This window comes from Haliotis cracherodii, unplaced genomic scaffold, assembly GCF_022045235.1.
Source record: "Haliotis cracherodii isolate W230 unplaced genomic scaffold, xgHalCrac1.p SCAF_23, whole genome shotgun sequence".
NCBI classification, from domain to species: Eukaryota; Metazoa; Mollusca; class Gastropoda; order Lepetellida; family Haliotidae; genus Haliotis; species Haliotis cracherodii.
In genome coordinates this window covers 8,735,568-8,853,196 of record NW_027266279.1, presented here as the reverse complement: position 1 = coordinate 8,853,196, position 117,629 = coordinate 8,735,568, and the positions used below count along the sequence as shown (strand labels likewise).

The 117,629-nt window shown below is 42.2% G+C and overlaps 2 protein-coding genes across 3 annotated transcripts in view; one reads left to right on the top strand and one right to left on the bottom strand.

The window, feature by feature from the left end:
• Positions 1-29,950: 29,950 nt before the first annotated feature.
• Positions 29,951-100,883, top strand: LOC139471683 (adipolin-like). 2 transcript variants are annotated; one of them, XM_071254134.1, is made up of 8 exons: positions 29,951-30,355; positions 77,874-77,996; positions 79,765-79,876; positions 83,538-83,578; positions 88,320-88,481; positions 97,732-97,934; positions 99,540-99,618; positions 99,810-100,883. In XM_071254134.1, exons 1-8 carry the CDS (start codon positions 30,191-30,193, stop codon positions 99,906-99,908), a joined length of 984 nt encoding a protein of 327 aa, XP_071110235.1. In that variant the 5' UTR covers positions 29,951-30,190; the 3' UTR covers positions 99,909-100,883. The 2 variants fall into 2 exon arrangements, with proteins under 2 accessions (XP_071110235.1, XP_071110234.1); XM_071254133.1 differs by having other exon boundaries at positions 77,874-78,050.
• Positions 100,884-103,176: 2,293 nt separating this feature from the next.
• Positions 103,177-117,629, bottom strand: part of LOC139471706 (transmembrane protein 163a-like) — a 36,093-nt gene continuing 21,640 nt past the window's right edge. The window contains exons 2-8 of the mRNA XM_071254175.1: positions 110,013-110,094; positions 108,971-109,096; positions 108,656-108,699; positions 107,340-107,434; positions 106,445-106,653; positions 105,548-105,689; positions 103,177-104,798 (exon numbers count right to left, since the gene is read on the bottom strand). Of these exons, the coding sequence (XP_071110276.1) occupies positions 104,747-104,798; positions 105,548-105,689; positions 106,445-106,653; positions 107,340-107,434; positions 108,656-108,699; positions 108,971-109,096; positions 110,013-110,070 (726 nt within the window). The 5' untranslated portion in view covers positions 110,071-110,094 and the 3' untranslated portion in view covers positions 103,177-104,746. The remainder of the gene's footprint in view (positions 104,799-105,547; positions 105,690-106,444; positions 106,654-107,339; positions 107,435-108,655; positions 108,700-108,970; positions 109,097-110,012; positions 110,095-117,629) is intronic.

Here is a 117,629-nt window from a genome sequence, read left to right as displayed (position 1 = left end):
AACACCAACGAACATGCCAAGACTGACCGCTGTCCAGAGGGAGAGAGCCATAGGTATGCTGCAGATGGGAGCGACACAGAGAGCGGTTGCCATTAACATGAACTGCTCCAAGATGACCATTATCAGACTGGTCGCACGTCTCCGACAGACTGGCAGAACCACAGACAGACCACGGAGTGGCAAACCAAAGGTCACAATCCCGCAGGATGACCGCTTTTTACGGGTACTTCATCTGAGGAACGGACCTGGACCCGTCAACTTCGACGTGCCAGATTGACGCGGTGCAGGAAAACTCAGCGATGGCAACAAAGGGAATGGCGGCGAGTGCTGTTTAGTGACGAGAGCAGGTTCCAACTCATCAAACCTGATGGGCGGACGCGAGTTTATCGACGACGTGGTGAACGTACGACTCCTTGTTGTGTCCAGGGGGTGGAACCTTAAGGGGCGGAAGTGTGATGGTCTGGGTTGCATTTGCGGGGACGAGAAGACGGAATTTGTCATCATCGAAGGCAATCTGACAGCACACCGCTACATTGACAATATCTTACGGCCAGTGGTTCTTCCTTTCATCCAGCGTCAACAACGGACCCTATAAAGCCCGTATTACTAGAGACTTCCTCAACGCCAACAACGTGACTGTCCTGCCGTGGCCAGCTCGATCACCAGATCTGTCACCCATAGATCATCTCTGGGACCAGCTGGGGTGTCGTCTTCGGAAATGTCAACATCCTCCCTTCGCGAGACAAGCGTTGATCGTTGCCCTCCGTGAGGAATGGAATCGGATACCTGCAGTCGATGTGAGGACGCTTGTCTACTCAGTTCGACGCCGCATTCGAAGATGCATTGCCGCTCATGGAGGTCATATCCCGTATTAAACGGTCTGGGCCGTCGTCACCTTAAAGTTGTAACCAATGTTGTTGATCGAATACTGGACGAATGTGTCAAGAAATGTCCCTTTTGGAGGTCAAGGACTTTGTTGCTGAATTAGTGAATTCGCATTTTACTGTTCTGAATGATGAATTTCTACAATACAATTGTTATTGCTGCTTCAAATTGTCTTGGTCATATTTTATCCTAGAAATATCGTTGGTAACGTTTCTTTTGGCCGTCAGTTTATTATCACTTTAATCACAATACGACCTTTCTGACAGTAATGGTCCGGAATGCGAGGTGTCCGGAATGCGCGGTGTGCGTACTCTGGAGGGGGGGGGGTCTGGACATACATTTTTTTTAATTACCCTGCACGTACCCAAGTATGCGTATTAATATATTCATCGTGTACGTTTTATTGAATTATTCAAGGAAAACGTTTCATGTTGATAGATGCGGAGGTAAAATATTTCACAACGCCCCACACCGCGCACATATTCTGCGCATTGAAAACACTTAGGGGGTATTGTTGTTTCCACTGGATGACATATTGCCTGTCGTCGTTGTTGTTCGTTCACTGGAAACAGGTAGGTATCCTGATTTCAATATGAATTTACAAAATAAAATAGAAAATTCGAGATATTTGTTTCTTAGCCCTGGTGTGTTCCGAATGCATAAAACACACTGGAAGCCTTACAGGACAATAATGTTTTATTGCTGCAGTTTGTTTTAGTCCTTGCTTGTTTACATTACTTATCACAATAAAAAAAAGGGGCTTTTCCATTCCAATTCACCAGTAGTAGTAGTAGTAGTTGTAGTAGTGGTGGTAATCGTAGTAGTAGTGGTGGTAAACGTAGTTGCAGTTGTTGTAGCAGCAGTGGTAGTAGTCGTAGCAGTAGTGGTAGTAGTAGTAGTAGGAGTAATAGTAGTGGTAGTAGCAGCGGCAAAGCAGCAGCAGCAGAAGTAGTACTGTAGTAGTGGTGTTGATGGTGGCGGTTGTGGTTTTAGTAATTATTGTAGTGGTAGTAGTAGTAGTTTCGGTAGTAGTAGTAGTAGTAGTAGTAGTAGTAGTAGTAGTAGTAGTAGTAGTAGTAGTAGAAGTTTCGGTAGTAGTAGTAGTAGTAGTAGTAGTAGTCGTAGTAGTAGTAGTAGTAGTAGTAGTAGTAGTAGTAGTAGTAGTAGTAGTGCCGAAATGTAATAGACCTAACAGAAACCATGAGTTTCTGCCCTCATTAAACCTACTTGGTGTTTTAAAATACGTATTTTCATTCGTACAGCATGGGTGAGCTGTTTTTGCCGTTTGGCTGTTTGCCACGGGAATATTGAAGTGTTGGTCAGGATGGACGTATGTCGGAGAGTTTTACGATGAAGAGGAAAACTTGAACCGCACGAGTTGTACGAAGCTAACGTAAAATCCCCGATTCCGCGTATCTTCTGAACTGTCGAGCTCACACACTCACTCATTCACTCACTCGCGCGCTCAGTTGCTCCCTGCTCCTCACGCACTGACACTTCAACTCACCCCCACTCACCCCTCATGCAGTCTCACCTTATCTCACCCTCACTCTGACTTTGCCTCACCCTCACTCTGACTTTACCTCACCCTCACTCTGACTTTACCTCAACCTAACTCTGACTTTGCCTCACCCTCACTCTGACTTTGCCTCACCCTAACTCTGACTTTGCCTCACCCTCACTCTGACTTTACCTCAACCTAACTCTGACTTTACCTCAACCTAACTCTGACTTTGCCTCACCCTCACTCTGACTTTGCCTCACCCTCACTCTGACTTTATCTTCGAATATCTTGTTTTCCCCGATAATGTTTCTAGGTTTGTCAGCACTCTGGTAAATGTCTGAGACTAGCATCACTTCGGGCTTTCCTCCCACATTTAGCCGACACGCCGTGATACATGATTGGCTGGTTATGAAGAGGTGTCACACGTGGTGTACACAGGAGATGCTTATATACACTCAGTAAACAGTAACACGACCATGCAAAGCCAGTTTTGACCGAGGAGACACTCTAAATACTTTTATACACAGGATAATGTAAGAATAAATTATACATGCCATTGCATGAATAGAAGCAAAGTAGGTACATATATGTATACAGCCACAAAGAAGCCCCTCCCCACATGAACCCCATACATATATATGCACATAGACACAAGTGCGAACATATACACAACATATAACCGGAACACTGTTCAAAGAAGCGTTCAACCCAACTCACTCTCTCTCTTTATCTCAGCATCACTTTACCTTAAACCCAATTATCTCAACATCACCATCACTCAAATTTTATCTCAAATTCACAGTCACTTTATTTCACTCTCACTTTATCTCATTCACTTTATCTCACCCTCACTCTCACTTTATTTCACCCCCACACTCACTTTATCTCACCCTCACTTTATCTCACCCTCAATCTCACTTCATCTCACTCTCACCCTCACTTCATCTCACCCTTAGTTCATCTCACACTTACTCTCAATTATCTCACCCACACTCTAATGATAATAACATACAGATTTATATAGCGCTGGTATCCAGTTCGAAGAACTGCTCAAAAGCGCTTCATTTGAGTCTACACAAAAAAGAAACATTAAACAGCTAGGTAAACACAAAGCCTCAATACTTCAAGAAAGATTTGGTGAAAAGATAGGTTTTGAGTCTTGATCGGAACAAAGTAGGACTGTCAATGTTCCTGATATCCAATGGCAACTATGGCGAAACTCCGACCCCCAAAAGTCGCCGTTCTAACACTAGGCACAGAGAGTAGGGATTGGCAGCTTGATCTGGGAGATCAACCAGGCACGTACTCTTCAAGAAGCTCGCTGATATAAGTTGGTTTTTGATTGTGTCTCGCAATTGAACACAATCAGCATCACTTTATACTGGATTCTCTCATTGATTTTGAGCCAGTGGAGGTTCCGTAGAATCGGTGTGATATGGTCAAACTTTTTAGATTTAGTAACAAGCCTGGCAGCACAGTTTTGAACTCTTTGAAGTTTAGTCAAAAGGTTATGAGGAAGGCCGATAAGTAGTCCATTACAGAAATCTAGATGTGATAGAACACATGCGTGAACTAGAGAAGCAGCTGTTTTTGCATGGTCTCACTTTATCTCACTCTCATATTTATCTCACCCTCACTCTCACTTTATCTCACTCTTATCCTCACTTTAACTCATCATCACTCTCACTTTATTCACACTCTCACTTTATCTCACTTACACTTATCCCACCCACACTCTCACTCTATCTCACTCTCATTCTCACTTTAACTCACTCTCACTTTATCCCACATCCACTCTCACTTTATCTCACTCTCATATTTATCTCACCCTCACTTTATTCTCACTTATATCCTCTTACTCACACTTATCTCACGTCACTCTCACTTCATCTCACGATCTCTTTATCTCACTCTCACTTTATCTCACTCTCACTCTAACTATATTCTCACTTATATCCTCTTACTCACTTATCTCACACATACTCTCACTTTATCTCACTCTCATTATCACTTTTACTCACTCTCACTTTATCCCACATCCACTCTCACTTTATCTCACTCTCAATCTCACTTTATCTCACCCTCACTTTATCTCACTCTCACTTTATTCTCACTTATATCCTCTTACACTTATCTCACGTCACTCTCACTTCATCTCACGCTCTCTTTATCTCACTGTCACTTCATCTCACGCTCTCTTTATCTCACTCTCACTTCATCTCACGCTCTCTTTATCTCACTCTCACTTTATCTCACTCTAACTTTATTCTCACGTATATCCTCTTACTTATATCACACTCACTCTTACTGTATCTCACTCTGACTCTAACTTTATTCTCACTTATATCACGTCACTCTCACTTCATCTCACGCTCTCTTTATCTCACACTCACTCTCATTTTATCTCATCTCACTTTCTCTCAGCTTTATTCCCACTTTGTGCATTCACTCCTCACACTGTTTCTACACTCATTTGTCAGTTTTCAGATCAGGAATGATAACGTGATTTTCCACCCTTCCAGGCGAGTCAATACTTTCGTTTAATTGTGAATTTTGCTTAGAATGTTCGGGAAATCGAAGCAGAATTCTATTTACAATTTCACGTACCTACCCAAGAATATATTTTATGAAGCGTACTCATAGCGCCCAGCAGTAGCCCATAGCGAACACCCAAGTTCAACCGTCGCCTCCAAATTGGTGTGCATCAAGCCGTACCGTCCTACACGAACAACCCCTTTCACTCAGCCCCACTATTGCCACAGAAAGAGTTAACATAGCCAGAACTCCATAGAGCAGTGCACCGTGACAGATCTAACACTACAGCAATGTTCAACGTGGTCGGTCAATGAAGCTTGAAAGAGGGACGAAGACTCCCCTCGCTAAACAGTGGGGAGAGATCCGGGCCTGGCGCCGACGGTCTTGCATCGATACGTGATCGATCGTTGAACACACTTAACTTCGATCTCTCAACGATTCCGCATTACCTATTAATTCGGAGGACAAGAGAGCCGATGTTGTTACCACCTGAACGGTTTTATATTTATCTGTGGTGTGTAGTCTGTGCTTGCGAAGATAGCGATTTTATTTTATGGCATGTATAGTACTGTAATTCTGAAGGAAATTGTACATGAATGCACAGGGGATCGTTACGCAAATAAATAGCAGGTAAAAGATCTGTGGCCACAACCAGTGTCAGTATTATACAAAACACACACACAAAATAAGAAAAAAACCTTTATATAGTACTATCCCTGGTTGTGACCACACCTCTATTAGCGGCAAAACAAAATATATAAACTGATGTTTGATGGTGGCTACGAATAAAACCGATATATTGGATACAGGTATAAGTTTGCAGTGTTTCGGCGACTGTTTTAAGTTAAGTAACTTTTTTGCTAAACGTTTGTAACGTTTCTGTCAAATCCAATTTTCAGGTGCATACTTTCTGTTCCCCGTCAGCTAATCTTATAGCTGCTACGTTTTGCGTTACAGGTCCCTGCTCTTTTACAGGGTTTGATTACTTTCAAAGATTGTGAAAAAATATCTTAATTCACTTGTACAATCATCACAAATCACTTGGAATGCAATCACATTGACACAGTACATTTCATAGGCCTGTGTGCTGCACGTGCAATTCATGTGTAGTGTGATATTTAGTGTATCGTTTTCTCCGAGTTGGTTGTTTGTTTGTTGTTTAACGCCGCACTCAGCAATATTCCAACTATATGACGGCGGTTTGTAAATAATCGAGTCTGGACCAGACAATCCAGTCACTGACATCATGAGTATCGATCTACGCAACGATGATATGCATCAACCAAGTCAGAAAGCCTGACCAACCGACCCCGTCAGTCGCCTCTTACGACAAGCATGGGTAGTGGAAAGTGGTTACTCTTGGTTATTCCTGGTTAATCCTGGTTACTCCTGGATACTTCTGAGACTGCTCTTGTCGGGCTTTGTACCACGCCAATTTGAAAGACCGTTATACAATTGAAATGCTTTTATAGCTGCTTTGAAAGAAACTCACTCACTAAATCTGGCTAAATGTGACGCGCATACAGAACCCACAAGACGTAAACACTCGTAGGTTAAAAAAAGTCTCCTTACAGCGATGTATGCCTGCCTAACCAACAACAGTGACGTATGCCTGCCTAACAAACAGCAGTGACGCATGCCTGCCTAACAAACAACAGCGACGTATGCCTGTCTATCAAACAACAGTGACGCATGCCAGTCTATCAAACAAAAGTGACGTATGCCTGTCTAACAAACAACAGTGACGTATGCCTGCCTAACCAACAACAGTGACGTATGCCTGCCTAACAAACAGCAGTGACGCATGCCTGCCTAACAAACAACAGCGACGTATGCCTGTCTATCAAACAACAGTGACGCATGCCAGTCTATCAAACAAAAGTGACGTATGCCTGTCTAACAAACAACAGTGACGCATGCCTGCCTAACAAACAACAGTGACGTATGCCTGTCTAACAAACAACAGTGACGTATGGCTGCCTAACCAACAACAGTGATGTACGCCTGCCTAGCCAACAACAGTGACATATGCCTGCCTAACAAACAACAGCGATGTATGCCTGCCTAACAAACAACATCGACATATGCCTGCCTAACAAACACTCGTAGGTTAAAAAAAAGTCTCCTCACAGCGATGTATCTAACAAACAACAGTGACGTATGCCTGTCTATCAAACAACAGGGACGCATGCCTGTCTATCAACCAAAAGTGACGTATGCCTGTCTAACAAACAACAGTGACGTATGCCTGCCTAACCAACAACAGTGACGTATGCCTGCCTAACAAACAACAGTGACGTATGGCTGCCTAACCAACAACAGTGATGTACGCCTGCCTAACAAACAACAGTGACATATGCCTGCCTAACAAACAACAGCGATGTATGCCTGCCTAACAAACAACATCGACATATGCCTGCCTAACAAACACTCGTAGGTTAAAAAAAAGTCTCCTTACAGCGATGTAACTAACAAACAACAGTGACGTATGCCTGCTTAACAAACAACAGTGACGTATGCCTGCCTAAAAAACAACAGCGATGTACGCCTGCCTAACAAACAACAGTGAAATATGCCTGCCTAACAAACAACAGCGATGTATGCCTGCATAACAAACAACAGCGATGTATGCCTGCATAACAAACAACATCGACATATGCCTGCCTAACAAACACTCATAGGTTAAAAAAAGTCTCCTTACAGCGATGTATGCCTGCCTAACCAACAACAGTGACTTATGCCTGCCTAACAAACAACAGTGACGTATGCCTGCCTAACAAACAACAGCGACGTATGCCTTTCTATCAAACAACAGTGACGCATGCCAGTCTATTAAACAAAAGTGACGTATGCCTGTCTAACAAACAACAGTGACGTATGCCTGCCTAACCAACAACAGTGACGTATGCCTGCCTAACAAACAACAGCGATGTATGCCTGTCTATCAATCAACAGTGACGTATGCCTGCCTAACAAGCAACAGTGACGTATGCCTGTCTATCAAACAACAGTGACGTAGACCTGCCTGACCAACAACAGTGACGTATGCCTGCCTAACAAACAACAGTGACGTATGTCTGCCTAACAAACAACAGTGACGTATGTCTGCCTAACAAGCAACAGTGGCGTATGCCTGCCTGACCAACAACAGTGACGTATGTCTGCCTGTCAAACAACAGTGACGTATACCTGTCTAACAAACAACAGTGACGTATGCCTGCCTCACAAACAACAGTGACGTATGTCTGCCTGACCAACAACAGTGACGTATGCCTGCCTGACCAACAACAGTGACGTATGTCTGCCTGTCAAACAACAGTGACGCATACCTGCCTGACAAACAACAGTGACGTATGCCTACCTTACAAACAACAGTGACGTATGCCTGCCTAACCAACAACAGTGATGTATGCCTGCCTAACAAACAACAGTGACGTATGCCTGCCTAGCCTACAACAGTGACGTATGCCTGCCTAACCAACAACAGTGACGTATGTCTGCCTAACAAGCAACAGCGATGTATGCCTGTCTAACAAGCAACAGTGGCGTATGCCTGTCTATCCAACAACAGTGACGTATGCCTGCCTAACAAACAACAGTGACGTATGTCTGCCTAACAAACAACAGCGATGTATGCCTGTCTATTAAACAACAGTGACGTAGACCTGCCTGACCAACAACAGTGACGTATGCCTGCCTGACCAACAACAGTGACGTATGCCTGCCTAACAAACAACAGTGACGTATGCCTACCTAGCCAACAACAGTGGCGTATGCGTGCCTAACCAACAACAGTGACGTATGCCTGCCTAGCCAACAACAGTGACGTATGCCTGCTTCCCAACAGCGAGTCGTTACCGAACACACGGACTCTCTGACCACGACTTCAACCCTGTGTATAATTGAGAATGTCGCTGGTGGTGGTGGGAAGATATACCTTACTTCACGATCAACAGGAAATTTCATTCTCTGGTTTCAATCGTTGAGAAAATATACACTGAGATTGCAAATAAGGTGATATCAGCCCGGATATTGATGTATCCCGACCATAGCGGCGATATGGTTTTAATTAGGTGCAAATATTTGACAGTTAAGTCAGACAAACATTTTATACAAAGGAAATGTCTGCGGGAAAGGTCCCCGGAAATTGGACTTATATTGCAAATAATGTTACCTTGCCCTCTCCCTTGTACAGAGTTGCGCCCCTTAGGCGTGCCAGAATTCGACGATCCTCACGCCACCTGGCATGTCTTGATGTAACTAAAATACACTTTCGATTCTGCTTTGCACATGCACGTATTGGTTTGACCCTCTCGTTGAGAGTGACAGTCGGGGTAACGCCGCCTTGGACGGAATACGATTTATTTCAAGGAATGCCAACGTAGTACTCTAGGAACGCCATAACCATTGTGGGACTCGAACCCAGGATCAGAGGCTTCAGGCTTGAAGACGCCCATTAAACCACTGGACACCTCGGTCCCCTGTTCAGCCAGAGTAGCATTAATGAGTATCATGTCTCAGTGTGAGTCACATTCTCGATCGTGGAGAGTCATCAGATGGCCTCCACCTAGTGAGGATGCCGGAGTAGAATAAGTCCCCGGCAACCTATGCTCATCCTTAGAGGCGATTAAACGGATCGGGTGGTCGGACACGCTGACATGATCCCAAACAACCTATGCTGATTGTTAGAGGCGACAAGTGAATCGGGTGGTCAGATTCGCTGACTTGGTTAATAGTGTGTCATCGTTCCCCGACGGCAAGGATCGTTGCTAGAAATCTTGTCTGGGCCAGACTCGATTGCCTATGTCATATTGCTGGAAATTGCTGAGTGCGGCGTTAAACAACAAACAAACAAAACATGGCCTCTACAATAAGGTTTAATATCAGCGTTTGATGCTGGCGTTTGATGCCAGCGTTTGATCCCAAATCCGACTTCACAAATATTTACCTCGTAGCACAGTATCCTCCAGTCTTTCCGTAATTCTACAACGCACTTTTCACACCAAGACTCCTCCATAATAACATGTTTTTTCACACGAATAATATAAATTTGAAAAGGAAGAATTGCGAACGCAATATTCCTATTTGACCTGTTTACTGATAAAACTAAAAATGTTTGTTTTTTCTCATCGACAATTGTTGATGAAATATTTGACTTCCCATCCTAACAAACACACCTCCTCGAATGTCAGGACGCCGTACAATGACTCAATCAGGTGCTATTTGGCAAAGTGCGCAGGATAACATCATTACCGATGTAATTAGGCCGGTATTCCTCCGCCGTGAGATGTGTTTATTTGTGTACTAGTGAAGGCTGCGGTTGAAATGAGGGCACTCTGTAGAATCTCTTACTCCGTAGATGCAAGATCGACTCCGGCTAGTTAGAAATGGTACACTCAAATGAAAGTGTAAATATGAGCTTTCTGGGACCTTGTCAGCTGCCTATATAGCGGGTGCACATGTTTGTTGAGTGGTGTTTCTGGCAAGCCATATTTCGCACCTCGGTATGTGTTCATGTTCCAGAGACATACTGAACAGGATAGTGTATTATCAATAGTGTCGTCGTAGTACATGTCTTATCGGTCGTCGTTGTCGTCCGCAGTCTCACCATTATGTTTGTTTGTTTTTCGCGTGAATTCAGTAACAGTTAATGTACATAGATGCCTTGAATACATTTTTTAGAGTGAGTGAGTGAGTTGTGTTTAACGCCGCTTTTAACAGTATTCCAGTTATATCACGGCGTGTCAGCTTAATGTGGGAGGAAAGCCCGAAGTTTACCACTTCGGTGAAACCCACGAGCACGGGTATGGTGCTGACAAACCTAGAAACATAATTGGGGCGAACCGGGATTCGAACCCACAATCATAGGTTTGTGGCGTGCCCAAGGGACGCAACTCTGCACAACGAATTGCGGCGCCTTAGACGACTGGGCCACCCGTGCCCCCACATTTTTTAGAACCATAAATTATACGAAATACAGTTTGTATTGTCGTCACGCACGCTGTAGTCGCCGTACACGTCGTAACAAGTGCCGTCCCTCATTTGGAGAGATACGCAGTGACCAGTGTTTAGGTAAGACCAAATGCCGTACTGTATCTGTAATAGTTAGAGGTAAATTGCATGAATAAAAAATTGTCATACCAAATACAGTACTTGTGTCAAAAATAGTTATAGGTTATACCACATACAGTACTTGTGTCAAAAATAGTTATAGGTTATACCACATACAGTACTTGTGTCAAAAATAGTTATAGATTATACCACATACAGTACTTGTGTCAATAATAGTTATAGGTTATACCACATACAGTACTTGTGTCAAAAATAGTTATAGGTTATACCACATACAGTACTTGTGTCAATAATAGTTATAGGTTATACCACATACAGTACTTGTGTCAAAAATAGTTATAGGTTATACCACATACAGTACTTGTGTCAATAATAGTTATAGGTTATACCACATATAGTACTTGTGCCAATAATAGTTATAGGTTATACCACATACAGTACTTGTGTCAAAAATAGTTATAGGTTATACCACATACAGTACTTGTGTCAATAATAGTTATAGGTTATACCACATACAGTACTTGTGTCAATAATAGTTATAGGTTATACCACATACAGTACTTGTGTCAAAAATAGTTATAGGTTATACCACATACAGTACTTGTGTCAATAATAGTTATAGGTTATACCACATACAGTACTTGTGTCAAAAATAGTTATAGGTTATACCACATACAGTACTTGTGTCAATAATAGTTATAGGTTATACCACATATAGTACTTGTGCCAATAATAGTTATAGGTTATACAACATACAGTACTTGTGTCAATAATAGTTATAGGTTATACCACATACAGTACTTGTGTCAAAAATAGTTATAGGTTATACCACATACAGTACTTGTGTCAATAATAGTTATAGGTTATACCACATACAGTACTTGTGTCAATAATAGTTATAGGTTATACCACATACAGTACTTGTGTCAATAATAGTTATAGGTTATACCACATACAGTACTTGTGCCAATAATAGTTATAGGTTATACAACATACAGTACTTGTGCCAATAATAGTTATAGGTTATACAACATACAGTACTTGTGTCAATAACAGTTATAGGTTATACCACAAACAGTCAATAATAGTTATATTTTTAAACCACATGCGGTACACGCTTTACTAACAGTAAAACACGTTGTTTGTAGTTCTGCAATTTGTTAATTTACATTTTCGTTGTCATCGTCGGAAATGGATGCTGACGCTATAGGGTCACGTGTGACATGGCAGATGGCTGGCCTTGTGCCACACACCATAGCCCTAAAAAAGAACATGTGAATTTCAAAGGCGCGTGTAAACAAACATTCAAGTTAACGTACATGCAAGGTAACATACATACGAGTTAACATACATGTAAGTTAACATACATACGGGTTAACATGGATATCAGTTAACATACATAGAAGTTAACATAACAAATTACCATACAGTTTGTGACTCAGCGACCAGTGATCGTGGATTTGAATCCCGGTGCGCCCTGGTGACACTTCACTCACTCACTCAGTCATTCACTCACTCACTCACCCATCCGCCCACCCACCCACTCTCTCACTCACTCACTCACTCATTCACTCTCAAGGATTTTACGAAAAGTGGTGAAAGACCTGTGTTACTTCCGGCTTTCCTCCCACATGAAGCTAACACGTTAAAATACTGTTCAAATCGGCGTTAAACTCAACTCACTCACTCACTCACTCACTCAAGAACAATAATGTAAATTACCATCCCACGGGTGATTCTTGTACGATTTAGTCGCAATATGGCTGAAATAATGCCAATGCGACGTTAAATTTTAACTCACTTAAAATACATCTGTCATATCCGGATTGTTAGCTAGCGATGATGGCGTGCAAGTTTCCTCTCGTTCACCGATATAATTATGCATGCAATCTTCAGAAGGGACGTACTGTATATAGGAACATACTATGACGCTATGATAATGCCATCACTTGTCGGGTACTGATGTCAATAGTGGTACAGACGAACCACATAAATAAGTTCTCTTCATTCCGCACAAAGGAAGGTTTTCGTTTAATTTCGTTTGCTGGGATCGTTAGTCCAGAACGTTCTACCTGAAAACGATTCTGAAATAAATGATACGATGGTAAACATATGTCGTACATAAACAGAGTAAAATACAAGCAATTATTTTCCCCATATGTACTGACTAGTTCTAGAACCCCGCTCGGAGTCAGCGGGATTCGCCACAGTCCGGCAGTGTTACCTCCGCGTTAGCCTTGCTCCAAAAAACCATGGATGTGTAGTAATTCTATGCTCATAATACGCAAGTCTAAGGACTCCAGTCTTTTATAGGGACAACTGTTCTTATTATTTACATAATCTAGAAATTATGATTAAATCTAATAATTATTGCCTTAAAGACCTGTGCAAGTCTACCATCTTGAAGGTGACCTCAGATCCGCGACCGGAGCCTTTGTTTCATAATCTAAAGTTTTCCACAAATGTTTGGCAATTTTGATTTCGCAGAAGCCAAGCACGGCCAAGATGGTTTCACTTTGTGAATTTATTCAACGCTCCATTTGATGAGAAAAGCCAGATGTCTCAGGCAATGTTTTAAATATTTCTAATGGTCCAAAGCGACCCTAACAAAGGTTGCTTATCAGTTAAAACAGACCATATTTCAGACTGGATGAATTACCGACTATCTAACACAGGTGGTGAGACCCGTTGACCCCCGGGACGCCTTGAGCAAGGGGAGGGGTGGGTGTACTGGTGGGGGGAGGGGAAGGGGTGCGTCGACATGGCGTTGGCACTTTGATGTCCATCAATTTCTCTGCACAGTTTCTCAGGAATGGGGAATCGATCACAATGGACTAAAATCGCGGGGAGTTATAAGCTTTTCCTATTAACACAGCTGGTGTTGTTGTCGGGTGTGTCGGATGTGTCGGGAAGCACCCGATGAGAGTGTCTGTACAAGTATTTCATCCAGATTATGTCTCTTCATGTCTCGTGTCAAGAACCTTTTCCTTCCTTTGGGTTGAGTGAGTGAATGAGTGTGGTTTTATGCCGCTTTTAGCAGTTATCCCGCAGTGTCACGGCGGAGGACATCATTATTGTGTCCAAGTAGGGATACGACCCTGGGCCTTTGGACGAGCAAACACTTTAACCATTCGGCTACCTCCACCCACTTGTTAGTTATAGAGTTACGGAGTTATACAGTTAGCTATGTCATCTTTTTTGTGAATTTTCCTAAATTAAATCCAATTATATTCCAAAGGAAAGTCGACTGAGAACAGCGGGTGTATCACGTGATCAATTGAAGGAATCGAGACGGTGTTCTGAAATACGTGTTTGTATTGCAAGCACACTTTCCATTGGCTACATACTTTGTACACAGCAGTAGATAGCATCGGGTGTCAACTTACACTGATTTGTGTACAAGCCCAGTTGACATTACGCCCGATTACGCTAGAAAGAAGCCACCGTATAGGCGCAGTGACCGGTACGTCAACGTTACCCGCATGTTACGTGGGAGTTACGTGAGACTCGTAGTCGTTGTACGTTAGCAATGATTGACATGCTGACAATATCAGTCACACATATTGACCGAAATAATCACATCGACAAATGTCTGTTTATACTGCAGGCTACCAATACCATATCTAACAACAGTGGTAGCCTCACGCTGAAGTTCACGGCGTTCACGCGTAGGAGTCATACACATATGTGACCAGCCATGAGATAAGGGACCCAAAGGGGTGAACAATCACATCTTGATTTCTCATTATATTATTAAACTACATTATCTTAGGAACACAAAAACACAATGCACAGGTTTAAAGAGTGAGTGAGTTGGGTTTAACGCCGCTTTTCAGCTTAATGTGGGAGGAAAGCCCGATGTGATGCAGGTCTCAGACGTTTACCACTTCGGTGAAACCCACGAGCACGGGTATGGTGCTGACAAACCTGGAAACATAATTGGGGCGAACGGGGATTCGAACCCACAATCCTAGGTTTCTGGCATGCCCCAGGGACGCAACTCTGCACAGCGAATCGCGGCACCTCAGACGACTGGGCCACCCGTGCCCCCCTATTTATTAAAGAGATACTTGGCATCAAACGGTTGGACTAGTTTTCTGCAAAATCCCATTTTCAGACGTGATATAGCAGCTGTTGTAATAGTTTAGGAAGAGTAGCTTATTAATCGAAAGTAGACACGGAAGCTAAAAAGTTTTCAAATAAAACTTTTATTACATTACGACTTAACAAGAGAAAAATACGATATTTTTTGTACCGTCCGCATGGCGATTTTTAAGGAAATAGGTTGACGTCAAATGTTTTTCTATATGACGTCACAGCACAATTGTATCCTGCACCAATCAGGTCCCTTTTCTCCTGGCGGGTCTCATATGTAATTGATATCAGCAATCGTCATGATAACGTTATGAAGGGTTACCAGTACTTTGCGGTTCCCAGTGATATCATCTGCATTAACAAATGAGAATGAATACAGTGTGATGACTTGTAACCCGGAAACCACACATCCTCGACCATTACAGTTAGGAATACGTACATATCTATAAAGGACATTACTATGTAGGTGTGATTCGTTAAAACGGACATGTGTGAAAAGCACTGTCCTGATTGACAAGGTTTCACTTTATATGTAGACGTTGCATGCGGACATGATAAACTGTTCCCCGCGTCGTAAAACAACATTAAGCCACCCAATCACTCTCGTATATCAATATACTTTCCGTGTACGTGGGTGAGTGAGTGAGTGAGTTGGGTTTAATATTATTCCAGTTATATCAAGGCGTGTCAGCTTTATGTGGGAGGGAAGCCTGAAGTGGTGCAGGTCTCAGACGTCTACCACTTCGGTAAAACCCACGAGCACGGGTATGGTGCTGACAAACCTAGAAACATAATCGGGGCGAACCGGAATTCGGCCCCACAATCATAGGTTTCTGGCGTGCCCAGGGGACGCAACTCTGCACAGCGAATCGCTACGACTGGACCACCCGTGCCCCCATTTCCGTGTAAATTCAACACAACAAATCCTCGCCGGCCTGGAGCATTTTAATTCCATACGCTGAACTGCTCCTAAACATTAGGAAGCCAATAACATTCTAATTATTCACAAAAAGACGCTTGTTTGTTTTCCTGTTGTGCATTTATAGTGTCGTTTATGTCTATGATTCTACAACCTATTATCTATTTGTGAATGAAATACCAAAGGCATAAGGATTTCAATATTTTGTATTTTGGGAGCATGGGAATTGGACTGCGTTTTCTGTACACTTTCTATTGACTTTGTCTCACTTATAAAAGCTTTTGAATGTAAACAATCTCCCAGAAGGAGAACTATTCGAGCTACGCTGCGTGGAGTTCAAGTCGGGGGAAAAAGAGGCATTCATCCAACAGTGGCATAGTAGGGATAACTTATGCCACACCGACGCTGCCAGGAGTTTGTCTGGTTTGAGTTTGTACCAGAGCAGTGGTAGCACGTCAATGTGTTTCTTGTTATGACCCTAAACGGAGTTTTATGTGTCTTAAAGGGACCTATTTGGCTTCGTATACCATCATTTTAGGTGTAACGTTTATGCTGAAAACAGTTCGCTCATCTGGTCTACGAGCTCATGTTTTTTTGTGATTCTTGTCGAAATCATTTCTTAGTTTCGATTTCATCTTCATAATCGTTTTAGATTTACCGGAAACTGTAGCTGGAGCTATTCGTGACAATAACGTGACTTGAAAAATGAAAATATATCTCAGCAAACAAATATGGATAAAATCTAACTCTATAAACGTTGTAGATGTAGTTCTTATAACGAGGACAGTCACGTAGCCTTGTAATTAAACCATTCGTTCGTCACGACAAAGGACTGGTTTCGATTCCTCACATGAATACAATGAGTGAAGCCCGTGAGAATTACAACAAGGGAAAGGCTTCTGAAAATGTGAGGGATTTAAAAAATGTGGAACTAATTACAAACGTTTGTTTCAATACAGTAATCTACGCTTATAACGAACTGACCGATATAACAAACTTATTTTTAGTCCCGACCATTTGTTGTCTAAATGCTGTATATATGCTTATAACGAACGAAGTTATTACGAACTATTAGTGGTCCCATCGAGTTCCTTATAACCGTAGTTTACTTTACTAAATATCAATATAAATTCGCAGTGACAATTGTACAAGATTCAAAATTGATGATAAATGTTTCTTCGAAACTCTGCTTTTAATGAAACGAGGAGAAAGAGAAAAAAAAAGAAAAATATTATCAGTAAAGATAAAAAAGAAGAATTCCTAGATTAGTCAAACGACCAGCACACAAAAACCGAATTGATTACTGATTTATATCAAATGAAAGGAGACTTGGTAGATATTAACAAAATTAAAACTCAACATTTCATTGCAAGATCTAAAGCAACCCAGATAGAAAAAAAGAAGATCCTTGAATTTTCCATTTGACTTGAATCAAGAAACTCGTAAAATAAATATATTACCAGAATAACCGATAACAACGGTACAATACTTCACACACAGGAAAATATACATGTACAAAAAAGAAGTAGACATTTTTATCGAAAGCTGTATGCAAAACATTAACTTGAACTTACTTCTAACTCATTATCAGTTTCCATAACAAAGCATGTTTTTGCTTCGTCAATGGACCTATTTCTCGTGTTTTGGTATTCTATAAAGTTGCATCAATCTCTTGAAGACTCCAGCCAGTCCTTGCTTTATTGATAGATTAAGGCAAAATAGGTTTTATGTCTGGAAGCGTATGTCTAAGTTGGTATTTCTGCTGTCCAAAATGTCTGATTGTTGATATCAATGCGATGTTTAATAATTTGAGCTATGACCATTCGTATTTTCGCATTTAATTCACGCTCGCGTTAATTTCACGATTTACAGTACAGTAAAGTACGGTTATAACGAACAAAAAGGGACTACTAATTTTAGTTCGTTATAACCGTAGTTCGTTATAAACATATATACAGCCAAACTACACCATATAGTCGGGACCAAAAAGTAAGTTCGTTATATCCGTTAGTTCGTTATAAGCGTGTTCGTTATAACCGTAGTTTAATGTATATTAGGTAGATCTGAACGATGTCCACACGCAGCACCAGAGGAACTTGTGTCTTGCACGGTTCTTTGACCTAAAAGCAAGCACTGACAACACATGGCTTATTTGGATAGGGTGAAAAACAGTTCAAGAATCAAGCTATGTCCTCAATTGAAATTGTTAATATTTAAGAAACAGCATCGTCGAAACGATCCGAAACGACTTTTACAAATATTTCTTGTCGTCTTGGTGGTGTTTAAGTTAATCTATTCATTCCAAAGAACGATCAGATTTGGTTAAATGAAAACATTCAGATTAATTGAAAAGGTGCATGCTGTAAATATTGTCTGCTGTGTACATGATTTACTGGGGATCAAAGGCAAATTTCTACCATTTAACTCTTTTGTCAATATCATTTTTAGTTCAATATATAATTCTACATCCCTCACTGCCTACTGATAACATATAAATCAAAATAGGATATATGGACAGTAATATATATGTAGCTTTTGTGATGCAAACATCAAAACGATTAAACAACTTTTTTCGGAATGCAGCAAACTAAAAACGATCTGGACATCACTGGAACCATGGTTAAATACCAGCGCTCAAATTAAAGTAAATATCAACGATATGTTTTGCTTGGATACCTAAAAATTATTCCTTGCAAAAGTCTTATTGTTTCACAAAGAGATAAGAGGCAGTAGCGGCAGTAATTGTAGTAGTAGTGGTGGTAGTAGTAGTAGTAGTAGTAGTAGCAGCAGCAGTAGTAGTAGTAGTAGTAGTAGCAGTAGTAGTAGTAGAAGAAGAAGTTGTAGTAAGAGTAGCAGTAGCAGTAGCAGTGGTAGCAGTAGTAGTAGCAGTACTAGTAGTAACATTAGCAGCAGTGGTAGCAGTTGTAGTAGCAGTAGAGGTGGTGGTAGTAGTAGTAGTAGTAATAGTAGCATCAGCAGTAGTAGTAGTAGCAGCAGTAGTAGTAGAAGTAGTAGTAGTAGTGGTAGCAGTTGTAGCAGTGGAGATGGTGGTGGTAGCAGTGGTAGCAGTAGTAGTAGTAGTAACATTAGCAGTAGTAGTAGCAGTAGAGGTGGTGGTAGTGGTAGCATCGGCAGTAGTAGTAGTATGAGTAGTAGTAGCTGTAGTAGCAGTAGTAGTAGCAGCAGAAGCAGTAGTAGCAGTGGAGATGGTGGTGGTAGTAGTAGTAGCAGCAGCAATAGTAGCAGTAGTAGTAGTAGCAGCAGTAGTAGCAGCAGCAACAGTAGTAGCAGAAGTAGTAGCAGTGTAGTAGTAGTAGTAGTAGAAGTAGTAGTAGTAGTAGTAGCAGTAGTAGCAGCAGCAGCAGTAGTAGCAGCAGTAGTAGCAGTGTAGTAGTAGTAGTAGAAGTAGTAGTAGTAGTAGTAGTAGCAGCAGTAGTAGTAGTAGTAGTAGTAGCAGTAGTATTAGTAGTAGAAGAAGTTGTAGTAAGAGTAGCAGTAGTAGTAGCAGTGGTAGCAGTAGAAGTAGCAATAGTTGCAGCAGCAGTAGTAGTAGCAGTAGTAGTAGTAACATTAGCAGCAGTGGTAGCAGTTGTAGTAGCAGTAGAGGTGGTGGTAGTAGTAGTAGTAGTAGTAGTAGTAGTAGTAGTAGCATCAGCAGTAGTAGTAGTAGCAGCAGTAGTAGTAGAAGTAGTAGTAGCAGTGGTAGCAGTGGAGATGGTGGTGGTAGCAGTGGTAGCAGTAGTAGTAGTAACATTAGCAGTAGTAGTAGCAGTAGAGGTGGTGGTAGTGGTAGCATCGGCAGTAGTAGTAGTAGGAGTAGTAGTAGCTGTAGTAGCAGTAGTAGTAGCAGCAGAAGCAGTAGTAGCAGTGGAGATGGTGGTGGTAGTAGTAGTTGTAGTAGTAGCAGCAGCAATAGTAGCAGTAGTAGTAGTAGCAGCAGTAGTAGCAGCAGCAGCAGTAGCAGCAGCAGTAGTAGCAGTGTAGTAGTAGTAGTAGTAGTAGTAGTAGTAGTAGTAGTAGTAGTAGTAGTAGTAGAAGTAGTAGTAGCAGCAGCAGCAGCAGTAGCTTCACATGTTTCAGCACAAAAACACAGGGCCAGCATGCCGACACACCTCACACTGTACTTGAAAGTGACATGCGGCTTTCCTGACGGAAGAACGCCATTACAATAACCGGGCCGACGCTAAATGCCCCCAACACTAAATGCCGCAGCAAACAGATCGGCGTTTGTAGATGTGTTTATGTATGCCGTGCTAACTGGCCAGAGTCGATGTAATGTGCCTTTAACATACATATTAAACAGCAGGTTTTTACAGCGAAAACAATGCGTCTTCTCCCAACAGTCGCAGTGCAGCTCTACACTCGAGTAATAGGGTCTTTGAGGGTTGGTTTTGCTTCGCTAACCTCAGGTCGCAATATGTTGTGCATCTGGAGCCCTCGTCTGGTGTACTAAGGCACAACTCCTCGGCTCTTAGTGCGAAGTGCTGACCTTCATACACGTAAATTACGGCCTTAGTATTGATAGAGGCTCTGCCCGCCATATTGAGTCTGTGATGGTCACGACTGTGGCTTTCTTTGGTAGGTTGAAAAACACATATTGGTTTGATTGTATATATCATTAACTTCGTGGAATTATATCCCTTTGTACGTTCATGCATCCACTATTCGATATTGCAGTATCACAGAACACTATCATACTGTTATCAATTTACTCAGGGTACGAGATAAATATAAGTATACTTCCCAGGGAGCTGAGATTTGAGCGCACGCGGATCCAATTTCCTGGATAATAAAGATGTAGTGTCATGAGCATTCACATGGTCATTGGCGCGTTACAGACGGACCCATTATCAAAATACATGATTCAATCACTAAATGTTCAATATATCCTGAGTGCCCTGTATAACCATGTCCGTTGTATCCGGGGTAAGTCTATGTCCAGTATATTCATGCCCGTTGTGTCCAGGGTTAGACTATGTCCTGTATATTCATGTCCTTATTGTCAAGGGTTAGTCCTTGTCCTGTATATTCATGTCCGTTGTATCCAAGGTTAGCCTATGTCCTGTATATTCGTGTCCGTTGTGTCCAGGGTTAGTCCTTATCCTGTATATTCCTGTTCGTTGTGTCCAGGGTTAGTCCTTGTCCTGTATATCCATGTCCGTTGTATCCAAGGTTAGCCTATGTCCTGTATATTCATGTCCGTTGTGTCCAGGGTTAGTCCTTGTCCTGTATATTCATGTTCGTTGTGTCCAGTGTTAGTCCTTGTCCTGTATATTCATGTCCGTTGTATCCAAGGTTAGCATATGTCCTGTATATTCATGTCTGTTGTGTCCAGGGTTAGTCCATGTCCTGTATATTCATGTCCGTTTTATCAAGGGTTACTCTATGTCCAGAATATCAAAGTCCGCTGTATCCAAGGTTAGTTTATGTTCTGTATATTCATGTCCGTTGTATCCAGGGCTAGTCTATGCCCTGTATGTTCATGTGCGTATTGTCCAGGGTTAGTCCTTGTCCTGTATATCCATGTCCGCTGTAATCAAGGTCAGCTTGTGTCCAGTATATCAAAGAGGTGTGACTTCAACTTTCCAATAGTTCCAGCAATATTCCAGCAGCTCCAGCCTTTCATGTCTACATTCCCAACTTTTGAGGTACAATCGAGAATGTTCTCTCTCCGAAGATTTCTAAAAATGTCATACGACACTAACTCAAAAGTTGTTTGATCAAGGCCTCAGTAAAGCTTTCAAAAAGTTTTATGGTAGACTTGTGGAGGACATTTCCAAATGTGACGCATCAGTGACAAAAATGATGTCCAATGCAATTCCCTATTTTAACTTGTACAGTATACGTTTCCGTGTTGTTGTTTTTTTTCCCAGGTGAACAATTGACTTGCCTTTGCAGGTGTTTGTGACGGGTGCTACCGGTGGGGTAGGATACGTTCACCTTTTAACGAACATCTAATATGATCATTATTTGATTGATAGTGTTGCATAAACACATGCTTATGATATAGTCGGAATCACACGATGCTTTGAGCAGGGATTTCTTATGTATATGAAAATGGTTTGAGTCGCCTTTATTTCCAAAATAACTCGCTTTGCGCTAGTTCCATCTTTCTTTGTAGTCAAGGTTAACCGTTGTATATCTAAAACAACAACGTCTACCAATTCCTGCCTTTATACAAGAAATTAAACTCGTTAAGAAGGAGCATGTTTATACGTTCTCGCCTACATTTAACGCATAAATCTTCGGAGTGTGTTTAAAAGATATTTATCTTAATTAGATAAAAACGTATTAAACAGATTAAAACTTTTTCCCCAGCACTTTGATGATGAATGTTATCTCCCAGGAGTATCTCGGCAAGCAGACTCTCTATTAATCAAGCGACAAAAAGATGATGCATGTTAAGTTCTTTCACAAACAGTGAGAGACACAAGACAAAAACAAAGACTAAATCAAATCCAGAGTCATTACTCGTTCCACATATTTATTCGTTGTGGCGTTGTTTTAATTTAACGTCTCCAACTTGTTTACCGACCCCAGTATCAATGCCATGAAGAGTGAAAATACCGTTCCGGATCAGCAAGCTTACGATTTTACAAATGGGTACACAGTCCCTGACGTTATACATTGTCTTTCCCAATTGTCCGGAAAACGGAGATTCCTGACTAACGGGGTTTGGACTAAAGGTGTTCTTCTCTACATAAGGTGTCATTTAGTCGGTAATCATTTCAACAGTCTGTTGTTCGTTATTTAATAAACTTAGATTCTATTACCTCCATTATAAAATCAGAAATATTAACACAAATGTCAACGATTAATTTGCTGGGTGGCCATGCTTATTCGTGTGACATTGCTTTGAACTTTCCATATCTAATAATTTAAGTTAAGAAGAGTGAGTGAGTATGGTTTTACACCGCTTTTAGCAATATTCCAGCAATATCACGGCGGGGACACCAGAAATGGGCGTCACACATTGTACCCATGTCGGGAATCGAACCCGGGTCTTCGGCGTGACGAGCGAATGCTTTAACCACTAGGCTACCCGACCGCCCCTAAGTTATGAAGAAAAAATAGTTGAATTTGGTCATTCTGTAAATCAAATCAATGAAACTCTAAATCAAAATGGACTGAAATCGTCATGCCGTTTGTAAAGTGACTACAACTGTGGCTGAAATAAGGTATCGCCTGTTAGTATTAGGTACATGTACCTCTTCAACACAGTCACCGTGAGTTGGCGAAATTAAAGTGGTATGTTTTAGGATTTAACGCTGTACGATTGACGCTGTAACGCTGTTTGAGCGCAGTTAATTCCGCGAGTATACAGTGTACATTCCACAAGCGTACGATGTTAATTCAATAAGCATACAAAGTTAATTCTGCAAACATACGCTGTTAGTTCCACAAGCATGCGGTTAAAATTCACAAGCATACTGTGTTAACTACTCATGTACACAGCGTTAATTCTGCAAGCATACGTTTAAAATTCTTCAAGCATACGGTGTTAATTCCGCAAGCATGCGGTTTAAATTCGCAAGCATTCGGTGTTAATTCGCAAGCATACGGTGTTAATTCTGCATGCATACGTTTAAAATTCTTCAAGCTTACGGTGTTAATGCTGCAAGCATACGGTGTTCATTCTGCAAGCATACCGTGTCAATTCGACAAGCATACAATGTTGATTCGACAAGCATACAGTATTAATTCCACAAGCCCACAATGTTAATTCTGCAAGCATACATGTAGATACTGACCACTAACCTACGCAGATCATACAATGTAGATACTAACCAGTAATCTACGCAGGTCATACATGAAGATACTGACCACTAACCTACGCAGATCATACAATGTAGATACTAACCAGTAATCTACGCAGGTCATGCATGAAGATACTGACCACTTACCTACGCAGGTCATACATGTAGATACTGACCACTAACCTACGCAGGGCATACATGAAGATACTGACCACTAACCTTCGCAGGTCATACATGAAGATACTGACCACTAACCTTCGCAGGTCATACATGAAGATACTGACCACTAACCTTCGCAGGTCATACATGAAGATACTGACCACTAACCTGCGCAGGTCATACATGAAGATACTGACCACTAACCTACGCAGGTCATACAAGAAGATACTGACCACTAACCTACGCAGGTCATTTATGTAGATACTGACCACTAACCTACGCAGGTCATACGTGTAGATACTAACCACTAACCTACGCAGATCATACAAGAAGATACTGACCACTACCCTACGCAGGTCATACATGAAGATACTAACCATTAACCTACGCAGATCATACAATGTAGATACTAACCAGTAATCTACGCAGGTCATACAAGAAGATACTGACCACTAACCTACACAGGTCATTCATGAAGATACTGACCACTAACCTACGCAGGTCATACATGAAGATACTGACCACTAACCTACGCAGGTCATACATGAAGATACTGACCACTAACCTACGCAGGTCATACATGAAGATACTGACCACTAACCTACGCAGGTCATACATGAATATACTAACCATTAACCTACGCAGGTCATACGTGTAGATACTGACCACTAACCTAAACAGGTGGTCACCGGGCAAAGATCAAAATTGGCGCGAATTTGGGAATAGATCCAACCACGAGCGAATCCTGACAACCAAGGGGCGCAACTCTGCACCTGCGAGTATGACTACGACTTGAAGGGTGAGTTTCTTTCATGTGTGACCGACTGAGTGTTAGCAAATCCTGCCGTCGTTCACTCTTGCTCACGTTATTGACCACTGGTTAACATCACATGTCGTGCCCTGCGTTCTCACGTCACATAGCGCAGTGTCGCTACGTACCGTAAGAATGACTCCCAAGGCCGATGATCTGACACCGTTACGTTATTCAGAGCCTATGTCAAGCACATGCCATTTGGGTATGCGTCTTCCCGGTACATCTATAATGTGTTTATACGCTCGCTGTTTGTCTTGGCCACCGAACACTCTGTCAAGTCAGTGCGTTCTGTTCTGGGCTGCCACTATTCCGGGTCATAGCCGCGAACCACCTGACCATACGATCTTTCTCTACCTTCAGTGCAGTACAGTCTTGTCCGTTATATGCTTATAATGTATTTATGGCAGTTTCTGATAAATAATGAAATCGCTGAGACAAACACAAACGCAATATTTGTTCAAATAATGGACCGACCATGTACTGGACATCAGATTATATGTTCCACGTGACAAGCTTGACAATACAGATGCGTTGCACGCAACACAATATATTAAATCTTGACGCTACACCTACACTGCTAGCAACACAATATATTAGCCTGACGCTACACCTACACTGCTAGCAACACAATATATTAGCCTGACGCTACACCTACACTGCTAGCAACACAATATATTAGCCTGACGCTACACCTACACTGCTAGCAACACAATATATTAGCCTGACGCTACGTCTACACTGCTAGCAACACAATATATTAGCCATACGCTAAGTCTACACTGCTAGCAACACAAAAATTAGCCTAACGTTACACCTACGCTGCAAGGAACACAATATATTTGTCTGACGCTACACCTACACTGCAAGCAACACAATATATTAGCCTGACGCTACACCTACACTGCTAGCAACACAATATACTTAACAGACGCTAAGTACCCCGAGTGAAAAGCATCCCATGTCAGGCGACACACAACAGCGATGTGTGACAGCATATACAAGTACCTGCCGTCTTTCATGCGCCCTCTAAATAACTCCTCTAAACCGAGCGTAAACTTGAACTTTAAGAGACGTTTAAACGGGGTAAAATTGTGTGACAGCGCCAGTGTGCAGTCCATGACACGCCACTGACTCGAGTGTGTTATTGTGAAGGCGAGTGCAGCATCTCGGTGTCGCTACAAGCATGTACAACATAACCTCATTAATCCGAACTCCTGGAGAATTGCATCGAGTTACTCCTAGTTCAAGGCTAGTGTCGTTATCACTGCCTAGCGCCGTTGCAGACGTTGAAGGGACGCTTAGTGACATCGTCTTAAACGTTATAACGAGGTGAAGAAGTTTGAGTTAATAATGATTGTAGATGTAATGTATACGCTGCCTGATTGTTTACAAAACAACCTGCTACGTAATTTATTTGTTTATAATTTACGTATTGGCAATTGTTTCAATCCTGCAGCATTGTCTCCAGCCGCTCACAATGAAATGTGCATCAGAAAAGGGGCAGTTGAAACAAATAAATGATAAAAACTATTTTCAAGGCAGTTTTTATCATGTTGGGATCATTATTGAACAAAATTCATTCAGCACAATTATATTATCATTCAGCACAATTATATTGATTAATTTATATGTAATTACCTTGTAGTCCCCATATTTCTGACAATTGACGTTGTTGGTGTAATCGTGAGGTATATTTGTTTTACATACAGAAAAAAATCACGTGATAGTCTAAAAGTGAAAGACACAACAGAAAGTATAATGAGTTTGTTTTTTATGTGATTGAAAATTAAAAGAACAGTTGTTCAATCTGATTATGTCTTTTTAACTATCAATCGGTTCAACGAAGATGGGTTTAAGAAATAATTTTTTTTGCAATCACATGACATCTGTCATACTTAAAATGAAGTATTCTTTGAGTGCCGGTTAAGGGCAGTGAAGTTCATAATATATGTATATGTCACAAACATGCTTAACAAAACGTTCCCTATATCACAAACATGCTTAACAAAACGTTCTCTACATCACACACATGCATGACAAAACTTTCCCTATATCACACATATGCTTGACAAAACTTTCCCTATATCACACACATGATTAACAAAACGTTCTCTACATCACACACATGCATGACAAAACTTTCCCTATATCACACATATGCTTGACAAAACTTTCCCTATATCACACACATGCTTAACAAAACGTTCTCTATATCACACATATGCTTAACAAAACTTTCCTTATATCAGACACACGCTTAACAAAACTTTCCCTATATCACAAACATGCTTAACAAAACGTTCTCTACATCACACACATACTTGGCAAAACATTCCCTATATCACAAACATGATTGACCAAACGTTACAAATATCACACACATGCTTGACAAAACTTGCCCTATATCACACAAATACTTGACAACGCTTTCCCTATATCTCACACAGATGCTTGACAAAACTTTCCTTATATCACAAACATGCTTGACAAAACTTTCCCTATGTCACAAAAATGCTTAATAAAACATTCCCTATATCACACACACGGTTAACAAAACGTTCCCTATATCACAAACATCCATAAAAAAAAGTTCCCTATATCACAAACATCCTTATCAAAACGTTCTCTATATCACACATATGCTGAACAAAACTTTCCCTTTATAATAAACATGCTTAACAAAACGTTCTCTATGTCACACATATGCTAAACAAAACGTTCTCTATATCACACACATGCTTAACAAAACCTTCTTTATAGTACTCTCTACTTAACAAAACTTTCCCTTTATCACAGACATGCTTGACACAACTTTCAACTCATTATCGTAACCTGAATATCTGTTTTATCTAGGGTTTTGACGTTTCAAAGTTGTACTCTTTCTTTCGCCACCAACATCTGCTAATTTACTGATTCTGTGTTAAGCAATATTTTACCATTTAGGGATACAACCCGCAATATCCACTATCTTCATCACCTACTGCCGGCACGATCAATTATATCTCCCCCCGACCGCATAATAAACCATCTTCAATATCTGTTACCGGCATAATGGACTATCTTCATCACCTACAACCCAATTTCTCCACTATCTTGATTACATTCGATCCACACGTTTCCAACAGCCCTTGTTACTTTGAACTTGCATAATCCACTATTTTCATATCTACTGTCTACATTACCACTATCTTCATTAACTAATTACCCATGTTATCTTCATTACCGGCAGTATGCATTATCCACTATTTTCCTTACCTTCTTTCCGCATTATCCACTATTTTCCTTACCTTCTTCCCCCATTATCCACTATTTTCCTTACCTTCTTCCCCCATTATCCACTATTTTCCTTACCTTCTTCCCCCATTATCCACTATTTTCCTTACCTTCTTCCCCCATTATCCACTATTTTCCTTACCTTCTTCCCGCATTATCCACTATTTTCCTTACCTTCTTCCCCCATTATCCACTATTTTCCTTACCTTCTTCCCCCATTATCCACTATTTTCCTAACCTTCTTCCCGCATTATCCACTATTTTCCTTACCTTCTTTCCGCATTATCCACTATTTTCCTTACCTTCTTTCCGCATTATCCACTATTTTCCTTACCTTCTTCCCCCATTATCCACTATTTTCCTAACCTTCTTCTCGCATTATCCACTATTTTCCTTACCTTCTTTCCGCATTATCCACTATTTTCCTCACCTTTTTTCCGCATTATCCACTATTTTCCTTACCTTCTTCCCCCATTATCCACTATTTTCCTTATCTTCTTCCCCCATTATCCACTATTTCCTTACCTTCTTTCCGCATTATCCACTATTTTCATTACCTTCTTCCCCCATTATCCACTATTTTCCTTACCTTCTTCCCTCATTATCCACTATATTCCTTACCTTCTTCCCGCATTATCCACTATTTCCTTACCTTCTTCCCGCATAATCCACTATTTTCCTTACCTTCTTCCCCCATTATCCACTATTTTCCTTACCTTCCACACACATTATCCACTGTCACATTTACACACGTTATCCACTATCTGCAATGTCTAATACGCACGTAATGCACTATTTTATTACCCAGTAGTCACGTGAACTAAATTATGTTTAATTCTACAAACACTAGGTGTCACTTAGCGAGAAGTACGTAAAACTCCCGCATTATTCACTATCTGCAATATCTAACACCCACATAATTCACTATTCCATTACCTCTGACACGAACTATCCAAGATTCAATTGCCTTCTTCTGCATTATCCATTATCTGCAGTATCCATCATTTCATTACCTGCACTATCCACGATATCAATTGACTACTACTACTACTACTACTACTACTACTACTACTACTACTACTACTACTACTGAGGGCGGTCGGGTAGCCAAGTGGTTAAAGTGTTCGCTCGTCACGCCGAAGACCCGGGTTCGATTCCCAACATGGGTACAATGTGTGAAGCCAATTTCTGGTGTCCCCCGCCGTGATATTGCTGGAATATTGCTAAAAGCGGCGTAAAACCATACTCACTCACTCAATCACTCACTCCCTACTACTACTACTACTACTACTACTACTACTACTACTACTACTGCTACTACTAATTAGTTGTATCATAAACCACTGTTAGTATCAATTCACATCCCTATTCCAGGTACCAACAGCCAGTATCCTATATCGATCTAGTAAACTCTCAATTCAGCTGTCCCCGACATTCATGAATTAATCTTGCCCACAGCCGAGCAGACTCTTTCAGCCTACACATATGTGAACATGTTTACACAATCAGTTACAACAGACAGTATCAGTCTTGGGGAGTTTAATTTAAGCCAAAACGTCCCCCCTCTTTATCTTTTCTCCAAATCTGTGCCATTCGAGACACGATATAAAATAGGAATCAAAAGAGAAGGGTCGTTTGAAGGGATTTACAAGACAGTGGCTGTCTAAGTGTTCAGGGCAGAGCCAAGCCCCCCTAGTTTTGAGTACACTCCGTGCTTAATCGCCTCCAACGCAGAAAGGGGACACTTCAACAGTAGCTGCATCTAGCATCCATAGTTAGGATTTGTTACTTTTACTTTCCCGATTAGAGATCGCAATTAATTGAAGCTTTCCCGTTCCCCGTCCGTACTGAAGCTCAAATCTCGAGCGGTGGTCACGTGACAGTGCGTTTACATGTAGCCCAACGCGCTGGTCCGGCTCATTCAGTGCTTGGCTTCATGGAATCGGCGCGGTGTAGTGTTTTGTGCGCAGGTAGTGACTTGGTGGAGGGATATAGGATTAGCTTACTTCAAAGCACATCAAAGGGCGCTTAGTTATATCTCAATAAGAGCAGACGACACTTTAAGCAAAATGGAAGCTACGAAAGCGAGCAGACGAGAAATGAAGGAAATTGAAGACTTTGTGAAAGATTGAAATTTAAGGAAAGGATTTTTAAGTGGGACAGAGATTTAGTTAACTATGTTGAATGTGTTTCCCCTCTTGGCGGGGGTATGTGTCTGTGTGGGGGTGGGGGTAGCGGGCACGGGGAGAGGAACGGCGTTCCGGAACGATTACCTCGTGTCCGACAGGGCAGACGAATATGATCCGGAAGATTTTCCTAATCTCAGCACAAATGGAGACGAGGTAAGTCTTAAAGTATTTAACTGATTATATTCATACATCGTTGTTGCTTTATCACGTTTTCTTCACAGGACTTGCGGTAAATTTGTCATCAACTGAAGCAGGTTTCTTTGCCTTATTTTCATGTGGTATATGTTTATTGTTTGTTTAATTGATTGTCATTTCCCTTAAACGATTTAAAGTTTGTCATTAGGCAATAAGACTAAAGACAATAGCTACAAACATAAATCCAAGACATTCTTTACGAATATCGGCGGAACATGATAATAATAAACTATCATGCATTTTGTATATAGTAGTACACCATGTCAAACCGAAAGTAAATAGTTATTGTGTTATGAACATAAATAAATATGAAACATAAGGTTATCAGATAAATATGGAAAGTCTGGTTATATCGCAATGCATTTGTAGCAAACCAATATGTGAAATGGTATCCCTATATATTTAATGAACGATACATGAAGGATTCATGAATTTGTAAATTTGATCATGATGATATGATAATATAGAGAAACGTAACAAATCTCACCCATGCATACTGCATGTTGTTACCGGTGGTTCGATGTTCTCAAGTGACCGTGCATGTCCTCGTGCATGTTGACGTGCTACACACATTGAAGTACCAACACATCATATTATACTAATCAATTATAGAATTATAATACATATGCATTATGTGTGAAAATTGTTATACGACAGTGATGTATCTAATACATGTTACATAGTTGGTGTTTTGGAGTTTGGAGTCTTGGCGACTGTTTTGATAACGTTTGACATTTTCTGGTCAAATCTAATTTGAAAGTGTATACTTTCTTCTGTCCTGCAGTTTGCTACAAGCATTTCATTAATTACACAGTTACTATATTTACATTCAAGCCACCGACATGACTCAAAAGTGAACAAAAGAGATTTTTAAAATGGATAATCCACTTGCGTATGAATTTCAACGAATGTACATGTATTGAACAATATATATGTAGTGTGTTATATATTTGTCAGATATATCTGAAATTTATTTGAAATAAACAGAGCCGAAAGCCTGTGTCTGTCATGTCAGCAAAACCAGTGTAACACGAGACATGTTATATACTAGATTCTTAGGAAACAGCAACGAGCATGTATGCCACTGTAATATTTAACAAAATATTGTTAAATCAAGTTCGCAGACCCATGACCTGTCAAACGACTTTGTTTTGTTCTTCTTGTGTGTCTTGTATAATGGACTTTTCGTCTACACTCCCGTAAGGGTCAATTCATAATTTATTATTTAACTAGATTGTTTTCTTTTTAAAATTTTGGTAATACCAAAAACCACAATGCTTTTCTATCGTTTATGGATCTGTATACAAAGGAACCTTGATAAAATAGACAGCTTACAATCGAGTCAAAAGTGTGACGATTATGCTTGCTTAATCAAGAACACGTCCACACATACCTACGACGGATGAATCTGAACCTTTTTTTGTTGGGGGGGTGGGGGGTGGGGGGTGGGGGTAGATTTGTTGAGTTGAGTTACGTTTCACAAAGTGCTAATAAGATAGGTGACTATTGACAAGAGGGCCTGTTCATGATCAGTCTCGCGCTGTGTTCAATTTCACCATCGCACCAGTCCGTATAAACAGAACGCGACTACTTGCAGTGGAGCACATGGACATGCACACTTGCTCCAGCAGTAGATACAATGTTTATGGAGTTATGGCTTGATCATGTTTCTTTGATATCAGCAAATTAGTAATTACGACAAGGGGCCCAGCACAGATTGAGTACCAATGCATGATGAGATTATTAGCATTTGGTGATGAACTCAAAATCTCATGAATCTTGAATTCTCTGAAGCTGAGATAGAGAGATTCTTTTATAGGTTTCTTTTGATATGGGATCATTTGATAGGTGAACACATAAAGATTAGAACTTCCATCTGGGGACCTTGGAACGAGCTTAAATAAATAAGAATATGCACGGCAGGGGCTGATAATCTAGAACCCACCGATCTGAATGAGCATATTTAAGCAGTTGATATACACATATATATTTTCTGACGTGGTTTTCTATGACTAAGATTTGTTTCGGCATGTGTCAAAGGCATGTATTCGTTTATGACATGAAGGGGTTATAATTTGGCCTCAACAGGTACTGAAGAAACATTACTCGTGCTGTGTTTAAGTGTTCTGTTATCAATAGATTGAAAGGTTATATCTGAACATGTCGTTAATTTATAAGATTTCATTTTATATTTTTATTGATGTAATTCATTTTTAATAAAAGGGACAAAGCCCTTTATATATTCACAAGAGACGAGTGTGCGATTCCGACTTTATCACAAGCATGTGTTTATGAATCACTATCAAATACCTGATGTTCGCGCAAAGGTGAACGTGTCCGTCACAAACGCATGCAAATGCAGGCAAATTGTTCACCGAAATTGTTCGTATGACGCTTTTTGAAATCATGGTAAAAACTAGCATGCTCTATTGTATCACAAAAGTTGTGAAATGTAAATACGAAAGGCTGGAGCTGTGGGAATATTGCTCGACATGAAGGAAAAGTTTTTTGATAGTCATCCCTCATGTCTGTCACACAGTCTTGTGGAGAGTGTTCTGTCATTCCCAATGTTTCTGCATAGATCTAAATATGAAATAGATAAGGTGGTCTCACCTATATCCTATATTTTTAGTTCAGGTGGGTAAATAAATCAGTGGAAGGGAATTGGCTATTTGATGGTTATAGAACGATATCAGATCATCGATATACCTCAAATGTACGTTAAACTTCTTGGCCAAATTACCTTGTTTTGACATTTCCAATCCGAGCAGAAATTTCAGTTGTTGCCTATGGAGATGCTTACTGCTTACCTAAATATCTTACCATCAAATTGAAAGACAAATGTTATTTGAGATGCATCGTCTTCATATTGATATTTATATTAGGTCACGTGGTTAGAAAGAATGTCCGGGAAGACTATGAAAGGTATACAAGCTGGAAATAGACCCTTCAATACTTGAACACAATTGTAAACCAGCCAATATCAACCAGATCAGAGCAAGTACTTATAAGGATATGTGTCTATGAATGTGGCTCCATACACCAAGTGGAGCAACGTGTGCAGGGCAGCGTTATTAACTGAAACTCCATGAACTCGACACAATGTTAAAATGATGGAACCTTTTGGTTCACGAATAAGCCTGTTATTACCCACACACTAATTGTATCAAACAACGGATATGTCGATGTGATGCGATGGTCTCGAGGACATCGATGTGAGGAGGTTTCACGATGAGTTATGTACAAAGTTTATCCTTTGTTTTAAGTCATTATATTTGTTATTATCAGTTTAGTTTATCTTTTTCACTTATTCCAAATAAGACCGTCTCTTTCAGAATTCGTATCCCCTTAATTTGCAAAGTTTAAAACAATCAAAACAAAGGTATTTAACACTAAATGTGCCAATGTTAGAAGAATCGATCAGGTAGGTTTCTGAGATTTGAGGTGTGTCCGTTATTCAAGAAACTGATTGCAAACAAAGGGCAATGGCTGTATGGAGATGAGGCGGGGAATAATGCTCTTTGTACATGGACATGGATGATTGTGTATGAAGCAATGTGACCCAGCTCTTATCTCATCGGCAACATGTTGATGCAATGTTATCGGATATGGCCCCTGTAACTTGTCGGGACTGATTGTATTGTGCAGGTGGTATATTTGGACTTTTCAGTTTGATAAATGTACTATCAGTCATATAAAGTTAGAACATAACACACAAAATAGATGGAAGCCATGCTGATACAAATACAAATGGTCATCTTTTGATAATTCACGGATACTACTGGTGCCCCTGAAAATAACAACGAGATGAAGTCAATATGATGAACATGTCTATGTAATCAAATGCTTCATGTCAGGATATGCCTTTCATCCATCGAACGTCTGAGACAATATGTATAAATGTTGTACACACAGAGTGTGAACATGACCAAGGCTATATAAAGTCAACATGTGTATGTGACCCTCTCTACATTATGAATGATATCCATAAAGACTAATTAACATCATATAATTACATCACAAAGACTCACATGAAATCAAAGACAACACGTTTGCATGTATAAATTGTCAATGCAAGAGAATATCCAGCCAAGATTTTCTGCCGAAACAGATTCCACTTGGCGTAAAGGGCAATTAGCTGATTAAATATTAGGAATGGATTTGAAAGTCAGTGATGACACCATGTGTTCGCGGAAAGAGTAAGCATTTCCTGCCCTACCGGTAGCACCCGCCATTCATACAGTTTGGATCAAATTTGCAAGTATTTATTGCCTGACGCACTTCATGTAACACTTCATGCTCACGTACTTAGAGCATCTCATTTTCACGTCTTTTGATGTTACATATATCAACACACAACTGTTTCAACGAGTGTTAACATATTTGATATAAAAAAAGACACGTAATAGATTATTTATCATCTCAAATCTTTCATCCAACCTTTTCAGTTCGTTAACAATAATAACCAATGCTGAATACCCTTCAGCTTCTGTGGCAGATGGATGACTGATGTCATTTGAGGTATGACGTCATATAAACCGAATACGTCACAATGGTCTGCATGGCATTGTGATGCAATTCATTATCTTCTAGCTTGATCTCACCCAGGCGATAACTCCTGTTGAAGCCAGTTTGCGATGATAAAGTTATAAATACTATTTGATATAGATGAACATTTTTTTAACGACATGATTGCCACATATGAAACCTCATCAGAGGAATAGGGAATAACGCTGTATTCCCATTCGAACATACAGTCTCTTCTCTTTACAGAACAAAAGCACAGTCATCTTGTACATCAATTTGAAGACAATGCATATAAAATATCAGTTGCGAATACGCATGTATGTGTTTTCAGCCTGTTCTTGTGCATAAGAATATAAATCATTGAACACCATTAAAAACACCATATGAAATATGTACAGAGACGTCATGCTTAATAACGTTAAGACTGAGACCTGGTTACCATCGTGTAGATCTAGTTACCACCGTGTAGACCTAGTTACCATCGCGTAGACTAAGTTACCATCGTGAATACCGAGTTACAATCGTGTATACGTAGACCTAGTTACCATCGTGTAGATCTAGTTACCATCGTGTAGACTTAGTTACCATCGTGTAGATCTAGTTACCATCGTGTAGATCTATTTACCATCATGTAGACCTAGTTACCATCGTGTAGATCTAGTTACCATCGTGTAGATCTAGTTACCATCGTGTAGACCTAGTTACCATCGTGTAGATCTAGTTACCATCGTGTAGACCTAGTTACCATCGTGTAGATCTAGTTACCATCGTTTAGACCTAGTTACCATCGTGTAGACCTAGTTACCATCGTGTAGATCTAGTTACCATCGTGTAGATCTAGTTACCATCGTGTAGACCTAGTTACCATCGTGTAGATCTAGTTACCATCGTGTAAACCTAGTTACCATCGTGTAGACCTAGTTACCATCGCGTAGACTTAGTTACCATCGTGAATACCGAGTTACAATCGAGTAGACCTAGTTACCTAGTTACCATCGTGTAGACCTAGTTACCATCGTGTAGACCTAGTTACCATCGTATAGACCTAGTTACCATCGTGTAAGGAGAGTTTGTATGTTAAACATGAGGATAATGGTCCAGAAAGCTTCTTTGACGTGCTGTACGAATTCATTTGTCCTACAGACAGGGGGGTCCAGCCTCTGTAGCAATATTCCTACAAGTCTACGTGAAGTGTTCTTTCCTGTGAATATTTCAGTATTTATGCTAAGTTTAGAGGGACGGAACCATGGCATCTGTGTTTCCATTTGTTCAACGAAGCATTATTTACAACATGTATATTCAGAAGTGAGTGAGTTGATGTTGACACTGCTTTAAACAGTATTTCAGTCATATCACAGCGTGCCAGAAACCCAAGGTCATACAGGTCTGGGTTCGCGTCTGGTGCTGACAAACGGAGATATATAACCAGGACGACTCTGGGATGCAACCTTTACCTAGAAACTACCCATGATCAACCATATTCTTCACGTGGCATCCGAGTATGAACGCCATGGTTTGATACCGTTGTTTCAAATAAAGGATAATTCAAAGACACAGTGTGTTTACCCCATGTCTTTATATCTACAAATGCCGCATCATAAAGGGTGCTTCTAAATCTCTCTGGGGCGGTCAGGTAGCCTAGTGGTTAAAGCATTCGCTCGTCATGCCAAGGACCTGGGTTCCATTCCCGACATGGGTACAATGTGTGAAGCCCATTTCTGGTGTCCCCCGCCGTGATATTGCTGGAATATTGCTAAAAGCGGCGTAAAACCATACTCACTCACTCACTCACTCACTCACTCACTCACTCACTCACTCTAAATCTCTATACTCAATTCAAAGGAAATCCCTCCACCCATTTGGGGGCACGGGTGGCCCAGTCGTCTAAGGCGCCGCGATTCGCTGTGCAGAGTAGCGTCCCTTGGGCACGCCACAAACCTCTGATTGTTGGTTCGAATCCCGGTTCGCCCCAATTGTTTTTAGGTTTGTCAGCACCATACCCGTGCTCGTGGGTTTTACCGAAGTGGTAAACGTCTGAGACCTTCGGGCTTTCCACCCACATCAAGCTGACATGCCGTGATATAACTGGAATACTGTTAAAAGCGGCGTTAAACCAAACTCACTCACTCACACTCGCTCCATCCCTTAATGAAACAACTCGGTAACAGATATAATGACAACTATTTAACTTTCATATTGGATTATATTTTGTAATACGATGTCAACCCCTCTGGGGGGATCAACGCAAATCCTTTAAAGAAATCAGTTAACCCCATTGAGTAACCTTATTTAACCATTAATCTCTTTTGTGGGAACCCACTAGTCTCTTCGATCAAACAAATGAAACAACTTGATGAAAACGTGTGAATCCTTCTTCAAAAACGTTAACCAATGTGATAAAATACGTTAACCCCTCACATGAATGCATTGATCCCCTTTGGTGAAAATTCATTAGCCCATTGATTGAAAACACATGAACCCTTTTGATGAAAACCAATCTTTGTCATGTAACAGAGGCAAACATGCTACGTTTTCAGCAAGGTTGACATGAGTGGTGTAATTTGATAGATTCATAGAACAAATAGGATTCCACATTCAGATCCTCGGGTTTCCACCCATAGGTTAATGGGGTTTCACAAAGAGAGTGACACGGGATAGAATAGGTCTTCAGCAATCCATGCTTGCCGTAAAAGGCGACTATGCTTTTTGTAAGAGGCGACTAGCGGGATCGGGTGGTCAGGCTCGCTGACTCGCTGACACGCTGACATGTCATCGTATACTAATTGTGTGGATTGATGCTCATGATGTCAATCACTGGATTGTCTGGTCCAGACTTGATTATTTACAGACCGCCGCCATATAACTGGAATATTGCTGAGTGCGGCGTTAAACAACAAACAAAACATCACAAAGAGAGTAATGGGTTCCCGCAAAGAGAGTAGTGGGTTCCTCGAAACATTTTGAGGTTTAACAAAGGATTTGTGGGTTTCCACAAAGCGATTAATGTGTTTCCAAAGAGATCAGTGGGTTTCCACAAAGAGATTAATGGTTTTCCACAAAGAGATTAGTTTCAACACAATGATAAGTGGGTTTCCAGAAAGAGATTAGAGGGTTTCCATGAAGGGGTTAATGGTTTTCCACGAAGAGATTGGTGGGTTTCCACAAAGGGATTAATGGGTTTGGATCAAATGGGTTTCCGTTGAAATGGTTAACTAGGTTAATCAAAGTGGTTAACTTGATTTTATCAAAGGGTTTGCCTAAATAAGAGTACGTGTATTGTTTTTTTCTAGTTTTCAAACAGTTCGCACAAAAGGCGGATAATGTTACAAACAGTTCTTTCTGTTCACTTTACTATATTCGAAAATTTAAATGTATATTTTAATGGACATGTTTCTCATTACAAGTGCATGTATGCTACTTCTCATATAACTGTTTCAAATACAGCAGCTCGAGACGAACGTGTCTCACTTGGTATTGACTTGCCACGATTATCTCGCCCCGTGTTGAGTAGATACGAAAACATCGCTGTAAGTACATGTATTTTAAATTAGGGAGCAGTTTATCAACACATGGGTTATGTGCTGCTCTCGCAGGTATGCTGCCAGGATCAAATAGTTAGCATTCACAGGCGAGAATCTTCTCACCAAATGACGTTCACCTTGTTTCCCAGGCGTATTGAACCACCAATGTCAGCACACGACGAACAAACCCTGCCCCAGTTGGTACTGTCATAAAGACATTAATAGGATCCTCAAAATTCATTTTTTTACGTGTTAAGATTCTGAAAAATAATAATTGTTTTTAGAATATTCTTCTACTTTATTTTGTATTTAATATCGTTATTGGCCTCATATTATGTATTTAATATAACTTTTGGCCTCAATTATGTATTTCATGCGAATATTTTCCTCAATTATGTATTTGAAATAATATATCGTGTGTAAAAAGAGATACAACTGTTTCAATGTTATCTAAGGTTAGCATTTGATTTTGTATTAAACTTCATAGCAACAAACTGTATAAGGGAGCATCCACTCGATTTCAGTGAAGGAATAGTTTGTTCAGAAATGTGCCCGAAATTAATAGTTTGTTAACAGTAATGTAAAAATGAAGTTTGGAAGCAGTTGTGTAAAAATGAATAGTTTGTTAGCAGTGGTGTAAAAATTACTAATTTGTTGGCAGTGGTGTAAAAATGAATAGTTTATTATGTGTCATATTCCGAAATGTCAATATTTTGGTCTCAGTAGTGAAAATGAAAAGATTGTTTGTTGGTGCTCAGGAAATAAATAGTTTGTTGGATAAAGCTAGAAAAAAATAGATTGAGTAAAATCAAATAAAATGGATGCTCCCTGATGTGAAATAGGTTCATACCCTTTTTCAAGATTAATAACGAACCACTTAAAACTACTGAAAACTATTTAAACCTGTATACAGGATTTTTGTAAGAATGTTGACTTACATGCTACTTTCCATAAAACTGTCTAAGTGGAACCGATACGAATTTTCACCTCGATTAATTAACAGCTTGTATGGCGAAATTCCCGGAGAGCATTATAGCAAATACACATTTTCTCCATTAAACAGTTGTGTTTTTTACCTTCATCCATATGTAAACACTGAGGTGTTTACGCGTATACCATCGTGTATGTTTTTACTTCTGCATGTGGCGCTTCCTTATGACTAGTCGTCTCAATTCAGCTTACTCCTAGTACTTGGAAACGGTCATTATTCCTCTGAAACGATCAGACAAATTGGCAATATCTAGTCAGTGCCATGTGCAAGTCATATGCACTTTTCAATTTCATTTTCAAGATGATAACTCCAGTTTAAGTTCCTCCACTTGGCATCTGATGGAACACTGGAAGGTAATGAGAACAATTAAGTATAATTTTGTGAGGCTTCTCAAACTCCGGCGGGCAATGGAGGCTCATCGATCTGTTGGGCAGATGTAAAGTGCGGATCGAGAATTAATGCGGACGGGCGGATACTGGAATTATAAACAAAAATCTGCACTGAATACACATATGTGTATGCTATTTATTGTCATGCGCATTGCTCTCATCTGCACGTGCTGCGTTGTGTTAACCCTATACACGCCCAGCGCGTACACATAACCCGGATTTCATGGATGCCATTCTCCGAGGTGATGTCATCCTGTACGTTTAACCTCATCAACAAGACAATTGTTGGATAAAGAGCGTGATAAGATTTGGGTAAAGATTGCCTCTCGGTTGTCTGTCTGTCGTCAATTGAAAGATAATTGTGTATATCTCACTAATGATAGAGCGATCCCTCGGTCTATCAGTTGACAAATAAAGGACCCTGTGACGTCATGATACCCAAACGTTAAACATTCCTGCATACGATAAGGCTGTAGGGTAGCCATGTGGGTAAAGCGTTCGCTCGCCCTGCCTGTGACAACGTTTTGATTCCGAACATGGGTGCGATGTTGAAAGCATATTCTTTGTCTCTTGTGATATTTTGAAATATTATAGTGAAATATTAATCAAATATACCCAAATGTAGACAATTTAAATCCAAATATAGTTGTAGTTGGTTGATTGCTTTATTGTTTAACGCCGCACTCAGCAATATTCCAGCTAGATGACGGCGGTTTGTAAATAATCAAGTCTGGACCAGACAATCCAGTGATTAGTATCATGAGCTTTGATCCACATAATTGGGATCGATGACTTGCATCAAGCAAGTCAGCGAGCCTGACCACCCGATCCCGTTAGTCGCCTCCTACGACAAGCATAGTCGCCTTTTACGGCAAGCATGGGTTCCTGAAGACCTATTCTACCCCAGGTCTTCACGGGTCAAATGATGTTGTATCAAATTATAATTCTGTTTTATGTCAGAAGCGAATTTCGGATTAATCGCAAAAACTCTGAGGGTTCCCACTATCGGGAATTGACAGTGATTTGTTTCTTTATGGAGGATCACACTTTGGTTGGTGGGTCACACTTTGGTTGGTTGGTCATACTTGGGTTGGTAAGTCATACTTTGGTTGATGGGTCATACTTTGATTGATGGGTCATACTTGGGTTGATGGATCATACTTGGGTTGGTGTGTCATACTTTGGTTGATGGGTCATACTTGGGTTGATGGATACTACTTGGATTGGTGATACAAACTTTGGTTTTGATTTAAACTTGGGTTGGTGATTCATACTTGGTGATTCATACGTGGGTTGGTGATTCATACTTGGTGATTCATACTTGGGTTGGTGATTCATACTTGGGTTGGTGATTCATACTTGGGTTGGTGATTCTTACTTGGGTTGGTGATTCATACTTGGGTTGGTGATTCTTACTTGGGTTGGTGATTCTTACTTGGGTTGGTGATTCATACTTGGGTTGGTGATTCATACTTGGGTTGGTGATTCATACTTGGGTTGGTGATTCATACTTGGGTTGGTGATTCTTACTTGGGTTGGTGATTCATACGTGGGTTGGTGATTCATACTTGGTGATTCATACTTGGGTTGGTGATTCATACTTGGGTTGGTGATTCATACTTGGGTTGGTGATTCATACTTGGGTGGGTGATTCATACGTGGATTGGTGATTCTTACTTGGGTTGGTGATTCATACTTGGGTTGGTGCATATGTATTCATTTTTATCAGAATTTAACTTCTCTAAGCGAGTATATTTTCTTCTGCATAAATTAATTGGAAACAAAGGGACACATTCCGCAATAATTGACCGCCGATGCTGTTTCAAATGCCAACAGATTCTGATTACATATCCTTGTCCATCTGACAATTATGCTGCAACAACCAGTTGTCTATAACAACCATCTTTTTATGACAACCGCCTGTCCGTGACAACCATCTGTCTGTCACAACCTTGTGTCTATGACAACCATCTGTCTGTCACAACCGTCTGTCTTTGACAATCATCTGTCTGTGACAGTCATCTGTTTATGACAACCATACGTATGTGACAACATCTGTCTGTGACAACCGTCAGTCTGTGACAACATCTGTCTGTGACAACCATACGTCTGTGACAACCGTCAGTCTGTGACAACCATCTGTCTGTGACAACCGTCAATCTGTGACAGTCATCAGACTGTGACAACGATCTGGGTGTGAAAACTTCTGTCTGTGACAACCATCTGTCTGTGGCAACATCTCTCTGACAATCATCTTATTTTCAAAAAAGATACCACAGATATATTTTGGGATGTTGGTAAGAGGTACTGTGGTGAGTACTGTGTCAGTGGTACAAGAACACTGCGTTCCTCCAGACGGTCGCAAGTACTGTGTTAGTAGGTACAGGAAAATTATATCTCACTCCGGATGGTCGTAAGTACTGTGTTAGAAGGTACAGGAAAATTATATCTCACTCCGGATGGTCGCAAGTACTGTGTTAGTAGGTACAGGAAAATTATATCTCACTCCGGATGGTCGCAAGTACTGTGTTAGAAGGTACAGGAAAATTATATCTTACTCCAGACGGTCGCAAGTACTGTGTTAGTAGGTACAGGAAAATTATATCTTACTCCGGATGGTCGTAAGTTCTGTGTTAGAAGGTACAGGAAAATTATATCTTACTCCGGATGGTCGTAAGTACTGTGTTAGTAGGTACAGGAAAATTATATCTTACTCCGGATGTTCGCAAGTACTGTGTTAGTAGGTACAGGAAAATTATATCTTACTCCAGACGGTCGCAAGTACTGTGTTAGTAGGTACAGGAAAATTATATCTCACTCCGGATGGTCGCAAGTAAGTATTGCAGTGGAGCGGTTCCAACACATATTAGATAATCGATTTCGAGTTTTACATTTCAATATATGTACGTCACTTTGTACCCAAATGTGTACGTGGTTTGTCATTTCATTTAAATAGAACAGAAATCTCCTTTTTATACTGAATATACAGCTGGGGTTTATCTTCCCCGGTTGTACATGAACGTGAGCTACAGAACTTGAATCGGACTATCTGTTCAAAACAGGAAGCGAATTGTGATTTGAACATGAGAAAGCCAAAAGGCCAAAATTCCCTATAGACGCAAGATAGGGCCGACGTAAACATCGTTTACAACTACGAAGAATACACATGTAACGAAAAGTACCCCACGACGATCCCTTGTGACGACGTAAAGCCACTGTACGGGTGGCCCAAGTCTAGAGGCAGGGTATTAACATAACAGTCAAAGCTCGGGTTAATCTCTTCGTTTCCAAACATTCACTTGCTCCCCACTAGACATCAGAGTTGGGACTATAGCAAAGGCTCTCTTATTTTCTACGAACGAGAAACCGTCAAGGACCCTACATAGACTAAAGCTCGTGAAAAGCTTCATGGCCAGATGAACTTTATACCGTGCTGGGTGTTGAGGGTTTGTCTACCTTTGTTGAGCTCCCCTATATCGTCTGTCGGAGATAATGAAGCTGTCGTCTGTTGCTCCGTTACATTTCAATAGTTGTTCACGCATTTCATCATCCGGTCCCTTCTCCCGTGTCATTAACTAACGCTAGTGCGAGCTCACTTTTGTCCCTATTTTAACTCCCAAAACTTCTGGCGCCGGGTTTATAATACTTGAAGACATTGCAGTCGTGAAGCTTGTGTAATTAGCGCCACGTCCATTCAGCATGTGCACGTGCAGTCCATGCATGAAAGACCCGTGCTTTCTGCGCGTGCAGCGGACGTGCATGCATGTTCAATATGGCAGACGTGTCTCCCAGTTGAGATGATCTTGACTCCATTGATTTGACTGAGTGAAGCGCAAAAAATGGAGAGAAAAGTTGCCGAGGGATACCGACTGGTTGTGTAGAGATTCTCTAATCCATGAAGAGATTTTACACGGGGCTAAACCCGAGTAAAGAGCTAATTCAATCGTGTGCTTTGTCGCCAGTTTGGAAGTCGGGTGGGCACTCAGTCGCCTAACTAATCTCCACCGATCGGCTCAATTTTCATGTTTTATTTAGCATGTCTGAACGATGATAAGGGTCTATCGCTGTACATGTCTATGGCTAAGCTCTGTCCCCTCCCGATAACACTGCTGCCCCCTTCACATGGAGTCGTGGCGAGTCTCCCCCACCGTGGTGTTATGTCAAGCCCCCTTGAAACCCGGCTGGTTAGAAGTCTCCGATACTTAACCCAGTGCTCTTCACAACCCAGGTGGTCCTTCCCATTCATCATATGCGCTATTATGTTGAAGATGCGGGGTTACTTTCGGTGAAGCTTAGCTCATTTACATCTGGATAAAGTAGCCACAAAATATCTTTGAAGTCGTCATTTGTGAAATGTTAATAACACGAGACTGTAATATTCCTATAATCGTGAATGGGTAACTCTTATTCTACTCTGGTCTCGTCTTCTTCACCTAGGAGCGGTGAAGCTCCGGGTTCGATTCCCAACGTGGGTACAATGTGTGAAGCCAATTTCTGGCGTCCCTGATAAGGCTGAAAGCGTCGCGAAGCCTAGACTAACATTTAGTCTCTGAAATCTTATATTACACAATATCCTTCTTGACTCGAAAAATAAAAATATATCCCTATGCTGATTTCAGAATAGAGCTAGCTTGAGCTGGCTAGACTTGCTTTTGTATGCGTTTCTAGATTATTATTTTTTCATAAAATAAATATATTCCACGGTCATGGTGCAGGACTACGCGAAGCCCAACTCAGTTGCGAACATTCCTCCCTTCTTCACCAGCTGTTTCTCCGTCCGTTCTGCATGTAAATTGAACTCGCATTGTGCTAGCAAATAATATAAACCTTATTTCAAGCTGTAAATAGCTCGGGACAAGCGAAGCAGTGACTGACTCAAAACAGTCGCGACGATTTATGCTATCGGCGCACAATGACACGCGACCGGCCAAGACAGAGCATGACAACCCGATCCATTTAATCGCCTCTTACAACAAGCCTCGGACATGGGGAACCATTTCTAACCCGCAATGGGTTGGCCGAGTCATCTAAGTCGCTGCAATTCGTTGCGCTGAGTTGACCTTCAGACGTGCCAGAAACCTTAACCTTTTATTGGGGGTTCGAATCCCGGTTCGCCTAGATCAAGTTTCTTGGATTCGAACATATGAATCCTAACACGCCTTGGAGACGTCATAAACCACTAGACCACCCGTTTTAATCCTACTGATGCTGAATAGCAAAGTATTGTGTTTTCAAATGTATGCATGTCAAATATTTGACGCATGAGAGACAGAGAGAGAGAGAGAGAGAGAGAGAGAGAGAAAGAAAGAAAGAAAGAGAGACCTACAGAAGTCCTTCAAGGGGACGTTTTACGCCTCCCTGTGATAAAATGTTCATATCTGCCCGACACGCATATCACATGAGCATGCGTCAGATGCCAAGTGTGTCCGTTTCAAATACGGGTACATGGCTCCTTATAAACGGAAGCATCAATTGTGTCTAAACCTTTAAGAACACAAACACTACTTTGACGCTATTGTTGAACATTAAAACGTCGTCTTCCCCATGTCAAAGTACTATGTGTAGATGTTTGACGCAGGGCAAATGTCATTCTACAATTACCATCATCCAATAGTAAAACTCGACACAAACGTCTATGGTCGTAATCCCGTCACCAATCACTGAAACCCGACTCCGCCATTTTGTAAAATACGAAACTAACGTCTAAATCAACGGACGTTTAATGTCAGCCAAATACCCTATTAGACTATCGAATTAAACGCAATGGGTTTGTATAACTTGTAATTTTGGAAATCTTTCTCAAATAGTGGAGCACTGACTGGCGGAGTGTAGTTTTAACGAGCATTTAACGGTATGCTTCTGACGAGTGATGGGTCGTATTTGGTTTGTGGTTTATGGCTTGTGTCTGAGGAGGCTAAGCGTGGTCATGATCAAACGAGGTAGAGTTTCTTAAAGGACTTTCCACGGCTAGGAACTGGAGGAGAAGCTAAGGAGGAGGCAGATAGGGTAATGGCAGGAATGGCAGGACTGCCAATGAGAAGACAAGTATCTCATAAACACCCTTCCACTTACCGGGCTGCTGATAGTATAGATTCCCCACGACCGATTATCTGCCTTCGGTGATGTGATAATGACGGTGATGACGATTATCATGAGGTTGCTGATGATGACGACGATGAAGATGATAATATTTCTACCATACTGTATATTTATTATGATACCTGATTTTGGTGACGAGTTTGATGATGATGATGATGATGATGATGATGATGATGATGATGATGATGATGAAGACAAACACATACTCAGAGCGAACCGGGATTCGAACTGCAGTTTCTGACACGCCTAAAAGACAACTCTGCCGATGCCTCACTGTACTGGGCGACCCGTGACCCTTGGTGAAGCGCGGTGTGAGAGTTCAGGATCCTCTGATGTAATGATAATCTGCCTTACACGCAGAGGGAACGTGTGCAGGGCTCCGTTATCAGTATCTTACTTCATTTAAAACATTGTTAGATTAACACTCATTATCGACCATTTTACATAATGAACAATAAACCACTTATGAAGGTATTTTGTAAAGATGTATGCGCAGAAAGAGAAATGTAGTGACAAGGGACAAATTTTAAATTTTAAAAATGTCACCCATCTATTAATTGAGACACAAAACAAATGTTTCATATAAGTAGATTAATTGGTTAAAAAAAACTGTGAATAAATTAAATATAAAAGTGCTTGATGTCAACACAAATCATTTCTGACAAACTACCCAGGGTAAACCATATCAATCTGTCATTGTATTGTCAACCGCAAGTAATAAGACGAAGTTAAATGTTACAGTACCATAAACAACACAAAGATTTTATTCATTTATTCTGTTACACATTACTTTTCTGTGAACTCAATCCACAAACACACACACATACACACACACACACCACACACCCCCACACACACACACACACACCACACCCCACACCCCACACCCCACACCCTCTGAATATAACTGTTTAGACTGTGCTAATATTATTCGTTGGGGGATTTACAAAGGGGAACTTGTAATTGTACACGTCGATTCACAACCAGCAGACTGACCAATTGGATTGTATCGTTATAGGTTCCAGGTGCTCGTGTTTCAACAAGTATTTCTATGCATCAAAGAATGCATGAATGCATTTGGCATCCTGAAAGGGTTATGAACACTTCAAACACGCTTGACTATTCACAATTACAAATCGGATAAAAGTGTGTCATTGTTCCAACAGATGGCCTGATACAACGGTCTAGCCCGAAAAGGCATATGTCACTGTGAAGGTTTTTTCCTGATAATGACAAACTTTCTTGGCAACTACAAACAGAATACTCTCTGACTTTTGCAGATGCAATATACATGAGGCTACATTTATGGAATATTGTTTCTTGTCACTTTGTCAAAAATGGAAATAGGTCGAATTTCTGTCGGCTTTACATTTTTATTATACAAACACTCTTCTATCGTCTCAAGGGCGACTTAAGTTGTATACTCCCAAGAGAGACTATCATTATTATTAGTAGTAGTAGTAGTAGTAGTGTAAGTAGTAGTAGTAGTAGTAGTAGCAGTGTAAGTAGTAGTAGTAGTATCCATAGTAGTAGTAGTAGTAGTAGTAGTAGCAGCAGCAGTAGTAGTAGTAGTAGTGTAAGTAGTAGTAGTAGTAGTAGTAGTAGTGTAAGTAGTAGTAGTAGTAGTAGTAGTAGTAGTAGTAGTAGTAGTAGTAGTGTAAGTAGTAGTAGTAGTAGTAGTAGTAGTAGTAGTAGTAGTAGTAGTAGTAGTGTAAGTAGTAGTAGTAGTAGTAGTAGTAGTAGTATCCATAGTAGTAGTAGTATCCATAGTAGTAGTAGTAGTAGTAGTAGTGTATAGTAGTAGTAGTAGTAGTAGTGTAAGTAGTAGTAGTAGTAGTATCCATAGTAGTGGTAGTAGTAGTAGTAGTAGTAGTAGTAGTAGTGTAAGTAGTAGTAGTAGTAGTAGTAGTAGTAGTAGTAGTAGTAGTAGTAGTATCCATAGTAGTAGTAGTATCCATAGTAGTAGTAGTAGTATCCATGACAACAATGATAATCAGAATCTCCTGATTTGGTAAAATCTGGTCGCCAGAACTGGTTACATCAAAAAGTACAAATTGGAAATGGAAAATTATTCTAATATCGGAATCGGAATTCATAAAATGAAACAAAGTTTTGGTGTGGGTCGATCGATGATGAAAAACCAGAAAAAAGCCTGCCCTTAGTTGAAACTGAGTTCAAGACACGCATCTGTCAATATCCCTGCGAAAAGCGTTGGACAAGTGTGTGATAAAAGCTCCCTTCAATTTGTATTAGAGAGCGGGGCCTCGTTCACTGCTATGGCAGTCTGTTAACCCTCGTAGTTACCTGAGTCATGCGTTAAGATGGCTTTAGGAACAGGGCCCTGGCGAAAATAAGAAACACGTAACTGCAATTGGCATCACACTTTTCACACGACTCAACAAAGCTTTTTCTTTTTCCAAACTCCGGTTGAGAAAGTATTTTATGACGATCCAGTCGCCAGAAAGATTGATAAATAAATGCCAGATACACAGGAGAGAAGGTTTTTATCGGCACTTTCTCATGGACTTTGGTTTTCTATAAGTTCCAGTTGGTTCCATTTGGTTCCAGTTGTATGTCCCCGCCACACCGGCGGCCGTTCTCGAAACCTTCAACTCTCGCAAATTCTCATGTGATCTGAAGTAAAAACTCACGTCACTGGCAGAGTGTATTTGTCTCTGAAGAGGCAGTGTATCTATACAGAAAATTATGTCCACAAGTATCTCACTAAACGATACTAGCATAATCTCTTTATATAAAACTGAGCTATTTTTGATCTCTCCTGTCTCATAGGCCAACCGGCCGGGTGGTATATTATATATTTTGTCTTGTACTTTGAATGTATTTATTTTTATACTGCCTGACACGCAAATAAAATATTATCTTATCTTATCTTATGTCAAAAGTACACGTGTCAAGCTTTAGTGTTTAGAAGGAGAGATATTACCACTCGTCTTCTTTAAACTGCATATCAAGCTTGATCAGGGAGTTGTGTGTACTGCAATAGGGGTTTAGACGTCCGTTACAAAGAAGTCTTTGTGTGTCTAATATTAACAACAATATTATTTTACTGAACCGTCAATTCACCAGACGAAACATCTGTGTCATTAACGCAAAGCATGTGAAATATCATATATAAAGGGGCTCAATTAATTCAATATCTGGGATCATAAGGCCTTTTAGTAATCTGTAGTTGAACATTCTAAAATGTCTGGTGACAGTGTCAAATATAGAATTTATATTAACGTATTGCAAACACATGTTTTAGGTTAATATCAATATTTCTCTTTACATTAATATCTGTAGTACTTAGTGGGCTATACATGTTTACCCTTAGCATGACGATATTTTAAGTGACGGATTTATACTTTTCCCGTGTAATATCCGCGTCTTCCGAGGTCATTTTGACAAACGTGTGAACTGTACGCCTCATATGACCTCATAATTTAACGAATGGACAGGCCTCTAAGTCATAAACCGACCATAACTTGACTTATATATACGTCAGTATACCACAGGGTATTTGTTCTCAGGGGGGCCTCCTCCGTGGTGTAGGGGATAGAGCGTCTGCAAGGAGACCGCCTCCGTGGTGTAGTGGATAGAATGTCTGCCAGGAGATTGCCTCCGTGGTGTAGGGAATAGAGTGTCTGTCCGGAGACCGCCTCCGTGGTGTAGTGGATAGAGTGTCTGCCAGGAGATTGCCTCCGTGGTGTGCGGAGAATAGAGTGTCTGCCAGGAGACCGCCTCTGTTGTGTAGTGGATAGAGTGTCTGCCAGGAGATTGCCTCCGTGGTGTGCGGAGAATAGAGCGTCTGTCCGGAGACCGCCTCTGTTGTGTAGTGGATAGAGTGTCTGCCAGGAGATTGCCTCCGTGGTGTAGGGAATAGAGTGTCTGCCAGGAGACCGCCTCTGTTGTGTAGTGGATAGAGTGTCTGCCAGGAGATTGCCTCCGTGGTGTGCGGAGAATAGAGTGTCTGCCAGGAGACCGCCTCTGTTGTGTAGTGGATAGAGTGTCTGCCAGGAGACCGCCTCTGTGGTGTGCGGAGAATAGAGTGTCTGCCAGGAGACCGCCTCTGTTGTGTAGTGGATAGAGTGTCTGCCAGGAGACCGCCTCTGTTGTGTAGTGGATAGAGTGTCTGCCAGGAGACCGCCTCTGTTGTGTAGTGGATAGAGTGTCTGCCAGGAGACCGCCTCTGTTGTGTAGTGGATAGAGTGTCTGCCAGGAGACCGCCTCTGTTGTGTAGTGGATAGAGTGTCTGCCAGGAGACCGCCTCTGTGGTGTGCGGAGAATAGAGTGTCTGCCAGGAGACCGCCTCTGTTGTGTAGTGGATAGAGTGTCTGCCAGGAGACCGCCTCTGTTGTGTAGTGGATAGAGTGTCTGCCAGGAGACCGCCTCTGTTGTGTAGTGGATAGAGTGTCTGCCAGGAGACCGCCTCTGTTGTGTAGTGGATAGAGTGTCTGCCAGGAGACCGCCTCTGTTGTGTAGTGGATAGAGTGTCTGCCAGGAGACCGCCTCTGTGGTGTGCGGAGAATAGAGTGTCTGCCAGGAGACCGCCTCTGTTGTGTAGTGGATAGAGTGTCTGCCAGGAGACCGTCTCTGTGGTGTGCGGAGAATAGAGTGTCTGCCAGGAGACCGCCTCTGTTGTGTAGTGGATAGAGTGTCTGCCAGGAGACCGCCTCTGTGGTGTAGTGGATAGAGTGTCTGCCAGGAGACCGTCTCTGTGGTGTGCGGAGAATAGAGTGTCTGCCAGGAGACCGCCTCTGTTGTGTAGTGGATAGAGTGTCTGCCAGGAGACAGCCTCTGTGGTGTGAGGAGAATAGAGTGTCTGCCAGGAGACCGCCTCTGTTGTGTAGTGGATAGAGTGTCTGCCAGGAGACAGCCTCTGTGGTGTGCGGAGAATAGAGTGTCTGCCAGGAGACCGCCTCTGTGGTGTAGTGGATAGAGTGTCTGCCAGGAGACCGCCTCTGTGGTGTAGTGGATAGAGTGTCTGCCAGGAGACCGCCTCTGTGGTGTAATGTATAGAGTGTCTGCCAGGAGACCGCCTCTGTTGTGTAGTGGATAGAGTGTCTGCCAGGAGACCGCCTCTGTGGTGTAGTGGATAGAGTGTCTGCCAGGAGATCGCCTCCGTGGTGTAGTGGATAGAGTGTCTGCCAGGAGACCGCCTCTGTTGTGTAGTGGATAGAGTGTCTGCCAGGAGACAGCCTCTGTGGTGTGCGGAGAATAGAGTGTCTGCCAGGAGACCGCCTCTGTGGTGTAGTGGATAGAGTGTCTGCCAGGAGACCGCCTCTGTGGTGTAGTGGATAGAGTGTCTGCCAGGAGACCGCCTCTGTAGTGTAGTGGATAGAGTGTCTGCCAGGAGACCGCCTCCGTGGTGTAGTGGATAGAGTGTCTGCCAGGAGACCGCCTCTGTAGTGTAGTGGATAGAGTGTCTGCCAGGAGACCGCCTCCGTGGTGTAGTGGATAGAGTGTCTGCCAGGAGACCGCCTCTGTGGTGTAGTGGATAGAGTGTCTGCCAGGAGATCGCCTCCGTGGTGTAGTGGATAGAGTGTCTGCCCTGAGACCGCCTCCGTGGTGTAGTGGATAGAGTGTCTGCCAGGAGACCGCCTCTGTGGTGTAGTGGATAGAGTGTCTGCCAGGAGACCGCCTCTGTTGTGTAGTGGATAGAGTGTCTGCCAGGAGACCGCCTCTGTGGTGTAGCGGATATGCATAATGCGGAGCGGAATGTCGTTGGTACGCACCCCGGCCGCGTCATACCAACAAACGTTAAAAGAATGAACTTGTTGTTTCAACATTAAGGAGCTAAAACATGGACTGGTCTTCAGAGTCAGTGCACTTTGTCTGAGTGGGATATCCATGTTAACTGCGGCATGGTGTCTCAGTTGGCTAGCATTATAAAACATTTTTAAGTCCGGACTAGTAAAAGCAGGCACACACACACACGCACACACACATACACACGCACACACTAAAACTGACACTAACACAAGCGCACACGCACGTGCATACACGTCGATATATAAGTGTTATAATCTTGATCGCGACGTTAAAACCCACCTAGTTTTCAGGATGCAGTTTTTTTCAGTTGATACAATAGCCACTTGTCGAAAGGTACTTTTAGAAAACTAACAAAATAGCAGAAGAACGCATCTGCCCCGAGGCCTGTGTAGGGGAATTCCAAAACTCTAACACCCATGTGTTTAAAATACTTCCAGAACTTCCCGTGACCTCAGTACCAGTCTCGCTGGAGTACCAGAAACCTAGGATCGTAGGTTCGAATCCCGGTTCGCCCTGTTTATGTTTCGATGTTTTTTATCAGTATTACCGTGTTGGTGGTTTCACAAAAAATGTAAACATCCAAGACCTGCACTACTTGTGACTTTCCTCCCACGCCAAGCGGCGTTAACTCAAAACACACTCACTCACTCACTCACTCACTCACTCACTCATCACCAGGACATAGCGGAAATCCTTTACAAAAGCTGGGCACGATTCCATTAGACCTGGTTTGTCACCATGCACATCAACATTATCATATCAAACAGCCATAGACGGGAGCAGTTGGGGGGAGTTTTGAAACAGGACATGACGAAAGTTATGTTTGTCACGGAAGCACCATAAAGATTACCACCATTCGTTTAGGTATCTTAACAAATTGTCTCCCCACGAAAATAAATACCGGGCGCGCAACAACGCAACCATGAAAATTGGTGTGTCCACAAGAACGACGTGCCCGTTGAGGAGTTCCACGCTGTGCTGTTTGGCAACACCGAGCACGTTGACCGAGGGGCATGCAGATATAATAGAGAGCATTCAAGGCGATGCTGTCGATGCTTGTTCTTGGCTTAGCGACGTAGTAAAGACATGGTTTAAATTTTGCAAAATTTCACGAAACTAACTTGAAAGTTGAAAAAGTAAGACAATTCTTGAAATAGATTTTCAGAGTCCCATCCCTCTGAAGGCGAGACGTTGTGTGATAGTGTTACACACCAAAGGCGTTAATTTATGTAGGTTGTGATGATGATGATGATGATGATGATGATGATGATGATTGTTATTAATGTTATTAATATTTGCATATCATTGATATAACAAAGCCATTCTTTAAAGTGAGAAAAGGACATTTATGACTCGTCCGTATCTCTGATTAAATACAAGTTTTATGTCATACCTTGTGTCTTATTTTTTATATAAAATTGTGCATCACATCCGCTTTGATATGGAATCAAACGAATAATGAATAATAGAATTCAAAGGAGGCAAATAATTCAGTTCGTCTTCGTGTTTTATATTCGACGAAAAAGAGAAATATAGATTTCTGTTTTGATGGTACATGTGTTACATACATTATCAAATCCCGATATTGCTCTCTATTATATTGAATCGGTATTTCCACCTGGGGCCGGCACAGCACGTGTAGTATCATTGTGGGCCGATCACGTCATCTCCACAGAAGCTGCAAGACAAGTGTGTACTTAGTCCATCCTCGCATAGCGAGAGCCCAGGTTCCATGTACATGGAACACGCGTTTAATTAAACTACACTTTTATAAACCCGATAACCATTCGTGCACCTGACCTTGACGCTTTTTTTGATTGGTTTAAATGTTATGTTATTTGAAGCACATTCTTGCGGCCCCGTTATTAGTTACTGTATCACAAACTATCCACATTACAGGAACACGACGAAGTAACGCCGCACGGGGCTGGCTATAACCGGCCATATCCAACATGGATATTCTATTCATAACATTTTTCTTCTTTTATAGAATGCAGTTTTTTAATTTCATGGAGGATCCCTGTTTAAATACCATTACTACCTGCAGGGGTGCAGTATGTTGGCAATAAGCGCAACGCCGCGACGGGGAATTTGATATTCAGAAACTATTCCCGCTCGCATAGTTCCGCCATAAAATATTATCTTACATTTTTGTAAAAAAAATTTAAAAAACAATAAAAAATGAGGAGGGCAGACAAAGCAGTAAAACTCATGATGGCTGCTGTATAGTGCAACAAGGTAACATTTTCTGATCATATTACCTGGATCATATTACCAGGATTACATTACCAGGGTCATATTACCTGCATCATATTATCAGGATCACATTACCAGGATCATATTACCAGGATCATATTACCTGGATCATATTACCAGGATCATATTACCTGGATCATACTACCCAGTTCATATTACCTTGATCATATTACTAGGATCATATAACCTAGATCAAATTACCTGGATCATATTACCTGGATTATATTATCCAGTTCATATGTCCTGGATCATATTACCCAGTTCATATGACCAGGAGCATATTACCTAGATCATATTACCTGGATCATATTACCAGGATCATATTACCTGGATCATATTACCCAGTTCATATTACCTGGATCATATTACCAGGATCATATTACCAGGATCATATTACCTGGATCATATTATCTGGGTCATATTACCAGGATCATATTGCCGATTACATTACTCACCAGTAACAATCGTATATGCGTAAAAAAATTGGTATTATCAATGAAGTCACACACCAGTAACAATCTTATTTGAGCAATAAAATGTTGTATTATCAATGAAATTGGACACCTGTCACAATCCTACTTGTCAATCACTGGATACCGTTATGAATAATGCTAACCACTAGCAACATTTTGTGGCGTCCAGTAAGATAAAGCTAGACTGGAGTTACATACAGGTAGATTCTGGTAACATTAACTGGTGTCTTATCAGACAGTGTAACCTATGATATCACACGCATTCATAATACGCCAACATAGACAGTGTTACCTCAGTCGTGTTACCAATGTTGTTACACGCTAACAGTGCCTCTTCCGACAGGCAGCCACTGTATTTCTTTCGGCAGACATTATTATTGGGCAATATAAGAGATCAAACAACGTACTTATAACTTTTGATCCGCCAATGCAAGTCCTTTATTACAAAATAATGCAATTGTGCACTTGCCAGTAGTAGTAATCATAATGACATGTCCGAGTTTGTATTTAATGTATTCGTGAATCTGCTCCTAGTTTTCCCCGTTGTTTTCTGAATTAAAACAACGCACATATCGGCACAGACACCAATAAAGCTTCGTCTATTTTGCGATAAATAATATTCTGTTACATAAACATTTCATTCGTAAACTTCAAGCCCAATTACATCTTTACAGTTTTTGCAGCAACCCAGTGGTCCTATCCGCCATGTTCATTATGTTATTAACACACGGGGCTACCTTTAATAGGCAGTGTTATGGGCAAAGGTAATCCTGTGATGAACATATGCACTTCATTAGGAAACTCGTCATAAAAACACACAATGACGTCATCTTTACACGTTTCATAAATCACAACCCAAAGTTACAAATTTGCTGTTACACCCTCTGATGGTTAACAATTTCGAAAATATGTCTCTTCATATTTGAGAAAGTGTACATGCCTTCTTCTTAAAAGGTTGGCCCAAAGTAAATTTGAGTGTTTGAAGAAACGAGTAATTTATCTAATCGTGTGCATGTTTTTGCTTACACCTATTGTAATTATATGTTCCTCTCAGTGGGTATCACGTTATAGACGAGCATAACACAACGTAATATGCCCTGCTTGTTTAATGAGTCGTGTCTTAAAACATATACGTAACGGTTTCTTTACTGTTAATTTGAAGCAGATTTTACATTTGTTTAACATTTGGATGATTTCTCATTATTTCTGTCTGGATTGTTCTATATGTCGCATTTGTGATTACGTACCTTACTTTCATACTTCCTAAGCTGTTTACTATTTTCGCGCTGCTATTAATGGCTTCAATATTTCCGACAATGAAAGTCGTCATTTTTATTTTTATATTGGTTTATTATAGCGTCAAGCATGTATCACTTTATTTTTTATTACTAATACATTATTGTTATAAGTTCATATGTCAATAGGTGCGGTTGGGTAGCGTAGTGGTTACAGCGTCTCGTCACGCCGAAGACCCGGGTTCGATTCCCGACATGGGTTCAATGTGTGAAGCCCATTTCTGGTGTCCCCCGCCGTGATATTGCTGGAATATTGCTAAAAGCGGCGTAAAACCAGACTCACTCACTCACTAATATTTCAGCACAAAAGATATATACATATTTTCTTGTTCATAATCTTATAAACATATTTGGTTGTACATGAGAAATATATACAATTGCATATATTATTCACAAAATTGGAACATCTTTTCGTAACAAAATGTTTTAAATAACATTTTGTTGTCAAGACTAATTTAAAATTACAATACATGCAACAGACAATTATTCATGTGTGTACATTTGAACGGCTATGAACAATATATTTAGATAACACACATGCCTAGACGGACACTGACGTGATTACGTATCGTGGATCTTGTGTAACATTCGGAAGTACAAACACAACAACGATTTCAACTCTAAGAACGTTAATCCTCTTGGAGGAGATAGGCCACACATTCCCCCTGACTAGCTGTGTGTGCCCTATAGGGCCCCACCCACGCCACTTTATCATCCACCACCGTCGAGGTTTATCACTCATATACCCAATAAACAAAACACCTCGTGTCCCCATAGCTGCAGCGCTTGACTAATGCTGGGTGATAAACAAGATCAAACGCTGATCTTCGTTTGATTTTTTATACAAAAATTCATTTCAACGTGAAGCGGGTGGACTTTTTATAATTTAAAAAAAAATACTTACTTTTGTTTCACTTGAAGATGATTTAGATACACGGCGAGGGATATGAGTCACAGTATCACGGCCAGTGAGGTAGCTTTGTGGTTAAAGCCTTCATGATCGGTTCCCCCCATGGCATGTATGGGTAAATTGTGTGAAGCCAAATTCTGGTGTCTCCCGCCGTGATATTGCTGGACAATTGTTATAAACGTTGAGTAAAAGCATACCCTTTCACGATAGTACGGAAGGCCCAGTGCGGAACCCTACAAGGGAACGTGTCGCGTTGTGGATTTTGTCCCTTATAGGATTCCATACTAATAAAGTAACGCGACAATTGTTTTCTTTATTCCTTCAAGTTTTAGTTGTTCCGATTTGTGCAGCATTTGAAAACATTTAAAATATGCTACAGGCAATGAGGTGGATGGTTATAGAATAGAAGAAGAAAACTATCTGCAAAAAGCAAATACTACCTCTTGACGAAATGCACATAGAATAGAAATAGAATATTTCAGGATCGTATTTATAAGATTGCCAATAGGAGCAAAGTATTTCAACATGAATCGTATCAGTGGCTGGAATAATTTCAAGATGGATGCAAAATGTGACCAATCACAGCTGCAGGTGACTATGTTTATTACTAATCCATTATGAGAGCGAGCGTGTGTGCGTGCGTGCGTGCGTGCGTGCGTGCGTGCATGCGTGTCTTTGGGGATGACGCTGACAGGGAACGAGCCACCGACCTTCCGCTCTATCCCCCAGAACAGCCAGGCGGTCGGGTAGCCTTGTGGTGAAAGCGTTCGCTCGTCACACCGAAGACCCGGGTTTGATTCCCGACATGGGTACAATGTGTGAAGCCCATTTCTGGTGTCCCCCGCCGTGATATTGCTGGATTATTGCTAAAAACGGTGTAAACTCACTCACTCACTCAAGAACAGCCTCGTTGAAGTTAGACATAGCAAACACAGTTTGATTGATGTCAGATTCCTGTTGTGGAGGTAGCTCAGTGGGCACGTGTTCCCTCGTCGCGCGTCGGAATCTCGGGTTTGTGTCCCACAGGGACACGCTGTATGAAGCCTGTTTCTGTTTTTCTCCTCAATGGTATAGCTGGAATTATGTTAAAATCGGCGGAAAACCTCGCTTACTCACTCACTCACTCACTCACTCAATCATTCACATATTCTTAATGTCAGTGTTCTGTGCTGCTTGACGGTACAGAAATGAGTGTCAATCAAGCGAAGTGCCATATCAAATCGGCCCAGACTCAGGTTTTCAAGGAGAGGCCATCTGAACGCCCACTGCATCGAGTTTATGTACAGTGTGTTGAGAAGTTTAGCAATCCTGCAGAGTCCTTCGCTTGGATGAAGTCGACTAGCCTGAAAAGTGAAACAGAAGGCTTTCTGTTTGCTGCTCAGGACCAGTTACTTCCCACTTGAAATCGTCAATGTGTGATTTTGCATCAAAATGTGAATATGAAATGTAGATTATGCAATGAATTTGATGAGACTGTCCAACACATCGTGAGTGGATGCCACGCTTTGGCACAGACACAGCATCTTAAGCGACATGATGGGCTGGCTCGATCATTTCATTACCGTCTTCGCCATGCGGGTTTGACTAGGCAGCGCTTCCTGTGGGAAGTCCCATTCGCTGTCTGGGCTGCGTGTAGAGGGGGCAAGGGCCCTGAGCTAATGATGAGCCTAACCATCCTGACTGTGCCAGGATCACCCAAACCCTCTTTGCTGCATTATTAATTTTATTCTGTTATTTTTTTTTTTTTTTCTGTAAATAATAATGGTTGTGGTTTATACTCAGTGGTCCATCCATGGTTCGACACAGAATATGGAGAAGGACAATAATAACATTCCTTCGAATAGGCTAGTATACTGCCTCAGACGTATCCAAGCCAACAAACCTGATCTTGTCCTTTTACGGTAACATTGCCACCTCATGCTACCTGGTACCCATTTACTGCTGGGTGAGCAGATGCCTATCTCGAACAAAGGAACAATACATGATGGAGTCCTGCTCTTGAGGCATTTCATGAAATAACACAATCTGTAAAACAGCATTGAAAAATATGTATCATTTCAGAAAGCAACGGATGGATTTTTCTCCCTAGCATACGCTTCAAACGTTATGATCAAACATGAACATTTGCTTATTTCGTTGATGCTCGGACGCTGTGGCCTGTGATAGATATGAACACAGTCCACTGGTCCGATAGTGTTTAATAATACCCTGTAAACAATGTAAATCCAGGGAGTTTAACCTCTATCTGTGTTTACTCGAACTGAGAAATTTACAACCTGTCCCTATTGAGCTAATTCTACAGTATCTATCGCTATTGTCGTGTGGTAATACCACTTTAATCCAGGCACTTGGGCCAAATTTGACGGAGAAAAGGCGCCTATATTGTCGTCTGACATATAGCGCGTGCTGATAACGCAGCAGACGACGTGGATTGAAGAAGGCGGGAAATATCGCCTTCATAGCCGCCACTTTGTCATTAACCATGGCGGATTTATCGCCGAAGATTTGACGTGAAGAGGCCAATTTGGCAGCCAATTCACGCCGTTTGCGGATTTAGATACGCCAAAAATGTGCAACATTTGCCTGTGTGAGGTGATACGGTCTCGGAATGTGTGGGTGACAGTTTGGGTAGATATGTACCATACATCTGCTTGTTGTGTTACCGTCCATGTTCGCGCAACAAATTTGAATTTCTTTCCAGGTATTTCCGTTTGAGTCACACAGAAAACGTCTGTAAAGAAACAACTACACACTGTGTAATGTTTAATGAACAAAACCGATAAACCCCTTCCCAGATTCATAAGAAATCTCAGCCAAAAGCAGAGTCGATTTACGATTTCCACTATATCATGAGCATGTGTTTATGAATCAAACTGATATGCTCTAAACCCTGAAGGAGTAGTTTACTTTCCCGGTGTTGCAGTCAGGAATTATGACCTGTTATGTCTATTGTGGTTTTGTAAATTTATTTAAGTGGGATCTAATGTTATTGACAACACAACTATTTTATCATTGCAACATTATTGCCACTTCGTTCCTTATTGAATAAGGAGGCATGAGAGGTCAAAATGTCCCGGGTTCGATTCCCGCATTATGTAGAGCCTATAACGTTGCTGGGCCTCTACGTGTCCTCCTTAACCTTTCACTCAGAATGGGACACAAACTCCTCAAAGGTCTACCATTTTAGAAAATGACAAAGGCAGACCTCAAAATACCACAAAGGGCGTTATTCTACAATACTGGAAACTGAAGCTTAGCGATAATTTAGCGAATATCTATGTTAGATGTGGGACTCCAATATTTCGATCACTTTAAGAATGTGCATGTACTTGCGTGGGTGACCCGCTATCAATAGATCATGCCTGAAGCAAGGACTATGTTTACCACATGTACAGTGTGGATTTTTAGGGCTATTTTTGTTCCGCTATACATACACTCTTTTCAATGTAAGGTTTGCCTTGGCTATTTTTGGCAACAACTTTTAAGCGTTCAAGAAAACATATTTCTCAATCTATAAGTCAATGATATATCGATCAACATCAGGGTGGTTGAAATACGTTTCTGCGAAACACATTTTGTCCTCCAAAGCAGCCACGAGACGTGTCTTGTCGCGTACATGTTAGAAGTCTGATTTCTACTTTGCCTGTTTTTGTATTGTCGATCAGGTTCTAAAGAAATCAGGAGATCAATTTTCTAGCAAGCAACATCCTCTAATTAATTCCACAAAGGCATTTAGTCGATCGGATACATCACTTTACAGTCACGCTTCGCGGCATTAGATTGACAGACGGCATGTCGCCATCATGAAAGAGTCAGTTTACGGTAAGGAGAATCGCATTGATTGGTCAATGCACGGTGTGACGCGATGCGTTAACGGCCGTCTCGTTATGGAGACACAGCTCTAAATTATAAGAAAAGAAGTCGATGAAGTTAATGAAGTTACTGTTGCAATTTTCACGGAGTGTAATAAAAACTGTCATTTGTGAAATTGGTACGACATGGCAGATGTGTTCAATTTCTCGACTTGATGATTTTGACTAAATCGTTTACTGGAAATTTAGAATTGACACTTCAGTCTCGCATGCCTTTCTTTTCAAAGTGTCTTTTCGTCTTCTCATTTCATCCAATTTCTAGTCAACCCATCATTTGCGGGGCTTTTTATATTGTCAGATATTATACACTATGTCAGTGTTCTCTGCTGGGTGTTACATGGCACTGTAATATATTTTTAAACATTTATTGCAACTGTATTACATTATTTCTGTTGAGATTCAATAGATGTTCATTGCATTTTATTTGGACAAAGATTAGTTGTCAGGGTTGTAGCACTATTTAGGGTAAGCAGTGGTGAGGAAGTTATTATGTTTAGATGCTCGAATGATCTGTAAACTTCCGGAATTGCACTCAAGCGAAGAGTATCTATCACGTTGAAAAGAGTATCTATCGCGTTGAGAAGGGTATATATCACATTCAGAAGGGTATCTATCGCGTTGAGAAGGGTATCTATCGCGTTGAGAAGAGTATTTATCACGTTGAGAAGGGTATCTATCGCGTTGAGAAGAATATCTATTGCGTTAAGAAGTCTATCGCGTTGAGAAGAGTATCAATCGCGTATAGAAGAGTGTCTATAAAGTTGAGAAGGGTGTCTGTCATGTTGAGAAGGGTATCTATCGCGTATAGAAGGGTGTCTATCATGTTGAGAAGGGTATCAATCGCGTCGAGAAGGGTTCACTGTATCTTAGGTCAACCAGCGGTCAGTTTGACAATGCTGTTGTTGTGCCGCCTGCTCGGCCACTAAAACGTTTTAAATGAATATGGATTCTATGCTTCAAACTAGATCTGAACTATGTGATTTCAATATGGATATTGAATATGGAATACGGGCTTAACTGCATGTAGTATTTACTTTGCATCACATGTGGACCTCACAGGTTTTTAAGTAGTACTGAAATGTGCGTCACATGTGGACTATCTGGTTCTGACTTGGACTGAACTGAACCAAAGTACATGCATCGAGAGGAGTGTGAGTGAGTTTGGTTTAACGCCGCTTTTAACAGTATTCCAGTCACATCACGGCGTGTCAGCTTAATGTGGGAAGAAAGCCCGAAGTGATGCAGGTCTTAGACGTTTACCACTTCGGTGAAACCCACGAGCACGGGTATGGTGCTGACAAACCTAGAAACATAATCGGGGCGAACCGGGATTCGAACCCACAATCATAGGTTTCTGGCGTGCCCAAGGGACGCAACTCTGCATCGAGAGGAACGGAATGTTGTCCATTAAAATTTAAAGAGACACAAAGTTTTAATGTTCAGATAAAAGGCGAGGTGTTTTAAAAATGTAGCGAGTGAGTCTTGCAGGCATTCAATGCGCCAAGTGTTTACATCCTAACTATATCATAATAGGGTGGTGTGACAAATTATTGATATCGACCTAACTGATATAATGCAAAGTTAATGAAGTTTCAATGAACGTAAACAAACTTACTCTTTGTCATTTAAGTCTCACCGTGTGTTCCATTCAGTAATTCTGTTCTAATTTAGCGAGTTGGTGAGTTTGGTTTGACGCCGCTTTGAACAGTATTCCAGTTATATCACGGCACGTCAGCTTAATGTGGGAGGAAAGCCCGAAGTGATGCAGGTCTCAGACGTTAAGCACAACGACTTGCAGTGCCTTAGATGACTCTACTCAGGTCAATCAACAGTTGACTGTCTTCCATGTTTCACACCGTATCGTGATTAGGCCAGTATCCTTGATATAAATTCCAACTTGTGCTTAATTTTGCAGACATTTTGGGTTCCACTTATCGGATACGTTTAAATCTATTTTTACTCTTGGAATTATAAATTGAAATCAATGCAAACGTGATTCGACACATCCAGTTCGACACATCAGGGTTAAAACATATGGCTAAAGTTATTGAGAGTTTGTCGAGTCCGGACTGTGAGTTCGACACAACCAGGAATTCGATACATCCGAAACAACGGAGTTAAAACTATACATATAATATAGTCCTACTTTTGTGGGAGTGCATATTGGATTCTGGCAGATTGAAGGATGCGCTGCATCCAAATCTCTCAAGGTGGAGATCATATTCTCTACAACACACAGAGAAGCTAATAGAAGGAGAGATTCCTCGATAGATCAATCTATCTCTCAAGCCTCGAGAGCGGGTTTCGTTCAGATAACTCTCACTGTTTGAAACCAGCATAGGACGGAAGTTGGGCAATAGTTCCCGGCATCCTCTGGGTGACGACTGTTACGCACGTGCGAACTGTGCCCGGGGCTTATTAGTGCAAATTGCCGCCAGGACACTCCTTCTCGCGAGAATCAACGAGGTGAATATCTCCTATCAGTTCTACCTTATGGCAGAATGTTGACATTCACAGGCTAAGAATATCATGGCGTGCGAGCCACTCACAGAATAGACGGGTCCTATTCCGCCTGTGTTAAATATTGTTTTCAGGATCTTTGGGAAATGTTAAGATGTCGGGGATGGGTGGGATGGTGGGATATACTGTAAACGATATGCAAACTACAGGCATGTCTAAATAACGCCGGGCGGTGCGGTAGCCTGGTGGTTAAAGCATTCGCTCTCCACGCTGAAGACCCGGGTTCGATTACCGACATGGGTACAATGTGTGAAGCCCATTTCTGGTGTCCCCCGCCGTGATATTGCTGGTGGAATATTACTTAAACGGGTTCAACAATTCCCACTCACTCACTCACTCACTCTGTTAACGCCTGTCACGTGGTTGCAAAGGGAATCACAACAACTTCAAATTTCGGCCAATTGTAGCTATGGCCGTTTTGGCAGAACCATTTCGAGATAGAAATTTCGCAAATACGATAAAATGAAATACGTTATTGTTTAAACAGCAGGTTCACCTCACTAGCCATTCTCAGATAACCAACCCATTAATAATCATATAGAAATCCTGCGTTTTAGCATCTGATTTGAAGGTTAACAGATGTTGGGTCGCATAATAGCATACAATATAAAGTAGCATCATATGCTTCATCTGAACAAAATAGTCAGGCATTAATATGAATACAGTCAGACATGCGCATAATGAATACAGTCTGACATCCGCATAATGAATACAGTCAGACCTGCGCAAAATGAATACAGTCTGACATGCGCATAATGAATACATTCAGACATGCGCATAATGAATACAGTCTGACATGGGCATAATGAATACAGTCAGACATACGCATAATGAATACAGTCTGACATACGCATAATGAATACAGTCAGACATGCGCATAATTAATACAGTCAGATATGGGCATAAAGAATACAGTCAGACATGGGCATAATGAATACAGTCAGACCTGCGCAAAATGAATACAGTCTGACATGCGAATAATGAATACAGTCAGACATGCGCATAATGAATACAGTCTGACATTGGCATAATGAATACAGTCTGACATGCGCATAATGAATACAGTCAGACATGCGCAAAATGAATACAGCCAGACATGTGCATAATGAATAGTCAGACATGGGCATAATGAATACAGTCAGACATGCGCATAATGAATAGTCAGACATGGGCATAATGAATACAGTCAGGCATGCGCATAATGAATACTTGCAACCGTGTGCGAAATACGCATAATGTCGGAAGGTGCGCGTAAATAAGTAAATTGTAAATAAGTAAGAAAACCACGACAGCTATCAGTATTTTCATCATGTCAGACAGTTTTTATGCCAATATTTCATAAAGTTTTCGCAACTTTAAAATCTCCAAGAAGGGTCCTATCCTTCCTTTGAGTTTACAGACAAGCTGTGTGGTTTTGAGTGACATGCAATATAATCAAATGTTCTGAGACTGCCAGTTGGTCGGAGTTTGGTCCCCCTTTTACTATTTTTGGTGAAGGAGGGGGTGATAAATGCGGGAGATGCCAGTTGGTCGAAGTCTAATCCCCCTTTAACCACAGCTGGTGAAGGAGGGGGTGACATATGATGAGACTGCCTGTTGGTCGGAGTCTAGTCCCCCTTTAACTACATTTGGTGAAGGTGGGGGTGACATATGATGAGACTGCCAGTTGGTCGGAGTTTGGTCCCCCTTTAACTACAGTTGGTGACCGAGGGCGTGACATATGATGAGACTGCCAGTTGATCGGAGTTTGGTCCCCCTTTAACTACAGTTGGTGACGGAGGGCGTGACATATGCGGGGACTGCCAGTTGGTCGGAGTCTAGTCCCCCTTTAACTACAGTTGGTGACGGAGGGCGTGACATATGCGGGGACTGCCAGTTGGTCGGAGTCTAGTCCCCCTTTAACTACAGTTGGTGACGGAGGGCGTGACATATGCGGGGACTGCCAGTTGGTCGGAGTCTAGTCCCCCTTTAACTACAGTTGGTGAAGGAGGGGGTGACATATGCGGGAACTGCCAGTTGGTCGGAGTCTAGTCCCCCTTTAACTACAGTTGGTGACCGAGGGCGTGACATATGCGGGGGCTGCCAGTTGGTCGGATTCTAGTCCCCCTTTAACTACAGTTGGTGACGGAGGGACTTCTTCTGGGTAGATGTGTGAAACATATATATGTCTACTGTCTGTAACTATGTCTTGGTAGAGGACCACAAAACCTTCACGTACAAAAATGATATGGTATTGATTCACATTAGTGAAGATGTTGAGAGTCGGGCGTTTTTCTCAGGTCTCCATTCGTTAAGATAAACGTTTTACAAATCTCCAGGTAGGACTGACTGGTTTATCACTCGTCTGGACTAGCGTGTTTCCTACACTTTATGTACAAAAATTGCAAAACACTTTGTTTTTAATCTGAAATGTTGGATTATTGAGGTTCCGCTGAAGAGAGGTCACGACGTAATGACCCCACCGTACCTCTAGAAACAATATATTATCGCTTATCGGGTGCAGACCCTCATCTCGTACCGATTTGCAAATAGGCAAAACTAAGTTCCGAAATTAGTGTGATTAAATGGTCATAAAACCGTAGTTAATGTTCAAATTGGGTGTGAAAACACTTTGATCATAAGTCTGATTTAGCATCTCTTTAGTCATGTCCTTGCGTTGAAGTGTTACTTTTTGAGTTATAATTCGTTTAGTTGGTTCTCTTTTCATGAAGATCGTACACGATGAATTTTAGGAAGTTAGATCAAGCTTTTAAAAGCTACACCGAAACCTACACCGACACCCCTTACCCCCACACCAACGCCCACACCCCTTACCCCCACACCCACACCCGCACACACACACCCAAACCCACACCCCTTACCCACACACCCACACCAACACCCACGTCCCCTTACCCCACACCACACACACATACATCACCCACCCACCCACCCAAACCCACACACCTTACCCGCACACCCCTTATCCACACACCCAAACCCACATCCACACCCTCACCCACACCAATCCACACACGCCTTACCCACACACATCCACACACCCCTTAACCACACACCCACACCCACCCACACACCTTACCCCCACCCACACCCATCCACACATCCCTAACCCACACATCCACAAACCCTACCCCCACACACACACCAGACAATGGACAGCAGCTCAAGGAGAGTAGACCCCTTTATTGGCAAATATATGTCGTGGAAAATACGCTAATGACAACTTCAGACAACGCAGATTGCTTGTGGTCATGTAGAGCAGGCGTCTAATCTGTGGAACACCTAGTACGCAGATACAGAAACAACAAAAGTACTAATTTACATACTACCTTACTAAGCGGCATGGTCCAGTATGTCTAGACATCATACAATCTGTACATATTTTAACAACATGTTTTAGACCTGCGTAATCTCATACACAACGATCAAGTTGTGCTGCGGCATATTACATCAGAACTACGCATCTCCCCACTAACACTTTGAATTTGTTAATTACATGGCTTTAGTGCCCTTATCATGTCATCGTAACAATGTGTTAAGAAAAACACCCAAACCAAGACGACGCCAATTATTCAATTTGACGTAATTACAGAGAGTCTAACATGCGCGTCGGATCACCAACCGGCATCGGATGACCGATAACGAGGCTCTCTCGCGCGATTTATCGCCAACAACGGGATCTGTTGCACAAGTGCGAGATTAAATCACCGAGGGAGTGAAAACAGAGAAAGAGATTTGCCTGACTGTGTGTATGTTGTTGAGACGACTGTTTACAAGGTATTGGCTTGTGTTCTGGAAGTTGGGGTAGGTGGCTCCCAGCGTTAAACAATCCACCTTCAAGTGTTTGTACGTGTCGGAAGGTGTACAATGAATTTGATTCTTAAGTGGCTTATCATCGTCATCATCATCATCGTCGTCATCATCATCATCATCGTCGTCGTCGTCGTCGTCGTCGTCATCATCATCGTCGTCGTCGTCGTCTCCATCATCGTCGTCATCGTCAACATCACTATCGTCGTGGTCATCATCATCATCATCGTCGTCGTCATCGTCGTCATCAGCATCAACATCATCATTTTCATCATCATTAATTAGGACAACTTTTTCACTGAGCCAGTTGTTGGTGTATGATAGCGTTGTCTATACATTTCCATATCACGTCAACATGTGATATCCGACTCTGAACCAGAAAAACATGCGGCTGAAAACATGATCACCGATCCACAGAGGATGTTGACATCAGCCAAGACACCGTGCTGACCACGTGACCTCTTTACTCGCATCACACGACAATCATTGGATACTGATGACGTAGTCTGACCCGGCCATGTAAACCAGTGGTCGATAGTATGAGCAACGTCCCACAGTAGGGAATGGCGACATACAATCAGCCACTATGTCCAGCGAACAACATTTTTATTTTTATTTTTTTCACCTGACTGGGGAGTGAGTGACGGAGTCTGCGCTTGGTTTAACGCCGTGTTGAACAATATTCCTGTTATATAACGGTATGTCAGCTTCATGTGGGAGGAAAATCCGAAGTAATGCAGGTTTCAGACGTTTACCACTTTGCACTGACAGAAATAGTTCGTAAAGTTTACTTAGTGAATTTCACTCAGACACCAATATGTCTGTAGACTTTACTAAAACAGTTAAAAAATGTTTACTATTGAGACAAGTAGGTGGCCTGTCGGAGACTGGACGATTAACTCATCACTGCAATAGTATATTTATTAAGCTTTTAGTAAATTTGACAACACATTAACTAAGGGAGACAGGGGCGTTACCGACCCAAGTGTGACTCCTGCATGTGCCTGGGGGGCGGTCGGGTAGCCTAGTGGTTAAAGCGTTCGCTCGTCACGCCGAAGACCCGGGTTCGATTCCCGACATGGCTACAATGTGTGAAGCCCATTTCTGGTGTCCCCCGCCGTGATATTGCTAGAATATTGCTAAAGGCGGCGTAAAACCAAACTCACTCACTCACGCATGTGCCTGGGCGTGATGGACAGTGGGATACCCCACGGCAGCCATGTCTCAAGTTGGTCGTGATCCTAGAAAAAAACACACCTGAATCGTGAGGATGGCAAGGTGGCCGAGATTGCGATTACCCCGATTACCCCCTGGTGAAAGTATGTGTCAGTGTAAGGATCGGAAGACATAATCCTCAAATATTGAGATTTATTATCAGAGGTACGACCACTGATCACCAACAGCTTTAACACTTTAGGAGCTGGGACCCCCGCAGCGACACATGTCCCGACGGTTGTGACAATTACCAGCGTTGGTGTTGGCAATTACAGTATTCTGTATAATACTGAAATCTGGTCGTGTCAATGATGGTAATGCTGTTAATCAGTTAGTAGAGTTGCGTTCACCATGCGTGACAGAAACCTGTGGTCGTGGGCTTGATTATATTTCTTGGTTTGTCAGCACCATACCCATGCTCGTTGTTTTCATCATAGTTGTAAACTCACTCACTCACTCACTCACTCACTCACTCACTCACTCACTCACTCACTCACTCACTCACTCAACCACCCACCCACCCACCCACCAACCCACCCACTCACTCACTCACTCACCCACCCACCCACCCACCCACTCACTCACTCACTCACTCACCCACCAACCCACCCACCAACCCACTCACTCACTCACTCACTCAAAAAGCAAGCTCCTGTTAAGAAGAACTCCACTAAATCACTAAATCGGTATTTAAACACGTATCGACTCTATGGTTTGATATCGACTCTCCTCTTGTTTTGAATTACAGTTAAAAAAACTCGATAAATATCTCATGGTCCAAGGTTCTTCGACTTTACGAGATTAATCTGTATTTGATTTGTAATCTCTTGGATCATTATCGTCAGTCATCAGGATCCCAACCCACAATCAGCGAATCCTGGCAGGTAAGGGACATAACTCCGCCACACGTGCCCCTCTTGAGCGATTCCATATGGATACATGTCCACCGCTTTATTGATTTATAACGCGGCGTTCGAGGTGCCACCACGCATCTGTACGAACGTACGGCGTGATCTGGTGGTGCTTCTGAGATCGTGTATCACAACTCGAGAGGGGCTCGGGGGACTGTAGAGGGGGAGCGGACTACCCACGCGGACCAGAGTGTTTGTTCTTTTTGTTATTTAACGCCGCACTCAGCAATATTCTAGCTACATGATGGCGGCCTGTGAGCAATCGAGTCTGGTCAGACCGAATCGGGTGGTCAGACTCGCTGACTTGGTTGATGCATTTCATCGATCCCGATTGCGTGGATCGATGCTCATGATATTAATCACAGGACACAGGTCGCTGGTCAGAGTGAACCGATATGACTTCCCATCCTAACTACGACCGTACAGAACAGAAAACAGTCCGTCAGTTACCCATAACGGTATAAAGCTCAATTGTCCTCGCAAATGATAAACTTTAAGTAAGTACACTTTCATCCGAAGTATTTCCATCTGTGTAGACATATTTTCAGCTTCAGACATAATTTCATCCTCAGACATATTTCCATCTACAGACATATTTCCATCAACAGACATATTTCCATCAACAGACATATTTTCATCTAAAGACATATTTTCATCTAAAGACATATTTCCATCAACAGACATATTTCCATCTCCAGACATATTTCCAACTACAGACATATTTCAATCTTCATTTTGTTTGTTTGTTGTTTAACGCCGCACTCAGATATTTTCTGTAAATAATCGAGTCTGGCCCATTCAAAGCAGTGATTGAAATCATGAGCATCGATCTACGAGATTGGGATACGATGACATGCATCAACCAAGTCAGCGAGTCTGACCACCCGATCCCGTTAGTCGCTTCTTACAAGCATGGTCGTATTTCCATCTGTAGACATATGTTTATCCTTTTCTCGTGTTTTCAACAGTAAAGGCTTCTTGTGACCCCAAGCGGAGTAACCAAGGATGAGTTTCATTTTGTATCCATGAGTAGATTCGAACCCGGAATTCGTTCGTTAAGAGCGAAGTCACCAACTACTTGAGAGCGCCTATATTCACCGAGAACATTATAGGCCATTCAGAACATTAAAACTCGTCTAACAAAACAAAAACGCAAACTCGTAATGTCGAAATAATGTTTATGTCAAGTTCAAAATTATCCTAAATGTTGATATTAAACCCTTTCGTAGCTGCCGTTACCTCCAAATTCCAAGGTTTTTCTAACTTGGAGAAAAAGATAGAGACGCTCCATTGTAATTCAACAACTAAACAGACAGAGACATAGCTGTGTCGTTGATCATGGGGTTTGGTGAACTGTATACTTTCTAAATTTGTTTTTGTGTATATGTGGTGTCATTTGAAGAATGTGGCAGGTATCATATTGATTGATACTCCTTCAGTCTGTATAAGCATTCTTCCAGCGTGTGGCGGGGGCGTCGCATATCGCCCTCAGCTAACACTCATACACACATGGCGATGGGGTACGTATTAGCGCTGTTATTGTAGGAAAGTCGAACTCTTTATACACAAATATAGACTTCCGAATGGAAGTTCAGCGCTAATTGCACACGCATATAGTTAGGCTTAACCTAACGTTTTGAAATTAATTTTCAACTTTTAAGCTGTTGCATGAAAAAAGTACAATATTACTGATATTTACTTAAAACGGTTAATAAGGCTGATGGGCGATGGGGCAGCGAAGTAATCACCCGAAAGTCCGGGTTTGAATCTCTACTAGGTTTCAATGTGCCAAGCCTATTCTGTTGCCTTCAGCCTTGAAGCCCCCGTTATATCAAAGCAGCTGTAATACAATGCAATTTCAGCACATTATATAACATATGTTAAATCTATATATCATATTAGCCCACATATATTTGTCATTAGAATCTCATTATCACTCGATGCCTGGGGACCCTTTAATATGTGTCAAGATGTGCGTAGTTCGAGACAAACGATTCCGATCGTGGGTTTGAATCTCGGGTCGCCCGGATGACGTTTCTGGGGTTATAGTACCATACCGTACTCGTGGGCGTCACTAACGTGGTAATTATATAACGTCAGAGCAGGAGAAGAACCAGTCTTGATTATCCGCCGAAACATATTCCATTTGGCGTAAAGGGCAATAAAGTTGTGAAAATTATATGAATGTACCACTGAAAATCAGTGATGACACCAGATACTGGTGAAAAGGGAAGCATGCCCTGCCCAACCGGTAGCACCCGCCATTCACACAGTTTGCATAAAAGCGTAAATGTTTGTTTCCATGGCGGCCAGTAAACAAACCAGACAATGAAGTAATCGATGGACCAGAAAATCCAGTGACACCATAGCGCATTTACTGATTTTGTGACGTCTTTTTGTCTCTTCTGCCAACACGAAGCTGGAACGCCCTGAAACGCAATTGTGTTACAAAAATTCGAAACGGCGTTCAACTAAATTAACTCACCCCAATTAAAAAAACATAAAAACAGTTTTTGACACTATCCCTCGGCCACCCTCACTCCAAGTTTAGCTTCCGCTGGGGGTATACGGTGCACAACTGAGTAATTCAAACAGCGTTCTTCCGGATATACAGTTTTCAACCAAGGTTCACGCAGTGAGAAACAAATGTATTATTTTAATCCTGACAAGTTGAGTAGCCGTACTTTACCAATATCACGTGACAAGTTGTATATATGTTAATGACGCCATTTTGACTCTGGCATCACGGTACGCTCATGGCATGCTGGGTAGAAGTGGTTTGTTTATTTACCACTGTTATGAGGGGGGTGTTTAAAGAGTTGTAGCGGTCAGAAAATATTTTATTCTGACAAAGGACTTCATGAAAATACACACGATGGGGTAGAGAAAATGTTTTGGTAATAAATCGCTGTATATATATTTTAGTGAGTTATAAATTTAACGTCGCATCGACATTATTTCATACAGCGACGATAACAAGTTGAAATTATTACAACTGAGTCATAAATGCAAAGATTTATTTATAAACAAATTTTTCAAAGTATATATTTGTAGTGGCTAAGTGCTTCATACTTCTTGTTCCTGCAAGAATATATATATACTTTATAGCACTTACCGTGTATTCTTGGAATGTTACAATTAGGATTCTATACGAAGGATTTCCCGAGGTGGGTATAGGAGGGTGGGGGTTGTTTGTGGGGGTGAGGGTGGTCGGGAATATGGCTTCATGGAGGTTTGGTTCGAAGGGGTTTGTGGGGCTGGCCTTGTGGTGGTGACGTTATTGGTGATGTGGTGGTGGTGGTGATTTGGTGGTGGTGATGTGGTGATGTGGTGGTGTGGTGAAGGGGTAAATGGTGATGTGGTGGTTGGGTAAGTGGTATTGTGGCGGTGGTGATGTGGTGGTGGGTTAAGTGGTGATGTGGTGGTTGAGTAAGTGTTATTGTGGCGGTGGTGATGTGGTGGTGGGTTAAGTGATGATGTGGTGGTTGAGTAAGTGGTGATGTGGTGGTGGGGTTAGTGGTGATGTGGGGGGGGGGGGGGGGGGGTAGTGGTGGTGGGGTGAGTGGTGATGGGGTGGTGGGGGGGGTGGGTAGTGGTGATGTGGTGGTGGGGTTAGTGGTGATGTGGTGATGGGGTGAGTGGTGGTGGGGTTATTGGTGATGTGGTGGTGGGGTTAGTGGTGGTGGGGGGGGGTTAGTGGTGATGTGTCGTTGGGGTTAGTGGTGATGTGATGGTGGGGTTAGTGGTGATGTGGTGGTGGGGTTAGTGGTGATGTGGTGATGGGGTGAGTGGTGGTGGGGTTATTGGTGATGTGGTGGTGGGGTTAGTGGTGGTGGGGGGGTTAGTGGTGATGTGTCGTTGGGGTTAGTGGTGATGTGATGGTGGGGTTAGTGGTGATGTGGTGGTGGGGTTAGTGGTGATGTGGTGGTGGGGTGAGTGGTGGTGGGGTTAGTGGTGATGTGTTGGGGGGGGGGGGGGGGGGGTAGTGGTGGTGGGGTTAGTGGTGATGGGGTGGTGGGGGGGGGGGGGGGGTAGTGGTGATGTGGTGGTGGGGTTAGTGGTGATGTGGTGATGGGGTGAGTGGTGGTGGGGTTATTGGTGATGTGGTGGTGGGGTTAGTGGTGGTGGGGGGGTTAGTGGTGATGTGTCGTTGGGGTTAGTGGTGATGTGATGGTGGGGTTAGTGGTGATGTGGTGGTGGGGTTAGTGGTGATGTGTCGGTGGGGTTAGTGGTGATGTTGTGTTTGGGTTAGTGGTGATGTGGTAGTTGGGTGTGTGGTGATGTGGTGGTGGGGTGAGTGGTGGTGGGGTTATTGGTGATGTGGTGGTGGGGTTATTGGTGATGTGGTTGGGGGGGGGTTATTGGTGATGTGGTGGTGGGGGGTTAGTGGTGATGTGATGGTGGGATTAGTGGTGATGTATCGATGGGGTTAGTTGTGATGTGGTGGTGGGGGGTAGTGGTGATGTGGTGGTGGGGTTAGTGGTGATGTGTTGGTGGGTTAGTGGTGATGTGGTGGTGGGGTTAGTGGTGATGTTGTGTTTGTGTTAGTGGTGATGTGGTAGTTGGGTGTGTGGTGATGTGGTGGTGGGGTTATTGGTGATGTGGTTGGGGGGGGGGGGGTTAGTGGTGATGTGATGGTGGGGTTAGTGGTGATGTGTTGGTGGGTTAGTGGTGATGTGGTGGTGGGGTTAGTGGTGATGTTGTGTTTGTGTTAGTGGTGATGTGGTAGTTGGGTGTGTGGTGATGTGGTGGTGGGGTTATTGGTGATGTGGTGGTTGAGTAAGTGGTGATGTGGTGGTGGGGGGGGGGGGGGGTTAGTGGTGATGTGGTGGTGATTTTAGTGGTGATGTGGTGGTTGAGTAAGTGGTGATGTGGTACTGGGGTTAGGGTGTTTGGGAGGGCGGGGGTTAGAATAGGGAAGGTACGTCTCATACCACTAAATAACCACTGAGGTGTGAACCCCATTTCTTTTGTTACCCACAGTTATAAGGTTAGAATATTGCTAAAAGCGACGACAATAAACTACTTTCTAACTTTGAGCGAAACACTAGCAGTTATATAGACTACTCGTTTTCATCCAATGTTATTTAATTGGTCTAACGTCTTACTTTGAAATAATCGAGAGCAATAAAATCAGCTATGTTTCAATGGGGAGGAATAGATATTACAAGTTCGCTGTACGTTTCCAAACTTTCTTCACTCTGCGATTCTCCCTCTGCCTCTCTCCCCTGACCCTCTCCCTGGGCCGGCGCACGTGGCAGCCAGACCCGGTGCCCCGCCGGCCGCCAAGTCGGCTTTCAACAACCTGTTTGTTGACAAAAGCAGATTGTATTCGCTGTGCAATGAATTAGCACCATAGCTGGACTCTGCGTCTAATTTATCCAATATTATGATATAAACACAGTCTGTTCCCGGTGGATGTTGACGAAATGAGACTTCGTACTAAAGATGTCTGCCACAGAATAATATATTCCTTGAGCAGCGAGCATCATCTGTCGGGGATTGGCTAACGTGACTTCTTCAACGTAAATTGTTATTTCAAAGTGTAGATTTAAACAGAAGCGTTACTTGTGCATGTCGATTTGTTTTAACTGGTCGAATGAGTGAGTGAGTTGGGTTTAACGCCCTTTGAACAGTAGTTCGGTAATATCACGGCGTGTCAGCTTAATGTGGGAGGAAAGCCCGAAGTGATGCAGGTCTCAGACGTTTACCACTTCGGTGAAACCCACGAGCACGGGTATGGTGCTGACAAACCTAGCAATATAATCCGGATATTCTCTGGCACTTATATGTGAGAATAGTCGCTTATCACTAAGCCGCCTGTATAATTAACTCAGTTAAATCAAGCCCGATTAACTTATAAAATCAGGTGTATCAAACACGCTTATATAATAAACTCAGTTGTATCAAACCCGCTTATATAATAAACTCAGTTATATCAAATCCGCTTATGTAATAAACTCGGTTATATCAAACCTGTTTATATGAACTGTCATCTCAAACCCGCTTATTTAACAAACTCAGTTATATCAAACCCGCTTATATTATAAAATCAGGCACATCAAACCTAGTTATATAATAAAATCAGTTATATCAAACCCGCTTTTATAATAAACTCAGTTATATCAAACCCGCTTATATGATAAACTGGCATCTCAAACCCGCTTATTTAACACAGTTATATCAAACCCGCTTATATTATAAAATCAGGCACATCAAACCTAGTTAATAATAAAATCAGTTATATCAAACCCGCTTATATAATAAACTCAGTTATATCAAACCCACTTATTTAATAAACTTAGTTATATCAAACCTGCTTATGTAATAAACTCGATTATATCAAACCTGCTATTGTACTAAACACAGTTATATCAAACTTGCTTATATGATAAACTGTCATCTCAAACCCGCCCATATGAAAAACTCAGTTTTATCAAACCCGCTTATATAAAAAAATCAGGAATATCAAAACTACTTATTTAATAAACTCAGTTAAATCAAACCCGCTTATGTAATAAACTCGGTTAAATCAAACCTGCTAATGTACTAAACACAGTTATATCAAACCTGCTTATATAATAAGCTCATTTACCTCAAACCCGTTTATGTGATAAACTCAAATACCTCACACCAACTTGTGTGATAACACTGCTATCTCAATAACCGGTTAATATGATTAAGTCAGTTATGTCACACCCACCTGTATGATAACACTGTTATCTCAAACCGGCGGATATGACGCACACGGTTTAAACTCGGAGCGACCACCTCAACCACTGGGCCAGCCCGCCGCCCGGTGCCTATATTAGCGATACCCCGAAATGTGTATTTAAATACAACCCGCTGTTCGTTCCTACAAATATTATCACACGAACGTTTTCTCACAGATTCCTCGGAACAGAATCATATTTATCTCATTATCACGCGTGACCCTGTCCTAGACCGACCCGCAGTTGATAACGCTGGCTTTGTTTATTTCACATCAATAAAATTCTCTCAGATCTTCCATTTGCTGGTCGTCTAGGTTACCAGGAGTTGCAGTACTACGCGGAATTGCGTACAAGTGTGGAACTACTTTTTCATATGGTTGTAATACTCCGCATAATGATGTTTACCTATTTTTCGTTTAAATATAGCAATTAGGATCAGGCGTAGCTCACCCAAGGACTGTGACCATACGCCTAATCTACCTTCTTACAACAAATACTCCAATAAATGTATTTTCTTTACTATACACTGTATATTCAGTGCGCACGTTGCCCTCATGGAATATGAAATGAAAATAGGATACGCCCACCGTTTAGTTTTATTTGGATTTAAGAATTACCAAATGTTATACTTTGGTGTAAAATTACTTTACAAAACTTAATCGTCTTTTGTTACGACCCAAACGGGTCCAAGGTCTCAAGTACGTTAGCACAATGATGAATTTCTGTGATGTTGGTGTTATTTCTCAGAATGGCGAAAGCAGTGGTAAATATATCATCCGACGTTTATAACACAATCTCTCCAAAAGTCAAGAGGTCGTGTTTTTGATGAAACGCGGAAGTCATTTTCAATAGATTGCTTGTTGATGGGAACAATCTGTATAAAACACAAGCTCCTCTCACGATTTGCGTCTGCTCATGTGTAGACATAGGTAAAGAGTTGCGAATGACCGTTCTTGAGTCGATCTTCAGTCTGTGAGGAGAGATCACCGCTGTAGGTCTTGCGCACGGCGGTAGATCGCGAGAAGAGCTCGTTCCGTGAAAGGGTGTACTTAATTGTCTCCTCCACCTTCCATAGTCCGTCTCGCCGTAAAGGTTATTTAATGGCGAAACGACTTATTTGCTTTGAAACAACACTGTAAAGAAACTACATCGACTGTTTGGCGCTTCGTAACCAGCTTTGCCACTTGATAAAATGTCAGCCGACGACATGTGACGCGGTGAGACGGTGTGACGTCACTAAGGCCACATTGTTTTTAAATCCGAGAATGCTTGAAATGTTTCTGTCAGCATTTTTTATGCTGCCCGACTTATATCATTCTCGTTTGAAGAGTGTCCAAAAGTGTAAAAATGCGGAATACCATGCTCTTGGTTTGTTCTGAACTGAAAATACGAACGAAGACAAGTTACAGCAGCCATCAAATGTGCTGTTTTCCGAAGAAGCAACGCTTAACCAATGTTGTTAAAATGCAATCCCCTCAAGATGTTTTTTTTTTAACTGTTAATGAGTGTGTTTTTAAAGTTTAAATTTAGGATAGATGCCCTGGAAACATTTCGGCTCCTTTCAACGCCGTGACAACGAAATTGTGCGATCTGATATGAAGGCATTGCGGGGCTGATGGAACATATTCGGTTCAGCGCCTCTATCATGACCCAATCCTAAGCTGTGATTGTTTCCTTTCCGAAGGAGAGAGTGAGTGAGTGAGTGGGTTTAACGCCACCTTGTACAGTATTTCAGTTACATCACGGAATATCATGGGTGCTGTTCTTAGACCTTTACCACTTTGGTTCAACCAACGAGCGCGGGATTGGTGCTGGCAATCTAGAAACACACTGAGGGCGATCCGAGATTCGAACCCACAATCTTAGATCCCGGCACAGGAAAGGGACGCTACTCACAGTGAACTGATGCGCCTTAGAGGCCTGGCATGGACGTGATTACATACTATGGTCTGAGAAGAATGAATGGTTGCCGTTTTCACAATATTCCCTCAATATCACGACAGGGGACACCGGAAGTAGGCTTCATGCTGTACCCGTGTAGGAAATCGAACCCGTTCTTCGGCGTGGCGTGATATTTAGCTTCATTCTCATCATACGTTGACATGGATTATGGTGATGACATTGGGTATATTTTGTTGATGGTTTTCGATCAATCTGATACAGTTACCATGGGTATTTTTCAACCATTGCCTTCTGTTTTAGGAAATACGAACGCGACCCCCGCTTGACCCCAAAGGCAGCTGGTTAGAATTCGTCCGCCATTCAGACAGGATAAACAATAGGAAAATGTCAAAGAATAAACGGAAGAAAAAAAGAAAAACATTGGTAAGAAAGACAAGCCAAGGCTCCCTTTTGCGTTCCTCTGAGCCGAAGGCCCAAGTGAGTGTGTCCGGCGACAATTCTTTTTCTCTTAACTTTCTTAATTCTTTGTTTCTGGGAAACAAGCGAAACTAAACTAGCATGTCCTGTGTCACATTACTCACACACACACACACACACACACACACACACACACACACACACACACACACACACGCACACACACACATATGCACACGCACGCACGTACCGCTGCATCAGCCTTATTGCGTCACTACCCCTTGTAGGCAAAATCTGGTAGCATATTCTTACCATTGGCAACATTGCCCAAGCCCTATGTTGATCTTGTCCGCTAATCGTGGTGACATTGTCCCTCATGTCGATATATTGCCACCCGTGAAGATCCGGGGAATAATAACTCTTCAACAACCCATGCTTGTCGTAAAAGGCGACTAACAGGATCGGGTGGTCAGACTGGCTGACTTGGTTGATGCATGTCATCGATCCCAATTGCGTGGAACGATGCTCATGGTGTTAATCACTGGATTGTCTGGTCCAGACTCGATTATTTACAGACCGCCGTCAAATAGCTGGAATATTGCTGAGTGCGGCGTTAAACAACAAACAAACAAATATATTGCCCCTAATCATGTTGAACGCCCCTACCCATGTTGATATTGTCCCTGCCTGTCTTGATATTGACCCTGGCCATGTTGATATTGTCCCTCTTCATGTTGATATTGTCCCTGCCCATGTTGATATTGTCCCTGCCTGTCTTGATATTGACCCTGGCCGTGTTGATATTGTCCCTCATCATATTGACATTGTCCCTGCCTATCTTGATATTGACCCTGGCCGTGTTGATATTGTCCCTCATCATGTTGGTATTGTCCCTACCCATGTTGATATTGTCCCTGCCTATCTTGATATTGACCCTGGCCATGTTGATATTGTCCCTCATCATGTTGATATTGTCCCTGCCCATGTTGATATTGTCCCTGCCCATGTTGATATTGTCCCTCCCCATGTTGATATTGTCCCTGCCCATGTTGATATTGTCCCTGCCCATGTTGATATTGTCCCTCCCCATGTTGATATTGGCCCTGCCCATGTTGATATTGTCCCTGCCCATGTTGATATTGTCCCTGCCCATGTTGATATTGTCCCTCCCCATGTTGATATTGTCCCTGCCCATGTTGATATTGTCCCTGCCCATGTTGATATTGTCCCTGCCCATGTTGATATTGTCCCTCCCCATGTTGATATTGTCCCTGCCAATGTTGATATTGGCCCTGCCAATGATGATATTGTCCCTCATCATGTTGATATTGTCCCTGTCCATGTTGATATTGTACCTGCCCCTGCTCATATTGTCCCTAAACATGGTGATATCACTTTGTTGACATTAATTAGCAGACAATAGTCACCCCCACCCACCACCCACTCCAGAACCAGTACACAACCACCCCAACCCAACTCTCCCACACACACCCATACACCAACACTCCTGAACCAGTACACAGCCACCCACCCGACAATACACACACACACACACACACACACACACACACACACACACACACACACACACACACACACACACACACATAACTCAGCTGAATTTATTTTACAAACATTCAAGTTTTCAAGCTAATCTTTCGTGTCTACTTAAAATATTATACTACTGTAAAATACTTTCGTTTACCTCACTGACAATGTCAGGTAGTTTCTGATTGCATGTTACACCTGTGCGCCATCCCCGTGTTTCTTCCAGCACGGCCCCATAGGTCCCCCCGGCCCGCCTGGCCCCCAGGGTCCCGCAGGTCCCCCCGGGGCGGTCATCACCAAGGAGGAGATGCTGGCAGAGTTCAGAACAATGGTTAAAGGTGAGTAGAGTTACAGGGAGACCTCGCTAATATAGACGATGTCCTTTCTACCAAGCTTCGGAATATTTAACCGGTTTGAATTGCGAGTACCGAGTTATGGTGATTGTGTTCATGTGGACGCTATGACTAGAAATAACAGTCCATATAAACAGAGTTTCACTGTATTTGAAATTATTATGTACAATCATTGGATAGCTGTATGTGATCCTTAAGTGAGTGAGTGAGTTTAGTTTAACGCCGCTTTGAACATGATTTCAGTTACTAGTATATCACGGCGTGAGAACATTGTAGGACTAACGCCCGAAGTGGTGCAGGTCTCAGACGTTGACCACTTTGGCGATATACCCGCGCGTGAGTATGGTGCTGTTAAACCTAGAAACATAAACAGGGCGATTCTTGGATTCGAACCCACGACCTATGGTTTCTGGCATGCCTAGGGATGCGAATTGCGGCACCAACGGACACGTGTCCGGTAAAATGACCATCTTTACCAATGTGTTGTTTAAGCCAATACCCATCCTGACAGTTTAGATCGAAGTTTTCAAAGTCCTTGTCGGTATTTTCCCTTCATAATGTCACCGTAACACAAAGGCAGACGTAAGTGTGATCACATAAGTTGGTGAACACCAATCATAATGCAAATATCGACTGTATGTCATCAAAGATTCGTATACGACACACCACACACTTGCCAAGACCAGTAGCTTAATGCCGTTTTAATACCAATGGGGTCTAATTTTCCTCTCTCTTTTGTACATTATTATTCCTAAATGGAGAATAAACTTACCCACACATTGCTAATTTTTTTATTTAATATGAAACAGCCCATTTAAACGTCAAGAAAAGTACAACATAAATTGCCAACAAAAATACGGCAGTTTTGAATGATGTTCTTTAAAAATATAACAAATATCTATAACAATGTGATAAATAATGACAAAAGTGTCTTTAACTGTGTTTGAAACAAAAAGAGGGAAACAGACAAAACTCGTTCGTTTCGTCCGCTGGAGACCTTCCTCATTTTGTCGTCAACAAAAGTGTGACGTCATATCATATCAATGGCCAGTTACAACGGCAACCAGCTGTGTTTGCAGATCACGGCTTGTCCCCTCTGCCGATATCGCTTTGATAACATAGTACCTGTTTATGTCTTTCTTAATTGCCATCGACCTGCGAAGGATTACAAACTGCAAAGACGCCGATATACCAATATTTGCCAACGACTGTTACAGTATTTGCTATGACTGTTGCGGAAGTGTACCCCTTGTGGTGCCCAGACAGGCAAACTAATGGTCGCACATATGTCTTAACCCTCCTCCTACTGACAAGAGGTCCACAGTCCACTTAAACGATTCATTCGTAGGCAATTCCATCCAAAGGACCAGTTCAGAAGTCCACCAATAATGGTTTGTCGTTCTGCATACCGCTAAAATGTTTGTTTTGCACACGACTCGTTTCTGGTAACTACAATATTTGACCTCGGATTTAAGTCCGGAAACGGAGTGTTTCAATGGTCAGTGGTTGTTTAGTCGGTAAGGTCTTCGAAACAAAACAACGCGACCGGACACTTGACGTTTGTATGGTGACGCTGACCTTACGTCATGTTGTTCCTAACGATGTAAGTAGAGTGGTCAATACTATATCTTACCGCTCCATGTTTCTCATAATAGTCAGTGTTTACTTAACCAGCAACTTGGCTACTGAGCCTCAGCCACAATAGTATTATGAGGAGGAATGTTTGAGGTCTTGAGATGGACAAGAGCCGTACAAAGGTCGATGTTCCTCGAATGATCGATTCGTTGTGGAGCAAACATTTCTAAAAATTAAACATTTTTTATAAACGATTAAACTGCACGATTCCTAGAAAAATATCTTTCACGTTTTTCGCGTTAATCAGAGTTAACTTTGGTCCCCGGAACATATGATTGTCGTAAGAGGCGACTGGATGTATCGGGTGGTCAGGCTCGGTGACTTGATTGATTGCGCGTAATCGTACATGTATCCAGGTGGCAGGGATCGTTGCCCATTATATTTTTGGTTTGTTTGTTTGTTGTTGTTTAACGCCGCACTCAGCAATACTCTAGCCATATGACGGCGGTCTGTAAATAATCGAGTCTGGACCAGACAATCAAGTGATTGACATCATGAGCATCGATCCACGCAACTGGGATATGATTAGATGCATCAACCAATATCAGCGAGCCTGACCCTCCGATCCCGTTAGACGCCCCTTACGACAAGCATAGTCGCCTGTTACAGCAAGCATGGGTTCCTGAAGATCTATTCTACCCCGGATCTTCACATTTATCCATCACTGAATTGTCTGGCCCAGACTCGTTTACAAACAGTCGTACATCTGGAACACTGCTGAATGCAGCGTTCAACAACAATTAAACTAATCATTGTGTTGTAAAAATTATTCAAATGAAAAAAGTTTCAGTTGAAATATTTTATTTGCACATACTGGATACTTTTGGATTTTGATCTGAGCCAGTCAAATGTAAACACAAAAAACACAATCTCCTGGAGATCAGATATTTTACTCTCGAGAAGAGTCTGTATCCCTAAAGATCTGAGAACATCGCCATATTAGGTCGCGCCAGGTGAAACCTGAGCGAACTTTGACCTCCCACAGTCAGTTTTCAAATAACTCGGCATTATTTCGTTACCGCCGCGAATCAAAATATCGATCTCTGCCAAGAAAACCGACACAGAATACAATATGCCCGCCAAAGTAACACGTTTGAGTATAGATGCCATGTTGTTCACAAACGACAATTATATAGAATATGTACATCAAAATTATAGCGCGGCATTATATTTTCGCGCTCAGATTTCCTCGATTATATTTATTTCGCGTGTGGTCCTCCTGATTCGACCGCCGATGGAGGTGTGCTAAGATCTTGACGTGAGGATAGAGGTATCGTATCGGACTAAAATAAACACAAAGAAAAAAGTTAAGCAAAACCTAATATATTTCATTATTGTTTGGTCCCAATATTTTTAACAGTCATGAAAGATATAATTACGGGACGCGTGACGAAAGCTCACGTGCCATGCATGGTATGCCCGTGCACAAGCGGCAGTGTGATAGCCCAGTTGTTAAAGCCTTCGCTTGCCACACCGAAAACTGTTCGATTCTCCACATAGTTACGAAGTAAAGCCCGCTCAAGGTGTCCCCCGCTATGTCATAGGTGGGGCGATCGGGTAGCCTTGTGGTTAAAGCGTTCGCTCGTCACGTCGAAGACCCGAGTTAGATCCTTGACATGGGTACAATTTGTGAAGCCCATTTCTGGCGTCCCCCGCCGTGATATTGCCGGAATATTGTTAAAAGCGGCGTAAAACCATACTCACTCACACACTATGTCGTACCCGAATAAAATGAATGAGTGGCGTTAAATCATTCATTCAATCACTCACTCACTCACTCAAGCCAGTGAGGGCTGGCGGTTGTGGATGTAAATTCGAACCCTCTGTAATGATATTACCCTACCGAACAGCCCCGGTATCCATGAGGATACTGGCACGCGACAGCACAGGCTCCTCTCCCGGGCATGGCGGATACTCCAAGGTACTCTCCATCACGTGGCGTTTCTTGTTTGTAATATTTGCATATTTCTACTTTCTCGTGCTCATAACATAATGATGTTCATGTTTACAGAGGCTGCGGAAAAGAGAGCAGAAGAATTATTAACAGAGAGAGTAAGTATTTCACGGTCAAACCTCGTTGTAAGGAGGAAATTGGATGCCACAAAAGTGGGTGGACAAGCAAGGGCGTTATATAGAGGGCAGATGGTAAATCAATGAAACATCCACTGTTGATGCCATAGTAACTTATTTCATCACCATTCTGAAAATATGTTGGACTGTTCAAGAGGCATTTACTTCGCCACGAAGGTTCATTTGTAACCCACAAAACCATTGAGAAACTCATAAATTCCCGAGGATTTGTCTCTCCGAAACTGTTCCCATTCTATACCTACTTTGCACGTCACCGCCGCCATTCCACGTGCTTTCTGTGTGGAACACGCGCCATGATAACCTTCTTAAAGGGTCACGTAATATGTCGGCCGTAATCACGCTATGGCTGACAGTGCGAGAGTACCCGAGAACTCCAAAGACGTTTTCTGGTTAATTAATATCTCGAAAAGCATTTTCTACATGCATCCACTGATGTAAGTCTTCGGAGCCAATTTATTGCAACCACAGAGGTGGGGCCAGATTCGTTGATGCAGGAGCGAGATTAGTTGCCGTAGTCACTCTAGTTACCGTAGTCACTATAGTTGTCCTAGTCACTGTAGTTGTTGTAGTCACTGTAGTTGACCTAGTCACTATAGTTGTCGTAGTCACTCTAGTTACCGTAGTCACAGTAGTTGACCTAGTCACTCAAGTTGTCGTAGTCACTCTAGTTACCGTAGTCACTGTAGTTGACCTAGTCACTCAAGTTGTCGTAGTCACTCTAGTTACCGTAGTCACTATAGTTGTCCTAGTCACTATAGTTGTCCTAGTCACTATAGTTGTCCTAGTCATTGTAGTTGTTTTAGTCACTATAGTTGTCCTAGTCACTATAGTTGTCCTAGTCACTATAGTTGTCCTAGTCACTGTAATTGTTGTAGTCACTATAGTTGTCCTAGTCACTGTAGTTGTTGTAGTTACTGTAGTTGACCTAGTCACTCTATTTACCGTAGTCACTGCAGTTGCCGTAGTCACTCTAGTTACCGTAGTCACTATAGTTGTCCTAGTCACTGTAATTGATGTAGTCACTGTAGGTGACCTAGTCACTCTAGTTGCTGAAGTCACTCAAGTTGTCGTAGTCACTGTAGTTACCGTAGTCACTGCAGTTGTCCTAGTCACTCTAGTTACCGTAGTCACTGCAGTTGCCATAGTCACTCTAGTTACCGTAGTCACTGTAGTTGTCCTAGTCACTATAGTTGTCCTAGTCACTGTAGTTGTTGTAGTCACTATAGTTGTCCTAGTCACTGTAGTTGTTGTAGTTACTGTAGTTGACCTAGTCACTCTATTTACCGTAGTCACTGCAGTTGTTGTAGTCACTATAGTTGTCCTAGTCACTATAGTTGTCCTAGTCACTATAGTTGTCCTAGTCACTATAGTTGTTGTAGTCACTATAGTTGTCCTCGTCACTATAGTTGTCCTAGTCACTATAGTTGTCCTAGTCACTATTGTTGTCCTAGTCACTGTAGTTGTTGTAGTCACTCTAGTTGTCCTAGTCACTGTAGTTGTTGTAGTTACTGTAGTTGACCTAGTCACTATAGTTGTCCTAGTCACTATAGTTGTCCTAGTCACTATAGTTGTCCTAGTCACTATAGTTGTCCTAGTCACTGTAGTTGTTGTAGTTACTGTAGTTGTTGTAGTCACTATAGTTGTCCTAGTCACTATAGTTGTCCTAGTCACTATAGTTGTCCTAGTCACTATAGTTGTCCTAGTCACTATAGTTGTTCTAGTCACTATTGTTGTCCTAGTCACTGTAGTTGTTGTAGTTACTGTAGTTGACCTAGTCACTCTATTTACCGTAGTCACTGCAGTTGTTGTAGTAACTATAGTTGTCCTAGTCACTATAGTTGTCCTAGTCACTGTAATTGATGTAGTCACTGTAGGTGACCTAGTCACTCTAGTTGCTGAAGTCACTCAAGTTGTCGTAGTCACTGTAGTTACCGTAGTCACTGCAGTTGTCCTAGTCACTCTAGTTACCGTAGTCACTGTAGTTGTCCTAGTCACTATCGTTGTCCTAGTCACTGTAGTTGCTGTAGTCACTGTAGTTGACCTAGTCACTCTAGTTGTCGTAGTCACTCTAGTTGCCAAAGTCACTGCAGTTGTCCTAGTCACTGTAGTTGATGTAGTCACTGTAGTTGACCTAGTCATTCTAGTTGCTGTAGTCACTGCAGTTGTCGTAGTCACTCTAGTTGCTGTAGTCACTGCAGTTGTCGTAGTCGCTCTAGTTACTGTAGTCACTCTAGTTGTCGTAGTCACTGTAGTTGCTGTAGTCACTCTAGTTACCGTAGTCACTATAGTTGTCCTTGTCACTGTAGTTGACCTAGTCACTCTAGTTGCTGTAGTCACTGTAGTTGACCTAGTCACTCTAGTTGCTGTAGTCACTGCAGTTGTCGTAGTCACTCTAGTTACCGTAGTCACTGCAGTTGTCGTAGTCACTCTAGTTACCGTAGTCACTCAAGTTGTCGTAGTCACTCTAGTTACCGTAGTCACTGTAGTTGGCCTAGTCACTCTAGTTGCTGTAGTCACTCAAGTTGTCGTAGTCACTCTAGTTACCGTAGTCACTGTAGTTGCCGTAGTCACTCTAGTTACCGTAGTCACTCTAGTTACCGTAGTGACTATAGTTGTCCTAGTCACTGTAGTTGCTGTAGTCACTGCAGTTGTCGTACTCACTCTAGTTACCGTAGTCACTGCAGTTGTCGTAGTCACTGCAGTTGTCGTAGTCACTGCAGTTGTCGTAGTCACTCTAGTTACCGTAGTCACTCTAGTTGTCGTAGTCGCTTTAGTTACCGTAGTCAGTTTAGTTGAGGTCGTCGCTCTAGTTGCCGTTTTCACTCTATATGCCGTAGTCACTCTTGTTGCCGTATTCACTCTAGTTACCATAGTCAGTTTAGTTGCCGTGTTGCATTTGGAAATATCCTCCACATGGCGAACATAAAACTTTTTGAAAGCTTAGATAAGCCTTGAATCTCGTAACCCTGATAAGGCACACTATTGATGCATCAGGAATTCTGCACATGGGAGATTACCGAAGTAGATACAGTAACAATCTTAGCATTTATCTTTGACATACGAAATACAAAAATATCAGTCTGAAAACCCGCACTGGGGGAAAGTCATGAAACGGCACGTCGTGTTTACGACCCTTGAAACCAAGGCCGCCTCACTAATTACAACTGGTTTGATGTAGTGTCATATGCAAATACCCAATCCCCTATCGGCCAACCCTGCTGTATAGGGAGTGACTCGGGCGGGCAATATTCACTACCATAACTCCAGCGAGAGGTAACCCTGGTATCATATAATCAATCAAAGTCCCCCTCCGAACAAAGATATCGAACGTTGTCTAATTATCGATTGGTGCTTATCCGCTCTTTGGGACATGGGGTTGCCTCAAGAACAAGCATGGACCAAATTAACACGCTTTTCATATTTCTTATCATAAGGCCTATGAATGCCACGGCTTTGATCAAAGAGTCATAAAGATCTCAGTTGCAGGGATGAGGTGATGGAATGACCAGCATCCTAGAATGGCTGTGTTCAAATTGGCGCCAAACTGTCGCCAATGTTTTGGCGCTCATTTTGGGATGCCTATATATGCAAATGTATCCACAGATGTGTCGGCGACATGAAACACGGGGATTTAACACTTGTTAATTATAGGTTATTAAGACGAGAGATTGTTGTCTTAGTAATTTGACGACATAATTGTGTAATAAAGCGATTATCGCTTCTTGTTCTCAACGCACAACTTTATCATGGAGCTCGAGGCAAACATGAAACAGAAGGGATTCTTGAACGAGATGGACTGTAACTATTTCTTTCATTTATGAAACAATACGCAAACTACAATACGGAACTCAACCCCCAAAAGTACGAGAATGAGTACTTTACTGCGAAAGTGTTATCCAAAATATAACATTTGTTACATTTGACCACTTTCTAAATGACATTGTGTATTAATAGTAAACACTGTGTTTCATAAAGGGATGCTTAGTTTCATAAAGGGATAAAAGGTTTCCTAAAGGGTAGATGTCTTTCATTAAGAGATGGACCGCCGTCGTGGTCAAGTTGTAGACATTAAATATGGTACTTGTTGTTACCCTGTAGGGCGCTCGGCATTAAGGGGCTAAACAAGGACTTTCGGCTCGGAGTCAGTATACTGTGTTTGAGTGGGGTATTCATGTTAAACTGCGGCATGGTATCTCAGTGGGCTAGCACTATAAATCGGCATCAGTCCGGACTAGTACAAGCAGCCACACACACACACACACACACACACACACACACACACACACACACACACAGCAATATTCCAACAACATCAGGGGGTACGGGTGCCTAAAGCAGAGTTGCGTCCCTTGAGCACGACAGAAACCTATGAATGTGGGTTCGAATCACGGTTCGCCCCGATTATGTTTCTAGGTTTGTCAGCACCATACCCGTGCTCGTGGGTTTCACCGAAGTGGTAAACGTCTAAGACCTGCATCACTTGGGGCTTTCCTCCCACATAAAGATGACACGCCGTAATAGGACTGGAATACTGTTAAAAGCGGCGTTAAACACAGCTCTCACAAACTCTAACAACATCACAATATTAGACAGGAGATAAATGTAAATTGTAGCTGATCGTATGCATCTGTATTGATTCTCTGGTATATTTTGTTAAACATTGACGTTCAGTGAAACCATCAGATTATTTTGTTTGTTGCAGTGCGAAGCCTGTAGTTCCCTCCTAAACGGAAGTTACGTATTACCACCGGAAGTGGATGAGGTGCTGCTCGTACCACGGGTCACAGTGGCATTCCACATGCGCCTGCGCAGTAACATCATCGTTGCTCGGAGGACTTTTATGGAGCTGAAAAATTTTCACCAGGTGACTCTTTCTTATCTAGATTTTAGAAAATGTCCATGGCCAAAATTGTCTTAAGGATGGGCTAGAGGTGGGGTAACCTCGTGTCTAAAGCGTTCGCTCGCCACGAACGGGTTTGATTCCCCAAATGGGAACAATGTGTACAATCCGTTTCAGGTTATGTTTTATGAATGCAGGAAATTACCCCACGGGACCAGTTGGTGTTATAGACAGGTGATGCCTAACTTATCCCAATAAGTGGTCGGAGGATCACAGATGTTTGTCCACCTTAGGATTGCTTTGAGTTATACACATAAAAAATTGTAAGGTTTGATCCCCTCCCAGGGTCCGAAATGGGGGAGCGAAGTAATTCAAGTGTTGGTTCGTCACACCGAAAGCCCGGGTTTCATTCCCCACATGGTTGCAACAATTGCACCTCAGCTCTGGACTCTTTCCTGTGATGTCGCTGTACTATTTCTAAAGGCGCCGTCAAACCTTATCACTCACTCACTCACTCACTCACTCACTCACAAGGGCTTCGATTCTTCAAATGAACTAAATGTGTGAAGCCCGTGCTCAGTGTTACGTAATCATATTACCGTCGTATCATATTCCACTGGCCACATGACAAGACTAGCATATAACATAACAATACACCCATTTCAACAGTAAATAATAATAATTATAATAATAATAATGTGTGTGTGTGTGTGTGTGTGTGTGTGTGTGTGTGTGTGTGTGTGTGTGTGTACTATCATACTGAACTGCAATTACGCAAGAGCAATTATGAAAATGTATGTCATATATACTCAACAACAAAAGTTCCTGTGACACCAATATTTTAGTGTATTTTTCAAACAAGTAAAGTATTTCAATATTGTAGTACATGTATGGAATCAAGTCACAAAAACGCAACTGCCACAGAAAAGCATGCATTCCATGCAAAAGTTGACTTTTATGCAAGCCCCATGCACTTCACTACCCACGAATGGATATAAAAACGTGCGTTAACGGGATTCCATATGCATTGTTTAGCATCGTGCTGACAACAACCACTCAGAAAAAACAACAAAATAACGCAATTATTCAACATTACGAAATGCCACGCCTGTCCGAAAATGAGCGTATGCGAGCCATTGGTATGCTTGAAGCAGGATCGAGTCAACGTGATGTTGCAAGACAATTTAACGTGCACAGAAACACCATTTGGTGTTTATGGCAACGTGGGCAACAGACGAATGCAGTCAGAGACCATCCTCGGAGTGGCAGGCCACGCGTAACCAATAATCAAGACAACTGGATTCGAACAACACACCTACGAAATCGATTCCAGCCAGCAACAGTGACTGCAAGAAGCATCCCTGGCCTTCGACGAATACCTTCACAAACCGTACGTCGTCGCCTCAGATGTGCAGGGATTATCGCCAGAAGACCCGCCAGACGTACCATTTGGGCAGGAAGCCACCGTCAAGCAAGTTTACAATGATGCAGACAGCGTCTACGCTGGACGGCCATGCAGTGGGGACAAGTTCTATTCACTGACGAGTCTCGTTTTCACCTCAGCTACAGCGATGGACGGATTCGAGTGTACCGACGTCGAGGTGAACGTTACGTCAATCATTGTGTCATGGAAGAAGATCGGTTCGGGGGCGACAGCGTTATAGTATGGGGTGGGATTACAGCAAGACAGAGTACCCGTTTGATAGTGGTAGAGGCAACTCCCAATGGACAGCGCTACCGCGACGAGATCATCGGCCCTGTTGTTCTACCGTTTTTGCGTCGTCATGGCCCAGGCATTACCTTTCAATATGACAACGCCCGGCCTCATATTGCTCGCCTTGTTCAGGATTCCCTTCAACAAAACAACGTGAATGTCATCCCCTGGTCGGCTCGCTCCCCTGATCTCTCACCCAGCGAGCATATGTGGGATGAGATGGATCGACGCCTTTAACGTCAACCACGTGTTCCACAGACACTCCAAAAACTTCGAAACATGCTCCAGCAGATATGGACAGATATCCGAAAGGACTTTGGGCGACGCCTGGTCCATTCCATGAGACGAAGATGTGTTGCTTGCATCGCAACCAGAGGTGGACACACACGCTATTGATTTATAAATTGACATTTTGGCATGTTCATGTTATTTTATGAAATCATGCATTTTCTGAAGTCAGTATGGCAAATTATACCATTTGAACACTTACAGGAGTCTTTTATCTGTTGCGTATCGAAATTGTTTCAGATTTTGTAAAAAAAAACATAACTTTGCATTAAATCTTATTCAATGTCACAGGAACTTTTGTTCAGTAAATATAATTGGATAGAGTGTCTAAGTCAAAAGCGCTGTGCTCCTTGTAATTCACTTGAATTTGGCGCTTCGAGAACTTCCCCTGATTCCTACGCGGCGCCGGTGTATGTGCCAGCAGCGAGACTGCTTCTCACAACGTCTGTGGTCTTGGTTCAAATTCACTGTCAGTATTAAAAGAAAATAAAGGCACAACGATTTGACTATAAAGTTTATGTCGTTGAGAGTTCACACTTTCCGCGTGTTCAGTGCAGTGCATTAAGTGTTTGCTCTTGTTGATAAATATAGTTCTCAAACGAAGTAGAAACTTTCAGAAATTAAGTCAGTGGCGCCATACTTGTTTGCAAAACTGGAACAATCGTTGTAAAAGTAGATTATTTTGGCATTGCCATGCTACACTGTGTATTTGTAAAGCATGTGAGTGCGGTCGAGTTGCCACACTGTTAATCGGAACATCTCGCCTCTGTGACACGAATCGCACACTGACGAAGATTTACAACCTTAAGTGTCTATAAAATCCAGTCCAATCTGCTGGTTCACGATCTGCGCGTGTCTACAGCAACTTCCGCTCAGGATCGGTAGCACGTGACGCGCGACGGTTGTGTCAAATGGTGATCCGGACCTCTGGGAACGGATCAGGATTGGATCGACAACATTGGCGAAGCGTACTTTTAGAAGCGCTATCCATTTTCGCGATGCCTGCGTTAGTTTGCAAATAATCACTCCGTCTGAAGCTTAGCAGGTTTCTCTTCTCAATCGTAACAGATCAACAACTGCGCCAGATACATGGATTACACAGAGGGCTTATAAATCAGGCAGCAGTAGCCCCTCTCTACATAGCCCTTGAACATGTACCAGCCACGAGGGCTGTCGGATGTGAAGGGCCCAATAAAACACTGGTAATTCACACATGGGGGTGATAAGAGCCATGGCTAGCGGAGAGTTTGATAGAACTATCCATGTGCCCGAGGCAACCCTTCTCAACTTGATACCAACGTTGGCCTTTGAAATGTTGATGTAATACATAAACAAATCTAATGCGGATGTTGGAGAAATCACTGGATTGATTAACGACAAAATAATAGTTTAAGCAACATTTTACAATTTACTGACAAAGGGTAGATGGTTGATGGACATATCGACAGACAGTTACCAGGGAAACACGATGCATGGACACGTCAACAATCGAGTGAATGAATATGTGAGTGAATGTGTAATTGAACCACGTGATTTACCTGCATCACTGTCTTGGACGCTAGACCAAAGCACGGGGTTAAATGATTGATTGAGGGGGTTGTGAATGAATGATTGAGGGGTTTGTGATTGAGGGGGCTGTGAATGAGTGATTGAAGGGGTTGTGAATGAATAATTGATTGAGGGAGTTATGAATGAATGATGGGGCTGTAAATGAATGATTGATGGGTTGTAAATGAATGATTGAGGGGGTTGTAGATTACTGAACGAGGGGGTTGAAGATTACTGAATGAGGGAGTTGTGAATGAATGATTAAAGGGGTTGTGAATGAATGATTGAGGGGGCTGTGAATGAATGATTGAGGAGGTTGTGAATGAATGATTGAGGGGGCTGTGAAAGTGATTCAGGAGGTTGTAAATTATTGATTGAGGGGGTTGTAAATGAATGATTGAGGGGTTGTAAATTTATTATTTGGGGGATTGTGAATGAATGATTGAGAAGTTTGTAATTTACTGAACTAGGGGGTTGTGAATGAATGATTGAGGTTGTTTAAAATGAATAATTGGGGGATTGTACATTACTGAGTGAGGGGTTGTAAATTACTGATTGGGGGGTTGTGAATGAATGATTGATTGAGGGAGTTATGAATGAATGATTGAGGGGGTTGTAAATGAATAATTGGGAGTCTTGTGAATGAATGATTGAGGTTGTAAAATTAATTATTGGGGGGATTGTGAATGAATGATTGAGAGGGTTCGAATTAATTATTGAGAGAGTTGTGACTGAATGATTGATTGATGGTGTATGAATGAATGATTGAGGGGGCTGTGAATGATTGATTTAGAGGGCTGCAAATGAATAATTCTTTAGTGTAGTGAGTGTGCTTGGGATGAATGAAGGATTCTTTAGTGTAGTGAGTGTGCCTGAGATGGATGAAGGATTCTTTAGTGAAGTGAGTGTGCCTGAGATGGATGAAGAATTCTTTAGTGTAGTGAGTGTGCTTGGGATGAATGAAGGATTCTTTAGTGTAGTGAGTGTGCCTGAGATGGATGAAGGATTCTTTAGTGAAGTGAGTGTGCCTGAGATGGATGAAGGATTCTTTAGTGTAGTGAGTGTGCCTGAGATGGATGAAGGAATCTTTAGTGTAGTGAGTGTGCCTGAGATGGATGAAGGAATCTTTAGTGTAGTGAGTGTGCCAGCTGAGATGGATGAAAGATCGATTAGTGTTGAAAGTGTATGTTTGAGATGTATGCGGGATTGATAAGTGTATTGAGTGTGTTAACCGTGGACGAAGGATTGCTTGGTGTAGTGGGTGTGTTTAAGATGTATAAATGATTGATTAGTGTAGAGAGTGTATGTTTGAAATGTATGAAGGATTGGTTAGTGTAGAGTGTGTATGTTTGAAATGTATGAAGGATTGATTAGTGTCGTGAGTGTGTTTGAGATGTATGAAGGATTGATTAGTGTAGAGAGTGTGTTTAAAATGTATGAAGGATTGATTAGGGTAGAGAGTGTGTTTAAAATGTATAAAGGATTGATAAGTGTAGAGAGTGTGTTTAAAATGTATAAAGGATTGATTAGTGTGTTTAAAATGTATAAAGGATTGATTAGGGTAGAGAGTGTGTTTAAAATGTATAAAGGATTGATTAGTGTGTTTAAAATGTATAAAGGATTGATTAGGGTAGAAAGTGTGTTTGAGATGTATGCAGGATTGATCGGTGTAGAGAGTGTGTTTGAAATGTATGAAGGATTGATTAGTGTAGTGGGTGTGTTTAAGGTGTATAAAGGATTGATTAGTGTAGTGAGTGTATGTTTCAGATGAATGAAGGATTGATTAGTGTAGAGAGTGTATTTGATATGAATGAAGGATCAATTAGGGCAGAGAGTGTGTTCGAGATGTATGAAGGATGGATCAGTGTTGAGAGTGTGTTTGACCTGGACGAAGGATAGATTAGTACAGAGAGTGTGTTTGAGATGAATGAAGGGAAGATCAGTGAGTGTTGGTTCGTACATGTGTCTCCCATATTGTTTGAATACCGCCAACAGTCGTGTCTTTGACTTATGACAGACCTTTCAAAGCCTCTTTCATATAGAAAAATAAAGTTTGAAGAAAATAACGATTACTGACACACCAGACAAGGTGGAACCGCGAGGCGGGCTGAGGGGATTTTGAGTTCAGGCCACCCTGTCCCTGTAAGACGTCATGGCTGTTTTATTTTAATTGGCATTATTCGGCGCTTCTGTGCGATTGTAAGAACGCTTCCGTTAAGTGCCGAGAATGATGTATGATCGAATTGAATCTGGACCAGACAGGCCACCGATTGATTATGAACAAAACGATTTACGAACCGGGGTACGCTGTTTTATGAACCGGGGTACGCTGTTTTACGAACCGGGATACGCTGTTTTACGAACCGGGGTACGCTGTTTTACGAACCGGGGGACGCTGTTTTATGAACCGGGGTACGCTGTTTTACGAACCGGGATACGCTGTTTTACGAACCGGGGTACGCTGTTTTACGAACCGGGGTACGTTGTTTTATGAACCGGGGTACGCTGTTTTACGAACCGGGATACGCTGTTTTACGAACCGGGGTGCGTTGTAATACGAACCGGGATACGTTGTTGGTGGCAGTTCTAATGTATGTCACGTGTACAACTCTGTGTGCGGCAAGGGGCACTCAGATGGGCGAGGTCTAAGACGTTGACCATGTCAATGTGTGGGTATGGTGCCAACAGGCCAAGGGTCACAGCCGGGGTGAATCTGACTTTCGAACAAAGATAAGTGGATCCTGGCTCGACTAGGGTACACAGCTCTTTACAGCAAGTGGTTGCGCTTTAGACCACTTGGCTACCCATACCACTAGCGATATCACGACGCTTTATTGTTTATTGCATGTAACTGACTTCGACATGGCTGTATATTCGTTAGAGCCGAAGTTGACGATTATTTTTAAGTGCACATGACGATGTCAATGGCCAGACAGAAATAGGTCAGCCCTGGCTACTCACATTTTAAACCATCTCTGATAAGCATAAGTGTTTTTCACATATGTTTCAAAACGCCCGCAGAGAATGAATTACTACATAATTATCAATGAACAAAACCTGGACATATAGTAAAACACCTCTTCAATTCACTTACATGTGACGAACGCTGCATTTACAATTTTGCAGCACTCGGGGATGTGAAAAAATCTTCAATAAATAGCAAAAAATGGCTTTTCATAAATAAAACCAGTCATTAGTGTAAGCTGCGCAGTATGTCATTAGCGGTTTTCAATTTCAACCCCGTGACGAGTTATCTCCCACTGCACGTGCAAACCAGGAAGCGTTCGTTAAAGGTAAAAATCCGTCATAAAGCAGGTGTTTCAACATCGCAAGCAGGGAGGGGCAGCCATGCTGGTTTAAGGAGAGTTTTAAATACCGTAAATTGAAACCAGTGGTTGGTAAAGCACCCTTCTTTATGAGAGACACGCTGTCGTTAACGGGAAGCTCGTGTGTGCTCGAAAATAGAACACTGACCGACGAAAGGTTGCGCTGCATGTTTGTATACAATCCAAACGTGCTAAACAAATATTAGCTCGCATGTAATATGTGAGTGGAAGTTCAACAGTATTACGTCAGCTCTAGACCTTGCTGAATCGTACTCGCTAACCGGGTAATATAAGTTAAATAGATAAATATGTAGGTATGCGGGAATATGTGACTACATGTGTGAACGGCCGGTTTGACACGAGGTCTTATTACATCGTTCCTTGATTGAAACAAGCGATGGTGTCACCTGTCACTGAGGGGCAAAAGAAACTATACCAAGTATGGTTTTTTAAGTAATGAAAAAATGAAAGAACTGGTTTTTCGTCTATATAACCAGCACTCATTCCAGTTTGTAAACAGTAATCTATGGCTGGGTAACTTAGTGTAAAAATAAATTGGTTCAATAATAAAATGATATAAAATGAATTTGCAACCACTTGACCACTACCATTTTTGAAAACTTGTTTGCGTCAGAACATTTCGGGTTAACGGTTGGTTTGGTTGGTTGGTTTGTTGTTTAACGCCGCACTCAGCAATATTCCAGCTATATGACGGCGGTCTGTAAATAATCGAGTCGGGACCAGATAATCTTGTGATTGATATCATGAGCATCGATCCACGCAATTGAGATCGATGACATGCATCAACCAAGTCAGCGAGCCTGACCACCCGATCCCGTTAGTCGCCTTTTACGACAAGCATAGTCACCTTTTACGGCAAGCATGGGTTGCTGAAGACCTATTCTATCCCAGATTCTTCACGGGTCTCGGGTTTACGGACTACATTTTGTGTGATAGGCATTACTTAGAAGCTGACGGATGACAAGGTAGACACAATTTTATGGATACCAACTTCTTTAATACTGTAAAAAGGGACGTTTCGGTGTAGATCCTTATACCGTTGTCAAGCAGGTTTTTTTACGGACTACGCGATTTCACAGCATCTTCCTCCGTCTCAGTCTCTAGGTCATCACCCGCCCCATGTTGGTCTTTCTCGACTTTGAAGATGCTAAAGGCAAAGAGTTGAACATTATCGAAGTTTGAGTGAATATTAGACACAAATACTTGTACCCAAATATAACATTACTACCTCGGTCAGTGCGAGTGTTAAACAAAACAAATACAGTTATGGGCTAAAAGTAGATCAAGCGGATTGTTCCAATAACATATCACCCGCAGAACTCGTCTCGACACATGTAAAGAAGGTGAAGTGAAATTGGGTTTAACGTCGCGTCCAAGATTATTGCACTTGTATAGCGACGTGCATGCACGTGTGTGTGTGTATGTGGTGCTGCTTGTACTAGTCCGAACTGATGCCGATTTATAGTGCTAGCACACTGAGATACCATGACGCAGTTTAACATGAATACCCCACTCAGACACAGTATACTGACTCCGAGCCGACCAGTCCTTGTTTTAGCCCCTTAATGCCGAGCGCCAGACAGGGTAACAACAAATACCATCTTTTAACGTCTTTTGGTATGACGCGGCCGGGGATCGAACCCCGGATCTTCCGCTCTCCTGGCGGATGATCTACCACTAGACCACGGAGGCGGTCTTCATGGTTAGAATGGTCCACAAGTGAAAACATCACACAAATATACAATGCAAACTTTTAACGCCGCACTCAGCATTATTCCAGCCATATGACGGCGATCCGAAAATCATCAAGTCTGAACCTGACAATCCAATGCTTGAAGTCATGAGCATCGATCTACGCCATGTGGTAAAGATGACATGCATCAACCAAGTCAGCGAGTCTGACAACCCGATCCCGTTAGTTTCCTCTCGCTTCAAGCACAGTCGCGCCTCAGGACAAACAAACGGAACTTTTCGGGACAGCATGTTTCTAAGGGTGGTGTATGGAGAGATCACTACTCTTGCGTGGCATATTGCTTCCATAATGATAGACAGTATTCGATACTGATCAGAATACACATATCTTAGCGTGGTGGGGTAGCCTCGTGGTTAAAGTGTTCGCTCGTCACGCCGAGAGCCCGGTTTCGATCATCCACATGGGTATAATGTGTGAAGCCCTTTTCTTGTGTCCACGCCGGGATATTTCTGAAAGCGGCGTAAAACTATACTCACTTGTACCCCAGTTCGGACATGAACATAACGTCACGAACCTTGATTTCCTTAAAACACCGAGTGTTTTGCGTTGCAATGACGTAACGTCTGCGATACGTAAGTCAATACATTTTGTTTTATATTAGTTTATTTATTCATATGCTTTCAGCCGTTTGGTGGCGGGGCTTTCCACAGAGGGGATGTCTTCAACGCCCGAGACGGCCGCTTTGTGGCACCGCGTGATGGGGTCTACCACTTTGCTGCTAATTTGCATATTCAAATCAAGAAGAAAGGTCGAGGCAGCAAACGTTTGAGGAAGCGGGACAACATCAAGGTCCAAGTCTGCATAGACTCGTTGTGCCAGAAAAACACGTAAGTAGAATCATATCTGAAAATCATCGTACTTTCATTACTCTTAAAATAGGTCTTCAGCAACCCATGCATGCCGTAAAAGGCGACTAAGCTTGTTGTTAGAGGCGACTAACGGATCGGGTGGTCAGGCTCGCTGACTTGGTTGATGCATGTCATCGTATCCAAATTGCGTGGATCGATGCTCATGATTGGGGAGAGAAGCGTCCTTAAAATCATTTCCTGGAAATGAGGTGAGGTGAAATATGGTTTTACGTCGCATTGCAGATTATTGCGCTTGTATAACGACGTGCTTTGGTGTGTTTGCGTACTTGTACTAGTCCGGACTGAGATACAATACTACATTTTAACATGAATGCCCCACGCACAGACAGCATACTGACTTCGAGTTGACTGGGACGGTAAATTCTGGGGCGATTCATCTTCCCGAGGCAAGTGAGTTAACTCACTATAAAAGTCCAGTTTCGACCCTTGCCGAACTAGGCTGATATTATGGAGTTACATTTTGGCTGGACTAACGAGTCTATGCATAGTCCAATCAAAATCGCGCAACGAAATCGAAATCTGGTTCATAAATTGTCATGCAGATTTCGGTCGACTGCAGGATTTGCAAAGCATGTGCACCGCTAACTCGTTGTCAACAGATATTTTCTAAATCTTTTCATGCTTTTAATTAAGGTGCTCACGTGATTTGATGCAATTCGCGATGTAAGACTCATTTTATCACAATATAGATCTTGATTATCAATCAGATCGTCTTTACTGGGCGCCACCGTTTTGTTTGAAGCAAATGCAAGTGATACGAGAGGTGGAATCTGATTGGTCAATAGGAGAGGCATAGAAAGGACATAACTCGTAATAGCCACTGGTGTCGCTACGATCGAGCCCAGGAATTCCAGCCTAGTTCGGCAAGGGTGGAAACTGGACTTTAAAGTCAGTTAACTCACTTGCCTCGGGAAGATGGGGGCGATTGTACATGTACTTTGGCATCCAGCCATCAGAGTGAGTTTGGTTTGAGGCCGTTTTTAACAGTATTCTAGTTATATCGCGGCGTGTCAGCTTAATGGTGGAGGAAAGCCCGAAGTGATGCAGGTTTCAGACTTGTCCCACTTTCGTGAAACACACCAGCACGGGTATGGTGCTGATAAACCAACATACATAATCGGGGCGAACCAGGTTTCCTCTCATGATCATACGTTTCTGGTGCGTCCAAGGGACGCAACATTGGACAACCAATTGTGGAGCCTTAGACGACTGGGCCACCCGTGCCTCTGGTAGTCACAGTAAGTGACGCCACTTTGAACATTATTTCAGTTATGTCATGGAGTGCCAGATTGATTTGGGGAGAGACGTGCTCATGGTCTTAACTATTTACCGTTTTGTGAAACCCAGAAACTGGTGCTGGCAAATCCAGGACCATAATCAGAACAAATCTAGGATTTGAAACTGCCATCAGCGGAGCTCGGTTTAGGGAGGCAAGTCTACACAACGGTTTGTGGCGCCTTTGCCACTGAGCCACCTGAAAGTGTTTAACTTGTAAGGAACTATAAGTGTCGACGCTGTTGCGGCTGTGCCCCCGCTGTTACTGTTGCTGTTTAATCATTTCAGGTCCCTCGAGTACGTAACGGGTCTCGAGACCAACAGCAAGCTCTTCACAACCAGCGTTAGTGGACTGTTGGAACTGAAGGTCAGTCATGTAAAGGTCATTGGAATATCAAGGAAAAGGTCAAAGTAAATTTTCTTGGCCAAAAGCCGAGTAAATAGCAAACATTGGATACTTCATTTGTACCTATCAGTTTGGTCTCTCTTTTTTTAAAGAATGAACTCTTCTCAGATTTGTCAGCGCCGCTTTAAATTACAGCCTCGTTCTCGTTTCAGGCCGGGCAGTATGCATCAGTCTACATGGATAACTCTTCCGGTATCGTTGTCAGGATACAGAACGGATCAGACTTTACTGGGATTCTCTTCGGCGTTTAGCAGTGCATGCCGGGACATGTGACGTCACTACCTCTTTGACATTTTGTCATGAATCTGAGCAGAAACAATTTCAAGATCACGTGACTTGGCACGTCGTTTAACACTGCTGCATTTACCTCGTATCGCGGTTCCCCAAAGGTTGTGAAAGGATTGTCACGTGATCAACCTTTGCTGCTCTTTCCGGCTGCTGGTGATATACAACATGGTCTCCGACCAGGTTACGATTGTTTTGTCTGTATATTGTTGAGCTAGTCCATGTTGTGTGAAGGCGAGAAAGAACACCTTGATGGTTACTGATCACATGACAAAACAGGTGACTTGAAGGTTGATCACATACGGACATGAACTGCCAGAAAAGGTCATGGTGATTCTGGGTGGGTGTTTTGAATTCAGATTGACCGTGAAGTTAAAGAAGAATGAATTTAAAGAATACATATCAAGTTCTTAACAATCACAAACGAACGTGTGGAACTCCCCTATTTGAAATCGACGAACCCGTGGTGATGTGTGTCGGGCAGTCAAGTTGTTTAGGTTCACGGTTCGACACCAAATCATGACGCAAAGCTAGGCACCAGGACTGTTGCCTATGTGAACAATGACTTATAAGCCAGGTGTTGTGAATATTCAGTTCTACGTATATAGCGACATTTTGACATCACCGATGTATCTACTTTCATCTGCCTTACATCAGTAGCCCGAAGCTTCAGGCCACGTTTCTATGGCGACTATAATGGTATTCCTGCGTGATAGTATTCCTTGAGAAATCCGCAAAGTAGAGTTGACAGTGAACAGGAAGTAGTATGCGTCCGTGACACTATCAAAACACACAAAGTTCGTGAAATAAAGTTTTTAAAGAACGCCAGTTACGGGATCTGAAGTTTCGGACTACTTCAATGTCCCGACTCCATGTGACGTTTATATATTTCTGTACTCTGAGTCATCGGTTAATAGAATGCATGAACACGTGATTTATGACCTTCTTTAGTGATTGTATAAAACTATTTATTGTCATAGGAATTACCGTGCTTTGCGTTGGTTTGTTTTTAATAACTTAAAGAGATCGCCTACCCTACACTCTTTAACCCCGGGGTCGCTGACAGCAAAAGTGTGAATGAGTAAGTATAGTTTTACGCCATCTTTAGAAATTGGCATTCCGGCAATATCCAGCAGAAAAAGGGCTGCACACATTGTACCCATATAGGGAATCGAATCTGGGTCTTCGGCGTGACGAGCAAACGCTTTAACCACAAGGCTACCCCAGCGCCCCCGACATAAGAGAGCGAGTGGGGCCTGACGCCACTTTGTTGGCTTAATTTGGGAGGAAAGCAATATCCAGCAGAAAAAGGGCTGCACACATTGTACCCATATAGGGAATCGAATCTGGGCCTTCGGTGTGACGAGCAAACGCATTAACCACAAGGCTACCCCACCGCCCCCGACATAAGAGAGCGAGCGGGGCCTGACGCCATTTTGTTGGCTTAATTTGGGAGGTCACACCAAGCATCGTGATAGGGGTGAATCTGGAAGAGGTATTTTCATATTTTCTGAAATATTACCAGTGATTGTACTTAATTTTAATTTAATTTTTAATGCTTAATTTTACCGTCAAAGATCGAAGAAAAGAAAAGTTAGAAGAGTGATCTCCCCTAGACTGTTTATCATGACATGAGCTTCATTTTGAACAAATGAATTATCAAACTAAATACTGATCCTGTCCTCACCATTATGACGTGGTGTCTTGGCATCGTCGGAATTGTCGTGTGAGAAAGTATTTTTCGAGTATCTCACTGGTCTCCTCCCATTAGTAAGACAGCCCAGTTGTGAGACACCTTAAAACAACACGGTCATACCTGGTTGCACATGTTAATCAGGTAATTAACCCCTATCATGAAAATGGACTTGTCTTATTATAGACAAAAGAAATGACCCAAGATGTTTGATACCCTCTTTTACTTTATTTAATTACTTTATTTAATTCAACATTTTAATTCATCCATCCCTTAAAATCCATTAAAATCCAGTTAAAGTCCACCTGGAATGTCTCCTGAGAATATTCAAACAGAATTACTGGCCTACTCTTATTAATTAATCCGCTAATCATGGGCTGTGACCATTGTTAAGTGGGTAGACTGGCTGTGTTAGCTAATTAATCCCACCTACTCCCCTGTCTTACAATGGGTGTCTCACTAATGGGATGTCTCACTAATGGGATGTAACCATCTCACTGAGTGAGATAGGTTTAATGCCGCTTTGTAAAGTATTTCAGTTATACCATGGCGTGTCAGCATGATGCAAGGCAAGTTATGCAGATGTTCGGCATCGATCAATATGGTGAATCCCACCAGGACATGAATAGCTCTCACAAACCAAGAATAGAACAAATCTGGATTTCGATTTAGGATTATAAATAAATAGGACGCACTCTTCACAGCGAATTAACAACTGTGGCCGTACCCCGCCCTGTCACCATAATGACCCACACTGGAACACTCTCGAGTAATTGTAGATATGGACGGTTTTGTACTAACTGCACGTGTCTGGAACACGCTCGAGCAATGGTAGATATGGACGGTTTTGTACTAACTGTTTGTACTAACTGCACGTGCCTGGAACACGCTCGAGTAATTGTAGATATGGACGGTTTTGTACTAACTGCACGTGTCTGGAACACGCTCGAGTAATGGTAGATATGGACGGTTTTGTACTAACTGCACGTGTCTGGAACAAGCTCGAGTAATGGTAGATATGGACGGTTTTGTACTAACTGCACGTGTCTGGAACACGCTCGAGTAATGGTAGATATGGACGGTTTTGTACTAACTGCACGTGTCTGGAACACGCTCGAGTAATGGTAGATATGGACGGTTTTGTACTAACTGCACGTGTCTGGAACACGCTCGAGTAATGGTAGATATGGACGGTTTTGTACTAACTGCACGTGTCTGGAACACGCTTGAGTAATAGTAGACATGGGCCTTCTCTTGCAAACCCTGATGAAATTATTAATTATACCAATTCAGGTTAAATGCCCGCGGTCCGTAACATCACGTCGATACACACGGAGACCGCTGAAAACTTTCACAACCTCCGGACACAGCTGTACAAGCACTGAAGTATACCCACCTAGGATTTATAGATACAATAACACAATAACATAAGCTGACAACATACGTATCACATTTATTGATATCAACTTTGATCATATATACTTGATAGGAACAATGGAACAATAGTATATTTTAATACAACAATGGTTAACGAACAGCGACAATGTAATAATATAATACAAACAATTCAGCGTCCATACACTTTTATACCACACGCTAATGGTAGGCCTTGTAAAAGCTTAATTTCGATACGGTTCGAGTAACATTTTCATAGACAGGTAGATATGGGCGTGCAGATATTGCCAATGCTGTTTTATTAATATGATCAGAGAATCTCCCTTCAACATCCACTACGAAGCATACGTAACGCCCTGTATATTACTTCAATGCTTCAATAGATGTACTTCAGTTCCATTAATGCAGCTGGTGCCACCTACTTTTCTGATATTTGTGCGTTTTGTTTCATATTTTTGTTTTCCTTTCTGAAAAAAAGCATATTGAAACATAACACAAAAATGATTTCATATATGCGTGAGTGAATTTGGCGCCGCTTTAGTCACTGTTTCGGTTACAGTGAATTTTGGTTAACGCCAATTCAAACAGATGTCAGCAAGCCAGTAAATAGCTAACACCAACTTTAGTTATTTTGTTTGTTGATATACGCTGCACTCAGCAATAATCCAGCTATATAACGGCGGCCTGTAAATAATCGAGCCTGGACAAGACAATCTAGTGATTGAAATCATGAGCATATTTCAACGCAAATAGGATACTATGACACGCATCAACTAAGTCACCGATCCCGTCAGGCGCCTATTACGACACGCATGAGTTGCTGTTTCCCGAATCTTCACGGGGATAGCACTAAGCTAGATCCAACCAGTCGTGGTATGTTCACTGTCCTTGTGGCATGGACATTCTTTTCTTTTTGCTTCGCCCGTGTTTGTTATTTAACGCCACCCTCAGCAATATTCCAGCTATATGACGTCGGCCTGTTAAAATTCGAGTCTGGAACAGACAATCCAGTGATTGGTGTTATGAACTACGATCCACGCTGCTGGGTGCGATGACACACAATCACCCAGGTTACCGAGCCTGATACCCCCACACCACACCACACCACACCACACCCATACGGCCGTTGATGGGGATCAGTTCTTACCCGGAATCCTGAAACACATGGTGGGAGCTAGAGGGCTAATATTTTGGGCTGGAACCATTTTATGTTTATGACGTTACTTGTGAATCTCGACAGAAGAATCCGTTCCCATTCTCACGAACGGAGGCTTCTAAAGAACGAGCATATATAGGAGCTTTCTGGCGGAATTGTGAAATGTCAACTGTTTTCATATAGATGCTATAAATATGTTGTTTGACACTAAAAGCCAAACGCCCCAGTCACTATGTGTTGGCATACCTGATCTCAATCATGTCTGAATACAATGGCGTCACCGCGTCGGACAGACAGTACTTCCGACACAACGTGACACCTGACTGACTGATATACGGTATTATTGGATAACTGAGTGGATTGTATGTCGACTTTGATTTTTACATAAATATAAGATGTCTTCACTAAATACAATCTACATACTATACTCCGTGAATGGGAAAAATTAAATATCTTGACTTTTCCACCGATTTGTGCTGACTGCACGTGTCCACTGTTGCGACTTGTATGTAGCTAAATATCCGAGATTTACATGGACCTAGAACATATTTCCGACTGCGTCAAGATTCAACAGCAGCTCCTCTGTAGCAGCAAACCATCTCCGTTAACAACCTGTGAAAACAGATCACACCAATATGAGACACATTTTATAAATGATAGATTCATTTTCACTTTCACGTTCCTCCTAACACGCCCCATCTTAGAATTTCTCCTTGACGGGCAGACCCATGCGAAAATGACGTACATGTCCAGAACGTTATATGACAGGGCGGGGGTTGGAATCCCGGTTCGCCCCGATCATGTTTCTTGGTTTGTCAGCACCACACCCGTACTCGTGGTAAACGTCTGAGTGAGTGAGTGAGTGAGTATGGTTTTACGCCGCTTTTAGCAATATTCCAGCAATATCACGGCGGGGGACACCAGAAATGTAAACGTCTGAGACCTGCATCACTTCGGGCTACGAGTCGCTATTCGGCTTGTCCCGCTATAACACGAGTTGGTCACGAATGTAGAGCACGTACCGCACGTGTATGCTCGTTTTTATACAGCGCCCTGGAATGCATCTCATACAGCAGCATGTACCTCGGAATGTACCTGGGGTACGTACCTGCTGTACCCCTTCAGCTTTATTTCACAGCCTGGCTGGTTACATGGCGCTAGTCCGCGGTACTGTTATACACAAGCCGATTGGTCAGACATGGATACGCCATACGGCAGTGGCTAAAAGTGTTCCATGTTCTTCCAACTAAATGCCCAATTTTCAAAGTCTTCATTCAGCCTTGATGGGCTAAATAACAATGTAAGAAATAACACACAACCAGCATCACTGTCATCCTATATGGACACACTTCTACACTTACTTGATTCCCCACGCCAACAGGAACGCTCCGCACAGCATTCCGACAACGGGATCCAGGTACCAAAAGTCGTCACTCTTCTCCGTCGCCAATAGGCTGCACAGAGTGCCGAAACTCACAGCAGAGCCCGTGAAGGTTATCACGCCTGCAAACGAACAATTGTTTGTGTGAAGAACATCACTGTAATCAAAGGAACAGGCCATTGAATCACATGGTGAGTGAATATGATTGTACGCCACATTTCAGCAATATTCCAGCAATATGACGGGGGGCACCAGAAATGGGCTTCATACATTGTATCCTTTGGAGAATCGAACCCGAAGCTTTGGCTTGACGAGCACTTTAACCACCAGGCTACCCCACCGCCCCTGGAACCCGGAGATGGAATATACAAAATGCATGACCAGACTAAATGTAAGTCATCGTTGACTGACGCTCCACACGTTGTTGTCCAGTGCAAATGGTAACAGTGTGAACAATCTCTTTCAAAAGTTAAACATTACATTGTACGGGACCCGTGACGATCCGGGATAGAATAGGTCTTCAGCAACACATGCTTGTCGTAAAAGGCGACTATGCTTGTCGTAAGAAGCGACTAACGGGATCGGGTGGTCAGACTCGCTGACTTGGTTGATGATTGTCATCGTATACCAATTGTGTGGATTGATGCTTATGATTTCAATCACTGGATTGTCTGGTCCAGCCGCGATTATTTTCAGACCGCCGTCATAAAGCTAGAATATTGCTGATTGCGGCGTTAAACAACAAACAAAACATCATACGGACATATATACTAATGTACATGAACCTCTTTTACAATGACTACATACAAAACAGTAATGATGCATGTACACATCTAGCAAAACATTCTAATTTTTTGGCCATTCTCAAATTGCTTACTGTCGGTTATCAAAGCTTTGCTTTCCAGTTTATAGCCAAGGATGACCTTGGTGATGGCAAGGGCGAGAGAGACGAGGGCGTTACATATCGCCAGCCCATACAAGATGTCGCTGCCTGTCTCCTTCACTTCCATAGCAAGAGCGTTGGCAGATTTGCCGACCAAACACGTGGCTGCTACCAGAAACAGCAGCGATATGACGATACAGGCACTGGAAGAGAAACATGAAACGGGATTATTTTGTGTGAGAGGTTCCTGATGTACACAATCAAGTGTGTCACTGACAGAGTGAGTGGTGTTTGGTTGAACGTCACTTTTAACAATGGCTGTCACAACAATAGTCCAGAACGTCGAATGAAAGTCCATCGTGACAGTCACGCTGATCGTAAAACACCTCCGTAACCCACTTCAGAAAAACACTTCCGTTAAACTCTTCCGTTAAACACTTCCGTAAAACACTTGAGAGAACAGTTCAGAAAAACACTTCCGTAAAAAACCTCCGCAAACCACTTCAGAAAAACACCTCCGTAAAAGACTTCTGTAAAACAGTTCAGAAAAACACTTCCGTAAAACAGTTCAGAAAAACACTTCCGTAAAACAGTTCAGAAAAACACTTCCGTAAAACACTTCAGAAAACAGTTCAGAAAAAACACTTCCGTAAAACAGTTCAGCAAAACCCTACGATGACGATTATGTTCCAAGTACTATCCGAGCATCATGTACCACCGGGACTATGGTGAGGACAAACCAAGGGTCATAATCTGGGCGAATCTTGCCATCGAACCCATGACCGTCGGATCCTGGCTGGACTAAGGGACTAAATCGACACGGAATAAATGTGGCTCAGAAGTCTTGGACAAGGCTCCATGAAAAGATACATCTGTAGGCTATACTTACATTCGTTCCCGTTTAGCTGAGTATACGGATCGGTCACTACCGTAAAATCTCCACAGGACGACAATGGACGAGATCCCGTCCAAAATAGCGTCCAACTGGACAATGCAAACAACATTCATGTTTAATCAATATGAACAAAACCGACAAGATCGCGTGTCATTTTCAGCCAGACAGTAGTTTACTGTCTCATCCCATATATAATGTGTTGGTATATAGACGTTTGATAAAGGTATAAATATTGTATGGCATATAGATTTATGCTATAAATATAAATATTGTATGGCATATAGATTTATGCTATATATATAAATATTGTATGGCATATAGATTTATGATATAGGTATAAATATTGTATGGCATATAGATTTATGATATAGGTATAAATATTGTATGGCATAATACACTTATGATACAGGTATAAATATTGTATGGCATGTAGATTTATCATCCAAAACTTGCTCCCACAGGAGATATCGCTTGGGTGAGATCAAGCGATATCTACACTGTAGATATCGCTGCAATGAAATTGCATCACAATGCTTTGCAAACCATTGTGACGTCATTGGTTACCATGACGTCACAATCATATGACATCACTAATGGCTCTGCTACTGAAGCTGTAAGCAGTACTTTTTACACTTAAGACACTGCTAATTACTGTCTACAGACTGAAAAGGTTTGAAGAATGATGTTGGATGATAAATAAAATCTCACCCTCGTGTCTTTTGATATCAAATATATCAACACTCGTTGATAAAAGTGGAAAAAAACCTCGGCAAGCCTCGGAGTTTTCCCACTTTTATCAACTCGTGTTGATATATTTGATATCAAAAGACACTCGAGTGAGATTCTCTATTTATGACATCGGTTTTAATATTGTGTGGCATATAGATCTGTGAAAGGTATTCGTATTGTATGGCATATACATTTATGATATACCTGTATGTATTAATATTGTGTGACATATAGATTTATGATATAGGTGTTAGCATTGTATGGCATATAGATCTATAGACTATTAGTATTGTGTGCTGCTTTGTCGTGACAGACATAGTTGGAAGACATTTTAGTGAAGGTGATGCATGTGGAAGCTAACTTCGATCTTCTGAAAATCATTTGGCGGCAATTCAGACTGATAAATCAATGAGAAAAAATAATGAGAACTGTTTGGGTTTTTTATTTAACGCCAGGAGTAAAGGTTTTACATTGGCGCTGTTGTGTCTGAATGATCAAGACTAAATATTAATAGTTTAAACGTTGAGTAATGGAGTTCGAATATGACATACAAACACAGATATAGATCACATCCCACTTACCCCATAACCAAACAGCGATTGGCTCCTTTCGAGAGTACTGAAAACTGAAACAGAAGATGAAGTTTGGAGATATTATGGTTTCAGCAACGTTAACAAGAAAGAATATTCTTGTAAATGTTATTTGCATCGCTGCACGTGTGTATTCCTTCTGTTTCATTAAAATAGCCACATACCTTGAGGAGATTGGGTCCATTAGGGTCTGTGTGACCTGGGAGAATGTGTGTGTTCACAACAGAACCAAATGGAGGAATCAGACCGTGAGGGAGAATAACAGTTTACTCACTAACTCTTCACGGAGACGAGTGAGACACCTACCAAGAGCAACGATGCCCGTTGACAGAGCAAAGACCACAGACACCCAGGAAACTGCTATGGCAGCCACACGGAGTCGTGTGGCGGTGCTGTAGGTGACTCGGTGGTGGCTGTCCTTGGTCAGGTAATCTGTGGAGAGATGGAGACAGGCAATACAACTCTGCTACGAATCAATAAAAGAACACAAGCAACGATCTTGCTATTGGCATTCCGTCAGTTGATAATACATTTCCATTCTCAAAAGAAGGTATTAAAATCCACAATCTTCGAAATCACTTACGGTTGTCATTGACAACAATAAGGTTGTCCTAGTATTCTCATTGAAGTAAGTACAGAACACATGATATAATTAATTTTGTAAAATCCGTACTGGGAACCTCACGCAGGCTGTGTTAAAACCAGGTAAAGGCAATACATCCTCACACCATACAAGTGCGGAAATTGTTATTACAAACTGATTTTATTGAAACTCAATTATAATAGGAATCGTGACAATGAAAGCGACCTAAGGGAAACTGCTAGTGACATCTTAAGTGCCACCTCATCATCTCAAAGCAAAATCGCCCTGTAAATGTAAATGTACCAACTTCTTTGCTATTGTGGTTTATAATGTCGATAAAAGAAATCGGAAATATTTGTGGGCAAAGCCAAAGAAAAATGGTTATATCACAGTTACAATTGATTTGTAGAAGATACACGTCTACTTGTAATCGATACAACGACTGAAGCCATATAGACTCGCAGCAGATGGTGGATGAGGATGGTATAGCCTATCATTAACCATCTATAGGTGTCACATGTATTCTGACTCTTCAACCAGCTCCAGATACGCTGCGTCACTGTGTAAGATACGCAGAAACCAATTACTTTGCGTACAGATTATAAAAAAAACTAGTACAAGAACCTTTGTGAGTAATTACAAAATGTTGCATGTTCAGCCTGTTTGATCGTTTGTTTGTCTGTTGTTTGACGCCGCATTCAGCAATATCTCTGCTCTATGACGACGGTCTGTTGCTGAAGACGTATTGTAACCCGGATGTCTCACCTTCCTCACTGTATGTTCCATGTGTTCGCGCCGAGCTGGCGGGTGATGCTAGCTGCATCGGTTGGAGTTCGACAACGTCAGCCTGGAACAACACAAGAGTGCACCATTACACACTATCACTGCAGAATAGAACGCGATGGGTATATCCTGAAGTACGCTCGCCACTGGATTGAAAATATGCCCCCCATTGTAGGTATAAATAAAACGTACCGTTTCTTGCAGAAAAGTGTCCGAAGATAAAGTTAGTTATTTCTATTTACTTAAAATAATATAATTGAGCACCTGTTTATTACTTTAAAAGAATTGAGCTCCTAAACATGCTCATCTCAAACCTAAATTTCTCAGAGCCAAATAGCTACTCCCTAATGGTAAAAGTGGCGTAAACCCGAACTCACTCACTCACATTCTCACCGCCGTGACTTGACTTGAGTTATCGTAACTTCAAAACAGCACAGTTAGTCGATGGATATCTCTTTTGTTTGTGCGTGTCCCATCTTCCCGATTTGATGCAATTTGCGATGTAAGACTCAATTTATCACAATATATAGATCTTGATTATGGATCAGATCGTCTTGACTGGGCGCCACCGTTTTGTTTGAAGCAAATGCAAGTGATACGAGAGGTGGCAGTTATGCTAATATAAAATCTCTTCTGCAACCCAAATTATATATAGTAGAACAGTATAGAGACAAAATATTAGTTAAAGCAATGCCTAAATTTCGAATATCTCTTCACAACTTTTGAGTCAACATTATTCGTCAAAGGTTATTGTTAAATATACCTATACAGTATCTACATGTAAAGAATGTGACCTTCATATAGTAGGATGAATACCATGTATTTTTTGCGTGTAAGAAATATATTCACTTGGAAAATACTTCTTTTTACCTCATTACAGAAATATGATAAACGTAATATCTTTGCAAATTTATTTAAATCCTGTGACATTAATGTACTACGCTTGATAGCTTTATATTTATGTAAATAATTTAACATGAGATCGACCGAGATGTATCACTCTGGATATGTGACCTAAAATATCATTATCTTACGACTGTACTGAGGGCCATGTGTCGTGAATTACGAAATAAACTTGATTGACTATGTGACAAAAACACAGAAATAAAACATCAGCTTGCTTCAATTGACCCCACTTGACCTCGCCAGCACGACACAATGACAGTGTTAAAGTCAAGAGTAAATGTTTCAGTTTCCTCATAATGCACGTGTGGTTCTACGCCGCTTCTAACATTATACTGGCAAATCACAGCCAGGAACACGGCAAAACACGTTTTTATTGCGTTGAAGAGTGAGTGAGAATAATTTTACGCCGTTTCAGCAATATCACGGCAGGGGGCACCAGAAATGGGCTTCACACATTGCACCCATTTCGGGAATTGAACCCGGGTCTTCGGCGTGACGAACGAACGTTTTAACCACTCGGCTTCTCGACCGCCCCTATTGTATGAAGATAGAGTGTCATTCTACAGACTATATCTGTTGAGACAGTGATGAATGAACATTTATTAAATGGAAGGTACACTGTAAGCCGAAGACGAGCTATTATCATAATACCTGAAACATGGACATGTGCCCTTTTCGCATACGAGTAGAGAATGGACGCACATAGTTGATGTGAGTCGTGTTGGAGGCAAACAGTATGACTGTTTGAATCGTTAAATTTATCAATACTGTAGATTGCATGTTGATTGTACATTGCAATTCTGGTAAAAAAAAAAGGGGGCAGTCGGGTAGCCTAGTGGTTATCGCATTCGCTCGTCACGCCGAAGACCCGGGTATTGGGTACAAGGCGTGGAGCCCATTTCTGGTGTCCCCCGCCGTGATATTGCTGGAATATCGCTAAAAGCGGCGTAAAACCATACTTACTCACTCACTCACTCTGGTAAAAAAAAAAAACATAAAGAGTTCAGGGTGTCATTGCTTGAACCACTGAACCACACCCACCACACCACACCACACCACACCACACCACACACCATACACCACACCACTCAAGAACAGCAGGCATGTTGGTTCCGAGGACGTGACATCAATACAGTTCTCGGTGGTTAAGTGAAGATCTCGGGGCTCTCGTCATAGACAGTGGGTTTAATCACGGTTATCACCCAGAGCCAATTACGCCACCTGCACCCACAATTCATAAACGAAATCAATCTCTACAGCCCTTGACGTCAATATACATCAACACATGCAGGTGCGTACACATACAACACAATGTACTTAATTACAGGTGAGGTGAAATGGAGTTTAACGTCGCGACCACGATTATTGCACTTGTAGAGCGTGTGTGTGCGTTTACGTGTATGTGTACGTGTATGTGTGCGTGCGTGCGTGTGTGTGTGTGCGTGCGTGTGACTGATTGTGAAGGTGCTAGCATACGGAGATACCATGCCGCAGTTTAACATGAATACCCTACTCAAAATGGATTCCGAGCCGATCAGTTTTTGTTTTAACCCCTTAATTCCGAGCGCCATGTGATACACTTTTCTAGTATTACGCGCACGTGGCCAATCACGGACCTTTCGCCTCCGGGCTGACGCTCTATATACTTCACCAAGGAGGCGGTCTCAGGGTAGACACCCTATCCACTACACCACGGAGGCGGTCTCCGGGCAGACACTCTATCCACTACACCACAGAGGCGGTCTCAGGGCAGACACTCTATCCACTACACCACGGAGGCGGTCTCAGGGTAGACACCCTACCCACTACACCACGGAGGTGGTCTCCGGGCAGACACTCTATCCACTACACCACGGAGGCGGTCTCAGGGCAGACGCTCTATCCACTACACCACGGAGGCGGTCTCAGGGTAGACACCCTATCCACTACACCACGGAGGCGGTCTCCGGGCAGACACTCTATCCACTACACCACGGAGGCGGTCTCAGGGTAGACACCCTATCCACTACACCACGGAGGCGGTCTCCGGGCAGACACTCTATCCACTACACCACGGAGGCGGTCTCAGGGCAGACACTCTATCCACTACACCACGGAGGCGGTCTCAGGGCAGACACTCTATCCACTACACCACGGAGGCGGTCTCAGGGTAGACGCTCTGTCCACTACACCACGGAGGCGGTCTCCGGGTAGACGCTCTATCCACTACACCACGGAGGCGGTCTCCGGGTAAACGCTCTATCCACTACACCACGGAGGCGGTCTCCGGGTAGACGCTCTGTCCACTACACCACGGAGGCGGTCTCCGGGCAGACGCTCTATCCACTACACCATGGATGCGGTCTCCGGGTAGACACTCTCTCCACTACACCATGGAGGCGGTCTCTGGGCAGACACTCTATACACTACCCCATGGAGCCGGTCTCTGGGCAGACACTATCAACAACACCACGGAGGCGGTCTCCGGACAGACACTCTATTCACTACACCACGGAGGCGGTCTCCGGACAGACACTCTATTCACTACATCACGGAGGCGGTCTCCGGGCAGACGCTCTATCCACTATACCGAAGAGGTGGTCTCCGGGTAGACGCTCTATTCACTACACCACGGAGGCGGTCTCCGGGCAGACGCTCTATCCACAAACACCGTGTAGGTGGTCTCCGGGTAGATACTCTATTCACTACACCACGAGGCGGTCTCCGGGTAGACGCTCTATCAACTACACCGAAGAGGCGGTCTCCGGGTAGACGCTCTATTCACTACACCACGGAGGCGGTCTCCGGGCAGACGCTCTATCCACTACACCACGGAAGGTGTATCCAGGCAGACACTCTGTACTCTATGACTTGGTTGATGCATTTCACCGTGTCCAAATTGCGAAGATCATGACGTCAATCACTTGATCGTCTAGTCCAAACTCGATTATTTACAGAGCACCGTCTCACAGCTGGAATATTGCTGAGTGCGGCGTTAAGCAACACAGATATAAACTTCAAGCCGGAGTACTTGAGACCTACCATTTAGTGTACTCCACACGGGATGGCATTACTTAGCTAGTGGGCTCTTTATGTGCGAGTACAGCAGACACTGATATCACTTCGCATAATACCCGTGACGATCCGGGTTAAGTGTTGGTTCAGTGGGAAGGAGACCCGTGAAGATCCCGAGTAGAATAGGTCTTCAACAGACCATGCTTGCCGTAAAAGGCGACTATGCTTGTCGTAAGAGGCGACAACCGGGATCGGATGGTCAGGCTCGCTGACTTAGTTGATGCAGGTCATCTATACCATTTGCGTGGATCGATGCTCATGATGTCAATCACTGGATTGTCTGGTCCAGACTCGATTATTTACAGTCCGTCGTCATATAGCTGGAATATTGCTGAGCGCAGCGTTAATCAACAAACAAACAAACAAACACTGTATCACCACATTCCAGAAAAAGTACATTGCAAAATGAACCCGAACTTCTCTTAGCCCTTTAACTTACTTTGCTCCCAAATGTCAAAAATTTATATGAAATCACTTTCAGATTGGTTCAAATTCTAGGTTAACCAGTAATCCTGAAAACCACAAGGGCCGCCCCACACCCCTCAACACCCACCCAAACTATAAACCATATTATTGTCATTTTTGCCCGGTCCTTACTGTTATGCTATAGCCCTAGATGAAACAAGTCTGGATCTCTCTGAGACTCCTTCAATTTACAGGGAGTTGTTTCTGTTCAAATAATATCTTTTCATCGATTAATCAGTAGTCTACAAGGACCCCCACTGAATTTCGAGCACATGCCCTAAACTATATAAAAATGTCTCCCTGTCAAATAAAACCTACAATATTACAATATGTCTCTCTTTTAGATCATAAACATGTCCCCTGTGATATAAATTAACGTATTGTCTCACTACACGTACATATATACATAAAGCGTCTGCCTGTGTCCTATATATTAATCTCTAGATAATACTATATATATATATATATATATATATATATATATATATATATATATATATATATATATATATATATATATATATGTGCACCACAAAATTTAATAAGTGTATGGCTTCGTTTTTTCCAATACATCTCTCTTTGTAATATAGCATTTCGTGTTTATTTAATAACATTTTATTTTATTGCACATGTAGAGGTATTCACTATACTTAATTGTTGGAAATACAACTACAGCTGAAAAACTAGTCTGTCATACAGACCCTGAAAAAAATATCAAATACAGCCCATACAAGTCTATAATATTTGGCACGTCTAGATTCATAACTATAACTTAACAACTGTTTTTCTGTGAAATATATTGATTTCAGAGACTAGATGTTACTCTACTGCAAAACCAGATATCTTATATAATTAAAAACTATGAGCGTAAATAATACCAAAAAAATTAAAAAACACGTTTTGCCAACAGTTCGGCAATTCGAGCGGAGAAATGTACCTTGCAATCACGTCAGAATGGGTCCCAGCCAATCAAATTTCGACAAAGTAAGATAATGAATGATATCATGGTAAAATGAATTCTTCTTAAAAACTGCACCGGACTAGATCCGTTGTCTTCAGCAACATGCTTGCCGTAATAGACGACTGTTGCTTGTCGTAATCTGGATCGTTGACTTTGTTGATGCATGTCAACGTATCCCAATCGCGTAGATCGCGTAGATCGCATAGATTATTTACAGACCGCCATACTGTAGCAGGATTCTTGCTGCGTGCGGCGTTAAACAACAAACAAATGAAAACTTTATATTTGTAACTTATAAATGCAACCCCGGGGATACAAGCACCTACACACCTGGTTTAGAAAATCAACATGACAATTACAGCTCTCACCTTTCTTGTACATTCTAAAGATTCATTGATGTAAAACTGTATCATTTCGGGCCCAAGAACAACCTCCATGTTTGTGCTGGCTGTGTCGTCTGCGTTTGATAAACGACAAGGCTTGCGCGAGAAGTGCGTGTTTTTGTTTGTGCACGTGTTGATTTCATGGGGGGGGGTCAAACGTTGCACGGATTGCTCGTGCCCAGTTGCACAAAAGGTTCGTTTTCGAGTCTATTTCATGTGTGATACATCTCACGGATGATCGCGGCGCAAAAAAAAGCATCAAATCGGCTCATGTTTATCTCCAAAAGGATGGGGACAATTTAGCTCACATTCACTAAAGGTCGGTCGACTTTGCTCAGATCGTCTCCGTCAGCGGTTAAGTCAATTTAAACATTTGGCAGTTATTTTCTCTCCATATTTTGATTTGTGATACCCAGAAAGTTAAGCGGTCAAACTTATAAACGATAAACGTCAATCCCAGAGTCACACTGAAATCCTGTTACGTAAGATAGAGGGGTTTTTTTTAAAAATCGCAGAACAGTTAGTGATGAGTTTAGTTCTATTCTCTGTGAACATTATTTCATAATATCACGGATTGGCAGTTTGGTGTGGTAGGAAAGCCGTAAGTGATGCAGGTGTTAGATTTTCCTGTTTTGGAAACCCACGAGAACGGGTTGTTTGTGAGAAACCCATTCATCGCAAGTCGCCCCTTTCCGTAACCTGCAAGAAGACTCGTCCCCCTATCGATGAATGTCATGTGCGAAAATACGACAAACCAATCAGAATGCGCGTATGAATTCAAGTTGTTCGTCAAAGAATCCCTCAGAAATAATTGTGATTTTACATGTCTTGCGTCTAAAAATATACCCAAGAAACAGTTAAATGTATTCAATCATACTGTATAATTCCGCATTTCCAGATGTGTTTTAAATTGCATCTTAGATATATATGATAAATGGGGAAATATACGTGAACCATTACGCAACGAGTTGACAATTGTTTTAGGTATGCTCGTTTGCGCTAAGACGGATCCCGGTCGCAAAAATGGCCACGATAGGGGCACGAGTCGCTATTCGGTTTGTCCCGGAATAACACGAGTTGGTCACGAATGTGAAAAACCAGGTCACATAACGTATTCACGATCACTGGTGTCTGGAACGCTTAAGGGCCGCAACTCTGCAAAGGGTAGAGGCTACTATGTGTCAATAAGTCTGATTGATCCAACTGGACACGATTGTAAGGACGGTCACATGACCCCCTCCAAGCGGAGAAGACAAAAAATTCGAAGCTCTCCCGGCCCACCGTGATGTTTGTCTGTTTGTTTGTTTTTTTGTTTGTTGTTTAACGCCGCAATCAGCAATATTACAGCTTAATGACGGCGGTCTGTAAATAATCGAGAAATATCAGGAGCATCGATCCACCCACTTGGGATACGATGACATGCATCAACCAAGTCAGCGAACCTGACCACCCGATCCCGTAAGTCGCGTTCTACGACAAGCATAATCACCTTACACGGCAAGCATGTGTTGCTGAAGACCTATTTTACCCCGGATCTTCACGGGTCCGACCCACTGTGACAACCTCCTTGTTATTCCACAGCTAGATTACTGCAAAAGGTGCTTGTGTCTGAATTATTGTTGGATTTAATATATCTCTCCCCCTTTACCTCAGTCCCGAGACTGTTGTAAAGCAACGACCCAGCGACAGATGGTCGCAATACTTGTGTTTGGGTGGGTGGGTGAGTTGGGTTTAACGCCGCTTTTAACAGTATTCCAGTTATCTCGGCGTTGTTTGGGTTGAAATCGCGAAAACTTTGCTTTTTCATGTAACCAAATCCAAATAATGTTG

Excerpts from the sequence above, each read along its gene's own strand:
- LOC139471683 (XM_071254133.1), top strand. The coding sequence starts at position 30,191 with ATGTTGAATGTGTTTCCCCTCTTGGCGGGGGTATGTGTCTGTGTGGGG. Across the intron at positions 97,935-99,539 it reads TCGTTGTGCCAGAAAAACAC|GTCCCTCGAGTACGTAACGG; the intron begins GTAAGTAGAATC and ends TAATCATTTCAG. Across the intron at positions 99,619-99,809 it reads GTGGACTGTTGGAACTGAAG|GCCGGGCAGTATGCATCAGT; the intron begins GTCAGTCATGTA and ends TTCTCGTTTCAG.